The sequence below is a fragment of the Rhineura floridana genome, chromosome 5, assembly GCF_030035675.1.
Source record: "Rhineura floridana isolate rRhiFlo1 chromosome 5, rRhiFlo1.hap2, whole genome shotgun sequence".
Taxonomy (NCBI): domain Eukaryota; kingdom Metazoa; phylum Chordata; class Lepidosauria; order Squamata; family Rhineuridae; genus Rhineura; species Rhineura floridana.
Genome location: NC_084484.1, coordinates 77,545,649 through 77,689,827, shown reverse-complemented (window position 1 = coordinate 77,689,827; position 144,179 = coordinate 77,545,649). Strand labels below are relative to the sequence as shown.

General features: G+C 42.3%; 1 protein-coding gene across 3 annotated transcripts; it reads left to right on the top strand.

The window, feature by feature from the left end:
- Nucleotides 1-30,501: 30,501 nt before the first annotated feature.
- On the top strand, nucleotides 30,502-143,527 carry ADGRG2 (adhesion G protein-coupled receptor G2). 3 transcript variants are annotated; one of them, XM_061627253.1, is made up of 29 exons: nucleotides 30,502-30,649; nucleotides 55,227-55,345; nucleotides 56,928-57,563; nucleotides 80,510-80,563; nucleotides 83,366-83,398; nucleotides 87,484-87,525; nucleotides 88,264-88,323; nucleotides 89,509-89,568; nucleotides 89,978-90,034; nucleotides 90,845-90,915; nucleotides 92,670-92,737; nucleotides 98,607-98,646; nucleotides 98,768-98,802; nucleotides 99,988-100,091; nucleotides 104,710-104,782; nucleotides 110,444-110,928; nucleotides 112,360-112,540; nucleotides 114,568-114,724; nucleotides 125,795-125,938; nucleotides 126,036-126,158; nucleotides 127,095-127,140; nucleotides 127,336-127,439; nucleotides 128,139-128,263; nucleotides 134,666-134,934; nucleotides 136,953-137,052; nucleotides 137,606-137,889; nucleotides 140,573-140,674; nucleotides 142,075-142,227; nucleotides 142,378-143,527. In XM_061627253.1, exons 2-29 carry the CDS (start codon nucleotides 55,228-55,230, stop codon nucleotides 142,557-142,559), a joined length of 3,906 nt encoding a protein of 1,301 aa, XP_061483237.1. In that variant the 5' UTR covers nucleotides 30,502-30,649; nucleotide 55,227; the 3' UTR covers nucleotides 142,560-143,527. The 3 variants fall into 3 exon arrangements, with proteins under 3 accessions (XP_061483237.1, XP_061483234.1, XP_061483233.1); XM_061627250.1 differs by having other exon boundaries at nucleotides 30,502-30,822; XM_061627249.1 differs by lacking the exon at nucleotides 30,502-30,649 and adding an exon at nucleotides 43,187-43,222.
- The last annotated feature ends 652 nt before the right edge of the window (nucleotides 143,528-144,179 follow it).

The following is a 144,179-nucleotide window of genomic DNA, read 5'->3' as shown; positions in this document are numbered from 1 at the left end:
TCCTCTACCTGGCAGTAAAAATATAATAAAAATAAATAACAATTTGCTGCTGTTTCATCACACTCAAAAGAACTGTCTGAGGCACCTGCCTAATAAAATCATGTACTTAGTAGTGAGTGACTAATGATTTTTAAAAATAATGTGCACTTCCTATCCTTCCTCTTAAAATGCTTTTTAAAACCACAGTAGGAGACGCAGCAAAGACTGTACAGGTGCTTTGACAAAGAAGTGTGTCATTTCCCAAATACTATATATTATCCTAATTTTTGCTGCATCATGTTCACTCAAAGCCAAAATGTATTGTTTTGATAAAATAGATTTTTTTTTGTCACAACAGTGTAGTTACCACTAGAATTTCTAAGCATTTAATATTGTCACCATCACTAATGCTAACTTGTGCAAGTTGAAGAGCTGGTTATTACATTTATTGTAATAATAGCTGGTGAGAGATAATACTGAAAACAAACAAAAAAGTCCTTGGCATTTTGAAAGCCATGGGAATTTTAAAATATTGTCTTCATTTAGGCGTATAGAGGTCCCTCTAATGTTGCCCCTCCCCCTGCAACCAGCCAAACTGGCCTTGTCTGATATTTATAAAAGCAAAATAGAAGCAAAACCAGCACATGTGCATTATGAAGATTTTCATAAGTGAAAGTAATCCTTTTTATATTAAAATATTAACCTTTTCAGATAGGCTGTACATTAGTTCTAGATTCTCCTTTAATTGTAAATTGCAAAAGGACTCTAAGAGAAGTGGTGTTAGTAGTCATCATGGCTGTTCTTCCTTCATTGTTTGCCTCTGAATGCCGTTTGCTGGGAATCACAAGTGGGGAGAGCACTGTTGCTCAGGTTCTGCTGCAGGCTTCCTATTCTCAATGGCTGGCTACTGTGAGAACAGGATGCTGCTTGATGGGTGTTTGGCATGATCTAGATGGGTGTTTTTATAAGAAGCAAAGGATGGGGAAAAACTCCTTTAGTTCATGTTTATGCCTAAATGTAAATAAATGGCTTGATATCTGTAGGTCAAGGCTTTGTCTAACTGTAAAACACAATAAATGTCTTCATCAGTTGTCTCTTGGCATGCATTTGCACTTTAGATATTGGTTTTTGATATTCTCATTGGAATAATTGCTGGGAAAATAAAATCTGCTTTAAGTTTGCAGACTGACTTAATGAGAGCAGAATATCTGCATGGAGGCCATTATGATTCAAAGAGAACAACACTTTCAAGTAAATAGAGAGGAATTTCATTCACAGACTGGCATCAACCAGATTTCTGTGCCTCTAATAGCACCATATTGCCTGAAGTGGTAGCACCTTAAAATACCATTTGTAATTAGTTTTGTAGTTGTAAAGATCAGTGATCTGGAAGAGAACAGGCTAGGAGGCAATGTTCAAGGGACACAGGTCATAAACCATGTTTCTAATGTCTGTGTGGATGTATCATGCTTGCACCACACAACACTTTTTCAGACACAGTAATTCCCAGGTTTTGATAACAAAATGTTATAGCAGAATGAGTGATCTAAGTCACAAACCTCACTCAAACGTGAAGTGCAAGCCAATACATGTCTACTCAGAAGTAAGCTCCATTGGGTTCAATGGGACTTTCTCCCAGGTAAGTGTGTATTTGATTGCAGCCTTGCTCATGTAAAATGCTACAGAAGTTGTGAAAGGCTACAGGGTAAAGTTGTTAATAATGCATAAGAACTCTGTTTCTTAAAGTAATAATAATAATAATAATAAATTTAATTTTTGCGTTGCCTATCTGCCTGAAGCCACTCTAAGCGACGTACATATTAAAATTCAATAAAATACAATATAATTACAGAATAAAATACAATGCAGTCAACACTAATGCAGGCGTAAAACTATGTAGGGCAATCAGAAACAATAAACAATCACAGAAAAATTAGCCCACCCCGGAGATCCCAAAGGCCTGTCCAAAGAGCCAAGTTTTTAAGGCTCGGCGAAATGTATCCAGGGAAGGGGCATGGCGAAGATCAAACGGGAGGGAGTTCCAGAGAGTGGGGGCCGCCACTGAAAATGCCCTCTCCCTAGTCCCCACCAACCTAGCTGTTTTTGTTGGTGGGACTGAGAGAAGGCCCTGCGTGGCTGATCTAGTCAGGCGGCTTAATTTGTGGTACTGGAGGTGCTCCTTCAGGTAAACTGGGCCGAGACCGTATAGGGATTTAAAGGTTAACACCAACACCTTGAATTGGGCCCGGAAAACAACTGGAAGCCAATGTAGATGAAATAACACTGGTGTGATGTGATCGCGGCGGCGGCTGTTTGTAAGCAACCGAGCCGCCGCATTCTGCACCAGTTGTAGTTTCCAGACCATTTTCAAGGGTAACCCCACGTAGAGCGCATTACAGTAGTCTAATCGAGAGGTGACCAGGGCATGTACTACCAGTGGGAGCTGATGAATAGGGAGGTAGGGTTGCAGCCTCCGTATGAGGTGTAGTTGATACCAAGCTGCCCGGCTCACTGCCAAAATCTGCACCTCCATGGACAGCTTGGAATCAAGAACAACCCCGAGGCTGCGGACCTGATCCTTCAGGGGTAAACTCACCCCATTAAGCCTCAGGTCAACAACACCCAACCTTCCCCTGTCTCCCACAAGCAGCACCTCGGTCTTATCAGGATTAAGCTTCAGCCTGTTCCTTCCTATCCACCCACTCACGGATTCCAGGCACTTGGACAAGGTCAATGTGATGATCCATTGATCCTAATACAGGATCATCACAGTCTCCATAGCCAACTCTGGTGAGGAATTAAAAGAGGTAGAGCTGCATGTCATCAGCATATTGGTGACACCACAGCCCAAAACTCCTGATGATAGCTCCCAGCGGTTTTATATAGATGTTAAATAGCATGGGAGAGAGGATAGAACCCTGTGGCACTCCACAAGTGAGGGGCCAAGTGTCTGAAACCTCATCCCCCAATGCTACCTGTTGATGCCTGTCAGAGAGAAAGGAACGGAACCACTGTAAAACAGTGCCTCCTATTCCCAATCCTTCCAGGCGATCTAACAGGATACCGTGGTCGACGGTATCAAAAGCTGCTGAGAGATCTAGGAGGACAAGAAAGGTGAATTCTCCCCTGTCTAATGCCCTCCTCATATCATCCACCAGAGCGACCAAGGCTGTTTCAGTACCATGTCCAGTCCTGAAACCCGATTGGTATGGATCCAAATAATCCGTTTCATCCAAGTGTGCTGACAACTGGCTAGCCACCACTCACTCAATGATCTTGCCCAAAAATTGCAAATTCGAAATGGGGCAAAAGTTGTTCAAGACTTGGGGATCCAAGGAGGGTTTTTTCAAAATGGGATTTATAATTGCCTCCTTGAGGGCCGGTGGCAGTACACCCTCTTTCAAGGATGCATTTACCACCGCCCTGATCCCTTCGCCCAATTTCTCCTTGCAATTCATAAGGAACCATGATGGGCAAGGATCAGTCAGACAGGTGGTAGGCTTCACCGTTGAAAGTACCTTGTCCACATCCTCAGAAGGAAGAGGCCGGAACCGATCCCACTGAACCGGATTGCAACTGGTCAACTCTGGATCTTCTACTGCATCCACAGCGTACGGAATTGAGTTCTTCAGGTGTTCAATTTTATCAGCAAAGTGCCTTGCCAATTTGTCACAGGAAGCCTTAGAGTGCTCCAAGGGTTCCTGAGCAACTGGACCGACCAGGCTTCGGACCACTTGGAACAGCTTCCTGGGACAGCACTCTGCAGATGCAATAGAGGCAGCAAAGAAATCCTTTGGTTAATGCCTAACCTAAAACAATAATAAAAGCAAAAACCCACCCCGGAGACTGCCAGCCACTCCTTTAAGACCACAGATAAAATTACACAAAACAACATATATACGAAGACAGACACATAACACACAACATACACCTCACATACAGCATACACTTAAGTGTATACATTCACACCACACACATTCACACAAAACAATCATACAAATCATTCACACCACACTAGTCCACATACACAGAACAACAACCACACAAATACAATTAATTTTAAAAAAAAGCAAAAAAGAAAGCAGCAGCACAGTAGCCGCAGCCGCAGCCGCAGCCGCAGCCGCAGCCGCAGCCGCAGCCGCAGCCGCAGCCGCAGCCGCAGCCTCTCCTTCCCTTGGGCGATGGTCTCTTCTTCCTGCAGGTACTGGGTCTCCCAGGCCACCTCAGCCAGCCGGCTTATGTATCCCTCCAAAGAGGGACAGGTGGTGAGAATCAGTCCTAGCTGGCTGGGTACCTGGGGCCTGGTCCTACCAGGCAGAAGTCCCACAGGGAAGGGTGGTGGAGGTGGTGGTCCCACAGCCGCCGCTGCCGCCGCCGCCGCCAAAAGGTTTTTGATCATGTTATTCAGTTTCTGGTTGTTATGTTGTCAAAAGAAAATTATTATGTATGGGAATCATGTGCCAAATACAAAGTTATAATCACAGAACTTGTTTGCAATATGTCTTTTTTAAAAATAAACTCTGTTTAGGCTGCAGTCCTATACACACTTGCCTGGGAGCAAGCCTCATTTAGCACAGTGAGATTTACTTCTGTGTAATAATACATAGGAAGTGCAAAGCTTATTATCAGACTGTTAAATTTGTTTTAGGAGGAGGGAATCAGTAGGAATAATTCTTTTGTCAGGTGATAAATAAGCAGTTATGCTGGTGAGCTAGAAGAGGATAAATATGAAATACAAAATTAAGTACTGTAGTGTAGTCCAAAATGGGGATATAGTTAAGAAAAAAGTAATAGCAGATTGAACAAACTATATATTAAAAAACAAATTAACCCCTTTTCTCCATCAACTTGCACCTCTCCAGTTCTTTGACTCCTTTTGCTATCTATTCAGTATGACTTCCTCAGTTTTGGCTTATCTTTGACCCTGCCTCTTGTCATAGTCTTTTACAATGTAGTACATATAACCTGCAATTCTGTAAGTTAAGACGTACGAATAAAATAGTGGGAGCAAGTAAATGTGGAAGGGACAAATGAGCTTGTAAGCAGAAGGACAAATAGATATCTATATCCAAAAGAAACAAGGATTCCCTCTTTTCAGAGCATTGAGGAACAACAGCGTTATCTAGAACAGTTTTACATTAGTGCAAAATGGTTATGGGAGAATCAGCACCTTGTAACATCATTGCTTTCCTGAGCTGCTGAAAGGATACAATCCCTACCCTTTTGGAAATGTGATGCACCTGGTTCTACCTTCTTGCACAGAAATGTTACGCGCCCAACGTGGGGCTAGGTTCGTGCTCCCCAAGTCTGGGTCAATTAACTTGGAGACGAGACAAGAGTGAAATGCCAACAGGTTTATTGTACGTTTGCAAACGGAGAGCAGCAAGCACGGGCTGACTTTGACTCTCCCATTTACATGTCACGCTTTTAAAAGGTTGGGTTCTACGCCCCTCTATGTCCATATACTACATTTCCTTGGCTGTGTTCTGCCTCTCTTGCCCCATGATGCATGTTTATTTGTTTTTCTTCCAAGCACGGGCTTATCTATTCCATTCTGGACATGGATGTGCCTAGGGTCAATAGCTAACACTGCATATTTACTCAAGGACTGTGCCCTCATTGCGACACCTATGATTGTATTAGTGTCAGATTGTATCAGCATTTAGTATCACGTTGTATCAGCATTTAGTATCACATTGTATCAGCATTTAGTATCACATTGTATCAACATTTAGTATCACAATCCCCCCTCAGAAGCCTCAAAGACTTCTCTTTTGAGGTCTTCTTATAATCTTTCATACAGGTCTGGGGCCTGTGCAAGATGTTGGTACAGAATTCGTTCATATTTTCTTCGTTGGCTGGTTAACATTCATAAAAATACTTTGGCTACGCAGGATACAACACAAGGCAGAACCAACAATATTAGCAATATTATGCAAGCTATCACGAACAGATGCTTAAGCCAGTCGAGATTGGGCAGCCAGTTAGTTAGCCAGTCCCATTCTAAACCTTTCCATTCCTGCACTCCCACGTATGCCGCCTTTTCGGCATCTTCTACCAACTGGTGCACTACCTTGCTTTGGTCGTTTATTTGCATACAGCAAGTACCCGCAGTTGCATTTAATGCCGCACACAGGCCGCCAAGGTGCAAGAAAACTATATCAAGTCCCTTTCTATTATTCATCTCTTCTCGACGAAGCTCTTGAACTTCATGGGAAAGGGTCAGAATGGCCTGTCCAGTTGCGTTGGCGACTATTTCTACCACCGCTTGTAACCTAATTAATCTGTTAGTTAGAGAACGAAGTCCTTGGGCTCCAATGCCGCTCCATGTGAGTGGTTCATAATACTCTATCAGATCCTCTGGGGTCCAGTATTTCTGCCCCCATTTTTTATTCCCGGCATATAAGGGGCTTCTAGGTGACCGGTATTTGGGAACTAACACAGGGGCTTTGTACTCAAGCTTCTGGAACACTGGGATTACATATGCTATATAACATCTCCCTGTCCATCCAGGTGGTAGGGCGGTGTAAGCTTGGTTTCCACAAATAAAATAATGATGTTTTAGGGCCACCTTCCCCCGCCAAGGCATTGTTTTCCCGTTTTGGTGCTGGGTGGGCTGGAACCATTTGCCTCCGATCGGGCCCCGGTCTGAATGTAATACCACCCGCCAAGGATGGGGGACCCAAAATACTTGGAGTCACTAGCGTTATATTGGCAATATGTGAATGTAAAATTTGTACTTCGGTTCTGGCACCCATCACTTTGGTCATACCAGCTCTCTTTGAGTACCCACGCTCCCTTACTATACCATGATCTCCCACTTTTGTGCCTCCACTTAAGGGACGTAGAATTGTCCTTTAGGAGACCCTGGCTCTGGCTTTGGCTTCGGCAGAGGCAGGCTTCCCAGGCTGAATAAAAATATGTTTGTGAGGGTCCTTCCTCCGTCCCTATTCCCTCCTGAGTACAGGGTTCCTGTGTTTCATACCAATGGAGAGTACCAGACTTGTTATAGGAAAGGTGGGTGGCATTCCACCTCCCTGTACAATTAATATATGGGGTGGTCACGGGGTCCAATTGCCAGGACAAGGTAAAGTTGCATTCACTATTGCCTACGGGAATAGAAGTATTCTCCTTGGATCTCCGTTCCCAGCACCACGTGCCTGGCACCGGGATAACTGGGAAGGATTGGTTCTGTGTCCATGAGTGGTTCAGGGGGAAATCTACCGCCATCTCCACTGAGGAGAGAGGGAGGGGTCTCAGGGGCACATGGGTGCTCTCCGTGGGTATGCAAATCCAACAATTTGTCAGATTAAAGCCTTTGGACATATTTTGTATCATTTGTAAAATACCATTGCTTTCCATTAGAGGGTACTGGTCTCCTCTTCCCACTGAATTTGCCTGTAATAAAACCATGAGCGAAGCTAGCACGTAAAGTAAAATACCATTATTGCCATAATTCCTGCTACTAGGCTGGTGAAGGGCTGCCATTTTGGTTCCAATTTGATTTTTATAACACTTTCTTGAGTCTTATCTTCAGGCCAAGGCTGGGTACCACCTCCAAAAGCCACTTCGCTTCGGGCTCTTCTTTCCTCCTAGCCTCTCCGGTTGGGGAGTCCTTCGCTACTCCCTTCCCTGGTTCCACTTGTATGGGGGCGCTGGACCTTTTAACTCTGCTTACATGGATCCATTTGGGCTGGCCGAAAACCTTTAGGGCCGCTTCTGTCACGATTGCCGCCTGGACTGGGGGTCCCCACGTTGGCTGGAGTGCCTCTTTCTTCCAGGATTTTATTCGGACCCAGTCTCCTGGCTTGAATGGGTGGATTGCTGCATCCAACGGCAACCTTTGGTGGTCCCTTACATGCCTGTATAGAGAGGAGAGAACAGACTGCAAGGCAATAACATATTCCCTTATAACCATATCTCCCACTATCTGATTGGGTTCCAGGGGACCTGTCTGGGGCGTTATTCCAATCGGGGGTCTGCCATATAAGACCTCAAAGGGGGTCAATTTCGTTTTTCCTCGGGGGGTATTTCGAAGGATGGTCAGAGCCAATGGGAGCGCCCGTACCCAGTTTAATTTTGTCTCAATGCAGAGTTTGGTCAGCAAGCTCTTCATCGTCCGATTGGCCCTCTCGACCTGACCGGAGGATTGGGGCCTCCAGGGGGTATGCAATTGCCACTTAAATCCTAGCAGCCCCTGCAGTGTTGCACTACCTTGGAGACGAAATGTGTTCCTTGATCCGATTCTATTGTTTCGGGTAGGTAGAAGCAGGGTATTATTTCTTTCAAAAGAGTCTTTGCCACCACAGAGGCTGTGGCTTTTCTGGTGGGGAAGGCTTCTACCCAACCCATCAGTTGGTCCATGATAACTAGAAGATATTTGAAGGTCTGGGTCCTTGGGAGTTCTGCAAAGTCAATTTGTATCCTCTGAAATGTATAATATGCCCAAGGCCGTCCTCCCATTGGCTGGGGAGGCATGTTTCCTTTTTGATTTACTGCCACACATGTAGGGCATTGGAACGCTGCCCGCTGAGTTTCCACATAAAGTCCTGGTGTGATCACTTGCCTAATCAATAGGTCTCCCAAGGCACTCCCACCCAAATGAGTCTGGTTATGGGCATTAATAATGATATGGCGTAGCAGGGGTCTGGGGATCGCTATTTGTCCTGTGGGCAACTGGAACCACCCATTTGAGAGTGGATTCGCATTTTGGCTCATAAGTTTAACGATTTCAGCTGGCGAATACTGGGGCATGAATTTTGCTAGTGGTATGCGAATGGGGGCCTGCACCGCGGCTAGCTCCTCCTCTTCTGCTTGCGCCGCTTCCTTTGCACACAGATCAGCAGGGGTGTTTCCTTTCCTATTCTCAGGGGATTTGTCCTTTCCGTGTGCCAACATGTGCATGACCGCTACTTCTCTTGGAAGTTTAACATTCTGTAGCAATTCCTTAATCAAGTCCAGGTTTTCTATGGCTCTCCCGTCGCTACTTATATAGCCCCTTTCGTGCCAGATTACAGCGAAAGCATGCACTGTGTTGAACGCATACCGAGAATCGGTATAGATGTTGGTGCGGTCCCCTTCTATTAATTGCAGGGCATATATGAGAGCTTTCAGTTCGGCCTGTTGAGCCGAATAATGGTTTGGCAGGCAACCCTTCTTTATACAGTGTCCATTTTCTATGATCGCATAGCCCGTGTGCCTTTTGCCCTCTACCACCCTGCTGCTGCCATCAATATACAGATTCCTTGCTCCCATGAGGGGAATATCGGTTAGATCTTCCCTCGGCTTAGTCTGTATCTGGAGGGTGGCTATACAATTGTGGGCGAGATCTCCCGGTTCAGGCAAGAGAGTGGCCGGATTGAGTGTATTGCAGGTGCTAACCTTTATCCCTTGCCGGCCTAGGAGCTGTTGCTCGTACTGTGTGAGGCGGCCGGGATTCAGGATCTTGGACGCCTCTGATCCTAATATCTTTACCAAGTCATAGGGGCCCACCACTTCTACTACACCTCCCATCATGAGTTTGTCCGCCTTTTTCAACAATACGGATGCGGTCGCTACAGTCCTTAAGCAGGCTGGCCACCATCGCGCAACCGGATCTAACCCTGTTGAATAGCACCCCACCGGTATGTACCGTGGGCCGAATTTCTGAGTTAGGACCCCTGCCGCGACCCCTTTGTTTTCCGATACATACAAGCGATATGGTTTGCGCGGGTTTGGGAGTGCCAGTGCGGGGGCTTGCTGTAGCAGTGCCTTCAACTTCGTAAAGGCGTTCTGGGACTCTCTAGTCCACTTCCAGCCTTGTTTCATCTGGGCTTTTTCAAGCATGTGGTATAATGGTTTTACAATTACAGCGTAGTTGGGAATCCATGCTCGGCAAAAGCCGGCAAGGCCCAAGAATTGTCTTAGGGCTCTCACATCACATGGTGCTGGAAGCGCACAGATGGCCCTTTTCCGCTCAGGGGACAGGACCCGTCCATCATGGGAGACCAGATATCCCAAATACGTGACCTGCGGCTGGCACCACTGGACCTTTTCCTTTGAGACCCTGTACCCCCTCTCCCCAACATAATTCAAGAGATCTACGGAGTCTTTCTCACACTGGGATTTATCCGGGCTGCAGACGAGAAGATCGTCTACGTAAACAAGAAGGGTCGAGGGCCGTTTCTGGTCATACCATGATTGTAAGTCTGTCTGGAGTGCCTTAGTGAACTCCAAAGAGGACCCCAGGAATCCTTGTGGGAGTACTTGCCACGTAAATTGCTTATTTATCCCGGTTTCGGGATCCTCCCATTGGAAAGCAAACAGATCTTGGCTGTCTTGGTGTAGCGGGATGGAAAAGAAAGCATCTTTTAAGTCTATCACGGTGAAGCACCAAGAATCTGGTGGGACTCGGATCAAGAGAGTATGGGGGTTCGGGACTATTGGTAGGTCCTCTTGCACCTTATTATTGATTATTCGAAGGTCTTGGACCAGCCTATATCATCCTGGTCTCCCCTCTTTGCCCACTCCAAATATGGGGGTATTGTGGGGGCTGGTCGTAGGTCGGACCCATCCGTCCTTTAGGAACTGCCGCAAAAGGACGCCTAAGCCCTTCCTAACCTCGGGTCTCAATGGGAATTGCCTGACCGGGGTAGGCTTCATGTTGGGCTTCAATTTGACTTGCGCGGGCTCGGCGTACTTTGCTCGCGCTGGGTTTCCTTTAACTGCCCATACCTCCGGGTTTATAGGGAGATGGGTGAGAGCGAGGGTGGAAGTCTGTGGTGTTGCTGCACCCATGAGGGCCATCTGGTAGGCGGCTTCCTGGACCTTGGGGATGAGAATCTTTAGAGTCCCATTTTTGAAGCTAATTTGAGCCTGTAATTTTGTCAAAATGTCCCGGCCCAGGATGGGGAGGGGGCAGGACTCCGAGATTAGGAAGCGGTGCTTAATGAACTGCCCTCCCACCCGTACCATTATTAGGGTGGAGAGGGGAAGCTTCTGTTTGCATCCCGATATGCCCATTACAGTCCTTGTTTCGGGGCTTCGGTGGTGGGAATCCGCCCCAGGAATCATGGAAAAGGTGGCTCCTGTATCCACTAATGCAACTAAATCCCTTTGTTCTACTCTGATAGGGATAAGGGGTTCGGGGCACGGGGAGCCACCCTCTCCTCCCGACCACCTTCATTCCGATTCCTCTGCTTCAGCGTAATTCATGCCCTGTCCTTTCTCTCTCTCTCCCTTCTCTGGGGCCTTACAGTCCTTGGCCCAATGGCCTTTTTTCCGGCACCTAGCACACTGGTCCTTGTCCAATCGTCTACGGGGACCCTTAGGGCAGGCTCCCGAGTTTATTGGAGCTCCTTTCTGTGGGACGGCTACTGCTGCGGCGATCATTGCACACTGCCGTTTCAGTAACTTCCCCTCCTCCTTTTTCTCTTTCTCATCCCTGTTTACGTACACCCTATATGCAATCTCTACCAATTGGCCAATGGTCATCCCCATGGCGCAATCTACTTTTTGTAACTTTCTTCTGATGTCTGGGGCACTCTGTCCTATAAACAATGTAGCTAGCAGCCTCTGGTTCTCCTCTCTATTCGGGTCCAGTGTACTGAACCTCCTCATGGTATCTTCTAAGCAACTCAAGAATGTGGCCGGGTCCTCTTGTTTCCCTTGCCTCACTTCATACAGTCTGAACAAGTTCACTTGTTTGGGAATGGCACTCCTAAGGCCATGAAGGATAAGCCTTCGATAGTCCTGTAGGGAGGGCGAGGCGCCAAGTCGGGCGTCCCAATTGGGCTCTTCCGTTGGGAGGGCTTGGTCGACCAGGATCCCTCTGGTGCCCGCATCAGTGAACTCTTGGGTTGCCTGTTTCCGGGCTTGGGTTAAGACCATCGTTTTTTCCTCGGTACTCAAGAGAACACTGAGCAGGGTCTGAATATCTGACCAGGTGGGATTATGGCTGGCGAATATTGTTTGCCATAGGCTTATCATTTTCTCAGGATCCTCCCTCAGGGTCGGCGTCTGATTTTGCCAATTAAAGAGGTCGGAGGTGGTGAAGGGGACATAGATATAAGCGGGCCCTTGATCGGCTGGCCCTGGTACCTCCCTCATGGGCGCTTGTACGGGTTCTTGCCCCTGGCCTCGTCAGGGCCGTAAGGCCATTCCTTCCTCCCCTAGGGAATCCTCTGCTTCTCGAATGATTTGGAGGCATTTTTGCTTGGCTTCTGATCCCGCTGGTTCTGTTTCCACCAGAGTTCGATATGCACCGGGGGTGGGGTGCTGCAGGTTGCTCTCTGGGGTACCCGATGGTTTTGGGGTGGAGGGAGTTGCCTTTCCTCCTCCCATCGCGCCCGCATGTGGAGGTGGGCTATCAGATTCTTCTTCACTCGGGAGGACAGGCGGACCCTGAGTGCGGGAAGGGAGACCTTGCGAATCTTCCCTTGGCCTTCCCCTGTATTGGGATAATGCCATTTCCAGCGCACATTCTGGGGGGTCCTTATCTATTTCCCTCCATGTCTGGGCGTACTGTAAGGAATCCCATTGGTGTTGCTCCTTCAGTACCTTAATAACCAAATTGGCTGCTGCTATATCGAAGGTTCCCTCAGGGGGCCAACCAACCTCTAAAGACGGCCACAATTTGTTGCAAAAGAATACCATTTTGTCTTTATCGAGGGGGTAAATAGTTAGTTCCTGTATGACTGAAAAGTTGTGGAGCACACATTGGAAAGGGGTTCCTGGAGCACGATTTTTCCCTGACCTCTTCCCACCACTGCCCTTTTTCCGTTCCTTAGAGGCGCCCTTCCCCATCCCTGCACAGGGTTCCTCGTCTATGCGGGTCAAATGGCAAGCCCAAAGATACGGACGGATGGGGGGTTTAAGCCACACACTTCGCTGTTTTCCCGGCCCAGTCCCTCACGGGAGTAGGGAACCTCAGTACTGCAGCTCTGCACTCGCTTCGGAACAAGGTCCCATCTCACTCTCTCAGCGCTCTTTCACACACCTCTCAACCATGCCAGGAGGGACTATGCTTACCCTTAAAGGAATGTGGGGATGCGTCCCAATCCAAGGTCGTCTCTTATTGTGGAGCCACCGTTGCGATACCCTCTCTCCTCCTTCCGAATCCTTGCGGCCTCGGGGCGGACAAAACTGGTCTGGAGCGCTCTTCCCGACCCTCCGCGGATTCCTTCGAGGGGTCGCTAAGGGGCTCCTGCCTGGCTCGCCAGTTTGTTACGCGCCCAACGTGGGGCTAGGTTCGTGCTCCCCAAGTCCGGGTCAATTAACTTGGAGATGAGACAAGAGTGAAATGCCAACAGGTTTATTGTACGTTTGCAAATGGAGAGCAGCAAGCACGGGCTGACTCTGACTCTCCCATTTACATGTCACACTTTTAAAAGGTTGGGTTCTACGCCCCTCTATGTCCATATACTACATTTCCTTGCCTATGTTCTGCCTCTCTTGCCCCATGATGCATGTTTATTTGTTTTTCTTCCAAGCACGGGCTTATCTATTCCGTTCCGGACATGGATGTGCCTAGGGTCAATAGCTAACACTGCATATTTACTCAAGGACTGTGCCCTCATTGCGACACCTATGATTGTATTAGTGTCAGATTGTATCAGCATTTAGTATCACATTGTATCAGCATTTAGTATCACATTGTATCAGCATTTAGTATCACATTGTATCAACATTTAGTATCACAGAAAGATGGAAATGGAAATGAGCACTCTGGAGACAGGCTTAAAGAAATCAGTGATGCAAGGCCAAAAAATATAGTCCTACTGATAAGTTATGGCAGATACAAAGTTAAGATATTTTAGATGTTGTTCATCATTTCATAGTTCATCAAACTCTGGTAATCTTTATCAAAGTTCACCAAGGGGCCAAACTAGACCTGACAGCTACACACCAACAAATTTATATAAAGCTGGTGATTTAACTCCAATATAGGTTGCAATGGATCTCTCCTCCACCACTTTTTATCCCCAAACTACTGTACTCAAGCTGCTGAAGTGAGATTTTGAAACCAAATTCACCATTTTCGGGGGATGGAACCAGTTTCAGTCATTTGCAGATCAAAAGTGTGGCTAAGCACTGTCGCTCCCCCTTCTCCAGCTGATTTATGCCAAAATATGCAGAGTGGCAACAACTTGAGCAGGACCCAAGTTAGGTCTGCTGTTGCCATGTCTACTTTGACTTCTCTATTAATTGACTGATACTTTTTTATTATAGAAGTCAACATTTGTTACTTTTTTGAAAAGATGTGTGTGTGCAGACCTGACTGGCTGAAATTTTTAATGCACATACATATTGTCAGCTTGGCACAACCAACACTGTTCCATAAGTTTCCAGGACAATAGTAGTTAATTCCCAAGTTAATTCTAGTTTTAAAATTTAAAACCAACACATGATCTAATACCATAAAATCAGTGTATTGCTTTTTTTTTTAAATCCACAAATTGTTTCCAGATTAATTTGAATATTTTTGTTGTTCTCTTTGGTTTACTGTCTTTTAATCTAAATCTTCAAGAGTCTTCTGTGTCTCCATATTTTTTGCTAATACTAGTTTAGCAATAGTCAACAAATTGACCACTAGACATTATCATTTAAAAAATCCCAATAGTTTGAAATTATCCCAATAGTAATACTGTTGGGCCCTGACAGAGTTAACCTCAGTATCATTAGTCCATACAGTAATTTTTAGAGTATGACAACCATCTTATTCTAGTCTTTTATAGTTTTGTTTACACCATAGATCACCATATATGTGCAAAATCACATTTAACCCCTCCTACATATCCTCATCAAACTTACCAAGTATTGTGCAATTTTAAAACATTTTGTAGGGTACCACTGTTATAAGATCTTGTAAAATTTATGACACCCACAGAACTGAAACCTCTGATACTGTGGACCAAATTAGACATGGTGTTTTCATCCAAATAGCAGCTGTGGAGGGTTGTGTGAAGAATTGCTTTCAATTAAGAGAGCATTTTTATTATGCATTCATTTGAATTGTGCTCTTCAATACTGTTTCAACGCTGTTTGCTCCTGCAAAGGTTTTGGGACAGTCATACTGCTTCATTTACAGTTAGTGCACATCCTATAAATTTCTGCTGAAATATTCTCACATTTTACATGACAAATGCTCTGGTTTATTCTTGTCCCACTTTTTTGTGCTATACCCCTTTGGACAGCAATAGTTTGGTATCATTGGGGATACATCGCAGGAAAAACTAAAGCAAAATAAATCCACTGCTAATGCAATATTATTGTCTCAAGAGCATGTTGCAGACAGGAATGGAGGAGAAATTCAATTCAGTTCACATTTGAAGCTGAATCTATCAAATTTACACTTTCTGAAACAATATGAAAACCAAGACAGCCATCCTTTGAAATTTGCACTTAATCCTAATTTTGCAATGCAGTCTCCAACCAGCCAATGTTTACAAAAATGCATATATGAGGGGAAAGTGTGCATACAAATGTGCACATTGGTCAAAACTGCATACAAAATATGTTTATTGGGAGAAATTCACATTAAATGCTAAAAATGTTCAATGAGAATTTTAAAAACAAAATCACAAATTGCTACAGAAATGTGAACTGAATTTAAGATTAAAAAAATGAGAAACTAGGAGAACCAAAACTGACAGATCCTTCCATCCCTAGTTGCAAAATACACCTACAATAAAGTACCAGTCTGGACGGGTCTTTGGTCATTCTTAGAATAGGCCTGTTGATGTCAATGGACTTATCTTCCTATACTGTATTTTTCCAAGCATTCACAGGTAGTGTGAGGCCACGGTGGTGGTGATGGCAGTGGCCTGGGTCTAGGTGGGAGACCAGTGGGGGGGAATGGGGAGCTCTGGCGATCCATGGGGGGAAAGGGGGAGCACTGTTTCCTGGTGGGGGAAGGGGGAGGTTTGGCAACCCGTGAGGCGAAAGGGGAGGTTCAGCAACAGTAGGCGGGGTTGGCAAGTGACGTGAACAGGGGTGGAGCCCCTAGTGTCCAATGATGTCAGTGGGTCTATTCTGACCAATGTTGGATAGCATCTGTGTTAATGTTATACCTAGTTTGGCCCTGACTTCTGAAGAATTGTGGTGTCATGAAAAGTTCAGCTGCTCTGGGCAATGAAGAGCTTTCAGTCCAGATGCTAGGAGGGATGGAGAGATTGTCAGCTTTGTTAGTATAAAACTGGAGTACACAACAAGGATAAGGACTTGGAAGAGGTCATAGGCTTCAGGGAAGCAAAGGAACAGGAGATACAGAGCCAAGAGGGCTAAAGGAAGGATGTACAAGAGTTAATACATTTGGAAAGAAGAACATAAAGCAGAGATGGTGACCAGGAACACGGGCAAAGATCTGGGATGATGGGAGTTGTAGTCCTGCAATATCTGGAAGACCATTTGTAGGGAAGAATAATATTTGAGAAAAATGGCTTAGAAGATGGGGAGTTTGGTGAAGGCTAGTCATAGAGACTAGTCTCCATTGTGCAACCTCACAGCACAATGTCAGAGGAACTATATTCTATGGTGGGGGTAGAGTGCTAGGAGGCTGTTCAGATAGTAAGCAGCAAAAGGAAATGTCCTGAAAAGCAATAGACAAGTTGAGGAACTGAGGAGCCAAGGGAAAAACAGGACTATGCTCTGACTAATAGAAAGAAGTCGATAGGGAAGCAAGCTTTGCAGGCTTTTTTTTAAAGCACGGATGGAGAGGGAATTGGGGTAATTGCCCAAGGCCTTACACATGGAGAGGGCCAGATGAACACTGACAAACATAACTCTGTTTCAAGCTATGTTCAAAATGATCAGATCCTTTTCTTTCCAAGGTAGAGATACTATCCACTGAAAATGTAATCACAGGACCAGAAGTAATTGCAGAATTTAAATTTGCCCTGTGCATTTACTGGGCCACTGACTTTAGCAGAGGGATCTACTCTTTGTCACTTAAAGTGGTTTTAGGGTTGTTGTCATGCCTAGTGAGTAATCCCTTTTGTTACAGAGTGAAATTTCAAAGGCAGTTTGTGTTTGGTGTGGGGTGGGTTCTGCTGTTCAAAGAAAAAAAGTTTTTAAAAATCTGTTTGCCATTCTTAATACCTTGGATACACCTCCTTAAATTCTTGGATCCTGGCTATTATTCCTGTGAAGCATTGTACACAAAGAATTTACAATTAAGAGATAAATAACAGTGAGTGTGTACTGATGTAACATATTTTTCCTTTAAAAATTCAAATTATAACTACCTAGGGTTGTTGCCTGAAATGATCTAGCACAGCTTTCCTCAACCTGGTGCCCTCCTGATGTTGTATTGTTGGATTACAACTTCCATTAGCCCCAGCTAGCACGGTCAATGGTTGGCAACAATGGCCTTTGTGGTCTAAAATATATTGAGAGCACCAATGAGGACTCTTGATCTAGCACATTGTTCTTCAATTTTGGGTCCCCACATGTTGTTGGACTACAACTCCCATCATTCTTGGAAATTGGCCAAGCTGCCTGAGGATAATGGGAGTTGTAGTGTAACAACATATGGGAACCCAAAGTATGGGAAGAGCACTGGTCTAGCACAACTAGAGATGGGTGAGTCCATCTTGGATTAACTCATACATTACCTACGTTTTTCTGGGGGGAAATGGGAACATCCTGAATAATTTTTCTGAGCCAATTCAAGGGGCTTCTACTGACCTTTCACATCCACAAAAGGGTGCCCTGCCAGTCCTGTCCTTCCAAACGCACACTACCCTATTCCAGTAGCAGCACACATGGTGGGACGAAGCTGTGTAGCTGCCCTGCTGACACAGGCATTGCTGCTGCTGCTCACCCAGATGAGGATGGGATGAGGCACAGTGGCAGCAAGGTCAAGGCTGCATGGTTGCACCGGTAGAAGCATCTGATTGATTCCATTGTTGTGCCTGTAGGCCCAGGTAAGCAACAGTGACCTAATGTATGAGGAGGGCAACTCTGCCCCACTCACCACACATCCGGCTACTGGTCCCTTTACTGTTTGTTACCTCGATGCCGAGTAGTAGCAAGATTAGCAACTGGACTGTGTGTGGGGAAGACAGGAGGATATCTTTGTTCACATCATGCCCAACATGATTAGGGACTACTGAATAATCTGGATGGAATTGTTTAGTAGATTATACTTCCCTTGGGAATGGACTGTCATAAACGTGATCAGCAATGGCTCAAACACTTGGAAAGGTGGGGCATCTTCTAGAAAAAAGGTTACATAAACCTTTTCATTAATTTTTGTTCCCAATTGGAAAAAAACTGGGGGGGGGGTACTAGCTAATGTAATTAATAACACTATAGGAAGTTAGCATCTCATCTGTTTGAAAGCTGTGTCAGAGCATTGTGACAACAGAAAATTATGGATAACCTCTAAGTATTGGGAATGCATGTGCACATCAATAAGAGGTCCACCACTGAAACATCTGTCCATCTACAGGCAGAGACAGAGATCATCTATAGACAGAGGTAGTTCTGTCTGTTTGTGGGCTTTATAAATATGCTGAAGAACTCACAACAGTACTTGTGTGGTGGTCACCATGGTCTTGCATAATACTGTGGATCTAGCTTCCAATATTAAGATAAAAGTCCGATAGAGCAAAACAGCTTTTTTGAGTTATTATAGCTGGGTTGCTTGCAACTTGGATCTTAAAAAATTGAATCTGCAGAATACTAAGTGTTCCAGAATGAAAACTACTTGCCAAGTTCCACCCAGAACAAACTTTTATTGCCAAGTTACAACTCTGTGAAAATATGTTTGCATAATAGAAATGCTGACAAATTTTATAAAGAACTATTACCCAAACTAGAAGCTTTAAATACTTTATAGGGCTACTAAGGTGTTATCTTCAGAGCTACTAGGCTTTGGCAACTCTTTCTCTCTCTTTCTTTCTCAATCACCCCCTCCCATTTTATTCTTGTTTGTACCATCCACTGGTCTTTGGATGATGTCAGCCTTTCAGCACCTCGGTGTCTGTCAGAAACATTGCAGTCTGTTTGGCACTGGCCTGATAGAAGCTCCTTTATTTTTAGGGCTGTCACCTCTCTTGGATACCAAACAAAAGGGAGGCTGTCAATTTACATAGTTAATTTAAAAGTGCCTGTTGCTTGGCATTAAGGATATGCTTAAAAAGTCAGAGGCCATAAACCTGTAAAGAATAAGAGACTACTTTGTTGCTCACTGGGGGCCATCCTTACTTATTTTTATGAGGAAGATGGGAATACTGGAGATAATTCTTAACCTATTTGGGTTATTATCCAAAATGTTGTACCCCCTGAAGAAACTGCACAGTACTACTTTATTTTTGTATCAATTCTTATTGCCACTAGCTGCTGACTAACTCTGATGATGTGAGGAAAATCACAGCAGACATAGGCCAGACTGAGTTCCAGTTTGGAAAAGTGCTGAAGAACCTGAAGAACAGCAAGTCCCCCAACCTATACTAGGGTCCCAAGGCATATGCCCATCCATCAAATGCCAACCTATTTCCAATAACACTTTCAGTGTAATGGAAATCACAGTTACTCAACAAGTGGTAAGGAAAACATACTCTTCATACATGTGCGAGTGGACACCCCACATAAATTAACTGAATCTCATATGTTTGGGTGCTGGTTTTGACATCTGTTTCAGCTACCTGATCAGTGACTTGGCAAAAGAGGGCTGCCTTGTTTCAAGAGCATGAAAGTTACAGTATATTTTTGCGAACTAGAAACTCTTCCTCAGTCACAAGACTGTAATTACTAGTTGTAGCTGTCAGCAGTGAAGAAAGACATCACGAACATATCTGTATTACTTTAGGTATTAAACATGCTGGATCAAGCCAAAGGCCTATCTAGTCTAGCATGCTGTTCTTACACATCCAGATGCCTATGGGAAGTCAGCCAGCAGAACATAAGTGCAATGGAATTTTCCTCACTTGTGATTCCAAGCAACTGGTATTCAGAGGCATACTGCCTTTGACAGTTGGGGTAGAACACAGCCGTCATGGCTAGTAGCCCCTGAATAAAAGGCAGCAGAAACTCCCTGCAGAGCCCTGGCTCAGATGAAGCTCTAGTTATGATGTCAACTGCAGAATTATCATCTCCATGCAAAATCCTTCCAGTTTTTGAAGAATGTTCAGTATCAATAATGTCTTAATGTGCATTTTTTGTTCATTTTAAAGACGAAAGCATTAGGGAATGGAAAGATTTCTATGTGACGCTAAATACTGTAAAAGTGAGGAAAGAGACCACAACCTTAGTCTACCACCTTATTCAGTTCCTACCACCTCATTCAGTTCAGAGATACAGAGAGACACTGTGAAATGAAACTGCAATTGGAGGCTGATGGCAAGAGCTGAGAAAATGAAATTCACTAATACTAGAGAAAAGACAAATTAAAGTCTTGCTAATATAGGGCATGATGTAAGGCTCCTAGATTTCAGTATGCCTTTCAAAAAAAAAAAGGACGTTTCCTTGGACTATTGTTTGCTTTTAAAAAAATCACATTTAATTCCTTCACCCACCCACCCCCACTCTTTGAGGAAACGATATATTCTTGAGTCGGTAAACTCCAGGCAACCTTATATATGGCAGCATTATATAATAACGTGCCCTATAAAGACAATAAGCTGTTGAGATGATATGTAGATACTATGATATTAGCTAGCCATCTGTTACAGTTTAATTGACAAGGTTTTCTTACTTTATCAAGAGTTATATGGATAACTGCCTAGGGAGACCAACTCTACGAGTTACAGTTCGTTCCCAGTCTATAATATATGATTTGAGCTCAGTCAGTAGGGACTCTCTTGTTTGGCACCAGCGGCAGAATGTTTCTGGGTGGAGCCAGATTCTTTTAAATAGTCATATCAGATAGTTACTCAATAATTGGACACAAACCAGGGATATGATAAGCCTATGATGTGGTAGGTTATCACTAGTATGATAACATACTTAAACTGAAATTGTGAACTCACTCTAACTCCCCCAGTCATATGAGATCTTGTGGGAGGGGGCGTCAAGTTTGCTGAAAATAATATCCTCTCAAAAATCAGATGTATGGTGAAAAGTTATTGGCTGCCCAGCGGTGAAGGGAAAGAAACTGAGCCCTGAACCAAAGTAAACTTTGGGTGCAACATAGGATGAGGTACAACTTTTTTCAAAGGAACTATAGTATAATCAGATTTGTTTTCTACATGTTTGTGGCAATACTATTAAAACACCTTATATGTGCATTAGTCTTGTTGTTGTTGTTACTACTATTTTATCCCACTTTTTTTTACCTTGCCCCATTTTATTCTCACAATTTATTATTTGCTACATTTATACCCTTCCTTTTCTCCAAGGACTTCAAGGCACTGGTTTCCTACTCCTTCCATTTTCTACTAAGTTATGCTAAGAAACAGGCTGTGTTCACATATTACACCAAGCTGTGGTTTAGTTTGACTTGTAGACACAGCCATAATTACTAGCCCAAGTGAGCTTCATGGATGAGTGAAGATCTGAAATTCTGGTCACCCAGCACCTAGTCCAATACTCTAAACCACTACACCAGGTTGGTCCTCTTTGTGACCTTCTGCTTCCAGTTCCATAGTTCAAGCAGTATTACATGGTGACTCTATACCATATTCATTCATCTTCATAACACAAAAATACCAATTTATTCTGCTTGCAGCAGCTCAGCCTCTGCAGCAGTCATTGCAGCAGCCCATCCTAAACATTTATTTATTTAACAACAACTGAAACAGAGTTTGCTAGATATGCCTAACTTAGGAGCTTTGGAAACTAAGTTATTTAAACATAACTTTTGAACACATTTTTTTATAACTGAAGTCTCTGTTAAATATTCTATATTGTGATTCCTGTAAATGCCACAATAAAGAAACATCTAAAGACCTGTTTGTTGGCTAGAATGATCAGTTTGTGACTATGTGAATATTAGGGTTGCCAGGTCAGAAGCATACCAAACCCTAAGATTTCAGGGGCAAGTCTTAGTGATGTCATGGCCCTAGTGATGTCATGGGGGTGACCTAGTGATGTCATAGGGGTCAGCCCCAGTGATGTCATTAAGTGTGATACATTAAGCGTCAACCACAGTTGCTTGGAGCATATCACTGAAACAAAACAAAAAAATCTATGACTGGAAATTAAGATAGAAATCTTAGCTAAATGAGTGTGTTTCTAGGTCCAGGTGAAGTGACAGGATAATCCCTTCTCACCTGCTTAGAGAGCCTGGTAAGGAATGTTTAATCTAGCCTACTTGCTTCTGGCAAGAAGGATTTAAGTGCCCTCAGGCCAGGCCAGTCACCAGAAGGCCATTGTAGGAAGAAAGCCTAGTGTTGTGGAGATGTTAGAGGGGAACACTCAAGAGTAAAGACAGATGCCCCTGAAGGCTGCAATTCTAAGCACACTTTCTAAGGGACTAAGCCCCATAGAACTCAACAGGACTTACTTCTTAGTACATGTTGTTAGGATTGTGCTGTTGATAAGATGTGACTAGGGATCCTCTGCAACAATGTCCATATCAAAGGGTTGGAAACCCCCTGCCTGGAATGCCCTGCCTGTCTTTTAACATGGCTGCTTCAAACTTTTTTACAGACTTGACCCGTCATTGCAGAGAGAGGTTTTAGAAATGAGTAAGAGTTAAGAAGATTCTCTGCTCTTTCCTGCTTACTCTGTGGGCTGCTATAAACTCACTTTGATAGCCAACCCAATTCCAGTGAGTAAAAATTGACAGAGAGAAAACACACATGGTTTGGTCTACCTTTACAGGCAGTAGACTGGGAACAACAGCAATTGAAACCATACCTCCCAATATGTGAATTCACTTTTATCACTATTGGGCAAGAAATAAACCATCATGCAAATAACAAGGTGCATCATCAGTGGGTTTAAGGGGGTTGAGCTGACCCCATAGAAGCACATCTATGGATGTAAGGGAGTAAGGTCAGAGGTAAATGAAATGCAAATAGAAAAAGAAAAACAAAAGACAGTGATGTTTTCCTAAATGCATTACCATACCAACCACAACCAGATTCTTATGAGTAAGGCAGAAAATTCCGCAGCCACAACCAGTCAGGGTTCGAACCAAAACTAAAAAAAACTGGCAGCCAGTTAGCAAACGGAACAGAAATCCCCATGCAGCACAACCTGACCCAGGGGCTACAGTTAGTGCAAGATGCTGCGGCACGATTGCTGATGTGAATGAGACCTTGTCAGCACATAATACCTCTGCTCTGAAATCTGCACTGGTTGCTGATTTGCTACCAGGCCAAGTTCAAGTTGTGTTTTCCATGTTATGGGTTCCAGATAGTTCTTATTCTGCTCTTGCAAGAAATGAATCCTTTAGTGTGGCAGTACCTACACTATTTACATTAGGCAGGCACCTCCATAGTACTCATTTTGGCACCTGCTGAAAACATTTTTATTTAGGCAAGTCTACTCAGGCATGTAGAAGCTATTATGCTTTTTATATGTTTTTATCCAGAATAAAATCCAGGATAAAATCTTTAGCATCCGCCAGGAGTTAAGACTCCAGTGTTATAGTAGGTGAATCAAGCGAGGTATCCAGAGCACAGCCTTGTCCCGATTTCTTGGATGAGTTTCAGTTGGTACAGCTTGAGGACTTTGACAAGGTGCTTGGACAGGTTCATACAACCACTTCTGTGCTGGATCCTTGCCCTTCTTGGCTAATAAAAGCTAGCAGGAATGCAACAGCCAGCTGGGCCAGGGAAGTGATTAATGCCTCTCTGTGAGAGGGGGTAGTACCTGGCTGCATGAAAGAGGCGGTAGTGAGACCACTCCTGAAGAGACCCTCTCTGGATGCAGAAAATCTTAATAACTATAGGCCGGTAGCAAATGTTCCATTCCTGGGCAAGGTCCTTGAACGAGTGGTGGCAGGCCAGCTCCAGACACTCTTGGATAAGACCGATTATCTGGAACCATTTCAGTTGGGTTTCAAGCCTGGTTTTGGCATAGAAACAGCCTTGGTCGCCCTGTATGATGACCTCTGTTGGGAGAGAGACAGGGGGAGTGTGACTCTGTTGATTGTCCTTGATCTCTCAGCAGCTTTCAATACCATCAACCATGGTATCCTTCTGGGACGACTGCATGGCAGTGGTTCCCCTCCTACTTAGCAGGTCGGCTCCAGAAGGTGGTGCTTGGGGAACATTGCTTGGCACCCTGGACTCTCCAGTATGGGGTTTCGCAGAGGTCAGTTCTGTGCCCCATGATGTTCAACATGTACATGAAACCGTTGGGTTAGGTCATCCGGAGCTTTGGAGTGCTCTGCGATCAGTATGCTGATGACACGCAGCTCTATTTCTCCTTTTCATCTTCTTCAGGTGAGGCTGTCAATGTGCTGAACCAGTGTCTGGCTGTGACAACGGACTGGATGAGGGCTAATAAACTGAGGCTCAATCCAGACAAGACTGAGATGCTGCTAGTGGGTGGTTCTTCTGACCGGATGGTGGATGTTCAACCTGTCCTGGATGGGGTTGCACTCCCCCTGAACGAGCAAGTTCATAGCTTAGGGGTTCTCCTAGAACCATCTCTGTCACTTGAGGCTCAGGTAGCCTCGGTGGCATGGAGTGCCTTCTACCAACTTTGGTTCGTGGCCCAGCTACGCCCCTCTCTGGACAGGGTTAACCTGGCTTCAGTTGTCCATGCTCTGGTAACTTCCAAGTTAGATTATTGCAATGCACTCTACGTGGGGCTGCCTTTGAAGATGGTTCAGAAACTGCAGCTTGTGCAAAATGCAGTGGCCAGATTGGTAACAGGGACCAGACGGTCCGAATATATAAAACCGATTCTGGCCTGCTTGCATTGGCTGCCTGTATGTTTCCGAGCTCGATTCAAAGTACTGTTTTTAACCTATAGAGCCTTACATGGCTTGGGACCACAATACCTGATGGAACGCCTCTCCCGACATGAACCCACCCATACAGTACGCTCAACATCCAAGGCCCTCCTCCTGGTGCCTACTCTGAGGGAAGGTGGGAGTCTGGCAACAAAGGAGAGGGCTTTCTCAGTGGTGGCCCCCAAATTATGGAATGATCCTTCTGACAAGGTGTGCCTGGTGCCAACACTGTTATGTTCTCCCAGGCATTTTAGCATGTGTTTTTAGATTGTTTTTTTAAGAAAGTGTTTTTAAATTTGTATATTTGTATATTTGTTTTTAATGTTTTTAATTGTTGTAAACCGCCCAGAGAGCTTCGGCTATGGGGCCATATACAAATGTAATAAATAATAATAATAATAATTGGCCTTCACAGTCACTTATGGACCCACTGTTAAAGACCTTATCTTGGAAGACAATCTTACTCGGCCACGAGTGATCGCCAGTGAATGATGATGATAAATGATGATGATGAATGACCCAGGCATGTATAAGCTATTATACATTTTATATGTTTGTAACTCATTGTTGGTTTTATTATTTTGAATGTTTGTAAATACCTTTCCTTAACTGTTTTTGCCAATAGTTTTATTGTTTTAATTCCTTCTATAAACTGCTTTGAGGGTTTTTTTTATAATAAGGCAATATATAAATGTTGAACATAAAATACATAAATAAATTTTAGAGTCACTGTGGCCTCTGGGTCTCTTTCCTCTTTTAGACACAAAGGAATCTGCCTTATCAGGGCATTTGGTGCTATCTAACTCAGTACTGATGACATGGACTTGCACTGGCTCCAGGAATCCGGGCAATAGTCTCTTCCAGAGATTGAATTTTGGACCTTCGCATGCAAAGCATGTGCCCTACCACAGAGTTACAGCCCTTCCTCTGTTTACAAAAGTATCTTTTAAAATTGTTATTTTCAATTCACTAATGAATGTACAGCATACTCGGGCAGATCCACACCATGCATTTAAAGCACATGAATCCCAACATAGAATCATGGGAACTGTAGTTTGTTAAGGGTGGTCGGAACTATAACTGTCAGAGGGAAAATACACTTCCCAAGATTCTTTTGGGGAAGTAATGTGTTTTAAATGTGAGTTTTAAATGAATTATGTGGATCTGCATTACTTCATAAACTTTGCCTACATATGAATAATTTTAATTAACTTTTTAAATGGAAATAAGCTACGCAGTTTACTGGGTGACCATGGACTACGCATCATCTCTCAGCCTAATCTGCCTCTCAGTATGCAAACAACAGAGGGAGACTATGACCACCCCAAGGAAGAAGGGCACACTGAAAATGTTCCCCAAGGAACTTCACTCACCCAATCCAAAATTCACAGTCATGCCACTTTGCGACTGTTTTACACTTGTTTTATAGTTATTGGATTTTAAATGGTTTTATTTCTTACATACACAAACGTTATTGCATATAGCCATAGGCCTTTGCAAAATACAGAGAGAAAATTTTAAAAATAAAACAAAACATCCAAGTACAACAGCAGGACTAGTTATACCCAATTTAAAAACTGATTATACTTCATAGTTCTTAATTATCTTCATCTTGCCCCACTACGTGCAATTCTTCTTTACTACCCTCCCCAACTTCACCATCTCAGCAGTTGCCCCAAGATGCCGAAGTTCAAGATCCATGGTCCCTAGCCTCTTTGACAGCGCATTCATTGCAGAAGTGGGTAGAAATTAATAATTGGAACCTTGTATTGAATCAATACAAGCTGGTCCTAGTGAATTACCCCAAGTCTGATGGTTTCTTATCCCAAAATAAGTGTAAACTTCATCTGATGGAAATTCTGTAGGCAGTACTTCCTGGACAGTTTTGCATAGCTAACATCGTCTCACTCTTGTGGCTGTATAATGAATATGAAACGTAGTCATGCTGTGGACCATCTGAATCCCTGGGGATCCACAGACCACTGTTTGGGAACCCTGCAGTGCATTCCACATATTAGTGCCATAGTTGAGATTGTGAGTACTGTGAGGGGTAGAATGCAGATGTATGACTGTTTCTGGCAGCTGTTGAGTAGTGCATGAAACAACAACAGTGACAACAGGTGGCACATCCCATTCTGATGTAAACAAACACAAGCAAACCTTAGGCTCACTCACTCCTCTCTTCTCCTCTGGCATGACCTTTAGGAGACTTGTTCTGTCCAATAAGGATAATAAAGTGTGGTTAATTTGAACTATAGCTTATTCACATGCCAGGGTAATTATACAGCCACGAGAGTGGCCGTATACTATAGCCAGCGTGGATTTTTCACATTCCACAGTGTTAAATTGAAATACCCCCCATGCCATTCTGATGCTTCCCATAAGCTCATTTCAAAGCAAAACCTTACAAAACTTATAGACCAGAACTCAGAAACGCTTGCTTAACAGCCCTCCCAATTTTCATGGCGATACACACAACAGTCAGAGAGAATAGAGAGTTCAACATCTAAAGAGAAAAAAAAACACCAGACCCCTACTGGACTTTTTTCTCTGAGAGTTCTCATAATCTGATGAAATTCATTAAAAATCAGCCATGTTCACAGAGTACCTGTAATCCTGTTACTGACCTTGCCCCGTACTCTGACCTTCACCTTCTGCAATTTAAAAGTTTAAAAAATGCCTGGATGATTTTTAATTAATTTAATAAATTTTGCATTGAACTGAATGATAATGTCGGGCATGCTCAGTAAGAACCAGCTAAAGCTGAGAATGAGCTGAGGTTAGCGAGGGATGCTAAAAGCAACAAAAAAGCTTTCTTCAGGTATGTCCATAGTAAAAGACAGAGAAAAGAAATGGTCACACAGCTATTCAATGAGGATGGCAAAATGATAACAGATGACAAAGAAAAGGCAGAAGTGCTCAATTCCTAGTTTGGCTCAGTCTTCTCCCAAAAAAGGGCCTATGACCCTCCTGGGAAACTTCCGGGTCTCCTGCTGCCCTGGTGCACTTACTATAGGTGCCCAATTTCCCTGCTTTTAAAAGTTTGATAGAAATATCTGTGGGCTATAGGTACGTTCTTAAACCGCAAGGTTTTTTGCCTATTAGTGAATAAATAAATAAAATAAAGATGATATTAAGACCTGAAGAGCACTTAGCCTAGAAGGTTTGCACATAAACTGATACAGTCCTATTGTGTTGTTAAACTGATTTGTATACAAATTCTCTGGTTGATGTGAATTGCAGCTCTGTTACTACTCTTCTTTGCCTCTAGTTCATCTGGACAAGACATGACCTTACCATACACATCCCCAGAGAGGTCTACAATACTACCTTGCTATCTTTATTATTCTTTTGTTAGTCATTCCAACACTAGCAACCTTGTGCTCCTTGGAGGAAAGGTGGGATATAAATGCAGAGATTAGATAGATAGATAGATAGATAGACAGAGAGAGAGAGAGAGAGAGAGAGAGAGAGAGAGAGAGAGAGAGAGAGAGAATTAGTTCCAGAGCAGTTTTAGGATCACCAGGACTTTACTGTAGTTGTATGAACATTGCATCCTTAGGCCACTCTCCTTGAAGTGCTTACTCCAAAGGACTCCACCGAGATCTCTCAGGGCAACTTGTTGGATGATTTTTGCTTCATATTTGTGTGTGTGTGTGTACATGAATGCATGCATGAAGACAAACTCAGGTTGCTATGGTTTTCTTATTCATTCACTTGCGAATCACAGAATATACACCATGCGTGTAGCAACACACATACCTGTGATTGCACAGCACATGAGTTGTCTCTTTTCATGATTTTCCTTCTCCTCCTCTTTTGCGGTCTCTGTACCTCTGAGTTATTTATCACACAGTGGTAGCTTGGAAGCTGCAGTGCCAACAACAGTGATGTTTCCATTTTGCTTACATTAAGACTAAATATTTTAATTATTATTATTCTGTGATCTACTTTTAAACATATGCATCATAACTACAAGGACAGATGTTAATTCCCAACTAGCTGAAATCCATGAATATTTCTCTGTGTGTTATAGAACAGGCTAAAATGTCTATGAAACAAGAGTAGCCAATTTGAATATTACTATTACTATTGAACACAGTATACTGAGGACAGGAGACCTTTTTCAGCTCAAGGGCCACATTCCCTTCTGGACAACCTTCCAGGGGCCACATGCAAGTGATCGGTGGGGTCAGAGGCAAAAGGGCATGGAGCAATTAATGTTACATTTGCACACACATTCACACACCACTCTCTATCCCCCATTCAGGGAAGAATTATCAACGTTGAAGAACACAATGAAGCTGGGCAAAAATGCTCAAGGAGAATGTGAAGCATGGTTAGTAGGGGGTGTGGCTGGGGAAGGCCCTGAGGGCCAGACAGAGAGGCTTGGAGGGTTGCATTTGGCCCCTGGGCTTGAGGTTCACCCGCTGCTGCAGTATGCCAATAGTCTTTGATGCAAAAAAACCTGGTTTATTTACTTTTTTTAACTGCGAAACTGCTGTCACCAGCAATTAAGCAAAATCGACCAAGAAATAAATCAAAGGGAAATATTTAATTTTTATCCTACTCTTCAGCCAAAAAAGGCTCCCAGAGCAGATCACTACAAGCATGACAGTCCCTGCCTTTACCTTACACTCTAAAACAGATAAGAGAAAAAGGAATTCTCAAGGATTTCTGAAGAAGTTGAAGGAAGGAGGAAGTGATACGGAGGTGGAGCTCCTCCAGATGACCTATTTATTCAGCATTTATCCTTGTTGGCCTGCACAAAGCTTATGCAATAGTTAGACTGTCTGGTCTTTACCGAGCATTAACTTTGATTTGTTTGCAGGGCGGTTATATGACAATGAGAATTCATTCTGTATTCATCCTGATTTGCTTATGGGGGCATTTACACATCTTCCCATTAGTCATTTGTTCAATGACTAATTTGGTCACTTTTCAATGCATTTCCTCATCACTTTCCAAACTGCAAAAAGTCTGGGCTTTTAAAAAGTGGATTTGTTGCGCCAGGGCAACAGAGCACTTCAATAATACAAACCTAAAAATCCAGTATGTGCTTGAATCTTTCTCATAAAATACTGACAACCTGGAGGCATCTGGAGTTCTCCCTGTACCACCTATTGGCATTCCAACTATTCCTTCCCTACACACATGCACATATATCAGTCATTCCATATTGGCACCATGGAATTTACCATCATTTTCAAAGACTGCCTTCCATTGCAGTTTAATATGGGCAGAACCCAAAGCAAGCGAAGGTGCCCCTCAATCAAACGACTAAGTCCTTTTATGCAACTATGCACTGAAGTCTCAATAGTCTGGCACTGAAGGGACCACAGCTCAGTTGACGATCCTAGGCTTTCATTTCCGGATAAAATAGGAGAGGTTATGTGAAATACCTCTAGCTTAGACCCTGGAGAGCCGCTGCCACAGTAGATAATATTGAGTACACAAAATGGACAAAAATCTTATCTGGTTCCATTTCCCTCTGGACTGGGCTCCACTCCTAGCTTCATTCTGACTTGCTTTGTAGGTTTTATATTTATCTTTTATTAGAAAGTTTGAGCGAAAGATACCCCTCCTACACACACGCACGCACCCCTACACACAAACAGACACACCCGACTACCAAGGAATAAAGTGTACGACTGCCCAGCGTAGTCGCCTCCTCCCGCCCGCGCGCTCCCTCCTCCCCAGCTGCCGCTTCTGCGGCTGTCGAAGGAGCTCCGCTGCGCCTTTTGCTTCCTCTTCAAACCACCCGGTTGTCTCCACCACACAGCGGCGAAGGGCGAAGAAGAACCAAGTTTCTCCTGGAGCCACTTGAAGGGAGGCCAGGTGCGTGTCTGCTGTGGCTTTAAAAGGTCGGGGTGGGGGGACTGCTTGGCGCCAAAGCAAAGAGGAGAGGAATACTCCCGCCTCAGAAGACGTCTCGTCGTCGGTAGCCTCATTGGGACTCTGTAGCTGTAGGACAGACTTTGGAGCTGCCCGAAGTTGTTGGGCTGATTGAGGTGAGAAAAGGACGCTGCTTTGTCCGCCTTCAAACGTCGCCAAATGCCCGAGGGGGCAGGGAGACACAATGGGCAAAGGGGGTAGGACGTTGCTTATTTAGTTTGCCATCTGTGAGGGGAGGAGTCTTTTTTTTTTTAAAAAAGTGTTGTTTGGGCTGCATAAAGAAACAAAAGATGAATGGAATTGGAGAAGGCTTTTTCTCAGGAGTAAGAATGGTTTCAAACTCTTTTAAGATTTAAAACACGAAAGGAAGACGACTGTGCTGGGTAGGTACTGGGAAGGTTCTGAGTTTCTCCCTCTGAAGGGACAGATCTAGAAATCCTTATTCAGTTTTTCCATCAGTCAAGCTCAAGAGAAAGAGAAACGGGAGTCTGGCCGGAAATCAGATGTCACCAATTGACTAAAAAGGCAACAGTATGCAAAAATCCTGACAAACTTAGTTTATTGTGAGTAAACGTGCTATGCAGTCTTCTGCTGTGGGAACAGAATGATCAACAGGTGTAAGGATTGCCTCCAGAACACTGCAGAAAGTTAAATTCATATCATCCCCCTCCAAGAGAAATAATATGACTTGGCAGGCAAGAAGTTGGGAAAAAAGTGGATACCCAGCGAAAAGGATATGCACACAATCTTTTAACACTCACTTAAGTTATTTCTTGTCTCACCTGTTCTTTAGAGGTGTTTGAAAGTTGGTTGAAGAGTGGTAAAAGTATGGACTTTACCACTGTTCTGGAAATGTTGAATGGATCTCTGAATTCAGGCTGTGTTACTGATTTTTGAGAACATTCCATAGAAATTAAAAAGGAAAAAGAAACCCAGTAGCATTGATTATAAGAACAGCCTCTGAAAGTACTGGAAGATATGGGTCTTTTACCCCATCCCATCAATCTAATCGTGTAAATAAAAAGTGTGCCATGGTGTAACTAATTTACTGTGGAAGGTGTTTTTTTAATGTGGACTCTAACAGGTCACCTTGTACCCATTAGTCATAATATATGTATTGGTACAATGCAATGTTAAAGCACTTTTTGGTCCCATTAATTGCAGTGGGACAGAATTAAACATGTTAAGGCTGCATTCCTAAACATCTCTTACCAGGAAATGAGCCCATTTAGTTAATCAATAGGACTTATTTCTGAATCAATATGCTTAAGATCATACTGCTTAAGTGCTTAACTTTGGCTAGACCATACCTTACTTTTAAAAAGTGCTACCTAACCAAAATTGAGCACTTTTATATTCCTTTCATTGGGAGAGTTGAGACAAGCTTAGCACTCCCATTTAAATCGATGGACATGTGATCCAATCCTGTATATGCTTTTTCAAGGGGGCTTGCTTCCAGATATGGGTGCTCAAGGGAAGGTAGAATGCATGTAAAAGTAGAACACATTGACTAAGTTCAATCCTAGCTATTTCTGGGTAGGTCTTGAAGAGGTCCCTGTCTCAAACCATGGAGAACTACTACCAGTCAGGCTCGTGGGCACATTTGGATTTTTAAGGTTCTGCCATGGGCACTACCTCTTTGGTACCTTCTTTCCCACCTCCGCTGAATGACTCCTCCTCTGACAGACAGGAGAGTGTGTGCACACACAGTTTGATTTGCCAAGGGAACTTTGTAAAAAGCAGATCCAGAAGAATTAATCTAAGCCTTGAAAAGCACATAGAGCTGAAAGAGGAGGAAGGAAACCGCACCATGCTTCCAACTTCCTCCTTCAGCTCTGTACACTTTACGAAAGAGAAAAAAGTAACCATCCTCATCACCTCATAACATAGGGGGTAGTGGGTGGTCCTTAGAGGCTTTGTGGGCACCATGAAAAGACCTCAAGGGCACCACTGGGCCCATGGGTACCACGCTGATTATTCTTTGTGTAGATAATACTGAGGTGGGTGGACCAATGGTCTAACTTAGTGTAAGGCAGTTTCCTATCTTTCTGTTAGACTGCAACCTTCTGCACTTTTAACACTGAGTGGAACATACCTTCTGATTCTTCCTAATACTAAATTAGAGCAAAAACTGGAAAGATTGAAATAAGAGTATTCTTAAATGAGTGTAAACATATCTGTTTTCTTAATATTTGCTTAGTTTTTTTTTTTTTAAAGTCTATTTCCTGTTTTTTTCTTTATAAGTAAGAAAACTCAGAGTGGCTTAAATGTAGTTTCCATGGGATATGATGAGCAGCAGTAAAAGGGCCTTTGTCTTTTACATCTCTTAATGAGATAGCACATTGCCCAGTCTCAATGCATTCATTTTAGGATAATGAGTGGAAATAAGTAGTAAATAATATAGATGACATTGCTGGCTCAACAGATTTTTCAATATGTTAAAGGATAAGGTGACAGAGTTCCTCAATATGATGAAATGCAATACAACTTCAATCCTTTATGAAAGAAAAACAAATGATTGACTAGCAGAAACAACATGCACAAAATCCACCTTGTGAATACTTTAAAACTGGATATTTTAAATTCATGTTAATTTTCATAAAGGAGAACTAAGCATGCACTTAACTCTGCCACTGAAGTTAGCTTCGGCTGGAGCATGCCATATATATTTGTAGCTTACTTTTACTTAGTTTGTGAAATGCATACACACCGAATAGGAAGACAGATGATTCTTGCAAACAGGATAGTTTGTATATATGTGTGTGTTAACTTTTTAGCATACATTGTACTACACAGAAATAATGAAGCACAAAAGGGCAATAAAAACAGGTTTCATCGCTGATTTGGCTTATTAGTAAGCCATATTATTAGGCTGCAGTCTGCGCATGTTAACTTGGCAATAAGTCCCATGTAGTTAATGGTGATTTCTTGTTAACTGCTGTGAGCCAAGCAGGGATGGATGGATAGACAAGAGCAAAACAAAGGAGGAGGACTTGGACTGGGAACCTGGGGAGCAGGCAGACAGCGGGATAGAGTCATAGGATGCCCCAGCCCCCATAGCTCTTGACCCCCCTGTGGAAGTGCTGCCGCCAGATATTCAACCTTGCACATCAGACATTTCCCAGCCGAGCGCTGCCCAGCTTCCCCCACCCAAACTGTCAGTTAGTGGCCCCCCTCCGTTGGAGACAGAAGCTGAGGTCAAACCTGCACTCGGAGGCATTCAAAGTGGAACCCAACAGACTGAGCTGAGGAGGAGCCTGTGTGTGCGCATGCATGATCCCAGCCCACTTAAGGGGACATGGGGGGGGGACCCAGTTGCTGAGTCAACATCTTAGAGCCGTGGAGACATGCTCAGTAAGTGTTAGTTCAGGACAAAAGTTCCTAGAAAGCGTAGTTAGGTTCATGAGGCGCACTGCTTTTGATGTATCTATAACTTTAATAAAAAGAGAAAAAACCACAGATGTATCTGAGACTGAGTCCTTCGACTTCAGACAGGACAGTTTGACTCAGCCACAACCTCCTCCATCCAACACCCCCATGACAGTAAGAATGGAAGTGAGTGGTGGAGCCAGGGAGGACCTACAGGGAGCTGTGGAAATCCTGATAACCAAAGTTCAGAGCCTTCAAACAGAAACACATAAGAACATAAGAAGAGCCTGCTGGATCAGGCCAGTGGCCCATCTAGTCCAGCATCCTGTTCTCACAGTGGCCAACCAGGTGCCTGGGGGAAGCCCGCAAGCAGGACCCGAGTGCAAGAACACTCTCCCCTCCTGAGGCTTCCGGCAACTGGTTTTCAGAAGCATGCTGCCTCTGACTAGGGTGGCAGAGCACAGCCATCATGGCTAGTAGCCATTGATAGCCCTGTCCTCCATGAATTTGTCTAATCTTCTTTTAAAGCCATCCAAGCTGGTGGCCATTACTGCATCTTGTGGGAGCAAATTCCATAGTTTAACTATGCGCTGAGTCAAGAAGTACTTCCTTTTGTCTGTCCTGAATCTTCCAACATTCAGCTTCTTTGAATGTCCACGAGTTCTAGTATTATGAGAGAGGGAGAAGAACTTTTCTCTATCCACTTTCTCAAGGCCATGCATAATTTTATACACTTCTATCATGTCTCCTCTGACCCGCCTTTTCTCTAAACTAAAAAGCCCCAAATGCTGCAACCTTTCCTCGTAAGGGAGTCGCTCCATCCCCTTGATCATTCTGGTTGCCCTCTTCTGAACCTTTTCCAACTCTATAATATCCTTTTTGAGATGAGGCGACCAGAACTGTACACAGTATTCAAACGCGGCCGCACCATAGATTTATACAATGGCATTATGATATCGACTGTTTTATTTTCAATACCTTTCCTAATTATCGCTAGCATGGAATTTGCCTTTTTCACAGCTGCCGCACACTGGGTCGACATTTTCATCGTGCTGTCCACTACAATCCCGAGGTCTCTCTCCTGGTCGGTCACCGCCAGTTCAGACCCCATGAGCGTATATGTGAAATTCAGATTTTTTGCTCCAATATGCATAATTTTACACTTGTTTATATTGAATTGCATTTGCCATTTTTCTGCCCATTCACTCAGTTTGGAGAGGTCTTTTTGGAGCTCTTCGCAATCCCTTTTTGTTTTAACAACCCTGAACACACTCTCTAAGAACCAAGAATCAGACCTTGTACCTCTAAATGACTCAACTAGTGGCCCAGGGGATACCCACTCAGCAAGCACAAGAACCCTTCCTGCCTGTGCCAGCACCCTGAATCAAATGGGAATGCCCGCCTGCTACGGAGGGAGAATAGAGCACTCTCCACGTTCATAGCCTAGTGCAAGCTTTACATACGAGTGCGGCAGTTAGAATTCCCCAATGATGATGTGAAGGTGGCATTCATCATCAGTCTCTTGGAGGGAGAAGCTGCCCAGTGGGCCACCCTGTTGCTGTTCCAAAATGACACCATCTTATCCCAGTATACCCCCTTTGTTGATGCCATAGCTGAGATCTTTCGAGACCCCCAGCGGAGAGAAACCGTGTCCCGCCAACTGGGAAACCTGCAGCAGGGGAAAAACTTGGTTAGGACTTATATTAACACCTTTTGAATCCTTGCCCAGGAAACAGACTTTAACATCTTTGGTTTAATGTATTTGTAGCACAGTGGGCTCAGTGTGGAGGTCCTGGATGAGTTGGCACGAGCCCCACAGCTGAGCACTTTCCCAGAACTGGTACATTTGTGCTTACAGATAGACAGCCAGCTTGAAGATCACCACAAAGAGTGCAAAGCTGAGACATCCTTGCCTCCCATACCACTCCCCCACACCCACATTCCCCCCAGCATGGGAACCTTGATGCCACCGAGGGAGCAGCCCATGCAGATAGGGGGGCGCAGCCACGTCTGACGGAAGCAGAGAAAGAGAAATGTCAAAAAGGGGCTGTGTCTATATAGCAGGAAGGCAGGGCACCTAGCCAAGGCGTGCCCCTCCAAATTGGAAAAGGTGCAGATGCAGGAAAGCTCTAACTCCCAGCTCTCATAGAGGTCCATGAGTTGGGAACAACCAAAAGCCAGTGACCTCAAAGTCAGCCCATCCCACCAAAGCCCACCTTGTTTCTAGCGGTCCGCCTAGGGTTGCTTATGGGTCAAAACGTCTGTCTTTGCCATGGTTTATTCAGGTGCCTCCAGTAACTTTATGGACTTGGGCTTTGCCCAGAAACACGGGTTGCCGACTGTCAAGCTTGAAGTGCCTCTGTCAGTGGAAACTATAGATGGGCAACCCCTGAAGTCAGGTACAGTCACTCAGGCCACAACTGAGCTGCAAGTGGACATACCAGGACATGTGGAGAGGATGTCATTCTATCTAGCCACCCTACTTCTGTTCCCAGTGGTACTTGGAATGGCCTGGCTGAAACAACATGGCCCCCTCATCTCCTGGGAAAAGGCAACAGTGACCTTCAGCTTGTACCACACTGAGCAGCATTGCCGGCCACCCAAGACAGTTGCCCCAGCGACACTGGCAACAGCACTCCCACCCTAGGATGCATCTCTGCCTGTGAAATGCCAGGGCTTCTGAGACGTCTTTGACAAGCAGAATGCCAACCAGTTGCCACCCCACTGACCTCATGACTGTGCTGTGGACCTGATTTCAGGAGCCAGAACTCCCTCAGGTCACAAGCACTCCATATCCGAGCCAGAGTTGGCAGCATCTTGCCCTGATCCATGGTTTGAGGAGCTATGACATGCTCAGGAGCAAGACCCTTTTGCCCAAGAGTAGGTGTGATAGCTGGAGCAGTCTTCCAAGGACTGTGCACCACACTTCTCTCAGAGGGAAGGGATGCTCTACCACTACGACGCCCTGTATGTGCCTCCAGGAGAGATTTGAGCCAAGGTCCTCCATAAATGCCATGACTCCCCAACCACAGGGCATTTTAGAGTGTTTAAAATGTTACAGACAGTCATGCGGGACTGCAGGTCATGACATGGAAAGATATATACAAACCTGTCCCATCTGCATGAGGGCTAAACATGCCCAGGGCAACCCCCTGGATTGCTGGAGCTACTCCCCATGCCCGAAGGGCCATGGCAAATGGTGACTCTGGACTTTATAATGGATCTACCCGCTTCCCAGGGGAAGACAACTATTTTGGTGGTCGTGGATGCCTTTAGTAAAATGGCTCATTTCATCCCTTGCATCAGTTTGCCATCCATGAAGGAGACAGCCCAGTTGTACACATTCTCCGGCTACATGGACTCCCTACCAGCTTGGTCTCGGATTGGGGGACCCAGTTCATGGTGTGACTCTGGCATGCCTTGTGGCAGCTGTTACCGAGAGAGTTGAGGATGTCATCTGTGCACCACCCCCAGACAGATGAGCAAATGGAAAAAGTGAATGCAGTCCTAGAGCAGTACCTCCTCTGTTATGTGAATTACCAGCAAGACAACTGGGTCTCCTTACTGCCCCAAGCTAAATTCGCTTACAACAATTCGGTACATGCATCCACTCAGCAGACACCATTTTTTGCTAATTTCGGCTATCATCCATGCACCTATGCCACCCCCAGCCCTAATCTGAGTTCCGTCTCATAGGGAGGCTCGGAAGATGGTGACAAGATCTAGGGCCTTCTCAGTGGTGGCCCCCGAACTGTGGAACAGTCTCCCCGAAGAGGTGCGTATGGCACCAACATTGTTCTCCTTTCGGCGCCAGGTTAAGACTTGCCTCTTTGCTATGGCGTTTTAATATGTAACTTGTTTGAGTTTTAATTTTGTTGTAATTGTTTTTGATTTTTTGTTTTATATATGTTTATGCTGTATTTATTATGAGATCTGAGATGTTTTGTATTTTTATATTCTGTTGTTCACCGCCCAGAGAGCTAATGCTAGTCGGGCGGTATAGAAATCTAATAAAATAAATAAATAAATAAATAAATAAATAAATAAATAAATAAATAAATAAATAAATCCAGCCATCCCAGCAGTGGCAGAGTTTATGCAGGAGTTGCAAGCCATGCAGCAGCTGCTACAAGAACAATTAGCTAGGGCTAAAGCTGACTACAAAAGAGTAGCAGATCAGCATCACCAGTCGGGACCTAAAACACAAGTAAATGACAAAGTGTGGCTCTCCACTCATTATTTGCTGACACAGGTTCCATGCCACAAGCTAGAGGAGTAAAGGCTGGGACCCATCGAAATAGAAGCCCAAATCAACCCCTGTCACGTTACGCTTACCCGCCTCCTTAAAGATTCACCCAGTATCCTACCGATTCCTGCACACCCCAGAGAAGCCACCAGACCCCCACCGAGCACCTGAAGCTCCACCCCCACCAGTTGTGGTCGATGGTCAAGAGGAGTACAAAGTGGAGCAGATCCTCAACTCCCGTCGGCGTTGAGGAAGGCTGCAGTTTCTGATTCATCAGAGGGGGTTCAGTCCAGAGGAAAGATCCTGGGAAGTGGCAACAGATGTCCATGCTCTGGATTTGGTGAGAGAGTTCCATGAAGCTTATCCAGATAAGCCCAAGCCCCCCGAGGGGAGAATTGGCATGGAGGGGGGGATGATGTCGAGAGCCAAACAGGGAGGGGGCACATAAACAAGAGTCAAACAGAGGATGAGGACTTGGACTGGGAACCTGGGAGGGGGCAGTTAGTGGGATGGACTCACAGGGCACCCCAGCCCCCATCTTGGACAGCTCAGCCCGCTCAGCTCCTGACCCCCCTATGGGGGCCACCACTACCACCACCAGAGATTAAACCTTGCACATCAGATGTTTTTCAGCCGAGTGCTGCCCAGCTTCCCCCACTCAAACTGTCAGTTAGCGACCCCCCTCTGTTGGAGACAGAAGCTGAGGTCAAACCACATTCATCCCGCACTCAGAGGCGTTCAAAGCGGGAAATTCAGCAGATTGAGCTGAAGAGAAGCCTGCATGTGTGCGTGCGATCCAAGCCTACTTAAGGGGACTCAGGAGGGAACACAGCTGCTGAGTCAACGTCTTACAGCTGCAAAGACATGGTTAGTCAGTGTTAGTTCAGGGCAAAAGTTCCTAGAAAGCATAGTTAGGTTCACAAGACACCCTGCTTTTGATGTATCTATAACTTTAATAAAAAGAGAAAAAAACCACAGATGTGTCTGAGACCGAGTCCTTTGACTTTGGGCAGGACATTAATGGGAGGAGTGGGGCAATCTTTAGGACTGCAAATTGAGAATGATTTCTTGAAAGAAAGTTGTAATTAAATCAAAGAGGTTGTGTGTGGAAAGGCTCATTCAAAACTGTACTGCAATATTTAACATAGCAGTGTAGTGTTATTCCTTCTCCGTCATTTCTCCCAGTACTTTCTGTGCCAAAGTTTAGTTCGGTACGTAGGGAAACAAATGTATCATACATAAGAATAGTTTCTAATGTGCATCTTTCATTCTTTTATGCTTTTTGGAAGGAATGAGCTTACTCTTCATTATGGCTAAGCCAAAGTCAATTGATTTCAATGGGAGAGTTAGGAAAATGCTTAAATATTTCTGTGGAAATCAATAAAAATAAAAAATGCTCCACATTATGCCCTAAGAGCTTATGTCAGATGTTGTATAGTATGTATAAACTACATTGTTCTGAAAGCAGTTGTATTTCACACCAGGTCTAAAATTATCTCGTGTGGTTTTAGTTTTCATTACATACTCTCAGTACATTTACCTTAACTAATCTGCTCCTTCCTTTCCATTTTCCTTTCTACCTAATACAGATTTTCTTGTTCACTCTGAATGTGTTCAGTTCTGCTGTTGTATACTTGGGGATGGGATCATTTTAACGCAGGGGAAGACTTCACTATTGGGCACTTCCACAGTTTTGGATCTTTCTGATGATTATTCTGTGCACAAGCAAGGGTGGAGACAGTATTGGGAAATGCTGCAAATGAGGAAAAAGAAATGTCCTTGATAATCACCCCACATATTACTGTTGCACACACCCCAATCTCCAAGTGGTGTGAGACTTCCAGGGATTCCTGTGCTTACCCAGGGTTTGGTTTCTTTGGAATGAAAGGTCAGCAGAGACTGTGATGTCTTTATGATATATGGTTTATTTACACATATACACAACCTGAGCATAAGATGGAGGGGCTCACAGCATTAACACACCAACAGATCTTGCTTCTCCATTAGATTCTAGGGGACTCCCCAAAGCCATAGCCTTGGATTAAGCACAGAGAGTAAGCTACCTCCTGCCTCAGCCAGGTGAGTGGGGAGGTCTACCCTTGTTACTATGGCAACGTATGTTCTCTTGGCCAAACCTGACGCATGTTAATGGGGCACTTGACAGCCCACTAACCTAAAGAAACTGGATTTACCAGTACAGCAGGTTTCTTCTACTGTAGACCCCAACTTCCAGAAACAGGTTTGTCTGAAGGGGACCAACGTCATCCATCCCAATCCCACAGTCCTATAACATTACTAATATGGTAGCAAGTTGTAGGGATTAATGTGAGATTTCTGTTGCTCATATTTGTGAAATATTGTAATGTTTAAAACAAAAACAAAAAAGGGCCAAGTGTCCTATTGCTTGTCAGTCTTCTTGCTGCCTTTGCACTGATTGGCAAGAACACTGGAAAGGGGAAACCAGTTTACTTAATGAACAATTAGGTAGAATATTATCTGCACGCATATTTCCTCTTATATTTTTGTAAAGTAAAATGTTACAAACTTGGAAGCTTCAAATTGAGGGAATTGTCTCCAGTTTCCCCCTCTGCACCACGGCTACAGCCCCGGAACATTCCTTGGGAAGTAGGTTGTGCTTATGGAAGGCTTGCTTATATACTCTGCACTTACTGATTTCAAGTTCACATGTAGCATTGCAATTAGAGTAGTAGGAGTGACTTACTTTCCATAATTAGCTGTGTAAGTTAAGCAATTTTCCTCAACTGCATATTTCTTCAGCAAAACTTCCTTGAGACATACTGATGAGAGACTTGTTGCAAATAAGTGCCTATCATTGTACTTAGGCTTAGTTACATTAGGTTATAGGGGGAAAGGGTTGTGTCAAAGACTTAATGGAAAAAATGGGTAAGGAGAAATACTTGATGGAAGAAGTGGCATCATGCAGCTTTCTAGGAGGCAATTCGAAGCATAAGAATCAGCAAAGAAAAAGAGGTGGAGTTATTTGAAGAAGCAGGAAATCTCTGAATGGTTGACAGTGATGGAGCTGAAGGAGTGAAAGTCATGGACACGAATGTAGTAAAGAATGATTCATTAGGGCTAATGGGACACTGCCTCAGCCTGCCCTCAGCCAGGCCCCATCTGCCTGCCTTCTTAGTGACAACCAGTCCATGGGGTAGCACTGCCTTCCTGCTTCCTCCTCAGTCCCAGTGTTGCCCGTGTAGAACTTAGCAGGGAGGAGAAGGAGGACAAAACTAGAATTAGTTGGCTCTATCTGTTACTGGCTCTGGTTGTACCTATTGTTGGCCTCCTAGCCTTCTGCCCAGCCTGTCCCAGTGGTCACCAGCCACCACTGCATGAATGTCTTACGATAAGAGAGTGGAAAGATAAAGGGCATTGGAGGAAGGGGCTTTGAACCAGAGTTTTTCCTGAGAGAAGGGCCCTATTTTATCAATTTATCAATATCGTAAAGAGAAGCAACATGGTTTGGTGACTGACTGAATATGGGGAGCAAAGAAGAGAGAGGAATCAAAGCTTTGTCCCTGCGTGGATGGTGTCATTGTTATGAGGAGTGAACAAGGAAAGAAGGGCTTTGGCAGAAAGATGAGCAAATTTAGTCTCAATGTTTTGTATCTGAAACAAGAATAAAACATCAAAGTTGTACTGGAGATGTAGGACTGGAGGAGGAAGAAAGGTCTGGAGAAGAGCTACATGTCATCAGCACAGAGGTGCTCTAGAATTTGATAAGGTCATCAACGGATAGCATGTATAAAGAGGGAAGAGCAGAGATCCAAGAACAGATTACTGAGGGACCCCAATGAGTAGAGGTAAAGCAGAGGGAAAGCTTCCCCTTATGGAAATGCTGATTATGCAGGTAAGATGAGATCAGATGAGGAGAAAAATCACAGAGACATAGAGCATTAAGCAAGAAAGAGTGATCGACTGTATTGAAGGAAGATAGGAGAGATGTAGATAGGTCAAAGAATATAAGGACAGAACACAGACTTTAGACTTGGGGAAAAGGATATTATCCATGACTTGATTGTGGACTTGGTCTGACCTGATTTGTGTTACCAAGACTCAGGTGCAATGGATTGGCTTAAAGGAGTTGTTTTCTCTTTGCTGTGTTCACATGGTTTCTCAGTGCAACATCAACAGTAGCTTGATGGTAAGGGAGGGAAAGTTGCTGTGGTGTATAGGAGTGCAATTTCCCCCTCCAGGTTTTATATCCATATGGGCATCAGTTTTGAGTTGTATTGGGTATTCAGGACATGGGGATTCTGTTTGTGTACTGACCACTCCATTGCCTAATGATGCCTCTACATTGGCTGATGGAGGTAGTCTCAGTCTTGATGTTAGGCCCTCCAATTAATTTCTGTGGGAGACATCAAACCTCATGTCAAGTTTACAGAGACTAGTGGAATCTGATGGATTCCCAAGAACCTTTGGTGAGTTTTCATTTGGTACAATTGTCCTTGCTGTTGAAGTAAGTTTGTGGGATATGGAGATGACTTGTAATGTAAAAATGGCCTCTCTTCTGCTGTGCTGTACTGATGCTTGGCTACTGAAAGCTAAGGGTGATGAAGTAGAAAGTTGAGGTCTGTAATGCTGCCAAAAATATAAATGATGAAAAACTCTGAACGTAGCTGAACACAGGAAAGAGCACATTATCAACCCTATTCTGTGGTTGCAATGTTAGGGAAGAAAAGTCTCTGCTACTGTTGCATTCCTGGAATTCTATTCAGCAGAGCTTTTTTTTTTAGTGTCTCAGGACCTTTTCCAGCTTGGCTTACAATGGAAGGTGAAGGAAGCATTCTAAATGAACCACTGGGGGAACGTCATCTAGGGATTTGAAATGAAGTAGCCCTTGGCTGATGACACCTAACTCTATTTCTCCTTTACATGTAAGTGACATGATGCTCCTAATGTGCCTAGAATCAGTAATGAACTGGTTGATGGCCAACAAACTGAAGCTCATTCCAGACAAGACAAGAGTTATTGTTGGTAGATAGTTTGGCCTTTCATGGAGGTGAAGTCCAACATGTTGTGGATAGAGTTGAACTCTCACTAATGAATTGAGTATAGAGTTTGGGGAAGGTGTGTGTGCTTACCTTTGAAGCCCTACATGGCTGGGGTCTAGGGCATGCTTAGCTGTACATCAGCCTGCCCACACCCTCGTATTATCATCTGTGGCCCTTCTCCAGGTGCCCTGATATCAAGGGTGAGGCAGAGGATGACTGGAGACAGGACTCTTTCAATTGTGGAACTATAGTTACAGAACTCTCTACTGAAGGAGGCTTTTTGGTGTGTGCCAGATCTCCCTCTCCCTCCCAGCAAGCAGCAGCAGCAAAACACCTGCCAAGAAGTTAGCATTGTGACTTTGCTACATGAAGACCTCTTGATTTGGGATGACATCTTATTTCTGCCTTTGGGTTTTTTTAAACTTTTATTATTTTATTGTTATAGTTGTTTTTATTGTCTCTATTTCTGTAAACTGCTCTGAGTAAATTTACATTGGAGAGTGGCATATAAATATTAATAAAGAAATCCAATGAAGTAAATAAAATTAAAATATAATGGCAGTCATAGTTATTATTATTACTCTAGATGAAGGCTTCCACCCCCTTTAGCAGTATGTTTGATTGGGGCTTGTCCCATTGATTTCAGTGGAATTTATACTTATGTGTGTTTAGGACTGCAGTTCACAGCAACCTGCATTCTAGATGTCTAGCTTATATGTTGTGTTTGTAGCACCAAGCAGCAAAATTGCTACATCTGACCCAGAGCTTGGCAAAGTTACTTTTTTTGAACTACAACTCCCATCAGCCCAATCCAGTGGCCATGCTGGCTGGGGCTGATGGGAGTTGTAGTTCAAAAAAAGTAACTTTTCCAAGCTTTGATCTGACCACTGGGATGTACAGGATCCTGTTAATCCATCCCTATTGTGGCTTTTTCTTCCCACCCCATCCTCTTTCTATGCTGCTCTCCATGGCCTGATTCTCCTGACACAGTAAACCAAAATAACAGCTTATTGGGACCACATGAAAGTGCATGCTCCCAGACAGGTGCTCACAGCCACTTTGCTCCTCCCTGAGCCTTTTTTGCTGCTGTGCTAAATTGCACTAAGCCATGGTTTGGCTTAGCGTATAGACTGAACTGGGACTTGTGATTAAGCTGTCTTCTTCCTAACCATGAGCTGTAGCTCTGCATCCCCATAGTGCTTTGCCAAGTGCTTAGTGTGTAATGCAGCCTTTCCCAACCTCTGGGTTCCCAGACGTTATTGGACTACAACTCCCATCAGCCCCAACCACCATGGCCAATGATCAGGAATGATGGGAATTGTAGTCCAGCAACATCTGGGGACTGAAAGGTTGGGAAAGGCTGGTGTAATGTGAGACAGCTAACGGACTCCCCCTCTATTTCTCTGACAATAAACTTCCTCTCCTCTTTTAAATTCAGTTTGAAGAGAAGCAAAATCAAGTAAGCCAGTTTACTGCCTGCACAATTTCTGAGCGCAAGATGTTTTCTTGACTGTGAGTGGCTGCTCACTGGCTCCCCTCTCTCAAATTACCCATTCTAGGCAAAGAGGTGATAAAACTAACACATTCACCTTTTCAGTTGCCATTTAAATGACTTTTCTTGCACTTCACCCCCTGCCTGCTTTACAGTGTAAGTCCTTTGGATTTCTGTACAGCAACAGTAATAACACAACACAGAAGCCTGCATGACTTGGTTACTGAGACTTCACAAACGTAGATTTCTGGAGAGAAGCCTGCAGATGCTTTGTTTCTCTGTCATTCTTTTTGCTGTGCTGAGCTAAGCCAAGGTTTATGTGAATTGTTGCTGCAGCATTAACTCAGCTATTTCATAGCAGCTTGCAAACTGTACAATTAAAGAGACCAGGAGATCTGCATTGCACTTTACCAGTCTTCCAAGCACAGTGTAACTTTTTTTAAAAAAAACCCAGCCCTTCAGTTCTTCCTCTTTAGGACCATCTTCCTCCACTAGTAAACATTATATGATCGAACATTAACTCTTCTTTAATGGCCTTGTGTGCCAGGGTCATGAAAGTTTTTGTGCAGTGCTTTGAAGCTTCAGAAAAGAAGCAGCATATTATACAGCCACAAGAGTGGCTGTATACTTTAGCCAGCGTGGATTTTTCACATTCTGCAATGTTAAATTGAAAATACCCCCATGCCATTCTGATGCTTCCCATAAGCTCATTTCAAGACAAAACCTTACAAAACGTATAGTCATGAACTCAGAAACGCTTGCTTAACAACCCTCTCAATTTTCATGGCGATAAACAAAACAGTCAGAAAGAATCGAGAGTTCAAAGTCTAAAGAGAGAGAGAAAAAACCCAGACCCCTGTTGGACTTTTTTCTCTGACAGTTCTCATAATCTGTTGAAATCCATTAAAAATTGCTGCTGCCCCGCAATGTCCAGGAGGAAGCAGAGCACGCCCCGGCAGATCAAATGGAGCTGAGCCGAGCCGCCAGGAAAGCGAGGAAGCGAGAAGGAGAGAAGGAATGTCTTCCCTCGCTTTGCCTCGCCTTTCCTCAGGCCAGGCAATGGGGGTGAGTTACTCGCTGCCCTGGTGGGTGAGCCCCTTGCACCGCCTGCCCCACTTCAACCTGCGCTGGGAGGCCGTTGCCGACGACTTCCGACCTGAGGATGCCAAATACCAGCAGAGGCTGAATACATCAAGGACTCCCCCAAAGAACAAGGCACTAGTTCCTTCAAAACCAGCGTCCTCCCATCATTTTACCACTGCAGTTCAGGAGCAGCAGAACGCAGTGAAAGAGATCATTATCGCCAACATGGCTGCTGTGTACAAACAGGAACAGAGAACCGTGAAGAGGAAAAGGAAAGGTCTCTTGTCTCTAAGTTACAAAATGGAGGACGGCGTTTTGGGGAGTCACAAAGATCTGGTCCTGAAAAAGCTGAACAGCCAATTTGTGTCCTATCAAATTGAGACTGTCTTACCTCCAGAGCAGAGCATATGTAGTATAAAAAACCTGGCTGAATGCGGTTCTCTCATTGTGACACATTTAAAAGCTTTTTTTCTTTTCTTTTAATAATGTTATTTGTTATTTAATTTTGAGAATTGCATTATTTTATTGATGTAGGTATTGCTATATTTGTGTTTTTGTAAGCCGCCTTGAGGGCCCTTTGACCATAAGGCGGGGTGTAAATTTAATAAATAAATAAATTAAAAATCAGCCAAGTTCACAGAGGACCTGTAATCCTGTTACTGACCTTGCCCCATACTGACCTTCATCTTCTGCAGTTTAAAAGTTTAAAAAATGCCTGGATGATTTTTAATTTTTTGTACACCGCCCAGAGAGCCACTCGCTATGGGCGGTCTATAAATGAAACAAATAAAATAAAATAAAAATAAATAATTAATTTAATAAATTTTGCATTGAACTGAATGATAACGTCGGGCATGCTCAGTAAGAACCATCTGTCAGTGTTCTAAAAGCCAGACTCACAGCTGCTGGGCTTGCCTAATCAGAGGGCCACACCCACACCAGACTTTGATTTCACGTGAGACAGTCATGGCTTCCCTCAGAGAATCATGGGCAGTGTAGTTTGTGAAGCATGCTGAGAGGAGACTGCTATTCTCCTTTCAGAGGTCCAGTGGCCAGAGTGGTTTAACAGTCAGCCACTCTGATTGAAGGTCTGTGAGGGGAACAGGGCCTCTCCTAGCAACTCTCAGCACCTTTCACTAACTATACTTCCCAGGATTCTTTGGGAGAAGCAATGACTGTCTAAAGTGAAATAAAGGTCTGGTGTGGATGTGGCCAGGGACAGCTTTGGTTTAAATTTGGGTGGCTATGTGTGCCTGCCGTAGAATAAAAAGGTGGGGGAAACCCTGAAAAGCAATGATACTGTTCAAAATGTTTTCCTTTTGGAAAGGAAAAGGGCCCAGTGCCCGCCCGCCCAATCTCCTCCCCTCCCCCTTCTCCTACCCTCCCTGCCCCTCCCCCGGGTCAGTGTTGGACTACGACCTGGTAGACCAGGGCTGGAATCCCCACACAGCCATGAAGCTCACTGGGTGACCTTGGGCCAGTCACTGCCTCTCAGCTCAGAGGAAGGCAATGGTAAAACCACCACTGAATACCTTTTACCATGAAAACCCTATTCATAGGGTCGCCATAAGTCAGGATCAACTTGAAGGCAGTCCATTTCCATTTTCAAACATGATTGCACAGAAATAAATCCCACTGAACTCAAAGTATGCAACTGATCAAACCCACTCTTCCTTCTCCTTCCTCCTATCCCCTCCCTCTTGCCCCAAATTGTGTTTGCATATTGACAGATTTGTAGGGCAGTACAATACCTGAGAGTGGAGGTCAGGTCTCCTGCTCCCCTGGTGCATTCACTATAGCTGCCCAATTTCCCTGCTTTTTAAAGTTTGATAGAAATATCTGTGGGCTATAGGTACATTCTTAAACCGTAAGGTTTTTTGCCTATTATTTATTTATTTATTTATTTATGAGATTTGTTAGACGCCCATCTGGCAGAGGTTAATCTGCCACTCTGGGCGACTTACAACCAAACACAAGTACATTTCATATAAACATAATCAAAATCCTAAAAATTAGAAATTAAAAATTAAAAGCTTAAACATTTAAACCCCCAAGATTTGCAATCTGCCAGCCTAAATTTGAGTTTAAACCCCCCAAGAACTGCAGTCTGCCATCCTATGCCTGAGCAAAGAGCCAGGTCTTCAAGGTCCGCCAAAAGCATAGCAGGGAGGGGGCCTGACGAAGGTCAGTTGGCAACAAATTCCAAAGCGTAGGAGCCACGATAGAAGCTCTAGACCTTGTCCTCACTAACCTTGCCTCTTTTACTGGAGGTATAAGAAGTGAGCCATTCAAGGATGATCTTGTAAGCCGGCACCCCTGGTGAATTTTATCTTCACAGTTGCTATAGATCAGTTTGATTGGTTATTTGGCCAGTGAGACAATAAAGTATTTCAAAAAAGCTACTTCATTACTGCATGGGAGTAGCTCTCTTGATTTGAATGAGATGTGACTTGATTTCTTAATGCCTCCTGGAAAAACCTACAGAAAAAAATTAGGATATTTTATAAAGAAGTTGTTCTATTAAACCAATGCCAGTTTTCACAATGACTTAATACTTTCCAGTGTTTATACCTTCCCCATTACATATACTTTATTGTGCCAAGCTTAAAAAAATAATAGATGTTTTACTATTTTTGTATGCCAATCAGGAAGTATATAAGCAGATTCACATTCTAATAACAACAGAAAGTAATGGCAGGAACAGGCAGGGAGCTATGTAGTGCAACACTAACTGTTGGATGAGTCCTTGTGGGTTTTGTCCATGTATTGACTTGGATTTGAATAGGGAATGGCTCCCAGAACACAATGTGGGTAAACAGTCATTGCTGCGCTAATACTGCTATCTTGCTAATGAGGGAAAATGAATGTTAACAACACTGATATAATTACTCAAGTGATTTAAGGAGACCCCTTCTGTAGCAGAACGTTTGGAGACTGTGCTGGAATTATTTTTAATTCGCTGCTATCCAGATTTTGCTTTGTTTAATGATACTACATTTTCTATTAGACTTAATGTTAAAATTTCAAGAACCACCACGCTCATCCCATTCAAAGTGTATGTATTTCTGAATACCCAATACTGGGTGTAGACAACATGGGTACAAACCACATTACAGTTTTCTTGTTGTTGTTATGTGCCTTCAAGTCGATTACGACTTATGGTGACCCTATGAATCAGTAACCTCCAACAGCATCTGTCATGAACCACCCTGTTCAGATCTTGTAAGTTCAGGTCTGTGGCTTCCTTTATGGAATCAATTCATCTCTTGTTTGGCCTTCCTCTTTTTCTACTCCCTTCTATTTTCCCCAGCATTATTGTCTTTTCTAGTGAATCAGGTCTTCTCATGATGTGTCCAAAGTATCTCAGTTTCATCATTTTAGCTTCTAGTGACAGTTCTGGTTTCATCTGTTCGAACACCCAATTATTGGTCTTTTTCACAGTCCATGGTATGCACAAAGCTCTCCTCCAACACCACATTTCAAACGAGTTGATTTTTCCCTTATCCACTTTTTTCACTGTCCAACGTTCATATCCATACATAGAAATCGGGAATGCCATGGTCTGAATGATCCTGACTTTGGTGTTCAATGATACCTCTTTGCATTTGAGGACCTTCTCTAGTTCTCTCTCATAGCTGCCCTCCCCAGTCCTAGCCTTCTTCTGATTTCTTGACTATTGTCTCCATTTTGGTTGACGACTGTGCCAAGGTATTGATAATCCTTGACAAGTTCAATGTCCTCATTGTCAACTTTAAAGGTACATAAATCTTCTGTTGTCATCACTTTAGTATTTTTGACGTTCAGCTGTAGTCCTGCTTTTGTGCTTTCCTCTAACTTTCATCAGCATTCTTTTCAAATCATTACTGGTTTCTGCTAGTAGTATGGTATCGTCTGCATATCTTAAATTATTGATATTTCTCCCTCCAATTTTCACACCTTCATCTTGGTCCAATCCCACTTTCCATATGATATGTTCTGCGTACAGATTAAACAAATAGAGTGATAAAGTACACCCCTGTCTCACATCCTTTCCGATGGGGAACCAATCGGTTTCTCCATATTCTGTCCTTACATTAGCCTCTTGTCCAGAGTATAAGTTGCGCATCAGGACAATCAGATGCTGTGGCACCCCCATTTTTTTTAAAGCATTCCATAGTTTTTCATGATCTACACAGTCCAAGGCTTTGCTGTAATCTATAAAGCAGAGGGTGATTTTCTTCTGAAATTCCTTGGTCCGTTCCATTATCCAACGTATGTTTGCGATATGATCTCTGGTGCCTCTTCCCTTTCTAAATCCAGCTTGGACGTCTGGCATTTCTTGTTCCATATATGGTAAGAGCCTTTGTTGTAGAATCTTGAGCATTACTTTACTTGCATGGGATATTAAGGCAATAGTTCGATAATTACTGCATTCCCTTGGATGCCCTTTCTTTGGAATTGGGATATATATTGAACGCTTCCAGTCTGTCGGCCATTGAGATTTTAATATTTTAATGTAACTATATGTTTTAATTTTGTACGTCGCCCAGAGTGGCTTGATTGCCAGCCAGATGGGCGACTAATAAATTTTAAAAATAAACAAAATTGTTTAATTTTCCATATTTCTTGACAAATCTTTATCAAAATTTGGACAGATTCAGTCTCAGTAGTTTGTAGCAACTCTATTGGTATGCCATCTGTTCCTGGTGATTTGTCTCTTCCAATTATTTTAAGAGCAGCTTTCACCTCACATTCTAAAATTTCTGGTTCTTCATCATATGGTTCCTCCATGAATGAATCTGTCATCCTTGCATCTTTTTTATAGAGTTCTTCAGTGTATTGCTTCCATCTTCCTTTTATTTCATCTTGGTCAGTCAGTGTGTTCCCCTGTTGATTATTCAACATCCCTACTCTTGGTTTAAATTTCCCTTTCATTTCTCTAATCTTTTGGAATAGGGCTCTTGTTCTTCCCTTTTTGTTGTCCTCTTCTATTTCTATACAGTAACTATTGTAATAGTTTTCTTTGTCTATACGTACTAGTCACTGCATTGTTGCATTTAGGGTTCTGTCGGAAGGCAGAGCTGGGGTCCCAATCCCGGGGAGCTGGATCCTGGAGAGTTGGGAGAAGAGTATTCGGATGGATGGCAGAGGGAAGGGGGAGGAACTTCCCCCCTTTGGAGCGAAGACGAAACAGAGGAACTGCCAGTGATAAGGTCGCTTAGCGACGGGGAGCCTGAGCCCTCTCTGGACATTCTCACGCCTCCCCCTCTTTCAGGCTCAGAGCAAGAGGGGAAAGAGGGAGGGCTGCTCACAGCCGAAAAGCGGGGAGGCAGTTTACCATCAGCCCCTCCCCATCCCCCATCCTGGAATCGGAAACTTCAGAAGAGGAGGGGGTGATGCTTCCCCCCTCACCGCGCACATGCAGACAGCTGAAAAGACAGGAGAGAAGGGGGAGAAGGCGGGCAGTACCTGAGGGGCAGTTAAGGAGGAGCGAAAGATTGCGCGCCCGTTTGGCCCCTTCTTAAAGAACAGGCGGGAAGAAGTCCCTTGCTCTGTCAACTTTCTCCCAGTGCTGCAGGACCTGTATCCCTGTATTGCTTCATGAGAAAACGCAGTCTTTGTTTGGACATTACCCTAATAAAACACGAATTAACTACAGCTGTTGGTCTGGTTCCTGAGTCACATCCTGGGCCTGACAGGTTCTGACTGTGTTTCTATCTCCTTTTGCTTTTGCTTTCCTTCTCTCTTTAACCATTTTAAGAATTTCTTCAGTCATCCACTGAGATCTTTCTCTCTTTTTAACTAGAGGTATTGTCTTTTTGCATTTTTCTCTGATCATGTCTCTGACTTCACTCCATAGTTCTTCTGGTTCTCTGTCAACTAAGTTTAAAGCCTCAAATCTGTTCTTTATTTATGATCTTTATATTCATGTGGGATGTTATTTAAATTGTATTTTGGCATTATGATTGCTTTTGTTCTTCTTCTTTAAGCTTTACTCTGATTTTGATACGACCAGTTCATGATTTGTACCGCAGTCTGCTCCTGGTCTTGTTTTTGCCAAAAGTATGGAACTTCCCCATCTTCTGTTGCCAATTTTATAATAAATTTGATTCCTATATTGACCATCTGGTGATGTCCACGTGTACAGTCGTCTTTTCTGTTGCTCGAAAAATGTGTTTGCAAGAAACAAATTATTGGCTTCACAGAATTCACTAAGTCAGGGGCGTCACTACCGGGGTGCAGAGGGTGCGGACCGCACCTGGGTGACACTCTGAGGGGGGTGACACCCAGAGCCGCCCCACGCCGTTGCCCCGCGCCAACTCCTTGGCGGCGGGCAGACGAGACCAAAAGCAGATGCCCGCTCGCTGGCGGTGAAGCTGGGATAGGCCTCCCACCGCCAGCCTGGAGCACGTGGTGAGTGTGTGTGTGTGCGTGCGTGTGTGCGTGCACAAGACCAGCCACCCCCATCCATGCACCTGGGAGGATACGCGCCGGAGGTCTGCACCCCCCTGCACTCCCGCTAGTGACGCCGCTGCACTAAGTGTTTCTCCTGCTTCACTTCTGTCTCCTAAGCCCCATTTCCCCACAAGTCCTAGTTCTTCTGTTCCCTACTTTTGCATTCCAGTCCCCCATGATTATCATCATATCTTGTTTTGGTGCATGATCAATTTCCTCCTGTACTTCTGCGTAAAATCTCTCCAATTCTTCTTCTTCTGCGTTTGACATTGGAGCATAGACTTGGATGATGGTTATGTTTATAGGTTTCCCGTTTAATCTCATTGATATCACTCGCTCAGACCTTGTGTTATAGCTCCTAATTGCTTTTGCTATATCACTTCTCACTATTAAAGCAAGCCCATTTATTCTTAATTTCTCATTTCCTGCATAAAATATTTTGTAGTTGCCTGATTGAAAATGTCCCATTTCCATCCATTTTAATTCACTCACACCAAGTATTGTAATGTTGATACGTTCCATTTCTTGCTTGACAATTTCTAACTTTCCCTGGTTCATGCTTCTCACATTCCATGTTCCTATTGTGTGTGCCGTACAACTCCGGACTCTCCTTTCACATCTGTGCACATCAGCCTCTGGGCTTCCTTTCGACTTTGACCCAGTTGCGTCATTAGTCACAGTGCTACTCGTACTTGTCGTTTGTTCTTCCCCAGCAGCTCGGTGAGTGCCTTCTGACCTGGGGGTCTCATCTTCCAGCACTATCTTGTGTTGCATTTTGGATACTCTGTTCATAGGGTTTTCGTGGTAAGAGGTATTCACATATTTGTTCATCCAGGCCTTCCAAAACCATTAATATTAGTCTGGCACATGCCACAATTTACTGTGGTTTCTGTAATTTATTTTTGTGTGTGAATCATTATATTAGAGTTTTAATATTGTAATATTTTTGTTGTTGTCAACTTTGGACATTTTTTTGATAAATGTTTTTGAATATATATCATAATGAGAGATTTTAACACTTAAAAAAACTAGCAGCCCTCCCTGTATCACAAACTGCTTCAGAAAGTTCTTTCAATTTAAAAATCAATTTGCAGTGTGGCATGTGTTTTTGGAGGTAGGGGTGGGTAAGAGAGAGTGAAGCTCAAACCTCTTTCGGGTATATGGAACAAGACACACAGTTCTTTGGATCTATAGCATAGACTAAGTTGTACAATGGCAGGTGCACTTAAACACTCATGAATGATCCATGTGAATATGAACACACATTCATGTTTGAAAAATAAATTTTCTACGGAACACTGATATAATCCAAGTTTAAACATGAGGAGGGGAAAGATTTAGCTCAAGAAACATTTTTACATTTTTATGTTCTATTCCAGAAAAGCACAATATGAAAAATGCCAGAGTAATAAATTTAACACAATTTCAAAGAAGAAAATGTCCACTATGATGCAGAATGACAAATCATAATGAAGTACTAAACTTGGTGTTATCTATGTTTTTAGCCTAGAGATCAAGAGTTCTGGGCTTTACAGATTACGCAAAAGGTTCACTTCACTGGTTTTGACTTCCAGGAAACTCTGGAATTCTCTGTGCTATAAAGTGATTTTGTATCAGATAAATGTGGTTTTTAAGTGGAAAGATGATCTGCTTTTAAATATAATATAATGTAGATCAATCTAGCTAGAATTGCTGTCTCAGAGGAAGAAAAATTCATAGTACACAAATTACCATTGCTTAGCTAGCATTAACAGTGAGCTAAAATCAAAACCTGATGGATGCCAAAAATGTCAGGTTGTTCTCCAATGGATTAGGTAGTATCCTGCCTCCTTGTCTGGCGAATAAGACTGATCCCCACTTCCATCTTTGCCATATACATCAAACTTCCTATAATATATAAGACAAAATGTGTACAAGTTCTTTGACTGTCATCTAAATATTATTATTATTTATTTATTATTACCTGCCGTTCACTCAAAGGTCTCAGGGTGGGTTACATCAATTTTAAAATACAGCATTAAAACCAACCTAAAACCACAAAATAGGGTGGGTCCTAAAAATATATGTCTCGGGTATCATTGTAGGTTTTATATTATATAAATATAATAGTTGCAAGAGTCAAATACTGTTTCTTACACATCTTTTATTTGACTGACTGCATTTCAGTACCTGTGAATACATAATTTATGACAAGAGTTCTGCTGTTTTCAGTTGCAGTGTATTTAGTTTAACAACCTACTAGATAAATGACCTGTTTTCACTCTGTTTTGGGGAATTCTTTACACTTTAACATCTGCTGAGAAATCCCCTGTCCTGTCATGGAAATCCAACAGACTACAGAATTTGTGGACAGGCCCTACCATTAGTTACGAGTGGGGTGGCCAACTCAGGTAGCTGATTTGGGGTGGTAAATTATTTATTATTTATTATGTTTTATGACCAGAGAAAAGGATAGGCTGTTATAGGACTTTCTGCATCAGGTGTAAAAATAATTTGATCAGCCTATGCCACTTGAGTTTACTGCTCTGCCTCAGACATAAGCATCTCTTGGGCTGGCCCTGATTGGACAGGCTGTTGGCTTCACTGCTGCACTCCATTAACTGAGAATGTGAGCTGGAACATTGCAGGTGAAAATAATAAAAACAGACTCTTTTTCAGGGGAGCATGACCATAGTTACAGATCTGGTTTGAAAAACACTGGCATAAGTGAAAAGGGGGAGATTCTTCCCATTTAGGATAATTAATATTTAGGATCACAGCTCTAAGTAACACTCAGAGTAAACTTAAGTCCATGGATTTTTATGGATCTACTCTAAGTATGACTTAATCAGATATGATTTAATCAGTTGTTTTCAGATGTTTTCTTATGTATTCTAGGATGATTGCCTGTGGAGTATATCATAGCTGTGTTGACAGACTTCGTGAAATCTTACCAAAATGTAAGGTTCCTCTCTCTCTCCTTCTGCTTCATTTGTTTCTGGCTCCCTCTGGCAGAGGTAAGTTTTTGTTTTCCACATTGATTCAAACATTAACCTGGTAAATATGTCAGTGTGAATTAAGTATGTTTAAAAAACAGTCTAAATGAATTATATTTTCACAGAAGTCAATCAGTGCAACAGTTCTATAGCACTCTTCAAAGTATGCTGTTCATCATTTCATGACCTTATGAAGCAAGATAATCAGGGATCATGGCTTGCCCAAGATTACTAAATGAGCTTTACAGCACAAATAATAAGAGAAGTGAACCAAAATTAAATTTAGATATGAAAATTAAATTGCCTATGTTTTCATTATGTAACATGAAATAATTTAAAAAATCTAGTGGCTGCCATTTGTAGAATGCAGAAATTATAGAGCAAACTATGAATGGTATCCAACGAAAGAATATGCTAAGTAGGCTCATTAAAATCAATTGGCATGACTAACTTAAGTCCATTTCTTTCCGTGGGTCTACTCTGACACAGTTGGATATAAAGCTATATATTTGAAACTACTATATTAGTGGGACCAACTTCCATGTCTGGAAACAACTGTTACATGCTATTAATTAGTGCTTGTTATCCCAGTGATAAAGATCTGCAATTGATCTATGAATCTGGCGTGTAAGGGAGGGAGCAAGTTGCAGGCTTTTAAGCATTCTTACACCTCCCCCCTTTCTATCCTTTTCTGACTGATCTCTCTGGTTAGAATACAGGGCCTGATCCATCCAAAATGCCAGCTTTATTTGTATCCAAGTTCTCCCTGACACTGCACTTTCTCTGAACTGAAAGAGGCAGATAGATCTTGACATTAGAGAAGTATGGGAACAGATAACCCCAACATTTTGCCATGTGGGTCACTTGCTGAGGACAGGAAATGACTGAGGTTGCTACTTTTTATTCCAGATTCACAAAGTAACTTCTGTCCAGGCTCTTAAATACATAGGACATCTTTAAATAATGCTTTACTTACACATGGAGTATAACTCAGGTGCTTATGGTCTGAGATCTCCCTTTTTCAATAAGCCTTTTAAGTAGATATCTTATCCCAGTCTGCATCTGTACTGGAATTGTTTTTAAAGATGTTTTAAGATGTTTTGTTTTTAAGGTGTTTGTAGTGCTTTGTCATCCCTTTTGGGAGGAAAGGTGGGATATAAATTTATTTATTATCATCATTATTATTATTACTGTTATTATTATTAATACTATTATTATTAATGGTGATGATGATGATAATATTTCAGCCATAGTATTGCATTTGATGCAATTTACATGCACTTAATTATACTTGAAAAACAACAATTTTTCTAAGAGTTAATGCTGTTGTGCAAAGGAACTGCAGCTCTTTCTATGGGGTATCCTAGTAGTATGGAAAGAGGTGGCACTCTGCTGTGCATCTATGCCAGCCAGTTAGCATAAGAACTCAGAAGGTAAGATCTATGTTAGGAATGTCCAGATGGTATGAATGAAAGCTGTGAATTTCAAACTTAATTTATTTTGTCATAAGATTGTAGAAAGTCAGATACAGGAAGCCATAAAATACTGCAGAACTAGTAGCTTTTGAACAAAATTATTTTAAAAGTTTGTTTTGTTCTTATAGCTGAGAATAGTTTCTTAGGACAATACAGAGCTGTGTTTAATACCTCATGTCAAGAAGTATGGACTTTGTCACCTGCAACTTCTGTGCCTGCCCTTACAAACTTCACAGTCTGCATTTATCTTAAACTGTACAATCCAAAAAATTCTTGGACCGCATTTGTCTACAAAAAAGAACATGATGGCAATCATTCAGCATCAGGCCATTATGAACTTGGACTTACAGGAGGACATGACAAATTGACTGTTTGGATATTTGGTGAAGAAATAACCTGGGAAGAAAAACTGAAAGAGGGCTTGTGGTACCAAGTATGCATAGGATGGAGAAGGGAACAGCAGCAAGTGAGTGTATATGTAAATGGTGAAGAAAAAAAAACTGAAGAAATAAAGACTAATGATGAAGGGGAAAAAACTGGACAGCTTGTTGCAGACGGGCAACTTTTACTTGGCTGCTCACAGAAGCCTGGCGTATCCTCATCTTCTTCAGATGGGATGGTTGGTGAATTGTACATGTTCAGAATGTGGGCAAAAGGAAACATAAATCACACTCAAAATTGCCAAGGTGGCACCATTATTCGCTGGAGGAAGGATAATTGGGTCTACAATAAGACAGCACAGTACAGCAACTCTTTGCCTTGTGGTAAGTAATATTGTATCCTTATTTCTGCTTGTGGGGAAAGTCTTGTCTTAATGTTCCATAGAACATAATGTTCCATAGAAAATATTTCCCCAATACTCTAAAATGGTGTTAACTTAATAGTGTGAGCTACTCTTAAGTCATTTTGAGACACAAATGTGGTGAAAAGCAGAGTATATTTTTTGAAAAAGATAAACAAACCTAGGGTGGTGCCATAGCTCAACAGCAGAGTACCGCTTTGCAGGCAAAAGGTCCCTATTTCAATTCCTGTTATTCCCAGTTAGGGTTGGGAAAGACTCCTGTCTGAAACCCTGGCGAGTCAGTCAGTGTATGATAAGGGGGTGATAAGGGAGTCAAAGGTGTACTAAAGAACGATAAGGAGATTGCAGAGAAGCTAAATTAATTTTTTGCATCTGTCTTCACAGTGGAAGATATAGGGCAGATCCCTGAACCTGAACTAACATTTGCATTCTGAGGAACTGAGACAAATAGTGGTAACGAGAGAGGAAGTTCTAGGCTTAATAGACAATATAAAAACTGACAAATCACCGGGCCCGGATGGCATCCACCCGAGAGTTCTCAAAGAACTCAAATGTGAAATTGCTGATCTGCTAACTAAAATATGTAACTTGTCCCTCAGGTCCTCCTCTGTGCCTGAGGACTGGAAAGTGGCAAATGTAACACCAATCTTCAAAAAGGGATCCAGGGGGGGATCCCGGAAATTACAGGCCAGTTAGCTTAATTTCTGTCCCTGGAAAACTGGTAGAAAGTATGATTAAAGCTAGATTAACTGAGCACATAGAAGAACAAGCCTTGCTGAAACAGAGCCAGCATGGCTTCTGCAAGGGAAAGTCCTGTCTCAGTAACCTATTAGAATTCTTTGAGAGTGTCAACAAGCATATAGATAGAGGTGGACATAGTGTACTTAGACTTTCAAAAAGCGTTTGACAAGGTACCTCACCAAAGACTTCTGAGGAAGCTTAGCAGTCATGGAATAAGAGGAGAGGTCCTCTTGTGGATAAGGAATTGGTTAAGAAGCAGAAGGCAGAGAGTAGGAATAAATGGACAGTTCTCCCAATGGAGAGCTGTAGAAAGTGGAGTCCCTCAAGGATCGGTATTGGGACCTGTACTTTTCAATTTGTTCATTAATGACCTAGAATTAGGAGTGGGCAGTGAAGTGGCCAAGTTTGCTGACGATACTAAATTGTTCAGGGTTGTTAAAACAAAAAGGGATTGCGAAGAGCTCCAAAAAGACCTCTCCAAACTGAGTGAATGGGCGGAAAAATGGCAAATGCCATTCAATATAAACAAGTGTAAAATTATGCATATTGGAGCAAAAAATCTGAATTTCACATATACGCTCATGGGGTCTGAACTGGCGGTGACCGACCAGGAGAGAGACCTCGGGATTGTAGTGGGCAGCACGATGAAAATGTCGACCCAGTGTGTGGCAGCTGTGAAAAAGGCAAATCCATGCTAGGGATAATTAGGAAAGGTATTGAAAATAAAACAGCCAATATAATAATGCCGTTGTATAAATCTATGGTGAGGCCGCATTTGGAATACTGTGTACAGTTCTGGTTGCCTCATCTCAAAAAGGATATTATAGAGTTGGAAAAGGTTCAGAAGAGGGCAACCAGAATGATCAAGGGGATGGAGCGACTCCCTTATGAGAAAAGGTTGCAGCATTTGGGGCTTTTTAGTTTAGAGAAAAGGCGGGTCAGAGGAGACATGATAGAAGTGTATAAAATTATGCATGGCATTGAGAAAGTGGACAGAGAAGAGTTTTTCTCCCTCTCTCATAATACTAGAACTCATGGACAAAGAAGCTGAATGTTGGTAGATTCAGGACAGACAAAAGGAAGTACTTCTTTACTCAGCGCATAGTTAAACTATGGAATTTGATCCCAGAAGACGCAGTAATGGCCACCAGCTTGGATGGCTTTAAAAGAAGATTAGACAAATTCATGGAGGACAGGGCTATCAATGGCTACTAGCCATGATGGCTGTGCTCTGCCACCCTAGTCAGAGGCAGCATGCTTCTGAAAACCAGTTGCCGGAAGCCTCAGGAGGGGAGAGTGTTCCTGCACTCAGGTCCTGCTTGTGGGCTTCCCCCAGGCACCTGGCTGGCCACTGTGAGAACAGGATGCTGGACTAGATGGGCCACTGGCCTGATCCAGCAGGCTCTTCTTATGTTCTTAGTGTAGACAATACTGAGCTAGATGGACCAACAGTCTGATTTTGCTAGCAGCTTCCTATATCCCTAACCTGTTTTCTTAGAGGGATGTTGCCTGTCCCATCATCTGTCAGTAGCCCATTTATTTATTTCATTTATACTCCACCTTTCTTTTCAAGATAGAAACCCAAGGCTGCTTACATATGGTTCCCACGCAGGCTCCCATCCAGGCACTGACCAGACCTGCTGGCCTCATGTGCCTTCAGACCATAGCCTGGAACATTTGACATATTACTTTGTGCTCACTAAGAGAGAGACAGAGAGACAGAGAGAGAGAGAGACAGAGAGACAGAGAGACAGAGAGACAGACACAGAGACAGACAGACACACAGAGAGAGAGACAGAGACTACCATATGCAAACAAGTATTTGTTTTCATGAGAAGGGTCTTTTATCTGAATAGTGTGTTATTACACAAGGTAAAATTGTGCATTTCTGCTTACAAGCTGCATATTGTAGGTGCAGGTTGCATGTATATGAAACTTTGCATATCACTTTCTCATACAGGCCAGATACAGAAGGTTAAATGCAGTAAGGTCAGTGAGACTACTCATGAGTAAGTCTACATAGCTGCATCTTTATATTAGAAGACCTATCAAGTTGTCCCCACCCCACCCCAAAGAAAATCTTTGTTGCAGTGTGCAACTCGTCACTGGAACAATTGCACAATTTTTACAGTAACACATCCCATTATGGAGGATAAGCAACAGTTTAAAGAAAGTCTAATATTTTTCAATTCACAAAGTTTTAGGGAAAAAAGTCAGATTTGGGAACAAATACCAAATGACATAAAATACTGTAAGGAGGAACATGTTGGTAGCACTATTCTAGCCAGCCACAGAACAGGCTATATACTCAGAGGCTGTGAGAAATATCAGGCCGTCGTGCATGGACACACATGCCCCTCCTAATAATTCTATCTCCTTTCAGCTCTACATTTTCCTTGCCATGCAATTCATAATGTTTTCCTTTAATTATCAAGATAGGTGGCTTGAGTCTATATAGCAAGGGGAAGCTAGGCATGGGCAGGGAGAAAGTGGGGAAAAGGACTTAAATTGGCATTGTATTATCTTGGTACCATTTGGGTATTGTGTTTTCATGTGCTGCTGAATGTTGGAAAGAAGACATCATTACTTTGGGAGGCAGCTGTACATGGGATCAGAGGTATCGCAGATACTCAACAACTCATGCATTACTTTTGACAGCAGACTCACTAATTGGAAGGGGTTGTGTATGCTGTCCTTGGAAGTTATATTCAGACTCTTAAAAGGTGCAGCGGAGGCTCAGTAGGATGCACATTCTTTAGAAAGCAAAGAGAGGATGGAAGTGCATGTACATGATAATGGAATGGATTGGACCTAAGGAAAACAATATATCCAACCTGGCCTCTTACAATCCCTGAATATGGCCTTGCTATCAAATCTCTTCAAATGTTCACTACATTTTCATAGTTATGTTCACCTCTGCAGTATCAGCACAGATTTTTTAAATGTTACTCATTTTTTTTTCAGCTGAGGTCACTGTGATGACAAGAAAAGAGGTATGGATAAATTAAAGGCATTAGGACTGTATGTTTAGGGAAGAGTGATAGGAAATCTTGAAGACAATGCTTGGAACCATGCTAGGGTCAGACATTCCACTCCCTCTGAACCCTAGACTGCTTTATACATCCAGACTTTGCGGCCTATTGCCGAAATAAAACACAAACACCATTCATTGGGTTAAATCATGGGCCACTTTATTAAACGGAATCAATTAGAATAATGAACCTGCAGAGGGGAAATCAAGTGCGGGAGCATTCTGATGATCCAGGCAAAGCCTGCTTGCAGCCATAGGGCGACTAAACCTTGCCTGAGCACGGGGCTGCCCTGTGCCAGACCTCAGCTCAGGCCACACCCTGAAGATGTGTAGGGGGTCCAACCCGCATCACTGCCCCCTGGAGCCCTGAAACTCCAAGCAGATGAGGCACGTTGGCCCCAAAGGCGGCCCGTGTTCTGCCCCCCGGGCCGTATAGCCCTGAGCTGCAGGCCCCTGGACCGCCAATTGCCCCCAAAGGTGCCTAAAGGTGTCACCTAGCTGCCCTTTCCCTTTAAACCTTTTCCCGCACTTCTTTGCCACAAGTGACCATTGACATATTAAAGCTAGAAACAGACCAATCAGCCTATTAACCCCAAAGGCACCCGTGCTAACCCTTGACCCGTCCCCCCAACCACAGTGTGGAAATTCAAAGGAGGGCGGGAGGCTGGTGGAGTGGCCTTAAATGGCCTTCAGCCGCCCCGCCTTCTTCCTGTGTGTCACGCTGGCACGCCGGTGCTCCGCGTGCACACTCCTGATAGCGGCCTGGGCTTCGGATTCGGCTGCAAACTCGCCCCTTTGCCCGGAAGGTACCGGGCACGGAACGGGATTCTGTTTCCAAACATATCTTTTTGTAGACATGAGGGCTAAATAATACTTTAGCAAAAGAAACAACTGAGATTATCAGAATTCTGTGCTGTATCTCAAATTCTGAGAGACTCCATGCAATGTTCCATACAGAGACATCCTTGCTTATGACCATAGAAGCCATAATTGTAGTGTAATCACTACAGCAACAGCTTTGCTTTGAACATCTCTAAAAAGTTTAGACATGTGTGGGAAAATCCAGACAGGCTACATGCTCATCTGTGTCATTATCAGCATTTTACCCTTAAGAGTTTTCCTGTAGCTCATATGAAAGTGAATGGAAGCTTAAGAATGCATCATATAGGGGCATATCTACAAAATGCATTTATTTATACGATTTCTAACCCCACCCTTCACCAATATTACATCAACATAATCACAGTTATATAAACAAGTAAAGCAGTTGCAAGTAAAAACAAGTAAAACAGTTCCAAACAAAAAAGATTTAACAAAAGAGGTGCTGCCCCCCAACAAAATACCTTAACTGCCAAAGCCAGGGTAAAGATGTGTGTCTTCAGCATAGTGGAAGCTGTAAATTTAGGGGCTGCCATAGAGAAAGCCCACAGGTGTGGCCCCCTGCCAGTCAACAGGGAATAAATACACCCATCAATGTTTATGGGTTGAAACAGGCCACGGCTGTATTGGTTTACAGCAAGTAAGTGGGGTTGGCATGGCAGTAGGGCAAGGACTGGATTTCATTCCGACAGCCCTTGCTGTAGGAATGCTTGTTTCCACCTAGCCAGTTGGGGCTCCACTCTTGGGCACTGGCCAGCATTAGACCCCAGTGTGGTGCAGGCCAAGTGCCTGAGATCCTACTGGGCAACCATTTTGTGTGGGAGAGTGGGTGATGGAGAAGGCCCAGCCCTTCCTCAGCCATGGGCATGGCCCATGCATATCTCCACTAGACCTCTTATGGAGGTCCCCCTTATGTTTGATCCTGCTCAGTGCCATTCCATGCACTTTCAAGAGTGGCAGAACTACCCAGAGGCCTCCCCCTCTGCTGATCTTAACGTCTGTAGGGATATACATTTTCAGGTATTTGGGGCTTAAGTTGTTTAAAACACCCATGTGAGCACCTTGAATTGCACCTGGAAACAAACTTGCAGTTAACTGCTTGTGGTTCCACATTGTAGTTCACAACCAGAAATCAGTGGAGCACTCAAAGCAAAATTTTTGGGCATAGGTTCAGGGCCCCTGCTCAGGAAGAATGAGCACGAAGGCCCCAAACACAGCAGGGCTGGTTGATGACATGTTAAGGTGAAGTCATACATACCTGAGAGTGCTCAGGTCCTGCTTGTGGACTTCCTATGGGCATCTTGCTGGCCACTGTGAAAATAGGATGCCAGACTAAATGGCTGATCCAGCAGGCTTTCTTATGTTAGTGATACCGCTGACTAAAGGAAACTGGCATATGCTGCATTACTCCCTCCATTATCTTACTCAGCTGTGTAAATGGGTGTGGCACCAGCATAGTATAAAAAAACCTCCAGCACATGGAAACTGACTATATAAAAGTTAGAAACGATAATATTTTGAAGACCTGTTTGTGCAGACTAGTATGATGTGGTATCACATGGCAGTATAATTATTTATGCCCTAGGAAGGGTGTCTGGAACTACACATAAAAATAAAACTTACTATTCTAACAATGTTATAACATATTCTGTTAAAACCCTTAGGTTCAAGACCTATGTTTAATTCTGGTGAAATTGATTCCATTTTGTTGCTGGGAATCAAGTGTCTTTGAACCTCAGTCAATCTGTATTTCTTTTTGTGTGATGCCCAATGTACATACAAACAGAAGATAATCCATATGAATGTGTGCTCCATATAGATCCCAAATTTAGGTACAAGTTTTGATACTAGGAACTGAAGAAAATGAAGAAAATGTTTGCATCAGCAATTCCTATAGGAAGGCAGCAATTCTTAAACTGTAATTGGTGGACCATCTGTGGTTTGTTATATTAGTATTAATATTAATAAAATGTATATTAATAGTAATTAATATACATATATATTAATGTTATATTATTAAAATATTATATTAAAATGTATATTAATATTAATAAAATGCCCTTCCTCTCAGTAGGAGCCCAGGGTGGCAAACAAAAACACTAAAACAATCTAAAATATCATGAATACAGACATTAAAATATATTAAAACAAAACATCATTTAAAAACATAGTTGAACTCTCTTGGGAGGTATGCAACACCAGAACAAAAACTAAATAAAAGTCTAAAAGACTTTCCAGTGCAAACATTGACAAATGGCAAGCAGTCAAGCCCTTTTCAGACATTCTTTCTTCAAAATATTCCATGAGTTGATGAGTGAAGATATGCCTGTTGATCATGTTCCTGTCATCCTGTTCCTGGTGCTCTTCCTCGAGTGTGGAGGGGGGTAGTTTCTGCAACAGAAAAGTCTGCTGAACGTATGTAGGCTCTCCACGTGATCTGAGTCTCTGATTGCACAGAATTCTAGATCATGGAGAGAGCCCACTTTTCTTTGCGGACTTCTCCCACATCATGTGGATAATGCTCTTGGGCTAGGGATGGGGGAGAATATCTGCTAAATCGGACTTGGTACCAGATTTTGACTGAATCTGACAGTCCACTGTCTTTTCAGACCGGCACTGATTTTTTGTAGTGGGACACGGCTGTAATTGGCACAGCTTTCCCCCCCTGAATTCCTTCCAATTACATAATTACAATCCATTAACTTCCATGGATTTACATAAGCATTTATGTTAAAAATTACATAATTTTTTTCACTGCCAAAAAACCCACAACCCCAGCAGATTGAATCAGAAAGTGCCAAAGCAAGCGGGAACAAGAAAAGGTGGATAGGGATAGAACGACGGACTATCAGAATACAAGCAGATCGGAACTAGGCAGCGAACCCCATCCCTATCTTGGGCTGCCATTGTAAATACACTTGCTCAAAAGTCTCATTGGACCCATTACATATATTCACTGTTAAAATATTTAAGAGGCTGAACCTTTTTGTAAAAAAAAAAAGGTGATGATTCCATGCCAAAGGTAGGAATAGCAGAGTTAACTGTTACCATTGCTTAAACGGCACCTACAGATGTATGCTATGGTTCCTAATACATATTTGTATAGGCATTATGTTTCATATTTGGGCACTTGTATATAAATACCAAATCATCCCTGCTGTCCTTTCCCAGCCCACATAGCCTGTCATTGCCTTTTATCATATCATGCTTACAATTTAATGTGTATGTTCTAATTGCAGCTGTACATCAAAAATTGTAATAATGCACAAAAACCAATGGTGGCAGGAGCTGCAGCAGGTATAGTGTTACTAATGCTCAGAACTGTGGATGGAGAACAAGGACAGTAGGGAAATAGTGGCATCTCTGGATCTCTGAAACTCTTCCTCTGAAGAAAGGGAAGCAGCAGGGAATTGTATATGTGTGTGGGTTGTGAGGAGGGGAGCAGTAGGAAGCATCGGGGCAGTAGAAAAGGCAACTCCAAAGTTGTCTGCACCTGCTTATTGGGTAGGGCTCATTTGAATGATATTAAAAACAAATGCATTTTGGGTTGCTTTGTGTTCCACTTGAAGCTCTGTGCAGAGCCAAAGTGTAAACTGATTCTGCCTGGCATACGACAAAAGGGAGCAAATGAAAGTAGGAGTCATTATCGCTGTCATCTGTCTGTGGTAAATGATTTCTGGTTTTTTTAAAATCTAATACAAGCAGCTGGATTGTAAGCACACATAACACTGAAAGTACTCTGTGCTGTTTCCTCCTTCCCCGCCTGAATTTAGAAATTGAGAAAGATCTATATATATATGTCAGAAGAATGACTAATCATGGGAAGAATGCTGCGATTCTAGATACCATACTTGCCATTTCACATACCTAGTTCTTTTGTAAATTATCAAAAGAATGAGCTTGAATCATTTGACCGTTTTCTTTTTCCTTGTTTGTTTTTCATACTGGAATTACTGTCTAGACTTTCCTCTTCTCCCAGGCATTTTAGCATGTGTTTTTAAACTGCTTTTTAAAAAATGTGTTTTTAAATTTGTGTATTTGTTTTTAATGTTTTTAATTGTTGTAAACCACCCAGAGAGCTTCGGCTACGGGGCGGTATAAAAATGCAATAAATAAATAAATAAATAAATAAATTGAAATCACTCTGCTAGAGAGTGCAATGTAATCTGAAAGACCTCACCCTCTTGCCTTTGTGACACATGCAAATGAGTCTTACTTCAGTGTTTATTCCATCCATGTGCTGTCAAGACTTTATGCTAAAAAAAAAAAAGTATGGATTTCTTGTTTAAGTATTGATAACAGATTTTGAAGATAAGTTAGTTTTGACCATTTTTCTGGTCAAACTAACACAAAAGATAGAACAACTTTAATTATGCTCCCATTCTCTTCTTCCCAGAAGCTGAACTATATGTGGCATCTTGTGATTGCATTAGCTTTATGAAGATATTCCTGTGTGCCTCAGGCGTGCATGCTCCCCCTTTCTCCTCTAATGTGGAACTAAGAAGGAATTTGGAAACTTCTACTTCTGTTTTTGATTAATCACCATGTGTCATGTCATCTAAACTAACAAACCATGATTAAACTTAACTAGACTTAATGGAAACAAGCCAACTTCAAAACATCATTTATGAAGCTGACTCATTTTCACTTATCATAGTTAAGCATTTTAGGGTTCAAATGACACACTTAACCACAGTTAATCTAAAAGAGGAGCACAGCCACACTGGAACAGGAGAGTGAGACAGAAACATGCTAACGCTCAGAGGGAAGTTAGGTTCATTCTGTCGAACGTACAACTCTGTTTTTGCTATTGGCTAGTATAACAGATATGAAGAAGGTTTTTATCCCCCATTTAATTCATTTACCTTAAAGCTGGAAAGGAAAGCAGTACCCCTATATTATTCAAGACAGAACTATTGTAGCTATCCAAATGCAAAACAAACTGAAACTTTTGTGGAAAGCATGGGGGATGAGGAAGGTGGCACAACCCAACATCAAACAAATTTGCAGCTGCCCAGATTTTTCTGATACGTTTGGGTATTTATATGCTCACATAGACATCCATAACGTTGTCCAGCAGACACAGTGCTAAGAATAGGTCTGCAGTTCTGCATGAGCAGCTGCTTAGCATACAGAAGCTCCTCGGCATCTCCAGGTAGGACTGGGAATGTGTCCCGTCTGAAATCCTAGAGAGCTTTTGCCAGTCAGTGTAGACAGTGCTGAACTAGAGAGGCCAATCGTCTGACTTGGTACAAGGCAGCTTCTTGTGTTCCTAGATTACTAAGGGAGTCTCACCTCTGTATCTCTTCAAGAGGCCTGGAAAGCTTTGAGGTACTGTAAGTCCTGATGATCAGTTGACAAAGAACATGTGTTTCCCCTGTAAAGTTTTGGGGCACTTGTCTTCAGGCATTTGTACTTTAGCTTTGCTTCAATTTAGCATGTTGAAAATCTGACATGTAGCTGCTTCAGTAAATTGAAGACCTAATTGCATGTGATGCTAATTGTCTTTCCAGAAACCATAGTGGTTTTAAAAACAAACCTTGCCTGCAGCTCGTAATTAGTGAGGAAAGATATTAATCATGATCCTGGATTCAGATTATATATGTAGTTGCTGTGCCATGAAGAACTGAAAGGACTGGAGAAGAGCAAAACGGCTGCAATCCTTTCTCCAGGAGTCAGCAGATTTGTGGGTCCATGCTAAGGGATGCCTTGGCTTAGTGTTATGTACAAATTCATCCAATGTTTTACCCTCCCCTCTACAATCTTAATGAAAATGGCCCCAGACACTGTGGTTAGAATTGGGGGGGGGATCCCATTGGCAACAACTGGAGTTTTTTTTCCTAAGCCTAGCTGCAGTGTGGGAGTGAGATTTCATTATTGATGATGGGAATTTTAAACCTCGCCTCCCCACACGTTTGCTCCCAATTAAAGTCACCCCATACTTCTTATTAAATGAAAAACAAACACTCACACAACATGATATCAAGGAACACAATTAGAGTCATGTGTAGTTAGACTCTGAATCCATAACCTTGGGAACTTTGATTACCAAATTTCTGTGATATCACAGCTGCAAAGCTGTCAAGGTGCTGCAGGTTCTTATTATCATTTAAAACCCTAAGTGGCTTAGAACCCTGGTACTAGAGGAGCTGCCTTTTCCGGCTTAAATTTGGACAAGTTTTAAGATAAACCTTGGGATGCCTTCTGATGGGACTTGAGACAGGCAGTGGTGACCAGCCAAGGGCCTTTTCTGCTCTGGTTTCAAGTTCTGGAATCTTAACCCCTTGGGCTTGCATCTGGAACCAATTCTAATGTCTTCTTGGTGCCAGCACTGCCAGGTTAAGACCTTTTTATTTGCCTGGCTTTTTAAGGTTAATTTAGATCTGTTTTAAATGCTGATGCTTTAGTTGTTTTATTGAGATTGTGCTGATGCTGTTGTTTTTAAATTATTAATGATGTTATTTACGTTTTTAAACTATAAGCCACACTGAATGCCCTTGGACGGCAGAGTGGGATATTGATAATAATAAAAAATTTAAAAAGTGCCTGACGCTAAGCCAAGGAACAGAAGCACACAGCTAATAAATGTGTGTTATCTATGGCAAAACATGCACAGTTCAGCCATTTCATGGTAGAAGCTGAGAGGAGTGAAATACTGAGATTGTGCTGACTCTGCTGGACACAGTGCTCTGTATGCAAGCGTCTTTGCAAATATAGACATAATCCCTTTTCCTCAGCAGGTAGCTTGGCCCATCCATGTGATTACTGGTCCCTTATGGTTATTTGAAGGAAAGGAACTTTTCACATACCTATACCCACCCCCTGAATCGCACTTTCTGCCTTCAGTGTCATCATCAAGATTTTTTTCTCTCTCTCCGATTCTTCCACTGTTTCACTGAATTGTCTGGAACATCTGTTCACCAATAGCTGATAAGGGGGAAAAAGTGGCCCATGATTTAACCCAATGAATGGTGTTTGTGTTTTATTTCGGCAATAGGCCGCAATCCCGTTCCGTGCCCGGTACCTGCCGGGCAAAAGGGGCGTGTTTGCGGCTGCTGCCGAAGCCAGGCCGCCATCAAGGGTGTGTGCGTGTGCACGTGGCGCGCCAGCGCGCCGTCGTGACGCACAGTAAGGAGGCGGGGCAGCTGAAGGCCATTTAAGGCCACTCCACCAGCCTCCCGCCCTCCTTTGAATCTTGGCGGCGCCCGCCCGACCCTCCCTCTACTGCAGTGTGATTCATTTGGTCGCTACGGGGCCGACTAGGAATTTTTGGCCTGCCTGCCTCGCTTTGCTGGCAGGTTTCTTTTGCCTACTCCACACTGTGGTTGGGGGGACGGGTCAAGGGTTAGCACGGGTGCCTTTGGGGTTAATAGGCTGATTGGTGTGTTTTTAGCTTCAATATGTCAACGGTCACTTGTGGCAAAGAAGTGCGGGAAAAGGTTTAAAGGGAAAGGGCAGCTAGGTGACACCTTTAGGCACCTTTGGGGGCGATTGGCGGTCCGGGGGCCTGCAGCTCAGGGCTATACGGCCCGGGGGGCAGAACACGGGCCGCCTTTGGGGCCAACGTGCCTCATCCGCTCGGAGTTTCACGGCTCCGGGGGGCGGTGATGCGGGTTGGACCCCCTACACATCTTCAGGGTGTGGCTTGAGCTGGGGTCTGGCATAGGGCAGCCCCGGGCTCAGGCAAGGTTTAGTCGCCCTATGGCTGCAAGCAGGCTTTGCCTGGATCATCAGAATGCTCCCGCACTTGATTTCCCCTCTGCAGGTTCATTATTCTAATTGATTCCGTTTAATAAAGTGGCCCATGATTTAACCCAATGAATGGTGTTTGTGTTTTATTTCGGCAATAGGCCGCAAGTAGATATTATTGAGCTAGCTGGACTAATGATCTGACTCAGTATGGTAACTTCCTGTGTGTACCACAAGGCAGGCCCTTGTTATCTACCTTTCCCAATGAGAAACAGGCACCTGCTACATATCTGAATTCCATATTTGAGGTGTCTTATGCATAGGTTTATAAAACCAGTCTTTAGTTTTAAAGACTAACTACAGTGAGTAGAATAATAAACTCATGGTTTATCATGCCTTTAAACCTGGTTTACACTTTGATTTTGTTTTTCAAAATCATACTATAATTGTGCAATTGAGGTAGAACTCTTTTGTAGTATTTTTCCATAGACAGACTTATGATCAAGGAAGACATTTTTCATCCTGTCATTACTGTGCCTAGCCGTGGAATCCTCAAAGATGTTGAGTTGTCATGTATGAAATACAAAGTTCTTTTGAATCCATAGGATTAGGGATTTTATTGGTAACAATCTCTTCTCTTGGAACTCCTGGATTCTGTGGAATGTCTTCCTCATGCAAAAAATTTTATTTTCATTTTCAGCAACCCACAGAATATGGTGCTGAAATGCCTTGGTGATGGGCACAATATAAAACTAGATTTTTATCAACAGAGAAATCACAGCTAAAATAATCTAATCTTACATGTTTTTTAAACTGTAGGATTTTTAACCTGTGACTAGCCATCATTGACTTATTTCTTTATTACAGCAAATTATTTTAAACACAGATGAAAAAAATGTGAATTGCATTTCTGGTGCTTGTGTGGTACAAATATGAAATGTTTCCATAGGTGTTGCCTCTAAAGTAATTTACTCCAGCCCTCTACACAGCCTGTGATCCACTGAACTGAATTTATTTATTGTGGCCTACTAGGCAACTACCTTTTCCACCCCTATCCCATTTTTTTTGTTTTAGCCAGGAAGAAATTTTTTATCAAGACACTGATGAGGTGCCATTGATGGTTGGTGGACTGTGTTTGGCTTGGTGAGCCTTGAACAATTTGCAAATCTAGATCAGATCTTACCTATTACTGTTACTGATGTGATCAACCCTGGTTTTGTGCCATAAATGTGTAAAATCCACAGATGGTCAGTTTTGTCTTCTGAGTGTGCTCCAAGAAACATATGTGTACATATAAATTAACATAATCTTGGATACAGCTGCCTCTTCTTAGCAGTGATTTCCATGATTGTAATGTCATGTTTTTTCAGCTGCTGTGAATATTAGAATCCTCCAGAAGTGGTGGCTGTATCTGTGGAGAGCTGATTCATACAAAATCTTCTGTGTGTAAATGTATTTTTAGGAAGCATCATAGATAGACAAAACCTATTTGGCTGTAAGCCTTATATGCAAACAGATATACCTATGTCGAAATCTGACCAGAAATGCAATGTCCCTTGATGGAATGATTTCTCACAGAAAATAATATACCTATACAAACCTATGAGTATCTCATAAATGCTTTAAGAACCTGAAGTAAGTAGCCTACTGTACTGAATTATTATATCGCCAAGTCCTTTATGTCTTACCAGTGGGGGAGTGGGTTTGGACTGGGCTTTTAATCTTGTTCAAACAAAGCAAATGCAGGTCTGAGTATTTCCCTGTATAGAATTTACACTTCTAAGTACTTTTATGCCAGATATCAGAGTATGGTTCTGACATTTTAGATTGTGGTTCCTTGTTTGGCTACAAAAGGCAGTCTAGAAACAATAATTTGGAGATATTGGTCAATTATAAATGAGACAGTCAGGTGTGGAACATTTTGTATAATTTTCATGTAATGCCTTTCCCCACTTTCCTTCAACTTATTTTATTTATTTAGTATATTTGTATGCCGCTTTTCATCACCAGGTGACCTCAAAGTGGCTTCCATAGCAAGAACAAAACAATTTAATAAAAACAATTCAGAACATAATAATAATTTAAAAACTACAACAGTATCAATAAATAACACCACAAAAATATCACAAAATGGGCTGAAATCTCAAATCAATCCAGTCTGCAAAAGAGAGAAAGAGAGGGGGGGGAAATTATACAGTAAAGTCCCATCGTATAATAGATCATATCCTTCAAAGAAGGCTGTAACAGATTGCTTGGAAAGCCCAGTGTCTAGATAGGCTTGCTTCCATCTCCATGTCCTTGTGTTAAGGGAACTTGACGAAGACACATTCAGACCAGAGAAAGGTACAACAAAGGATTTATTGCTGCAGCAAGGCGCTAGGGAGTCAAGCTCAGCCAACAGCGCGCCAAAAATACAGAAACAGAAAGTATTTATACACTTTGGGCAGGCCGTGTCTCGGCATCCCATAATTTCAGTTATAAACTGTTACAAAAGAACATTACCTTATAAGGTCATGGACACAGCAAGACAGCAAATGCATGCGTGCCAAGATGGCGGCGATATTTTCGTGACAAAACATTTGGAGGTTATAACATGTTAGGGGGTATTTACCTTATCATTTGGGCTCGCTCACCTGCTGCTCCCTGGGCGGCGGCTGCTGCTGCTGCTGCTCCATTTTCTGTTTGCACAGTCCACGTAGGGGGCTCAAAGCCAGCTGCAAACCCAGTGCTTAAATACCCTGTGTGTCTGCTCAGCCTGCTATCCAGATGCCAATAATTGATGAGCAACCCGAGGGCCCCAGATCTCCATTCTTATGGTTCTTTATCTTTAAACTGGCCTTCTCATCCACGTTGTATTTATAAATTATTAAGTGGTCTATTATACTTTTTTAAAAAGTCTATTCCCTTCCCACAGACTCAAAATCTAAAATTGACAGACAGAATAAAAAGTGAATGGAAAGGAAGGAATGTTTGGAAATCAGTAAGGGTGGAAATTGCAGTTTACGCTATTTGTTCTGTTGCATTTTTGTTAAGAAACAATAGCAGTAACTGGATGGCTAGATTCCGAAATGTGAAAGAATATTTTATTCTACATACTGAAATAGAAATTTAATTGACAGTAATAATCCTCATATGATTGTTTTCTGATATGGGTGTGCTTTTGTTGTAAGGTGTGTTCGTAAACTACATGGGATCCCTGCTTGACTTCATATCTGACAGTAGTATATAGCCTATTCCCAGAATAACTGGCTAAGCAAGTACTGGAAATATTGTGTATTAAAACATTACAGCTCTAAAATACCTTCCATAAAAGCTATATGGTACTTTGAAAAGAGGAGGAATAAAAGGCTATAAATCTGACCACATGATTTTTTGACAATACAGGGTATAGGACTAATACTCAGAGAGCATGGGGGAGGAGTGTGCCCTGATTTGTTGGTTACTAATTTTTGATTAAAAACGCAGCTTTTCTATATTGTGTTTGTACACATCTCAGCCTTGGAAACAGCTTCCCAAAGTAGCCTGCAAACTGTTTTAGTGCTGGGGCTGGCATTGGGGGAATGAAGAATTCCGTTCTTCTTGTAGCCTGTTTGGTTTCTTTACAGGCTGCAGAGGTTGAGAGAGTGCTCCTTCCCTCCTCAGCCAGACTTTTCACTCACGTACATGGAATTCCATGCACTTGCCACCATGCATATAGCTGCTGGTTACCTATTGCTACCAGACTAGTGCTTAAATTCACAAATAGGCAAAAAGTCTTTGCGGTTTAAGAACGTACCTATAGCCAACAGATATTTCTATCAAACTTTAAAAAGCAGGAAAATTGGGCAGCTGTAGTGAATGCATCAGGGGAGTAGGAGACCTGATCTCCTCTCTGAGATATTGTACTTCCCTACAAATTTGTCAAAATGCAAACACAATTTGGGGTGGTCTTTCACAGTCCAATCCACTTCCTGTGTAGCTTGGAAGAATTTGGTACATGTGCCTCTGAGCATATGGTGAATGGTGGCAACACCTGCCATCTCCAAAGATGGAGAATTACATTTTTGGATGTTTGTTGGTGTTCTTTCTTTGCTTCTTTCTTGTGTTACTACTGTTTCTACAGATAATCTAACCTAGAAAATTATATTTCTCTCATTATTCATCCTAGAAATCTGTGTCAAATTTATTTTTTATTAATTTCAAAGCCTTTTTATTGGTCAGTGTCATATGATGGTGAAGTCATCCTTTTGTGTTTCAAACTGGAGGTTATGCTCTATTTCTTTTTTGGATGCATTAACAGTTAAATCTGAAACTGCAGTTTGATGTAAATCAGACTGATTACATTATGCTGCTACTTAAGCAATGACTCTAGCTGTTGGAAAAAACAAACTTGGTCATTCCAAGATGCATGTTTTCAGCTTGCTATGCTTAAACTACTCCACTTAAGGAACGGTGGGCATGGTCAACTAAAAACATAGAGCACACCTAGAATTTTGCTAGAATATGTTTTCCCTCCCATTGTTTTATCTTGTGCAAACTGAGACACTCTTCGTGTCCATTGGAAACTATTCTGCAGAATAGTCACTGCCATTATACTAACATTGATTTTAGAGTTTTTTTAGTGTTGCAAAGTGTTGCTGTACTTCACATATTCACAGAACGAAGCAAAAGAAAATTATTTACTAGGAAATTACAATTGCAAAGTAAATCAAACATATTTAAAGTGATTATCTGAAGTATATCAACTGTTTTAATATTGTTGCTTCCTCCCTACTAAAACAAGATCAGCATAGCACATGTCAATTAATTAATAAACAATTAATAAAAATAAATTTGACACAGATTTCTAGGATGAATAATGAGAGAAATACAATTTTCTAGGTTAGATTCTCTATGGAAACAGTAGTAATACCAGAAAGAAGCAAAGTATGAAGAACACCAACAAACATACAAAAATGTAATTCTCCATCTTTGGAGATGGCAGGTGTTGCCACCATTCACCATATGCTCAGAGGCACATGTACCAAATTTTTCCAAGCTATACAGCAAGTGGATTGGACTGTGAAAGACCAACCCATATGGTGTCTGCATTTTGACAAATTTGTAGGGCAGTACAATACCTCAGAGAGGAGGTGAGATCTCCTGCTTCCTGGTACATTCAGTAAAGCTGCCCAATTTCCCTCCTTTTTAAAGTTTGAAAGAAATATCTGTTGGCTATAGGTATGTTCTTAAACCGCAAAGGTTTTTTTGCCTATTAGTGAATTTTTCTGCTTTTTAATCCTGGAAGTGAGAAATGGGATCCTGTGCAAGTTTGCTGATAATAGATTGATCATTTGCATGCTTATTGAGTTCAGTGGGATTTACTCCCCTGCAGTCATGCTTAGGATAGGTAAAACTGACCATTGGGGGAGGAGGAGGAACGGCAGGAGTAGGGGAGGAGGAGTGAGGGGAGGAAGGGCAGAGGGGAGGAGGGGGACGGGAACAGGCAGGAGGGGGAGGGGAGGAGAAGGGCAGGTTTGCTCATTTGCATGTTTATTGAGTTCAGTGGGATTTACTCTGGTGCAATCATATAGCTTCAATCAGAGCAGCTGACTGTTAAACCATTCTGGCCACTGGAGCTCCGTAATGGGAATAGGAGTCTTCTCTCAGCATCCTTCACAAACTACACTTCCCAGGGTTCTTTGGGGGAAGCCATTACTGTCTAAAGTGAAATAAAGGTCTGGCATGGGTGTGGTCCCCTGATTAGCCAAGTATCTGTGAATCTGCTTTATCATGGATTTCAATGCTAAATTTCTTGAATTAATTAAAAATCAGTCAGACTTGTCATTAGGAGATTTGGAGTGCGTTTCCAGCAATATGTACGCAGCTCTACTTCTCCTTTTCATCTTCTTCAGGTGAGGCTGTTAATGTACTAAACCACTGCCTGGCTGCGATAATGGACTGGATGAGAGCTAATAAACTGAGACTCAATCCTGACAAGACTGAGATGCTGTTGGTGGGGGGGCTCTCTGCCCAGATGGTTGATGTCCGACCTGCCCTAGATGGGGTTACACTCCCCCTAAAGGAGCAGGTCCGTAGTTTGGGGGTCTTATTAGATCCGCTCCTGTCACTGGAGGCTCAAGTAGCCTCGGTGGCACGGAATGCGTTCTACCAGCTTCGGCTGGTAGCCCAACTATGACCCTATCTGGATAGGGAGAACCTTGCCACAGTTATCCATGCTCTGGTAACCTCTAGATTGGACTACTGTAATGCACTCTACGTAGGGTTACCCCTGAAGACGGTTCGGAAACTTCAGCTGGTGCAGAATGCTGCGGCCAGAGTTCTTACTGGGAGAAAAAAATTTGATCATATAACACCTGTCCTGGCCCAGCTGCACTGGCTACCAATATGTTTCCGGGCCAGATTCAAAGTGTTGGTTCTTACCTATAAAGCCCTTAATGGCATTGGACCGCAATACCTGGCGGAACGCCTCTCCCGCTATGTACCTACCCGGTCGCTGCGCTCGACGTCGAAGGCCCTTCTCCGTGTCCCAACGCATAGGGAGGCACGGAGAACGATAACTAGAGCTAGGGCCTTCTCAGTGGTGGCCCCCGAACTATGGAACGCCCTCCCTGATGAGATACGCCTGGCGCCTTCTTTGTTATCTTTTCGGCGCCAGGTAAAGACCTACCTCTGAGCCCAGGCATTTTAAAAATTTTAAAAATTTTAAAATTTGAATTTAAAATTGAAAATTTTTAATTATGTTTTATTGTGTATCTACATCCACTTGTATTTTAACCTGTTTTATTATGCTGTACACCGCCCTGGGAGCTTATTGCTATAGGGCGGTCTAAAAATGTAATAAAATAAATAAATAAATAAATAAACTTTTAAACTGCAGAAGATGAAGGTCATAGTATGGGGCAAGGCCTGTAATAGGATTTACAGGTGCTCTGTGAACATGTCTGTTTTTTATTGAATTTCAACAAATTATGAGAACTCTGACAGAGAAAAGTCCAACAGGGGTCTGGATTTCCCCCCTCTCTTTTTACACTTTGAACTCTCAATTCTATCTCACTGTTTCGTGTATCACCATGAGAATTTAGAGAGTTGTTAAGCAAGCATTTCTGAGTTCAGAACAGTAAGTTTTGTAAGGTTGTGTTTTGAAATGAGCTTATGGGAAGCTCAGAATGGCATGGGGGGATATTTTCAATTTAACATTGCGGAATGCGAAAAATTCATGCTGACTATAGTATACAGCTACTCTCATGGCTGTATAAAACAAGGCTGGCATGTCTTCACTGTGTGATGATTTTATTGTAGCTAAACATTTTTTTTTTGTCTAGGGACACATTCCCTTGGAGTGAATTTCTTGGTGGCTGCATCTTGGCAGTGGAGAGGGCCAGAACCAAACATTTATGGTTGCCGCCTCCTCTCTCTCTCTCTGTTTCTGCCACCCGTTTCCCCCTTTTTTTCCTTTATCACCCAACATGAAATTAGGCCTGTTAGTGGAGATGTGTATATTAGGATCCTTTAAGATGCCATATAAGATGTAACACATTAAATGTTAAATGCATTAAATGCATGGTGAAAAATCTCAGAAAGATAGCCAATAACCATGTTAATTAGTTGTTGCTAAAACAATAAACAGCCCTATGACACCCTACATTTGATGTGGCATAATTTTCATCGGCCTTCTGCTTTGTGAAAGTGTATGATTAAGTCTTCTCCAAAGTTGGTGGGTGTATGTGCACATAGATACAGAGGGAAAAAAATGTTTTATAGAGAATTGCAGGAAATAATTTGTAATCCACACGTCTGTACAGACTGCAAAGAGTGCAAGATGAAGTCCAGTAAATTCCAGTTAGAGGCTTTTAGCTCCTAATGGCATCTATTTCCTAATATGCATGTTAAGGTTCTTCCTTTCCCCAAATTTCACACACTTCTACTCTCATTGCTAAACACATCTTGGCTGTTAAGTTAGCATTAAGTCTGCAATGAGTATGGCTTAAAAGTAAAGACTCGTGCTACATAGTAGTGGTCTTCTGTAAATTTTCTCAAGGAAATTTTTGTTCAGTATCTTTGTCTCCATTTTCATTAAGTTTGGTTGCAATCCTAACCTGCCTGCCTGCCCGCAGAGCAGCTCAGCCACTGCCACATCCTTAGTCTGGCTGCTCATGACAGCAGCTGTGGAAGCTGAAGGAGAGGATAATCAAGCCTGATCCCTGTGCCAGCTCCTGACTGGTGTAGCAATTGGATCTGGATTGGGCCTGATGTGGCTGGTGATGGCTTTAAGTCTGGCTCAGAATCCAGTGGATCCTGATCTAGCTCAGCCCCACCTCCTCTCCACCCTTGGAATGTTCCTTTTTGGGACTTTCTGCTAGGCTCCACTGGCATGAATACTGTCAGGAGGCCTCCCACCTACCCTCACATTTAGCAGGCAGAAGGGGGAGGTTGGTGGTGGCTAGTGGGAGGTTGGCTTAGCCAGGAGAGCTAAGTGGAAGAATGTCTCTGCTCAATCCAAACCCTTCACAGCTTGTTTTAAGAGGGGCTCGGATTGTTCTGTTATTTTGCCTTGCAGAATTTAGACAACAAGCATGTAGCAGGAACACTGCTGTTTTTATTGTTCTGATTAGGATTATTTTTCTTTTCATTAATTTTTATTGGTTTTATTTTGAATGTATTGTGGTTTTATTGGATCATTGTTTACTCACCTAGAGTATTAGTTATAGAAGTGGGGGAATATAAATGTTAGTAGTAAATAAATATTTACTTTAAAAATTACACCATAATCCTATATTTATTTACACTGAAATAAATCTCATAGAGTTCAGTGAGGCTTAGTCCCAGGAAAGTGTGCATAGTTTTGCAACCTTAATAAACTTTCATTTTAAAAAATCCAATACGCATTGTTATAGGATTGGGGGGTTGGTTTGGATGATGCCTGTGGACCCCCTCCAAGCCTGTAAGTTTGTGACTGTAGAGATGGAGTTTGTAGTAAAGGAATCCACTGAACTGATCAAACCAGTTCCTTTGTTAGGGTAATTGGTTCTAGCCAAGTCTGTCAAGTACCCAATTTACATGCCTAAAGACTTGGTCAAGAGCAGAAGTGTTGCTATAGGAACAAATGGCCAGGGATGCTCCCTGAGGAGGGTTGTCCCCCCCCCCCCAGCTAGGGCCAATAGGTAGCCTCCATGTTTTAGTTTTGGTCTGATCTCTGAGGTGGAAAGAGAGAGTCTTGCTTTCTGTGCTGAATCCAAAGTAGATGTAGCCTAGAAACCTAATGGGGAAACAAGATCTGTTGGAGTGTTAATGCTGTGAGCCCTTTCCATCTCATGCTCAGGTTGTATATATGTGTAAATAAACCCATATTCCTAAAGACACCACAGTGAGCTTCCTTCCAAGGAAACCAAATCCTGGATAAGTGCTGGAATCCTTAGTCTCTCACCACTTGGAGATTGGAGTACATGCAACAGTATTTAAGATACTGTAACTTTTTAAACACCAGATCAATTTATGTAACATGGTCAGCAGCCTTATTTATATGTAACACTAAACCAAAGTCTAGCACGATAGGACTGAGCCTAAGTGAGACTTGGACTCATGTACTGTCCTCTCCCTTCTCTTCTTCTGGTATATCTGAGAGTAGATTAGAAGCATTTGATTCCTATTTTAAACAACCCATGATCTGTTGTTATGTCCAAACTGTGAATTACAGTTAGGTTTTTGTAGAAATCATAAACTATGGTTTGAAGTTGGCTAATTCAGACAAATCAGTTTGTCTCAGTTCAGATATAATGACCTAGTGTGGTTAACGAAATGAGAAGCAAATTCATGAGCCGGAGGCTTATTCAATGCCTGCATCACAGCACTATACTGTTGGTTACTGTTATGTTAAAACAAGATCAATACGTTTTGACTTTTGGTAGGTAAAATTTTGTCACAATTAACACCTTTGTTTTCTCTAGAACAAATAAGAATTAGAGGGAACAATAAATAGATCCCTTATCTCAGTCTGTTGGAATAGCTTTTTAAGATGTTTTAAGTTTTTTTTAAAGTTTTTTTAAAAATATGTTTTGTTTTAATATGTTTTTAAAGATACTTTGCTTTAATACATTTTAAAGTCTTTCGTTTTTAAGATGTTTTAGAGTGCTTTTAGTATTTTTGTTTGCTGACCTAGGCTCTTTCTGGGAGTAAGGGTGGGATATAAATTTAATAAATAATATGAAAGTCTGTTTTCTCAATATGAAATGTTTTCTCGCATATGAAACAATAGCTATCAGGGAATGCATTCTTTTTAAGGTATAAAACTCTACTGGCAACTTGTGTGTAATTCCTGAATATCACTCTGCCTTTAAACACAAGACATAATTTTGTTAGTAAGCATTGTATTATTCCATGATATGTACCCACACTGTTCTCTGCGTGTGTTCTGTGCTTCCAGTAGAAGTTTCATAGAATTTCTTTGCAGTTACAGTATGTTCTAAATAGTTCCGTATTGCCCTCTTGTAGTAGCTAAATATTGTTGGACAGGAAGAACTGTGTTGTGTTTTAAAGAAAAAAAACTTTTTATTTAGCCTAACAAGTGTATTAAACTGTCCACCATTCAGGTAATGCCATGCATCTCTCATCAAGACTTGGAAAAGCTCCAATAACTGCATCAGGTATGTCTATTTTTGTTTTAGTTTTTACTTCAAGAAAAGTACCATAAAATATAATCTCCATAATCAAGATGAAAGAAACAACTGATTCATGATGTATTAATTATTACAAACTGTATATTGTATCAGCCTAATTAAAATGTGGTCCTATACATGGGTGTGGATGTTTCACATTTTATTATACAACTCGATAACAGAAATAATTTATCAGTCATCACAACTCATGAGTTAGATGTGTGTAGCTATTACCCAAGGATTCACAAAGAAGGAGCATGTATGGTCTTGAAAGGAATTAGTATATAATAATTTGCTCCAGTAACAATTTCTCCTGCAAATGATCTCTTTTTTATTGAATATTGGTGGAAAGTCCCAGAATAAATAATTTTTAACCATGTTATTTGTTTACCTATTGTTATATATTATTATTTTTGTAATTAATTGAAGTGTCAGTGTTAGCAAAGACTCTGGAAAAGCAAATAGCTCTGAGCTATAGACAATCACAATCCAAGTTATAATTGGTATTATATTTTATGTACTTTCCTCTTCCAACAAGCCTTTTAGGTTGAGACCTATCCCAGTCTGCGTCTGTGTTAGAATTGCTTAACATGTTTTTAAAATGTTTTTAACCCTTTTTTAAAGTTGTTTTTTTAAAAATGTTTTTAACGCTGTTTTGTTTTAATGTATTTAAGATCTGTTTTTATGATGTTTTAAAGTGTTTTTAGCGCTTTGTTTGCTGCCCTGGGCTCCTGCTGGGAGGAAGGGCGGGATACAAATGAAATAATAAATAAATAAATAAATAATGTAGCGTATGAGGGCCAGGGGTGTAGTTGTCCAGGGACATGGTGGGTCTTAGACCCCTTACCTTTTTGGGAGCAGGGTCCCAGCAAGGTCCCTATGTCTCCTATGAGCCAATAATCATGAAAGGGAAGTGTGTTAGCCGCTGAGAAGTATCTTCTAACATGCATCCTTGTCCTTTCCTGATGATTGGAGCCAATCAGAGTGAAAGGAAGTGAGTCAGCCACTGAGAAGACTCTTCTTAGTAGCTAACACTCTTCCCTTTCATGCTGATTGGCTCCTAGGGATGTCTGTTGTGGGAAAAGAATGAACAAGGATCTAATTCTCAACCCAGCAGCAGAAAGGGGGGGTGATGGGAGGGGGCGTGGCTGTAACTATCATGAAGGGATCCTGCACTTCTGAATTTGGCACTACACTACTGATGAAGGAAGCTTTGCAAGTGATAAAGAAGCACTGATAACAGACACAGGAGTAAGGCTGCTTCCCCAGAGAGATGGCTTCTAGTGCTACCTAGTCATTGCTTTTATGTTGTAAACTACAAGCAGAATTGCAATTGACTTTCCACAATTTCCATTATTACTGTTTATTAAAGTTATATCCACCCTTTCTTCCATCCTTGCCCAGGGTGGCAAACACAACTATTGTGTTTTTTTTGTGTGTACATCCAATTACATGAATGAGTGTAACATAGCTGCTGTGGGTAGGGCCCACAGCTCAGCACAGCACAGCTCAGCTCAGATTCACTATAACTCTTTTTCATCTCAGCACAGATTCACTATAACCCTTGCAGTAGGTGTCATTTTATTTTCCTGTTTTTTAACTATTGCTAAATCCCTTTTCCAGATTTTTTTAAACAAAATGAGATAGAGGTATAGCGCTATTACACTGTACTACTCTAATATTATGTCCATGTGGTGTTATAGTGCTATACCTGTGCTATCCTAGTCCAGCAGAGGAGCCCACGGAGCAAGGCAGGTCAGTTGTTGTAGCACTAAGGAGAGTTCTTATGGATTCTGGTATCTGGATGGCTGTCTTTTCTTATATAAACCTGACCACTTTTTATCAGAGGTGATTGCTCTGGATGCTGTGTTCCTGTGCTTCCACATTCTGAAATTAGGTGGGTGGAGACCAAAGAGAGGTCTTTCAGTGCCCCAGTTGGAGAATTCTCTTCCCAGATCCCCAAGCTGGCTCATAAAGGATAGTTTTCTCAAGCTCTTTGTGGATGATGTTTATTGTGCTGCATTCTCATTGCTTTTATTCCCATTTATAATATTTATTTTTATTAAGAAATCTGGTGCAATACAGATAGTTGTGTTGCAGTTCAGTAGTTATAAAACTTGTGATCAAAGATTGCTGTGAAAAGACAGCAGTATATTTCAGGGTGTGATGAAATCAAAGAATATTAGAAAATCTTTGCTGCTTGGCATGCTATCCCAGCATGGCTTCTTTGTAGTATGAGCAGTAAAAACCTGTTGTAGGAGATCCAAAGAACTGCTTAAGCTCATGCAAGGGACTCCAATAGTTCTGTAGAAGTTTGGTTTCTTTGAAAAGCAGATCCATGTGTATTATTACAAACCGCTTCTGAAACTTCCCCACAGTTTCAAAAGCAGCTTGGCACACTCCCAGGAATTTTGAGGAAAGCAAATTTAAAATACACTTGGGTTCACAGAACTTGTTTCTCATTTATTTGGATCTTAGTCATGAAGAGCAAATTAACAGTTTATAGCACACAGATAATAAGCAAAATTGTTTCTAAAGCATAATTTAATCCAGTAATTTCCAAGTTTATGCATGAAAAGTATACATTTTTAATTATTTATGCTTCTCTATTTTTTATTTAATTAAAAAAATTCTTCACTTACAGCAGACTCATCCATTGTCACTTTTGTCACCTACCCTAACAGTGCTACAGGCAAGATTTCATTAATATTTTTGACATAGAGTAGGTTTATTTTTATTACTTTTCCTTATTTATGCATGTTGCATTACTTTTGTATTTTATATTAATAGATGCATCTTCAGTTGAAACTCTGAATACTGCAGGTAAGAACTGTTTGCACAGAGAATTTATTTATGTAAACTGTAGGTAGCTTCGTGCAGAGTGTTTAATTTCAAAAGAAATAGGGCTTGCCTTTATTAAATGCTAAAATACTGTTGCAGTATATCAAACCATGATGTAAAATTAGCTTCTTTCTCTTACATTAAGTAAATGGGATTTTTTGGGATACACTTCTGTTATAATTGTTATTTTATACTAAATTGGTAAAATGTCAATAATTATAATGTGTGCAGAGGAAAGGTCTGCATATAGCAGGAATCGGGATACTCCAACTCAAGGCATTTGCTCAGTGAGGCAAGGAATGAAATGGTGGCACCACCACCACCCTGCCCTGTTCCATGTATAGAAGCTGTTAGGACTGGCAATTAAATCTTTTCAACTCTGTATTAACCTCGACTGCACAGCTAAGTTAGCCTGCTACCTTTAGGTGCAGGACAGGACCCATGACACAGTTCAGGCTTTCCAGCACCTTGCCACTGCCCCCTGCCCTCAAGTATCTGCTGCCTGAGAAGGCCACCTCATTTTGTCTAACGGTAGGGCCAGCTATAGCCTTGTCTAGTGCCCACACAGGATACTTATCAGAGAGGGCCAGTCTACCCAGCATTTGAGTTGGAGAATAGGTTTCTCTCACTGCTTCCATGACCCAAGGAAAGAATAGCTTTTACTTTCGCCCATAGGAATGACTGCCACCTATATGAAAGTAAAGGGGTGCAACCTATAGACATGAGTGTTGTGGAGACTAAACCTGGTCATTTCCAGTGGTGACTAGTCATTGATTAGGGTTGTGCAAATGTTAGCCTGCACACATTTTTGGTGGTAGCTAAAACATACATACTCTCGTCTCACCTGTTTTCTGGCTAGGTGCTGCCCAATCACAAGAGATTCGACACTTTTAATTAAAAACAACAACAACCCTGGAGTCCTGGGAATGCAGTCCCAGTCAACAGGAGTTGATGTAATGAATGTAATGTAGCCAATTCATAGCGAGAGCAGTGTTTCCTGCCTTCCGTCTAAGTTTGGACCCTTTTTTCCAATTCCCTTTCACCAATGGTCAACAGAGGACTATGGTTTCACGGTTGACAAAACCTTAAAAAAATACCCCTCTTTTGGCTAAGCCCTACAACTGTATTATATTCAGATAAAAAACACATTTCAAACAGGTGTTCAGTTTTATTAAATGTTTCTATGAAACTGCCTTCTGTTGAGGCAGGTAATTGGTCCATCTAGTCTAGTACTGTGTACCCTGATTGTACTTATCTCATGCTTTAGTCAGAGGTCTTTACTTAGGTACATGAGAACATAGGAAGGTGCCTTATACCGAGTCAGACTGTTAGACCATCTAGCTCAGTATTGTCTTTACACTGACTGGCCATGGCCAGGGGACATTCCCAGCTCATATGGGTTTCAGCCAGGGATATTCCCAGCCCTACTTAGAGATGCTAGGGACTGACTTTTCTGCAGTCAAAGCAGATGCTTACCACTAGCTATGGCCCTTCCAAGTCTTCTCTATCTGAGATCCTTTTATGTGGAGGGACTGAACCTGAAACATTCTGCATTAAAAGTAATTCATTTATCAGTCTCAGATGTTTCAAATAAGCATTGTCAGCTATACTCAGTCTAATTTCTGTTTGCAAATTTGGTTTCTATATATTTAAGGAATAACTAATTTTCTAGAGTTCTACAAGGCAGGACCTTGTAACTTCTTTGAGAAGTGATCTTTCTCTAAACTGTGTAGCTTCTCTGCTCAGAGTTCTCTCCATAGTCACTTGACAGGCTTCAGCGAGGACTTTACCCAAAGTCTTCTTTTTGGTCAAGGACTCGCTGCTTCTTGAAGACAACTACCACCAACTGCCTTCAAATTGGAGGACTGCTGCTGGAGTTTCTCCTTGCAGACTTTGTCAGCTTCAGACTTTAGTGATTTCAGCTCTGGTGTATTGGCTTCTTCTTGCTGCCACAATGATATCCTACCTCTCTGCCCAACTCTGGCTTCTGCTTCCTCTGGTAGCGAACAGCTGCTGTTGCTCTTAGCTCCAGACTCTCTTTAGGCTCTCCTTCAGCCTCTTTTGAGCCTCTTCCGCAGCTGAGCAATGACTGTCTCTCTCCTCACAAACGTCCCCAAACAGTGCTGTGTTTGCCCGATTATTCTCTTCAACCAGAACCTTCACAGGGGTGAAGAACAACATCTGGCCATTGGGCCATTTTAACTCCCCCATGGGCCATTCTGACAGTCTACCCACCTGTTGCCTAACAATCATTTAACATCACCTTGACATCAAAGGGAGCAACTTCAAAGGAAAGAATTGCGACATATGACAAAGAAAGAAGACATGTTTTTTTTCCTTTGGAGTCTGACTTGAACTTGAGCTGGGCTGCAGTGGAAAAACCCTGCCAAAAGGAGCTTGTAGTTAGCACTGATCAGGTGACTAGCACTGACTGCAAACCCTGCTTTAGCTTGGATCAGTTGTACTCAGGAATTCCTGATCAGCATAGCTGACCCCAGTGTGGTTTGCAGTCAGTGCTGATCAGTTGAAAGGCACTGACTGCAAACCTCATTTTTGGCAGGGATCAGTTCCACTCAGGAGCTCCTTTGAAGCTGCATCTTTACCTGCACCACAGCTGACATCATATATAACAGATGTGGGGCAGGTGATAATGGCTTGGGGAAAATGGCTCCCAGGCCAAATTAGGGCCCCTGTATTCTAATAAATCCCTGTATAAAACCTTGCCTAATATGTTAAACAGTAAAGTGAGTGGTCATAATCCAACACATTCTTTAAAATCATTCAGGTCAAATAGATCAAGCACTCCAGTAGCCAGTAAATTTATTTATTTATTTATTTATTTTAATAATTTATACCCCGCCCTAGTTCATAGAATTCAGAGCGGCGAACAAAAAACAATGTCCAATACAATCTAATATAAAATAATAAGAGTACAATAAAATCATTAAAAAATCAGTTAACTATTAAATGTTTAAAAGCTAGAAGAAACAAAAAAGTTTTTAACTGACGGCGAAAGTCCATGAGTGAAGAAGAACGTCGGATCTCTGGTGGCAGATTATTCCATAGGATGGGCGCTATGGTCGAGAAGGCTTTATTTCTAGTATTGGCACGGCGGATTATAAAGGTGGATGGGATGATGAGAGAGTGTTCGAAATGTATTCTTGTCGGTCGCTGAGGTTTAAATTCCAGAATACGATTTGATAAATATATTGGTGCTAAACCATTTAGAGCTTTAAAAGTTAATACTAAAGTTTTAAACTGATGACGGAATGAGATCGGAAGCCAATGAAGTTGATAAAGAAGAGGTGTGGTGTGTGTTTGTGGACCTGCTCTGGTCAGCATTCTTGCCGTCGCTCTCTGTATCAGCTTAAGCGGGCGAAGTGATCTTGCAGATAGTCCAATATAAAGAGAGTTGCAATAGTCCAGTCTTGAGGTCACAAGAGCCTGTGTCACTTGCTTCAAGTCCGACATTCCTAAAAAAGGACGGAGTTGACGGACTAGTTTTAATTGAGTGAAAGCACTTCTGGATACTGTTGCAATTTGAGGTTCAAGGGTCAGAGCGGAATCTAAGATAATGCCCAAACTCCGAACTTGGGATTTCAAAGGGAGTGAGACCCCGTCTAAGGTAAGTAGGTTTTTGATTTCATGGGACGGTTTTTGTCCAATTAACAGAACCTCCGTCTTTTCTGGATTAAGTTTTAGTTTATTCCTATTAGTCCAGTTTTGTATGGCAACCAGGCATTGGTTTAAGGGACGAACCGCCTCTACGGCATCTGGAGGGAAAGAGTAGTAGAGTTGGGTGTCATCTGCGTATTGATGGTAGTGTATTGCGAATTCACGGATAATCCTTCCTAGGGGCTCCATATAAATGCAAAAGATCTACAAGGTAAAGGAAACTCCTGCACATTTCATGATAAAGAAACTTCAGTGATATCCACTACAACAGGTTGCACAAGAATATATATGATAGAAGAAATAAATATTTTTATAATCTAACTCCAAAATGTCATAGAATCAATTATCAATTATTATGCTTAAGTTTATCATTTGCTTTTTTTCTTCTTTAGAAATGACTAATGTGACAGAACATGGCTTTTTAACAACAACTGGTATGTCTTTTATCCCTGTGAAATCTAAATTGTAAAGTTCTCTACTTGTTTTTCTTGTTGCAACATTGGTGCTATAAATCCAATAAAATATGTTTTGTGGAAAGGGTGCTGCAGCAATAGTTGCTGTATTCTGGCCCTTATTTGCTGGTATAGTATTTCTTATCTGTATGTCAAGTTCCATAAAGCAGTAGACATAATCCAACCAAAATAAAGCACTTTCATACCACATTGATTTCTGTTGGAAGGTTCACTGGTTATTAGCCATGATGTCTGTGTTCTACATCCATTGTTGGAGGCAGTAGGTCTCTGAATACTAGTTTCTGGGAATTGCAGGTTGCACTCAGGTCCTGCATATAGGCTTTTCATAGGCATCTGGTTGGCCGTTGTGAGAACAGGATGCTGGACTAGATGTGTCTGATCCATTAGGCTTGTTCTTAAGGTTTCTCTCAAATTTTGTTCATACCTTGGAAGATTGACCCCCGTTCTGCATGCCATGTATGCATCTGAGGCCTGGAACTACTGGCTTTTGAAGACCAACAGAAGACGTATGATTCCTTAGCCAGCAATGGAATAACCCTGACTATGCTCACTGTAATTAATTGCATGATACAACTGAATCTATGCCCCCTGTCTCTCACTTTTCATGCTATTATCTGTATAAGCTTCTATATGTAAAAAAAAAAGAGAGAAAGAACTTAACATGTCTATTAAGAACACATATTTCTCTTGAAATCACAGCTGCAGACGGAATAATGAATACAGAAGACAGTGCTGGGTCAACTTCTACTAATGTGGTTGGTAAGATATTAAAATTAAAACCTCAAATATATTACAGTTGTACCGCATAATTCACTCTGCTCAGTTTTTGACTGAGGCAGACGTAAACTGTTTGAAGCCTAAAATGCTTTACTTGCATACTACCTAATCTTAGTTAGGGAGTTACCAAATTTTCTATACTGCCTGATCTCACAATAATAACACTAACTGTTAATATTGTTAAGTAATTGTAACTTGACTTGAAACTGGAAAATGTTAGTACTGCTTAACAATGATAAATTTCTGCTGTTTCAAGCCTCCCCCCTTAAAGGATAGTTGTCATTAAAGGATGGAACCACTGAATGTCACATAACCGGTATGAGCAGGTGTTTGGATATTCATTCCTGTTTTCTTTCCATTGTATTCCTAGTTAGCTAACAAAAGTTGTCAGATTCTAAACAGGATGATAGCACTTAGTAGTACAGGATCACAAACATATGTGAAATGGAGGCAATGGTGTGTTTCCTGTAATTTGATAGTATTGAAAAGAAGTTATTTGTTCCCAGTTCTGTTTTTTTTTTCTACTGATATATAGCTATATAGTCTTTTCCACTGATACATAGCTATAAACTTGTAGGCCCAAGAACAAATTAACATAGAAGTTGTTCCCAGAAAGCACCTTCAGGGGCAGATACCAGGTATGTAGGAGGCCAATTTTTTAATAGGAAACCAGTGTGGGGCCTCAATACAGACCAGAAGTGCACTTTTGACTGGTGGTCTGCTTTTTTCCCTTCAAAAATAAAAGTGGCCAGCTTAAGTACCCCCCCCCTTTCTAAAGGCCTCTTTAACAAATGTGTACTTTGGCTGCAGACTTTAATAATAATAATAATAATAATTCCCCATTTTGTCTCACTGTAACTCCTTTTTTTAATAAATGGTTTCATTCCTTTGTGTAGAGCTCTTTAAAGGCTTCCTGGTGTTTATATAGTTGGGGAGCAATCCTGCTTGGACAAGGCTGGCTTAATTGGAGCTGGTGCTGGGGAAGGCAGAATAAGTCTGTCACATGCTCCCTCCATTCAGGAACCCTGGGAGGGGAGCACACTAGCTGTGCCAGCAGAGCTCAGCAGAGGGAAAAGAAAATCAGACAAACAACACAACACTGCTGGTGCAGCCGCCATCACTACTAACCTCAGTTATGTATGTTTACTTATGCCACCCTTTTCCCAGGTGTATCGTCTGCCAGAACTGGGGGCCACAGGACTGAGCTGAATGTGCTCAGGATGCAGCGTAAGTCACCCTAGCCTAGCCTACCCTAGATTCCATTCCGACACACCCCCAGAATGCCCTTTTGGGGCCTTCAGCCAGCTTCAATTGCTCTGGTCTCAGCTGGGCCCCAGTTGTGGCTGTGTGGTGGCAGATTTCCCTGGCTGTGCCCAGGTGGGGGACTTCTGCTAGCGCAGCCCACCTGTGCCAACACCCTCCTCCATCAGAGATACACTATATTCTATATCACCAGTAGGATTGTGTCCTTACTCCATTAAAAAGTATACCTTCATTTTGTTTCTAAAGACAGAAATACATCACTCCTATTTTGATTCCATGGTGGGAGCTGCATTAGAAATAGGTAGGAAAAATGAAGGAAAGCTGTAATTTAAAATATAAACATTTTGTATGTTTGCATTTTTTCTTCTTTCAGAAACAAAAATTCTAGACAATCATCTATGCAACTTATCAGCTCTCTGTAACGACTCAGGTTAGTGACCTTTTCTTACTACTTTCAATTTAGTTTCTTTAGCTTGGTTTGAATTGAAATTTTATTTCCAGACTTTGAATTTAATTCCAAAGTTAACGTAGAAGATTTTAATGTCCTCCTCTCAAATATTGAAGAGAGGGAAAGGAGTGTCTGTCAACCAAAGGCTAATGCAGGCTCATTCTCATAATTTATTAATTCAGAAATTTATATCCCACCCTTGTAATGCAAGTGCATAATTCAGGATGGCTTATAACAATTTAAAAATCACAGTTTCTTGAAGCTGACTTTTACTGTCACTATACTATTTTACTATAAAAAGATATAGAGTCAGAAGTTAGAATCAGATTAAAATACTGTGATCCTCAACAAATGAAAAACCTTCCAGAATTTTTTTTTTAAATCAACAACCAGCAAAAAAAAAAAAAAGAGAGAGAGAGAGAGATGTATTTCATGGGTCCAGGTGTTCCATAGCCTGGGTGTGGTCATGCGTAGGTATCTCTTGTTGTACCCAACTATGCTTCAGCAATAGGTGGGACACAGGAAAAGCCTCTCCCTTGGAAAGCAAACAGGCTTATACAGGAAGAAGCAGTGCCTGATGGCTTGTTGTATGTCTGATTATGGCCAAAGGCTGTGTGACATGCATCATAACTTCAAAATCTGCATGTGTGAAAAGAGCAGAGGGTCAAATGATTATTGCACAGGGAAGCTAAAAAGTATAAGCAGAGGAAGTATGTGCTTTTCTGTTGTCAAAGTTCTTCTAAACTGAGGTACTCATGGTGACTTTTATTTGATTTTGTTTCTCCTTTTTAGTCTTCTACATGGGCACTGTGAAATTTCAGATCAGCAAAAACAGCTCAAATGCTTCTTATAACCTAACAGTAGTAAGTCTCTTCATTGCAATGAATTGCTATTCTATGGTCAAACATCAGTTGCATTTTTTATATTAAATACTTGTAATGGTGTTGGGAAAATTATATGCTTAAGAAGAAGCCACGAGGAAGAATCTCCTAGAGAAAGCTTATGTGATTGAAGAGGTGACTTTTGAAATTAACCGGGCAGCCACAAAGTAGGAAGAGAACTGGAGAGGAAAAAATCAACCTTTCATTATTCAATCTAATTCAGGAATGTTTACTAGCTGTCAATAGTGTTTTGCCAAGTTTCAGTCACAGTATTTGCTTTATTTCTATTACAGTAATCCATATTCTACCACCATGAAAGAGGCCAGATATACATTGTCATGGAAGCCTCCCACCTCTCCTTCAAGGAGTAGGCTGACGTGGTTTCTTTAATTTACTCCTGATTAGGTTTTCTCCAACTCATTCTCTCTAACTCTCAGCATGAGGCTCCTGAGGGCTTTGGAAATTAACCTGAGAGCAAGGAAGCATTCTTAGCAACCCTTTTGATCTTGGGTGGGCCAGGGACTAGTCTGTACCTTCCCGTTTACCTCCTTTTGAAATTTTATAGAGCAGTGGGAGAAATCTGTGGATTAGGTAAAAGATCCAATCACCTGATGGCTCAAATAAAAATAAATGTTTATTTTATTTAAGATCAGTAAACGTAAGTAGGAGAGATAGGAAGTAGTGAGTTGGGGAAAGAAAATAAAAGAAACTGAATAATCCCTTATCCTTAAATAGATTTACATCAAGGGTGGCAAATCTGCAGGTTGGATCTGGCCTATGGAACTGCTTCTACTTATTTAATAGTACTTATATACTATATTGTGTTGTGGCCCCCTACTCCAATTAGGCACCTCTTCTTATAATGAAAAAGTGCTGCTTCTCCCTCTGGTAGGGTACCATTTCAAAAAGATCTTAGTGGCTCAGCAATCAGCACTTCCTGCTGTTTCTAAAACCTTCCTGATATGGTGCCTTTCCAGATAGAGAAAAGGCACTTTTCCCACAGTAAGGGGAAGGCTTTCTTCCCTATCACAGTGCTCCCAACGCTGCTATGGGGAGGAACCTCCCACTCTTCTGCTAATCAACTGTCTGAGTGCATATGCATGTGTGTGACTGAGTGCGTGTTGGCCCCTTTGGTCATGTCCAGCTCTGATATGCAGCCCTTGGTGGGGCAGCCAACTGTCAGGGTCATTCTTAGACTGAACTTTTACTGTAAACCGCGCAGAGAGCTTCGGCTATGGGGCGGTATACAAGAATAATAAATAAATAAATAAATAAATAAATAAAGGTTAGCCACCCTGATTTACATATCATTCAGCATCATGCTGGCCCAAAGCTTTTCCAGATGCAGACATAATGAAAAACCCTCTTCTTATGATATATAGATAGCTGGGTATTGATTGACAGATGGTGGTGAGTATCGTCCACTCAGAGAGAATCCTGGGGCTTGCAATATGCACAGATAACAATATTTAAGTTCCTTGCTTTGCCAATGGAAGTAGCTTTGGAAGGTTTAAACCTGAGATTTTTCCTTCATCCCTTGTCAGACACTCCCTGTGCATTCAAGGAAAAGCTTCGGTGTCTATATATTTTGGTCACTTCAAGATAATGAAGGAAGGGTCTCTGGGTGCAGGATCACATCACATACATTGTTATTACTTCCATTCTGTAGTCTTTAATGAGATGCTGGAAATATGTACAAGAATATAATTTATAAATGGATTCTTCATTTTTTTTAGCAATATCCTGGGGACGACACCAGTCAATACCAATTGAAAGCTACTTCACCACCACTACAAGAACTGAAGTAAGCATTCTATACTTTTTTTATTAGATCTGCGTCCCTTACATAATTTTGAATGTTTGGTCACATTTCATTGTGAATAGCGTTGTGTAGTAGTGGCCAGATACAATAAACCATGGTTTAGCATGATGTGTGAAACATCTGTGAACCTCCTCCCAGACTAGCATGCTCTGCCCATACCTCTCCTTTTCCCATATGACTAGAAGGATGTCGGAAGCTTTCCTTCTTAGCTTGTTGCGTGTGAAAGAGAACAAGCCATATCACTAACTATGATCAGTTTTAAAACAAGCCAACTTCAAATCATATTATTTATTTATTTATTCATTTTATTTGTGTACCGCTCCATAGCCGAAGCTCTCTGGGCGGTTTACAGCAACTAAAAACATCAAAACAAACATACAAATTTAAAACACATCTTTTAAAAACAATCTAAAACACAATTTAAAAATTTAAAACAATTTAAAAAACACATACTAAAATGCCTGGGAGAAGAGGAAAGTCTTGACCTGGCGCTGAAAAGATAACAGTGATGGCGCCAGGCAAACCTCATCAGGAAGATCATTCCATAATTTGGGGGCCACCACTGAGAAGGCCCTCTCCCTTGTTGCCACCCTCCGAGCTTCCCTCGGAGTAGCCATCCGGAGGAGGGCCTTAGATGTTGAGCATAGTGTACAGGTGGGTTCGTATCAGGAGAGGCGTTCCATCAGGCATTGTGGTCCCAAGCCGTGTAAGGCTTTATAGATTAAAACCAGCACTTTGAATCGAGCTTGGAAACATACAGGCAGCCAATGCAAGCAGTCCAGAATCGGTTTTATATGTTCAGACCGTCTGGTCCCTGTTACCAATCTGGCTGCTGCATTTTGCACAAGCTGCAGTTTCCGAACTGTCTTCAAAGGCAGCCCCACGTAGAACGCATTGCAGTAATCTAAGTTGGAGGTTACCAGAGCATGGACAACTGAAGCCAGGTTATCCCTGTCCAGATAGGGGCACAGCTGGGCCACCAACCGAAGGTGGTAGACGGCAACCCTGGACTTAATCCTCAGTGGGGACCGGGACCTGGTGCGAGATGTAAGTGTTGTTGAACCGATTGGGAGCAGTGACCACAGTGCTATTAAATTAAACATACATGTAACTGGCCAATTGCCAAGAAAATCCAACACGGTCACATTTGACTTCAAAAGAGGAAACTTCACAAAAATGAGGGGATTGGTAAAAAGAAAGCTGAAAAACAAAGTCCAGAGGGTCACATCACTCGAAAATGCTTGGAAGTTGTTTAAAAACACTATATTAGAAGCTCAACTGGAGTGCATACCGCAGATCAGAAAAGGTACCGCCAGGGCCAAGAAGATGCCAGCATGGTTAACGAGCAAAGTCAAGGAAGCTCTTAGAGGCAAAAAGTCTTCCTTCAGAAAATGGAAGTCTTGTCCGAATGAAGAAAATAAAAAAGAACACAGACTCTGGCAAAAGAAATGCAAGAAGACAATAAGGGATGCTAAAAAAGAATTTGAGGAGCACATTGCTAAGAACATAAAAACCAACAACAAAAAATTCTATAAATACATTCAAAGCAGGAGACCATCTAGGGAGGCGATTGGACCCTTGGATGATAAGGGAGTCAAAGGTGTACTAAAGAACGATAAGGAGATTGCAGAGAAGCTAAATGAATTCTTTGCATCTGTCTTCACAGTGGAAGATATAGGGCAGATCCCTGAACCTGAACTAACATTTGCAGGAAGGGATTCTGAGGAACTGAGACAAATAGTGGTAACGAGAGAGGAAGTTCTAGGCTTAATGGACAATATAAAAACTGACAAATCACCGGGCCCGGATGGCATCCACCCAAGAGTTCTCAAAGAACTCAAATGTGAAATTGCTGATCTGCTAACTAAAATATGTAACTTGTCCCTCGGGTCCTCCTCCGTGCCTGAGGACTGGAAAGTGGCAAATGTAACGCCAATCTTCAAAAAGGGATCCAGAGGGGACCCCGGAAATTACAGGCCAGTTAGCTTAACTTCTGTCCCTGGAAAACTGGTAGAAAGTATTATTAAAGCTAGATTAACTAAGCACATAGAAGAACAAGCCTTGCTGAAGCAGAGCCAGCATGGCTTCTGCAAGGGAAAGTCCTGTCTCAGTAACCTATTAGAATTCTTTGAGAGTGTCAACAAGCATATAGATAGAGGTGATCCAGAGGACATAGTGTACTTAGACTTTCAAAAAGCGTTTGACAAGGTACCTCACCAAAGACTTCTGAGGAAGCTTAGCAGTCATGGAATAAGAGGAGAGGTCCTCTTGTGGATAAGGAATTGGTTAAGAAGCAGAAAGCAGAGAGTAGGAATAAACGGACAGTTCTCCCAATGGAGGGCTGTAGAAAGTGGAGTCCCTCAAGGATCGGTATTGGGACCTGTACTTTTCAACTTGTTCATTAATGACCTAGAATTAGGAGTGAGCAGTGAAGTGGCCAAGTTTGCTGACGATACTAAATTGTTCAGGGTTGTTAAAACAAAAAGGGATTGTGAAGAGCTCCGAAAAGATCTCTCCAAACTGAGTGAATGGGCGGAAAATGGCAAATGCAATTCAATATAAACAAGTGTAAAATTATGCATATTGGAGCAAAAAATCTGAATTTCACATATACGCTCATGGGGTCTGAACTGGCGGTGACCGACCAGGAGAGAGACCTCGGGGTTGTAGTGGACAGCACGATGAAAATGTCGACCCAGTGTGCGGCAGCTGTGAAAAAGGCAAATTCCATGCTAGCGATAATTAGGAAAGGTATTGAAAATAAAACAGCCGATATCATAATGCCATTGTATAAATCTGTGGTGCGGCTGCATTTGGAATACTGTGTACAGTTCTGGTCGCCTCATCTCAAAAAGGATATTATAGAGTTGGAAAAGGTTCAGAAGAGGGCAACCAGAATGATCAAGGGGATGGAGCGACTCCCTTACGAGGAAAGGTTGCAGCATTTGGGGCTTTTTAGTTTAGAGAAAAGGCGGGTCAGAGGAGACATGATAGAAGTGTATAAAATTATGCATGGCCTTGAGAAAGTGGATAGAGAAAAGTTCTTCTCCCTCTCTCATAATACTAGAACTCGTGGACATTCAAAGAAGCTGAATGTTGGAAGATTCAGGACAGACAAAAGGAAGTACTTCTTTACTCAGCGCATAGTTAAACTATGGAATTTTCTCCCACAAGATGCAGTAATGGCCACCAGCTTGGACGGCTTTAAAAGAAGATTAGACAAATTCATGGAGGACAGGGCTATCAATGGCTACTAGCCGTGATGGCTGTGCTGTGCCACCCTAGTCAGAGGCAGCATGGTTCTGAAAACCAGTTGCCGGAAGCCTCAGGAGGGGAGAGTGTTCTTGCACTCGGGTCCTGCTTGCGGGCTTCCCCCAGGCACATGGTTGGCCACTGTGAGAACAGGATGCTGGACTAGATGGGCCACTGGCCTGGTCCAGCAGGCTCTTCTTATGTTCTTATGAGTGCAACCCCATCCAGGACAGGTTGGACATCCACCATCTGGTCAGAAGAACCACCCACTAGCAACATCTCAGTCTTGACTGGATTGAGCCTCAGTTTAGCAGCCCTCATCCAGTCCATTGTCACAGCCAGGCACCAGTTCAGCACATTGACAGCCTCACCTGAAGAAGATGAAAAGGAGAAATAGAGCTGCATGTCATCAGCATACTGATGGCAACACACTCCAAAGCTCCAGATGACCTAACCCAACGGTTTCATGTAGATGTTGAACAGCATGGGGCACAGAACTGACCCCTGCGTAACCCCATACTGGAGAGTCCAGGGTGCCGAGCAATGTTCCCCAAGCACCACCTTCTGGAGCCAACCTGTTAAGTAGGAGTGGAACCACTGCCATGGAGTCCCTCCCACTCCAAAGGATACCAGGGTCTATGGTATTGAAAGCCGCTGAGAGATCAAGAAGAATCAACAGAGTCACACTTCCCCTGTCCAGGGCCAGATTAAGCTGAGGAGGGCCCCTAGGCTGATTCTGAGCCGCCCGCCGTCCCGTCCCATCCCACCCCCCCGCTTCACCTACCTTTCTGCTTTTTTTGCTGCTGCGCGCACTGCACACACAGATTTGCCATCAATCAAGATGGCGGCCAAGGTTTCCCTAAGGCGCTGAAGCCTCTGCCGCCATCTTGGTTGATGGCAGCAATGCGCACGTGTAGCACACATGCGTGCCATCAACCAAGTTGGCAGCAGAGGCTTCAGCCCCTTAGGGAAACCTCGGCTGCCATCTTAATTGATGGCAAACCAGAAAAAACAGCGGAGAAAAAGGTAAGTGAAGCGGGGAGATGGCGGGTGGTTCGGAAGCTCTTGTCCTGCGATTCGTGGCTCCTGTCCTGCTTCCGCGGATCGCGGGCCCCCAAGAGCTCTGGGCCCCTAGGCTTCAGCCTACTAAGCCTAATGGATAATCCGGCCCTGCCCATCTCTCTCCTAACAAAGGTCATCATACAGGGCGACCAAGGCTGTTTCCGTGCCAAAACCAGGCCTGAAACCTGACTGATATGGATCCAGATAATCGGTCTCATCCAAGAGTGTCTGGAGCTGGCCCGCAACCACTCGTTCAGGGACCTTGCCCTGGAATGGAACATTTGCTACCGGCCTATAGTTATTAAGATTTTCTGGGTCCAAGTAGGGCCTCTTCAGGAATGGTCTTACTGCCTCTTTCAGGCAGCCTGGGATCACCTCCTCTCGCAGGGAGGCATTAATCACTTCCCTGGCCCAGCTGGCTGCTGCATCCCTGCTAGCTTTTATTAGCCAAGAAGGGCAAGGATCCAGCACAGAAGTGGTTGCATGGACCTGTCCAAGTACCTTGTCAAAGTCCTCAAGCTGTACCAGCTGAAACTCATCCAAGAAATCGGGACAAGGCTGTGGTCTGGATACCTCGCTTGATTCACCTGCTATACCTAGAGTCTAAGTCCTGGCGGATGCTGGCTGTTGAAACTAAACATATATAGTGAAAATGTGATACCCAGTTTGGATATAACCACAATATGAGTTTAAGGGAAACCAAAAGAAAAATGTTCCAAAGTCCTGGCCATGCGAGGGAAGAGGAGGGAGAAGCGCATGAACCTGGGAGGAAGCCAGACTTATTCATATTGTGGTAAACCATAGTTTAGCATAATGTATGAACACAGCCAGTGTATTTAGAAGATAAAAATGTTTGGTTTAAATCAATTTCTTTGTATTCTATATTTGTCATAGATGAATAGACAGATATTTTAATATTACATCTGATAGAGTAATGTTATGTTAATTTATCAAAGTGTTTGCTTGTTTGATAAGAGATTATTCTTAAATTCTGGTCAAAAGGTAGTAAAGATTTATAAGTAATAGACCACAATGCTGCTGTCTGCTTCTTACAAGCACATTGGCTTGGACCCAGAATTCTACCAGTTGCGCAACAGAGTTTCCTCTTCCCGTCTTGCCACTACATCTTCCTAAAAAGTAATTCTGGTGTGTTCTAAAATCCTCTGGAATGGTGTAGGGCAGTAGTGTCCCCCCCCCGGACCACTTAAATATTCCAGAGAGGCTTAGTGCACCACTTAATAATTTTTCTGCCTGTTATAATATGCTTTCCTCGATGCTGTATGATTTTTAATTATATTTTATTGCTTCTTTTATTTTGTATATATTGAATGTTATTGTATTACAAATTTAATTCCAAAGAATCCAAACTGCCATACAATAAGAAATCAAAGAAGCAGTAAAACACAATTTAAATCAATATGGATATTTAATGTGATGGATATCCCATCTTCCGTCTTCAATCCACAGACAAGATGCAGACCACCTTGTCAAAGTCCTCAAGTGATTGAGCTAGTGAAATCTTTTTATTTTATTTTAGAATTTCAGATTTCAACAAAACCCTTCAGAATCTAAGTGAGGTAAATAAGCATTCACTTATATCTGTAATTATTTATTTATGGAAATTTATCTTATTTTGAGCTATTAAAAGCATATTTTGAATTTGATCAAGTAATTTATTTTAATGTTGTTCTTTTATAGTCATCTGGCATGCAGTGTGATAAAGTGACCCAAAGGTTTGTTGTTTTAAATGATTGTCATATTCCTTGCGATTATGTCGTTGCCTACATGTGTATTAAAAAGATACTCCAATGTCAGTGGAAACACCACAGTGTTTTAGTAGAAATACAGTCCTAGGCATGTTTCCTATTGGTATCAATGTAATTTACTCCCAGATAAGTGTGTACATGATTGCAGGTGTTTTTAATTGATTTTTAAATTGCAATTTCATTAAAAAAGAAAAGAAATAGAATGACCAAAAAAATGCACCTTAAGGATCTTTGTCATCATCATTGGTTTATTTCTATATTGCTTTTTGGCCATGTCCCCCCAAACATTGAACAAATTGATAAAGAAAATACAGTAAAACTACAGTAAATAAAAATACTTAAATACAATACAAAAATTAATAAAAATATAGAAGAGCAAAAATCTAGATGTGCTATGAACTATACATTCATGAGTTGCATTTGTGTTCTCACCACAATGCAATTGCCATCCACAAAACAATTGTCTGCATAATAGGCGTTTCTGTGGAAATAGTTACAGCTATGGCAAAATTCTTACAGTTGCCCTCCAAGGCAGGGCTAGATAGCTTTAAAATGAGTCTAGAACTGCTTGGAATGAGCAACTTTTTCTAAAGAGCAAAGACTTCTGACAAAATGTGTGAGGAAGGGGATGCCATCTTCTAATCTCTCGAGTGGAAAACTATTCACTCTTGAATAAAAATCCCATCTCCAAATAGAGTACGACACCTTTATTTATTTATTATTACATTTATATACCGCCCCATAGCTGAAGCTCTCTGGGCAGTTTACAGCAATTAAAAACATACACAAATTTAAAAACACATTTTTTAAAAAAAACAATTTAAAAACACAATTTAAAATTTTTAAAAACAATTTAAAAACCTGTAGAAATCTCCATAGATATTGAAAATGTTGGAAAAACAAAACTCACATTGATGTTTCTCGTCCTACAAATAGGGTTTGGCTTTGTTTTTAATTCAGTGGAATCAGAACCAGTAAGTAGTAACAAATGTTTGCTGTGCATCTATCTAAAAGGACAAGTAAAATAATGGCACACATTTGTTGTATAGTTAGAAAGTGATTTAACTAATTTAGCCACAACACTGCTTTTGAACAAATCATATACTGGGTATTCAATCTAGTAGGGTTTACATTTATTTTTTCACATTGTAGCAGTACCAGACTAGAGTGCAGTTTCATAATAAAGCTGGAGAAAAAAATGAATATAAGCAACCTATTATCAAAATTAGAAGAAAAAGCAGAACTTGGTGCAATAGGTAAGTAATCTTGAATATTCTCTTGACCTGTAGATAACCAAGGGCATATATCTAATCTAAATCCCAGAATTTGAGAGTTTTTGTTATTTTTTTTTTAAAAAGGAACTGGAAACTGTTAGTCCAATTTTAGTAAGGAGAAACTGCCATACAATACCAAACTCAGGATTTTTACTTCTAGTTTGCATGTCAGCCACTTTGATGCCTCAATCCTTATGGATATAATTTAAAATGTTCAAGCTGTTTCTGTTGTATATCAGTGTCAATATTTAATGTGGAGTGATATTTAATTTTAAGAGCCTTCAACACAAGCAATGGTGCATTTGGGATGGGCGGAGAGTGCATCCTAGGGAACTCACCTAGGGAAAGAAGGATAGGAGCCTGTGTTCCTACTAGCATGCACAGCTAAGTAACAGTAGAATAAGGAAAGTTGGTTAGGTCCACATAATGCAGACACACAAGAGTGTAGCTAGACAATTTTCATTGGGGCAGCAGAGACAAAAATTGGGGGGACAAAAGCTTGGGGCACTGGTTACTATAAAATAAGTTTCGGGGGGAGTTTTCATGGGCAATGACAAAAATAAACCCCAATTTATATATTTTAATTAAGAATTACGACTTGTGAAGTTTACAAAAAAGCAAATCAATTTAAAATACAGTATTTTCCACATGCATAATAGTTGTGTGAACTAAATAAAACTGACTAGGAAGTAAATATATATTGCGCAAGTCATCCTACTGTAATGATCTGAACTGTTAATAAAGTCTAATGCACCATGATTTGTCTGCAAACTTGCAGAGGAACTGTTCACTTGAAATTCCTTCAAATATGTTATTTCAAAAGCCAAGATTACTAAGTTTGCTTTTCTCTGATGAGGCATTCAACATCTATATGGTGTCGGTGAAAGCTGAGAATGAATTTTCACATACAGCTGTAGATACACCAAAAATGAGTTCTGTAGCATAAAAGTGTACATGCATGGAAAGGCTGCCTTGTATAGGTACAATGTGTCAGTAAGCTGGTGAACTCTCAGTTCAGTTCTCCTGAGGCAGCTGCTTCCCTGAACTAACTACTCTAATTTCCTTTGCCATGCCAGGAAAGCAATTAAGAGAAGTTTCACTTTAAAATTAATTAATACCTATAAACATCACTTTTCATAAAGAAATGCTTGACAGCATGTCACATAGGAAATATATACATCTGTCTGAACTACAGGTACTAGAATTAACTGTACAAGCCCACAATCTCTGTTCTACAGAAAGGCCCTTGGCCAGCCCGCTAACACTGCTTCTGATGGCTCTATCAGCAAATCTCACACACCCTATTTTGGTAGTACATAAGTTCACATGAGAAAAGATAAATAAGGTGAATTATTTATAATGATAATTTGTACAGTTGGGTGGATGTCTAAAACTGTTGCAACTAAGGCTCTAGCCTCATTATACTCTTCAAAACCATTTAGAAATAGAACCAGCTTGAAAGGATTGAAAATATATATATTTTCAGCTTTTTTTAACAAACTAGGGAAGAAATGCCCCCCAGACATGCACACACAAACAATATTCTAGCTCCCCATTGCCTGGACACAGTTTGTAAGGTCTCATTAAGCTTCCTGGGCCTTTGAGAGCCACACTCGCCTCTCTGCTTCTTCTCAGGTCCTGCCCTGGACTTGCTGGGCAGCTGCACAGTCTAGGCCCAAAAACCTAGACACACCCACCAGATGCACTGATAGCACCCACCACCTACAGAGGCTGCCTGAGCACTACGGGGGAAGAGGATACCAGTGTTGCCAACAAGATTTTTTTCCCCACCAGGCCTGTTCCCCAAATCCACCAAAATCTGACCTAACTCACTAGATATTGTGTTTGATAACATTTTTGCATTATTGTAAAACAGTGTTATGAGGATTTACTTAACAAGATGGATAACAGAATTTACAAGTACTATCAACAGGTAGCTAGTGTGTGTATTTATGTTTGGAACTGCAGATATAAATATATGTGTGTCTTTTAGATCTGAGAGAAGTGTGGAGGATTTGCATTCCTGGTTTTTTAGGTTTAAAAAATGATCTGTGTGTGTCTGTTTGGCTGGCTTCTCTGAAAACAGGATGCTAGACTAGATGGGCCTTTGCCTGATCCAGCAGGCTCTTTCTGTGATAATTATTAAAGGTACAAAGGATACCTGTTGATACAAAGGATACCTGTTGAGGAATCGCCTTATTAAATACAAGCAGAGGTGTCTTATTGGTGAGGCAGGTGCACTTTGTGCATGCTCATGCCACTTATTTCTGAGGCTTATAGTTCCTAATCACGTCTCCTTTGGTGGTGCTTAGATGGCATCACACTTTGATTGGGTAGAATATTGCCTGCATATTTTCCTTCTCAGTAAGTCAATTGACAAGAATTTCCTTGTTTTTATACCTTTCAAAAACAAGCACACCAGAGGATCTGGTGACTTAATAATCATCTTCTCTTGTCACTGGCTCCTTATGTGGTGTTGGGTAAATTACTCTGGTATGCTTTCAGCAGAAATGAAACAATAGCCATGTAGCACCGTACATAGGAAGAGAAATGCAGACAATGAAAAATACAAGAAAATATCTGAAAGTAGAATTTTTTTAAAAAGGCCAGATTTTGACTAGACAGTTTCATAAAATACATACAGTAGGGCCCTGCTTTTCGGCGTTCCGCTAATACAGCGGCTTTCAATTAAAGCAAGGCCCCACTCATATGGCGCTTGTTCTGCTTTTACAGCGTTTTTTGGGCGTCAGGTGCCATTTTATTGACAGAGTTCCGCTTTTAGGCAGGTTTCGCTTTTAGGCGGGGGTCTGGAACATAACGCACTGTATGAGTAGGGCCCTACTGTATTAGAGGAAAAAATGACATTGAAGTATTTGTAAAAACTGCCGCATTCTGACTATAAAATGTTTGACATCCATTAGATTTCCCGCTAGCCACTACATGGGAAGATTTGCCACCAGACATGCTCCTAAGAACACTAGATTTAGTGGGAAAATCATTACATTGGCAACAAAGTGGGAGATGCTCTGCAGCACATCGCAATTATGTCCTTCTCGCCTTGCCTTCCTCCAATTGCAAACTCTTAGGTTTGCCAACTTCCTCTCCCATCCATCAAGATTTGTTCACTTCATTCACACTTTTAACTCTTATATTTGCTGTGTTTGCATTCCCTTGGCAACTTTGACCTGCCCCTCTCTTTGGATGCCTAAACTGTATTTCTAAAAGCTCAACTGAAGTTTTGAAAAAATGGAAATGGACTGCCTTCAAGTTGATCCCGACTTATGGCGACCCTGGGAATAGGGATTTCATAGTAAGCGGTATTCAGAGGGGGTTTACCATTGCCTCCGTCTGAGGCTAGTCCTCCCCAGCTGGCTAGGGCCTGCTCAGCTTGCCATAGCAGCACAAGCCAGCCCCTTCCTTGTCCGCAACTGCCAGCTGGGGGGGGCAAATGGGCTCCTTGGGACTATGCAGCTTGCCCACGGCTGCACCGGTGGCAGGGCACGTAACCCCTGACCCACTCAGTGTGGGGGTGATCTTTAGCTGGCCCTTGACACCCAGGAGACACGAGTGGGGATTTGAACTCACAGACTCTGGACTCCCAGCCAGGCTCTCCTCCCCACTGTAACTGAAGTTTTAAGTTACTGCAATGCTAGAAATTTGGGGGCTGAAGGAAAATTTCATTGGGGGGTGCAGAATTATCATTTGGGGGGTGCAGAATTATCATTTGGACGAGCAATGCCCTCATTTGTATCCTCCCCCATCGTTACACCTCTGCAGACACTGCAACAGGATTTCTGGGAACCAATAGATATCACTCAGTGTAGGCCAATCATGACATTAGTTTGTATTAAGCAAAATTGAGCACTGTCCTATCCCTCTTTTTGTAATCACACAGCTTCTCGATTGATCGTTGTTCAGCAATAGCATATCAGGTGCTTTACATTTCCCCACCCCAAGCGTCTTTACACAATGCTACTCCAAATAAGTTCCATAAAAATGTTTTTATTTATATTTATTATTTATTAATTTCCACCAAACTCATCAAGCAAGTTCTCAGAATAGCTAAATGTTGTATGTCCTTGTGAAGTTGAATGACATAATGATATTATAGCATTTGCTCTCTTATGTTGGAGTTCGGCAGAAGGTAGATTGGGTTGTGCTAGCAGAACATTGGGTGATTTGAAGTTGACCTGCAAAGGTTTCTGATTCTGGATTGTTTAAAAATAGCAAGAACAACAGGTTCTTCTGAAAATTAAAAATTAGCCTCTTGAAAGTTTAGAGGGAAACAAGGATTTGGGTGGGTGGGTGTAAGCTTAGTTGTGATTCTAAAAACAAGTACTTGGGCTGAACACAGAGGCACATTCTTCTTTAGTTCTAAGTGTACACCTGCTCCCCCTTCCCCTATTTTGCACCTGGCTCTAGTTGATGGACCGTGGAGTTCTTTTAATAAGTACAGTAGATACTATAAGCCTGAAATCTGCCCACCTCTGTTCTATCTGGCAAATAGAATTAATATTATAAAAGGATTTAGTTGATTTCATAATAATCTCTGGTAAACGCAAATTAAAATGATACATGTTCTTAATTTTTTTGTTTATAGAGTTGTGCTGTTGTTCAGGTTTGCAGCTTTACTCTTGTCCCTCAACTGTTGAAGACCTCCGATTACTGCAGTGGTAAGTGTGGAGTAAAAGCCTGCTTAGTTCTAGAGGTTTGAGGTGTATTCATCCAGTAGCCTAATAATTGTCCATATTGGCTTGCAGACCATCTCTTACCATTGTGGATAGAAGGGAGGAGAAGAATTTGATGCCTGCATGTTTTTTGAGTTTCAGATCAGGCCTGTGGCAAAGGGTTATATTCCCCCCCAAACACTACAGTCCCAGTCTGAATTGTCTTCTCTCCCATTGTCTGCTGTTTAGTAAACAAAAAACAAGGCTGCCAGATACAATCACATATTTAATATCATGTCTAGTTTGGTCCTTATTAGCCATGAAGATTCATTGTCCTGCCCAGAATGTGAGGCACGAGTTGGAGTCGAGGATGAAAACATCTCTTGTTTTATTAGGGTAATTGAAACATCAAAGGTAGCACACCTCATTAACTCGCCTAAACTAACGCACTGCAATCTCCTGTCTAAGATCCTAGCATACTCTGCAGCAGATGAAGAAAGTTGACTCAGTACCCTGGTCGGGGGGAGGCAAGCTTAAATAGGAAAGGTCCTCGCTCATAATCTCTCACTCCTTCGAGGAACCTCCCTCTGACCGGCGCGCTTCTCGCGACATCTGGCGCGGGGTGAAAGAGGGTGCACCTCCGACGGCTCATCTGACAATACCGACTGGATAGGTGCAGGCTGGAGGTCAGGAGGCAGGCAAGCATTTGAAGTGTCAAGAGGGGGATCCAGGGGGGTTGGAATTGGCATGCACACCAGAGATTACTCCAACAGTTCTGTTGACGCGTCTTCTTCAGCAGGAGGACTGTCCGTGGGAACTGGCAAAGTGTCAAGCACACTCCCTCCCCCAGTGTCCTCTAAAGTTTCAAATTCCTCTGGCTCTGCCCCTTGCTCTACCTGAGGGGGCTGAAGCTCCTCCAGCCCCCCTCCTTGATTACCCTGAGAGACCTGGGGCTCGACATTCATAGAGGGAGAGGCAGTATGATGACAGGTTTACAGTATATTTCAGTCTTTTACAAGTCCTACCCTATACTGCTCGAAATAGGATAACATGGCACAAATAAATAGAAATTGCAAAATATACTGTGCAGGCAAAAGAAAAATTAAAAATACAGTAAGACAATCTTTGTTAGTATGGGTGGGTGTAGAGTCTTGCTTTTTACTTCCCTTATTTTTTGGAACACATGCACAGACTCATGCAGGCATCACCCCAGAGTTTTATTGAGAGTGGAAAGCCTGAGCATACCTCCCATGTCCCCATCTGCATAGTGTAGAGGAGGAACGCAGAATAGGGACATGGAAACCACACTCAGACTTCCCATTCTCTATAATGTTTATTTGTTCACTTATAAAATGTCTTAATAACTCAGTATTTGAAAGGACCTCAGCACAGTTGTTTTTGTGCTGGCAACAGGACACTCCAGTTAGAAGCCTAGGCACCATGTTCTGCACTAGCAGCTTCCAGCCCATGTCTGAGGTCAGCCCCATATAGAGTTCATTACAGTAACTGAGCCTTGATGTTACCAGTGCATGAACTGTAGTCAAGCTATCCTAGTCCAGGGACAGTTGTAGCTGTTTTACTGGTCGAATCTGGTAAAAATCACCCTAGCTACTAAGCACATCTGTGCCTCAAATGACAAAGATAGATCCAGGAATAGCCACAATACAGACTTGCTCTTTTAGAGTAAATGCAACCACATCTAAAGCAGGTAATTGGCCTATGTTCTGGACACAGCAACCACTCTTCCACAGTGCCTCCATTTTGACAAGTAATAATAATAATAAATTATAATAATAATAATAAAATTTTATTTGTGAGTCGCCTATCTGGCCGAATAAACAGCCACTCTAGGCGACATACAATATCATGATAAAATACAATATAACCAGAAATATAATAATTAAAATTAAACAGCATTAACAACATTAGAAACTGACCTATTCCCGGAGACCCCATAGGCCTGCCTGAATAGCCAGGCCTTTAAGGCCCGGCGAAAACCTGTCAGGGAGGGGGTGTGGCGAAGATCGAAAGGAAGGGAGTTCCAGAGGATGGGGGCCACAATCGAAAATGCCCTCTCTCTGGTCCGCACCAGCCTAGCTGTTTTAACTGATGGGACCAAGAGAAGGTCTTGTGTGGCTGATCTTGTCATGCGGCATAATTGGTGATGCTGGAGGCGTTCCTTCAGATAAACTGGGCCGGAACCATATAGGGTTTTAAAGGTCAATACCAACACCTTGAATTGGGCCCGGTAAACAACTGGTAACCAGTGTAGATCCACTAACACCGGGGTGATATGATCACGGTGACGGCTGTTCTTAATCAAGTGCGCCGCCGCATTCTGTACCAGCTGTAATTTCCAGACCGTTTTCAAGGGTAACCCCACGTAGAGCGCATTACAGTAGTCTAAGCGAGAGGAGACCAGGGCATGTATCACCTGTGGGAGCAGATGTACAGGAAGGCAGGGTTGTAGCCTCCGTATCAGATGTAATTGATACCAAGCCGCCCGGCTCACTGCCGAGACCTGAGCCTCCATAGACAGCTGGGAGTCAAGAATGACCCCAAGGCTACGGACCTGGTCTTTCAGGGGTAATCTTACCCCATTAAACATCAAGTCTATATCCCCCAATCTTCTCTTGTCCCCCACGAGCAACACCTCAGTCTTGTCGGGGTTCAGTTTCAGCCTATTCCTTCCCATCCATTCACTTACGGAATCCAGGCACTTGGTCATGGTATCCACAGCCAACTCTGGTGAGGACTTAAACGAGAGATAGAGCTGAGTGTCATCTGCATATTGGTGACACTGCAGCCCAAATCTCCTGATGATGGCTCCCAGCGGCTTTACATAGATATTGAATAGCATGGGGGAGAGGATAGATCCCTGTAGCACTCCGCAATTGAGAGGCCAAGGGTCTGAAACCTCATCCCCCAATGCCACCCGTTGATGTCTGTCTGAGAGATAGGAATGGAGCCACTGTAAAACAGTGCCCCCTATTCCCAATCCCACCAGGCGATCTAAAAGGATACCGTGGTCAACGGTATCGAAGGCTGCTGAGAGATCGAGGAGGACGAGGAAGGTATATTCTCCTCTATCCAACGCCCTCCTCATATCATCCACCAGGGCGACCAAGGCTGTTTCAGTTCCATGTCCAGTCCTGAAGCCCGATTGGAATGGGTCAAGATAATCTGCTTCATCCAAGTGTGTCTGTAACTGTTTGGCCACCACGCACTCAATCACCTTGCCCAAGAATGGCAAATTAGAGACTGGGCGAAAGTTATTTAATTCTTGGGGATCCAAGGAGGACTTTTTCAAGATGGGTTTTATTACTGCCTCCTTGAGGGCTGTTGGCATTGCACCCTCTTCCAAGGATGCATTTACCACCGCCCCGATCCCTTCGCTCAGTCTCTCTTTACAGCTCATAATGAGCCATGAGGGGCAAGGGTCTAGCAAACAAGTGGTTGGCTTCACAGTAGAGAGCACCTTGTCCACTTCCTCAGAAGGAAGAGGCTGAAACCGATCCCATCGGACCGGAATGCTACTGACCGCCTCTGGCTCACTTCCTGTGTCCACGGCGCACGGAATCATGCTCTTCAGTCGTTCAATTTTATCGGCAAAGTGTTTAGCAAATCTGTCACAGGAGGCTTTTGAATGCTCCATGGGTTTCTGAGCAACTGGACCGACCAGGCTACGGACCACTTGGAACAGCCTCCTGGGACAACACTCTGCAGACGCAATAGAGGCAGCAAAGAATTCTTTCTTTGTTGCCTTTGTTGCCACCTGGTAGGCAGCTATTGCTGCTCTAACCAGTGTCCGATCGTCTTCAGAGCAGGATTTCCGCGACCGGCGCTCTAGTCGTCTCACCTCCTGTCTCAGGCTCCGCAACCGTGGCGTATACCAGGGCGCTGTCTGAGCTCTGTTCAGGGGGAGAGGACGTTTCGGGGCCACTCGGTCTATTGCCCTAGTGAGCTCCCTATTCCACTCCATCACCAGGGCTTCGACCGGGCGTCCTTCGGCAGGCTCCAAATCTCCCAGTGCATTCAGGAATCCTTCCGGATCCATCAGGCGCCTGGGGCGGACCATCCTAATAGGTCCTTGTCCCCTGCGAAGGGTGTGTGGCATTGAGAGGTCTATATTCACCAGATAGTGATCTGACCATGACACAGGGTTAGACAAAATAGCCCCCATTTTCAGAGCACTTCCCTCCCCTCCCGAGACAAATACAAGGTCAAGAGCATGACCGGCTACATGGGTGGGCCCCATACTACTAAGGTGCAGTTCCCAGGAAGTCATGGTTTCCATGAAATCCCGAGGAGCTCCAGTGAGGACGGTCTCGGCATGCATGTTGAAGTCCCCCCAAACCAATAGGCTGTGGGCGAGCACCCGTACAGCCGAGACCACCTCGAGCACCTCGGTCAGTGAGTCTGCTGTGCAGTGGGGTGGGCGGTACACAAGTAGAATCCCTAAACTGCCCTTTGGGCCCAACCTCCAGTACATGCAGTCAACAAACTTGGTCTCATGGAGAGGGGGTCTGGCGAAAACCAAGGACCCCCGATAGATGACTGCCACACCCCCTCCCTGCCTACCTACCCTCGGCTGCTGTGCGTAACAGAAACCGGCTGGGCACATGGCCTCAAGCGTAGGAGCTGAGGCCTCATCCAGCCATGTCTCTGTAATACACACCAGGTCTGCGTTCTCATCCAAGATCATATCATGGATGAGAGTTGTCTTTTGCGCAGGTTCAGACTCTGCTCTTTGGCCCTCATCCACCTCACCACTGTATTCTAGACACTGATGGGATTGCACAGCCTCTCCCAATTCAGATACTACCGAGAAACAGAGCTCTATCTCATCAGCATACTGTTGACACTTGACCCATATCCCCTAATGACCACTCCAAATGGCTTCATATAGATGTTGAATAGCACTGGAGACAAAATAATGCCTTGTGGTACCTCACAGCACAAGTGTGAGGGAGCTAACAAGCAGTCACCCAGTACTACTGTCAGAAACTTGTCCTGCAAGTAGGAATGGAACCAGTGAAGTATAGTGCCTCTGATACTCATCCCACAGAGCCAGTTCAATAGGATACTGTAGTCAGTGGTATCAAAAGCCTCAGATTAAATAGAAGCAGCCCCCTGTCATCCATCAGAACTACCAAGCCCAATTCAGTCCTGAAACTAGACTTGAACCCAGATGGAAATGCATCTAGATAATCATTATCCTCTAAGAATGCCTCCAGTTGCTCCACCACATTCTGATGTGATGCTGCCTATACTTGTAACCATGTGCATGTCTAAAGAAGGGGAGAACTCTGTTGTTCTCCTTTGTATTTACTTTGCCCATGAAGCCATGTGCCTCTGCTAACAAGGACTGTCTCCTAAATGGCTTTGGATATGCTTAAACTGAGTGTTGTTTCATCTTTAGCATATATATTAGTGCAGAATTTGAAATTTCTTGACATGAGTTATGAATGATTGTGTTTGCAAAGAAATCCTCTGGATGCATGACAGATATTGAGAATATTAGCAAAACCAATTCTGATCTTATGTGATTTTAATCCTGTGCTTATAATAAGTACAGTGTTTCTTTGGAACCTTGTGTATCTGTCTGAATGCAATTAGCTGGTAAACTGATATCAATACCTGTATAATTCTGTGTTCTTCCTGTAGTGATATGCACGGACAAGTTGCCTGCACCAGCCTTGGTACGCCTGGCCCACCAGTGTCACCTGTTGCTCCTTCCACTATACCTTCTGATGTTGTGACTCAGCGTGGCTCTCTTTCCTCTGAATCAAACACTGTTTCACCTACACCCTTGACCGAGCCAAGCACTAATGGCTTTGCTACAAATACACTCACTGAACAAAACACAATTGTGCTTCCTTCTGCATATCCTACAAAATCTACCAGTGCAGTTCTTTCTCCTCCTCTTGAAACAATTAATCCAGTCTTTACGACAGTGTCATCTGCCAAGCCTACTACTACTTCTGTTGTGAGATATTCCACCACACCTACTGGTGCAATACTTCATACTACTTCCAAACCTACAGTGGCAGTTTCCCCAACCATATTGTCCACCTCATCTGCCATGGACACTACTTCAGATATGCACTCCATTACTGATTCAACGGGAAGTCCAACTAAAGTCAGCACGGGTAAACCTGATTTTAATTATAATGAAGTTATCTTATTGCTAGACCTGATTTACACATTTAGTTTGAGGTGTGGTATGAAAGTGGAAATGCATCCTTGTGGAGCCTGCTCCATGTGGCAAGCTGCATTCTAAATAGCTTACCATGCAGTGGTGGCTGGTAGGTCATTTGCTAGGTGAAAGCACTGGTGGCCATGGCATGGTCATAGACATCCTGCCTGTACCTTGTAGCAACTGGAACAGAGGTGGAAGTGGGCACAGTTGCTGAGTGAATAGTTGCTCCAGCATGGGCCTAGGCAGCTGACATCAGAAGGGGCAGTTTCCCCTCAAACAGTCATGTTCTTGCATCCTACTGGCTGCAGCACCCCCATTTATACCAGTGCTCCTTCCCTTGTACCACATGGCAAGGACAGGATTTTTTCCTTCTCCGCCTATTGGTGTGCTGTGGCCATTGGTTTTAGTGATCAGCCTCACTATTCCAGTGACACACGTTGTTTCATGTGTGAGTCAGGTCCTAGTGTAAGCCAAAGGGAGGAATTCAGAGGACTGTAATAAATAAAGCTAAAACCTAGAACACATTTGCATAGGTCATTTTTAAAGGACTGAATGCACTTAGCCATTACTTCTAATCCATGTAAGTGACACATGGCACATGTGTTGCATGACAGAAGGAGAGCAAAGCACAGTCACCAGCATGCTCCAACCACTTTAGCTAAAAGGTAATAACAGCCAAGGGCTTTCCCATGCCATATCATACTCACTGACTTCTACCAAACATGGGATCATCTCCCAAACCTGCAACTGAGAACAGGAAAAACATTTTGTGCAGATGTGCCTTTATATCATAAGATCTTTTAAGCCACTAGAATTGAATGAGAATTTATCTTATATTAAATATGTATTCCCTGACATCTGAACTGTTTATTGAAACAATCGTTGAAGGAAAAATCAGCTTCATTTCAGTAGCAGTGTTAGGATGTCATGCTAAACCATGACTTACCAGCAGGAATGAACCACACTGAGCCTTGGAGTCATATGTTCCCCATCTCCTCCCACACTGCTGGAAGGAATTCAGAAACTTTCTCCTTAACCATGGTTTGTCATGTCATCTGGTGTGACAGAACTGTGATTTAACACATTGTGGTTAATTTTAAAACAAAACAGCTTCAAACTGGTTCCTGAAGGTGATTTCTTGAAACAAATCATAGCTACATTTAATCAAAATTCTAGGTCAGGACAATATGGAAAACTATGTTTAATGAAAAGTGGAAGTGAAATCTTCCAAACTTCTCCTCTTAGCTGCACAGGAGGAAGAGAGGGGATATAAGAGTGCACAAAACTTTGGTTTAGTGGAGCATGTGAATGCAGCAATTTTTTTCTTGTTTTTCAGCCTTACATTCTGATAACGTAATGTGTTTTTCTCCATTTGTTGCAGAACAAATATCTCGCACTGAGCCCAACATTACCCATAGTATTAATGTTGAGAACATCGTTTCTGAATTAGAGCGCAACTTGACTGCAGAAACGATATCACCAGTGCTTGCAAGTACAATGCTAGACAGGGTTAATTTTCTCTTAGACATTCCCCAAGCATGTGTATCTCCAATTTCTAAAAGGTAAGTGTAATGAACATTTGTGCTTTTCATCCTGATAAAGTTTTATTTGTTGTATATGATTCTGATATTATCAGCCATATAATCTACTGTATATATGTGTGTGTGTGCATTAAGCTGCCAAATATCAAGTCACACTATTGGTCCATCTAGCTCAATATTGTTTACATTGATCGATGTTGGCTCTTCAGGATTTCAGATTGGGTGCATTACCAGCCCTACCTGGAACTGTTAGAGATTGAACCTGGGATTTTCTGCATGCAAAGCAGATGTTCTACTGCTGAGCTACAGCCCTTCCTTACATATGCACATTCCATGCCAAGTTCAAGGCATTACTATTAATATATAAATGAGCCTGGGCCAGTTAACTTGAGAAATTGCCGTACCCCATATATGCCTACTCACTGCTTCAATTGCGGAACTGGCACTGTTGCAGGTGCCACATTATATTCTGCATTGTTAAGAACTTGATCTTTTATGGCAGTGCCCGCACTTTGGAACTCCTTGCCTATTGACATCAGGCAGGCTGTACCCTTTTCAGCACCTGCTAAAAACATTTTTATTTAGGCAAACCTATCTAGACATGTAGAAGTTGACATGTGTTTTTAATCTGGTGCAAAATACGGCAGCGAGACTGCTCATTAGGGCAGAGTATTACCAACACGTCATCCCACTGCTGAAAGAATTGCACTGGCTACCTATTAGCTACCAGGCTAATTTCAAGGTTCTAATTTTGGTGTACAAAGCCCTATACAGCTTGGGACCAGGATACCTGAAAGACCATCTTATCCCTTATATACCCAGTCGATCACTGCGCTCTGCAGGTGAGGGCCTCCTGCAGATACCATCTTATCAGGAGGTCCGTTCTGCACAACATAGGAAATGGATCTTTAGCATAGTGGCACCTACCCTTTGGAATTCCCTACCCTTAAATGTTAGACAGGCGACATCTCTTATCTTTTCGGAGCCTACTGAAGACCTTCCTCTTTCAACAAGCCTTTTAAGTAGAGACCTTATCCCAGTCTGTGTCTGTGTTGGAATTGCTTTTTAATATGTTTTTAAACCTTCTTTTTTAAAAACAGATGTTTTTAGAGCTTCTTAAAAATGTTTTTAAAGATTTTTTTAATATGTTTTGTTTTACTATGTTTTTAATGGTTGTTTTGTTTTAATATATTTTAAAGTATGTTTTTATGATGTGTTAAAGTGTTTTTAGTGCTTTTGTTTGCTGCCCTGGGTTCCTACTGGGAGAAAGGGTGGGATAAAAATAAAATAAATAAATAAATAATCTGTTGTTAGCTTAACTGTTGATATTAGCTATATTTTGAAAAGTATTTAATTCCCGTTTTTAGCTATGTATTTTAATTGACAATTTTAATGTTTGTTTGTTTGTGAACTGCATAGAGGTTCAATTTACAATTAGGCAGTATATAAAGTTTGTTAAATAAAGAAAAGAAATACACATATTGAGACAACCATTCGTGGCCATGGATAAGCAGAGGTTCTTTTCAGAAGCTTTGAAAAACACAAAGCTAAGTTATCTGATTATAGGATTCAAAATGTTGATACTTACTTGAGCCTTCCCATGATAAGGTGGATATAAAACCCAAATAAATACTGCATTTTCACTCAAAAACTGAATGTCTCTGTGACACATTTTTATTGATAACTCTTCATAACCATTTCTGCATTTTACTAAATTTTCAAGTTATTCAAGTGAAGTTTCTTTTCATTAAATCTTTATAATTTTTTCAAACTTATTATACATACATAAATTTTATTTGTATAAACCATAGGTTATTACAAAAAGCTTAAAACAAGAGTAAGCTAAATGAAACCATCACCTTTGCACTTGGTAGAGGTAGATCTTAGGAACTTTGCTCTGATCTTCTTGGCTGCAATAGCAAACAAAGCCACTTGCTGGGTAGCATGTGGATCATTATCAGATAGCAGAATTAATATTTTTGCACAGAATGTTATGTTATGTTAGAAGGAACATCACAATGTAATCTCTTGTGTTTTTACTTTAATAGAATAATAAAAATAGTGGATGCAATTGGCTTAAAATTGAACTTCTCGACAGAATCCATTAATTTAACCTTCCCTTCCTTGGCTCTGGCTGTTCTGAAAGTCAACAGCAGCTCCTTTAACAGTGTTTCTTTTGTTGTTGAAGATTCCTCAGACCTTCAGGTAAGCCCAGGTCCCCCCCCCCCAATAAACTTGCAGGGGGATGGCAATTTGAACATATAGCTTTAGCTTCTTACTGCACTGAAGTCAGAAGTCCAGATGTTTAGTTATTCATTTATATCACACATCATCCACACTTTTATTTAAAAAAAGGATTTCAGCATACATAAACATTTTACAATCAAGAATACAATATTAAAAATATAAAACACTAACAAATACAACAAAATAGGGACAAATAAAAGTATACAATCAGCTAAAAATGCAGCAATTTAACATTCCTGAATTTTAAATTCCTGAAAAGACTATATTGTTTGCACCAAGTGTACTTGGTTTGGGAGATCCTTTCAGAGTCGCTAAGAAGGCCCACTTTTTTAGTACATGTGTTGTGTGCTTCTGTAGGGAGAAGATGGAGAAGGATCTTAAGTGGGTAGAAAAGCACAATAGGAACATGGAACTGTAAAGATTTTACAGTAGAAGCTTATACTTCTACTTGGGGTTGGGGTACAAAGGATACGCTGGATACATCGGTGCTTCTGCATTGTAATGGAAACTGTACTGAAAGGTGCTTAGAATGATTTTTTAAAAATAAAATGGATGAGAGGATCAGGGCAGAAGAAGAACCAAAATGAATAAAAACAGTAACTGGGAGCAGAAAGCAGAAACCGGGAACAGATATAGGCAGTGGAGGAAAAGAGAAAGAGAAAGAGATTAAAAAAGGCAAACTGCTGCCATTGTGGTTGAGGCAAAACCATGCCTTCTGTTTTAAATGCCTGCTGAAAACCTTTCTGTTCCTTCAGGCCTGTGAAGGCAATTAAGAAAATGGCTTCTTTTTTTGCAATGGTTGATCTCTGTTTTTACTGTATGTTTTAATGGTTTTTACTGTACAGTTTTTTAAAAACTTGTAAACTGCTTTGATATTTTAAATGAAATAGTGGTGTACAAATAAATAAATGAACACTGAGTATGAACGATAAGGTAGAACAAACAGAAAAAATAAAGTAGAAAGTGAGGCTAATATAAGAGTGAACGAGAAACTTCCCCTGGTTGCATTTCAGCTCAGGCTCACCCTTAAGGGTTAAAGCCACTGAGAACAGTACTGGTTCCTAGAAAGACACTGAAATGAGGAAATTTATGTGGAAGGATGGGAACATACCATATTTTTTAATCTCATAAATTGAGGTGTGTGAGCTGCTGTACTGTATATTTTACTCAGGGGACATGATCATACCTGTGGTATATCTGTTTCCACAGTACACTGAGACACGTTATATCAAGTTTCCACTGTATTGATTTAGTTGTGCAGAACATTTTATTTTGTTAACAGTGTAGTCCTATATATGCCTATGCATTAAGAAGTATACCCACTAAATTTGATGGGGCTTACTCCCAGAAACCCAATATAAGATTGCAGCCAAGGCTGCATTGAAGTGAGTGAGGCTTACTTCTGAGATTCATATATAGAATTGTACTGTAAATATGTAGTATTGTACGTTTGAATGAAAAAAGAAAGCCTGTTCAGGATATTCCAGGATTCAATTGTATCCAATAGTAGCTTTGTTTTAGTGGACAATGTGTCTGCTTTCAGAATTGTTTTTATATGGTCATACTGGGCCATAAGATTATTTTCGTGCTAGAGACGTGCTATCATCCTCCCTGATCAAAATGCTCAGGGAGATCTTAAGATGAAGAATGAAATCAAGGAAGCATTCAAAAGAGGAAATGTTATAGTAACGGGTTACTTCAACAACCTTCACATAGCCTGGCTACATATGTGTTCCAGTCACAACCAAAAGGTAAAATTTCTAGATAACCCTGAATATCGGTCATGGAACTGGTCAGAGGCTCAGTGACCCTGGACTTAATCTTAAGTGGTGCCCAGTACAGGCAGAAAAATAATTAAGTGGTCTGCCAAGACCATCAGTGATTTTCAAGTAGTCAATGGGAGAAAACATTTGGGAACCACTGGTCTAGAGTTAGGGGCGAGGAGTGAAGTGACCAAGTTTGCTGATGATACTAAATTGTTCAGGATGATTAAAACAAAAAGGGATTGTGAAGAGCCCCGGAAATGCAAATGCAATTCATCATAAACAGGTGTAAAGTGATGTCAGGGCAAAAAAGGATAATTTCACATATATGCTCATGAAATCTGAACTGGCAGTGACTGACCAGGAGAGAGATCTTGAGGTTTTTATGGATAGCTTGATGAAGATGTCAACTGAGTGTGTGGCATCTGTGAAAAAGGCAAATCCCATGCTAGGGATCATTAGAAAGGGATTGAAAAATAAAACTACCAACAATGCCATTATACAAATCTATGTGTGACCACATTTGGAATGCTGTGTACAGTTCTGGTCACCTCACCTTAAAAAGGATATTGTAGAGCTGGAAAAGGTTCAGAAAAGGGCAATCAAAATTATCAAGGGAATGGAACAAATCCCTTATGAGGAAAAGTTGCAGCATTTGGGGCTTTTTAGTTTAAAGGAAAGCTGAATAAGAGGCAGTATGATAGAAGTGTATAAAATTATGCATGGCATGGAAAAAGTAGATAGAGAAGTTTCTTTCTCTCATGTAACACTAGAACTCATGGACATTCAGTGGAGCTGAATGTTGGGGGAGGGAAAGGAAGTACTTCCAAATTCATGGAAGGTAAGACTAAAGCCATCCAAGTTGGTGGTCATCATTGCCTCCTGTGGGAGCAAATTCCATATTTAAACTATACGCTGTATGATTTGCTCCCACAGGAGGCAATGATGACCACCAACTTGGATGGCTTAGTCTTACCTTCCATGAATTTGTCTGTCAGTGGCAATGATGGCTGTACTTTGCTTCCACAGTCAGAGGCACTATGTTTCTGGAAACTACAGGACAGTGCTGTTGTGCTCAGGTCCTGCTGCTGGCTTCCCATAGGCATCTAGCTGGCAATTCTGAGAACAATGCTGGATTAGATCCAACTGGCTCTTATATACTTATGCTTGCACAAGTCAGAGCAGCTGATTTTCGCTGATGCTCCCTACCCACTTATGCCCTCCTGCCCTCTCCAAAACCTGCTTCTGAGAGTTGAGGGACTCCTGGAACAGAATGGGATATAGCATGAAGGACTGCAGTAGTTGATCTTTTAAATATTGAACAATTGATTACAAAGAGTTCCTGATCTGACGAAGGCTGGTGTAATTGCTTCCTTTATCTTGCAATTTGCTCTTTTATTTCTCTCCATCATACGTTTGTCTTATCAAAAGCATTATTTCAGAAGATCTTAGAATAATTTGGTGCTTATGTTTTCTGTGAACATTGAAAATAAGATGAAATAATAATAAAACCTAAAATTGTTCTTAATTGATTAAAGTTGTGGCGTTTGTAATTGCCTCTAGGAAAAATAGGAATGCAGTAGGACCCCGCTTATACGGCGGGTTAGGGACCAGGCCCCCGCCGTAAAGTGGAAATCGCCATTGACTTTAATGGGTCACATCGCGCGAAAATGACGCAAAAATGACACAAAACGGCAACATCAGCTTTAAAACGGGGAATTTCCCGATTGAAAGCCGCCGCATCATCGGAACACTGGAAAGCGGAACGCTGGAAAGCAGGGCCCTACTGTATAGGAATCTGCCTTATACTGAGTTAGAACATTGGTCCATCTAGTTCAGTATTGACTACACTGCCTAGAAGTAATTCTCGAGGGTTTCAAACAGAGAACATTACCAGCCTTATCTGGAGATGCCAGGGATGGAACCTGGGATCTTCTGCATGCAAAGCAGATGTTCTACCTTTTGTGCACAATTTTAGTTTGCAATTGTAGTGCAGGATCTTACATTTATGTGGTGTGATACTGTTGAATGTGTCTATTAAAGGAAATGAAAAAGGAAACACATTTTTCAAAAAAAAACCCCAACAACAACCTATGCAGGATTCATTAGAAACTAGAAGTTTTCCCCAGGTAGCATGCCATCACATGGGTGCCATCTGTTGTCCAAAGGCAAGAATGTACTAAAGTCAAAACTTGTGGCAAGCGTGCCCCTCCCACTCCAGTTCATTCTTGCCTTTGTCTGAGACTGTTCTTATCTCCATAGCGTAACGCTTTAGTGTAGGAGTTTGTATTCAGTGTGTCTGTTTGTGAAGTGTGTGTGTGTGTGTGTGTGTGTGTGTGTGTGTGTGTGTGTGTGTGTGAGAGAGAGAGAGAGAGAGAGAGAGAGAGAGTTGGGACTGGGGTTTTTGCTGGCCCCCAGGCTCTGCTGGGGCTTTCTCCCTTTTTTCCCCAGCCCTTTGGTTTCCCCCTCTCTCCCTCCCTCTTATACTTCGTGTGGGGTGCTTATTTTTAGTGATTTCTTTCTCCCCCCTTTTTATCCTGACCCTTCTTGACTTGTGACAATTGGGTCTGCTTTCCCGCACTTGTTTGCTGTGGTAGTAGCACCCCTCCTCTTTCGGTCCTTGCGGCCTGCTTCACACAGCGCCACTTCAGCTCAGGGTTTGGTCACGGCTCCCTCCCCCCCCCACGTTGCTGCCATGTCTTGCTACTGTGGCTGCTAGGAGCTCACGGCCCTGGCTCCCCGGGACTGCTACTCACGCATGCTTAAAGTGGTCTGATTTTTGCAGCGCCGCCTCGCATCTTGCCACAATGCGCTGAGCCGCCTTGTACCATTGGCAACTCCTTTTTTCCTTCCCTCCTGGCGGCGCTTTGTGGGGGAGACTCGATTTAGCCGCTCCTTTCCAGGAGGCTATCCTTTTTCTGAGGCTCACCGTTGTGGCCATTTTTCCTTCACCCCTGGTGGCTGTGTTAGCGGGGGTGCTTGTTTTCTCTGCCCCCCCCCAGTTGGCTTGCCTGCTCCTGGGCTAGCTGACTGCCATTTTGTTTTTTGAATTTCCCGCCTTTTTCATCGCCCTCCATTGTGTTTTTTTCTCTTTCCCGCTTCTCTGGACTCCCCCCTTTTTTACCCCCTCATGCTTCCTCATCTTCTTAGGCTGAGGAGTAGATAGTTTCAGGCTTTTTCCTAACTATTTAAAAATAAATAAATAAATAAATAAAATTTAAATAATAATAATAATAAAATTCAACATTAAAGGGACACAAAGGTGACTGCAACTACAGTGCATAGAAACAGTACCGCACCCCCCCTCTGTGGGCATGTACTGAGTGATTTCCTTGTATAGTGCACAGGTTTAGTACCTCACCCCCCTCACTCTGTGGGCATGTACTGAGATTCATTCTCTTGTAGGGTGCACAGGAACAGTACTGTACCTCCTCCCTCTGTGGGCGTGTACTACGCATTATTTCCTTGCATCGTGCACATTACCACACACCCCTCCCTTTGTGGGCGTGTACTGAGATTTATTTCCTTGTATAGTGCACAGGAGCAGTACTGTATCCCCCTCCCTCTGTGGGCATGTACTCAGATTTTTCTTTTTGCAGAGTGCATAGGAGGAGTACCGCACTCCCCTTCTGTGTGTGTGTATCTTAGCTATTTCTTGGTCTTATTCCGTCACAACTACTGGACTTGGCGCTCCTCTAGCCCCAGGACGTGCACTGTTGTCCCTACCCACACTGCTTCCCTCATCCCCCTGCGTGTGTTGGTGATATTTTCCTCACGCCTTGCCTTTGTGCATTATGGCAGATCAGTGACCTGAGGCAGACCCAGTGACAGGAGCAAACCAGTGGTGCAAACCTCCATCGCACCACAAGGCCACAAAGCACAAGCACTCCAAGCTCCACTTCAAGGCTGTCGCTAAAACCAAACACCTGTCTACCCATAGTGCTGCCAAGCAAGCATGATACATGTCAGTCCCAGCTTCAGAGAATCCTGGCCAGGAGGCGTTGACAGCACTTTTTCACTCACCTACTGTGTCCTCAGAGGACGAGTTTGAAGGGTTTCCTACCCAACTAACTCCGGGCTGCCCATCTCATCTGATGATGACATCTTGCCAATCTGATACACCTCTGTCACCTCTGCTTCAACCAGTACAGCCACATCTGTCTCAACAAGGACAGACCCTGCCTTTGGACCCTCAGGCGGCTGTGCCTGATCCTTTCCTGGGGTAGCAGCTGACTCCTGAATTTCTTTCCCAGTTGAAGGACATAATGGGGTTCTTCTCTCAAGTACATTCACTTTCTCAGGCAAATCCATTGTCTCAGCAAGGTGCACAGCGGCCCTCATAAGAACATAAGAACATAAGAAGAGCCTGCTGGATCAGGCCAGTGGCCCATCTAGTCCAGCATCCTGTTCTCACAGTGGCCAACCAGGCCTCCATCGCGATGGCGTATCAAGTCTGCAATGATGAGGCTCCACCTCCTTCTCCAAACCCCTTCGATGTCGCCAGAGGCAGACTTGGACTTGAGGCGCCCGACTTGGAGGATTCTTCATCTTTTCTCCAGGCTGAAGACGATGAGTGGAGTGGGGACAGAACTGGAGGAGGTCTTGTCCTATTGCCTTTTTGATCTGGCAGACTACCTCCCACTCTGCCACAGAGTTCTGGGCACCCTAGGCCTCCAATCTTTGCCACCCCAATCTAACGCCCCTCCTGTGAGGGGGGCCAGGGTCCTCAAATCTCCCAGATCAGCAGATCACTTCCTTCTGGTGCTGGATCCCATCAACAGGCTGACCAAAGAGGAATGGACTCGGCAGCTGTGCCAATGTCGCTGGCCAAAAGACATTACACTTTGGCTCCTGAGTTCATAAATCACCGGAATGTCACAGGGGTAGACCAGCCAATCTCTAACTTGGTGTCCAGGTCTCCTCCTGAAAGAAGGAGACTCCCACCTTAAGGACCCATCAGAATGGCACCTAGACTTCGCCCTGCGTAAGAACCACGAGACTACCGCCTACTCCATTCAAGCCTCTGCTGCAGCATCCATTTTCTCAAGAGTTTCTATAATGTGGCTGGATGAGCTCTTTGACCAGATCTGGAGCAGGATCGTCTAACTGAGAAAGAGCCTGGTCAAGTTACACAAAGCATTTGTAGCTGACGCCACTTTGGATACAACTCAGCAAGGAGCACGGGCACTGGCTGTGGAAGTAGTGGCTCAGCGAACTCTCTGGCTCTGACACTGGGACGCGGACACCACAGCCAGGGTCAACTTGTCCACAGCCCCATATTCAGGGTCGTTGCTGTTTGGTGAAGAAGCCCTTAAAGTGGTTTTGGTGGATCCTAAAGACAACCAAAAGCCTGCTCTGGCCACGGCCAAGAGGGATGACTGCAGTCCGTTTAGAAGGTTTGCTCCATACCGCTCTTTCCGGCCCTTTCGAGGAGTGCGGCCTGGGGGGTGGGGCCATGATTCTCAATTTATGACTTCCGTGCCATCAGGGGAACCTGGCACAAATGATTCCATGACAAAGCTCAGTACCAGGGATGACAGGGCCCTTCCTCTTCATCATATGGACGAGGAGCACGTCAGCGTAAACAAGTCTGACATCATCCCTATTGGAGGCAGGTTGCTCCACTATGCAAGACTCTGGCTTGGTCTAACTCAGGTTTCTTGGGTCAGAGATATCTTCTCTCAAGGTTACAACATAGAGTTTTGGTTGACCCCCCCCCAGACAGATTCCTTCTCTCTCCCATCCCCAAAACCCAGGAATGGCGGAGAGTCATGCAGGAAGCAATAGGACATCTGCACAACATAGCAGCAATAGAACCAGTACCACCAGCAGAGAGATCGTCTACTCCATCCTGTGTGCAGTCCCCAAGTGAGATCTATCTTGGAGGGTGGTGTTGGACCTGAAGTTCATCAACTGCTTTGTGAATTATCGATGGTTCAGAATGGAGTCCCTTGCCTCTATCATAGAAGCCCTGCAGCAGGGGGACTTTTTGGCCTCCATCGACCTAAAGAAGGCATACCTACACATCCCAATCTGCCCTGCCCACAGACAGTTCCTGAGGTTTGCGTTTGGCCAGCATCATTTTCAATACCGGGCCATGCCGTTTGGACTCGCATCGGCCCCAAGGGTATTCACCAAAGTGATGGTCACCCTAGTGGCTCACCTCTGCCTCCGGGGCGGGGTCCATATTTATCCCTACTTGGATGACCTACTGCTTCGGGCAGACTCCAGCAGCCAGGCACACAACCAGGTTCACCGCTCCCTCGAGATTCTGAGGACCCACAGTTGGCTAGTCAACATCCACAAGAATCAACTTGAGCCAACTCAGCGACTACAGCATCTGGGAGCAATATTGGACACAGTACAAACCATGGTCTTCCTGTCACCAGAGCGCATTTCAACCATCAGAAATATAGCACTGCTCCTGATGCGTTGTTTGAAGGCAGATGTGATGTTTCTGGCAAAAGCTTTGGGGACGTTTGTGTACATCATTCACATCGTTCCATGGGGTTGGCATCATACTTGAACGCTCCAGTGGGCCTTATTACCCTTTCAAGTGGATGTTGCCAACTCCAACCATCGCGAAATCTGCCTGGATCCCTCCCTGCGGGCTTCCTTCCAATGGTGGGCAAAAACACGAAACCTCAACAGGGGAACTCCATTCCGAGAACCAGACAGAACTGTGATCACTACGGATGCCAGCCTAACCGGCTGGGGCCCCCACTACAACTCCCACTTTGTCCAGGGTGTGTGGTCCACATTGGAACAGAGTCAGAGTATCAACTGGCTGGAACTAAGAGCTGTCCATCTGGCTCTCCGACACTTTCATCCAATCTTCCAGTTCGAACATGTTCTGATCCAGACAGACAACACCTGCGTAAAATCACATTTGAACAGGCAAGGGGGAACCAGGTCTCAAATTCTCCAGGCGGAAGCGACCTGGATTTTCAACTGGGCCAAAAGTCATCTGATGTCGCTCAGGGCAGAACATCTCAGTGGGGTTCTGAATGTAACGGCCGACTGGCTCAGCAGACAGCAGGTGATTCTGGGAGAGTGGAAACTTCACCCAGTGGTGTTCCACCTCCTCCAGCGCCGGTTTGGCAACTTCTCAGTAGACCTCTTCACTTCGAGTTACAATTGCCAGCTGCCCTGTTACTTCTCAGGGTATCTGGAAGTGACTGCAGAGTTGGTAGATGCACTGTCAACACTGTGGCCGTACGGTCTTCTATACACCTTTCCTCCGATACCTCTACTGGGCAGGACACTGAGAAAATTGTGATGTGAAAAGGCTCAACTGGTCCTGCTAGCCCAGTACTGGCCTCGCCACCTGTGGTTCTCATACTTGCTCTACCTATCAGTAAGAGATCCTTGGAGGTTGCCAATGAGGCAAGACCTTCTCTTACAGGAACTGATCTGGCACCTGGATCCTGACTGGCTGAGTCTGATGGCTTGGCGTTTGAACAGAGGCAGTTGATTAGCGCAGGCCTATCTCAAGGGGTTGTTGATACAATTCTGGCATCTAGATGGCTGTCGATGAATCGCATCTACCAGAGCACTTGGCTCGCCTTTTCCAAGTGGTGTGCGTTACAAGGCTGCCAACCCTCTCAAGCCACTGTACAAGTTTTGCAGTTCCTATATAGAGGACTGAAAATGGGACTAAAAGCTAACACCTTGCGTCATCACGCCTCCACTGTTTCATCAATCCTGTCTGTCTCCTCGTCTGCCATTCCCATGGGTTCACACCCGCTATCAGACATTTTTTGAAGGGAGCTGCCCTCCTTTCTCTGGTGGTGTGCCACCATTTCCCTTCCTGGAGTCTACCTAAGGTTCTGCAAGCCCTGCAGCATCCTCCCTTTGAACCCCTCTGGTCAGTGCCTTTGCGACTGTTATCCTTCAAGGTCCTGTTTCTGGTGGTGATCACCTCATCAAGAAGAGTTTAAGAGCTGGGAGCGTTGTCATCGGCCCACCATCTCTGCATCTTCCATAAGGACTCAGTGGTGTTGCGCCCAGATCCATCCTTTTGTCCCAAGGTCAGCTCAGTTTTCCACTGTAACCAGGACATTGTCCTTCCTTTCTTCTGTCTGAAGCCTGTTCATCCACTGGAGAAGGCCTGGCACTCGCTAGATGTCCTGAGGGCCTTCAAGATATACCTGTGTTGAACCCAGGATACAAGATTGATGGAGTCATTATTTGTATCCTTTCACCCAAGGACTCTGGGTAAAAAGGTCTCTAAATCCACTTTGTCTTAGTAGCACGCCTGCATGCAATGGAGTATGAGTCGCTTAAGCTCCCACTGCCTAGTAAGATAACGGTGCATTCCACCAGGTCAGGTGCCACTTTGGCCACCTTCGCAAACAATGCATCTCTTGCAGACATCTGCAGAGTGGCTGTATGGTCTACTCCAGACTCCTTTATCAAGCATTATAAAATAGGCCACTATGCTTCTGCCGACGCCTCCTTTGGGAGGCGTGTTCTGCAACAGGTTCTTTCTCATGAGTAAATAATGGGTGGTCCCTCCCTGTTGGGGTTGCTTTGGTACATCCCACATGATGGCATGCTACCTGGGGAAAATGGACCATTGGTCTCACCTGAACGGTGGTTTTCCCAGGTGTCATGCCATCACGGCCCTCCCGATTGGAGGACACCTGGGTGTGGGTACTACCTTCTTATTGGTTACTGTTCAAAGTTGCATTGTTTTTAGTTTATAGAATTAAGTTAGGACCTCTACATCTGTTAGGTATAATGTGGTGGGCTCTACTGGGTCAGTATTTATATAGTCCTTGCTAGCAGGCCTGTTGGCTGTTGCATCTTCTCAGATATCTCACTTCAGACTCATCATGAATGAACTGGAGTGGGAGGGGCAAGCTCACCACAAGTCTTGCCTTCAGACAATAGATGGCGCTATAATCCACATGATGGTATGATACCTGGGAAAACCACCCTTCAGGTGAGACCAATGGTCCATTCTGTGCAACATTAATGGTACATGTGAATTTATCAGTGCACCAGCTAGACTGAATGAGCCTGAAGATGGAATTGCTTCATCTGCCTCAGAACTGATACTATTTTGTTGGTTGAAGTACATGTCAATATAAGATAGGGTGGACAGCTCATTCTGGTATACTCAATGCCAGTAGTACTCTTTACTAAATATAGCTGCAGACTAGGCTATTCTTAGCACAAAACACACAGGGTTCAATTGTCTCTTTATTTTATAAGCAATTTATTTTTGCAAGCAAATAATTTTTTGTCTTTTTTTAAAAAGGTTACTCTTGGAACTCAAGTGCCTACAAATAGTGCTGGGTCTATTACACTTCCCTCATCAATAATGACAAATTTGCCATCAGAAGCTAAGAATCAAGCTTCTAGAATTACATTTAACTTTTTTGAAAAGACAACTCTTTTCCAGGTATTGAAAAGATGCTTCAAACTTTCGGTTTAGTCTATTGTTGCTAGCAAGAAATGTCCATCCAGTCAATTAATGTGAGGCTGTTTTTTCCCTCCAGGATCCCTCACTGGATAATTTGTCTCTGATCAGCCATGTTATATCATCAAGTGTTGCTAACCTTACAATTAGCAACTTGAAGACAGATGTTACAGTTACACTGCAAAATGCCAGGCCTAGTCAGGTACAAATGGAATTTGGGCACTTCACAAGTTTCTGTTGCAAATATTAGAATTGTTATTCTCCAAACTGGGTTATCACAGATTCATTTTATTTCTGAATATCTTGCATACCTAAACCCCTCAATATTTTTAATCTACCTGAATATTCTTAATTTTTCAGTTTGCAACTATTATGTAGTTTATGTGTTTTCACTACATTTGAATGTGAAAATGCATTCTGCATATTTGCACCAAGTAAAATTAAGATAAACTATCCCATGCCACACTTCCCTTTTTTTAAGAAGGGGGAATTTATTAAAGAACATATGAGCAGCCCTGTAGTCACTCTGAAAGGGGCTTGATTTTTATACATACTCCAAAATGTGTGCACTGAAAAGAATCATTGCAGGCACAAACCATCGTCAGGTTAGATATCGCAGGTCAGCAGGAAGTCACAGTGAAGACACTACAGGTCCAATGTGTATTAATTTACTTTGCTGAAAGTGGCAGTAACATCCTCAATGTGATTGTGAGAGCATGGATTATGAGAAGGGAAACAGACACAGAAAGTCATTTTGTTTGTCAGCAGCAGTAGCGATTTTGGTCAAGGTCTAAAGCAGATACATACAGGCCTACTTGATTTTGGCTGTGACTATTTTAGTTCAACACTTGGTGCTACAGAACACAAAAATGACATGGAAGTGAACTGGTCTGATCATGAAAAGCCTATTTACATTAGACAAGAAAAAATAACCACAGGGACCATTCAATGGTGGTAGAGTAGCAAAAAGGGAAATAATACAAGTGTGTGAGTGTGTGCACGCATATATCTATCTATAGAGAGTCACCTACTTGTAAATAGAAAGTTAATTTTGTATTTATTGTATTGTTCATTGTACAATACTTAATGTAAAGATCTCTTGGAGATAAATAATCTTATTTTTTTATTCTCCAAACAGGAGAATTTGAGTATCAGATGTGCCTTCTGGGACTTCAGTAAAAATGGTATGCCTACACAGTTGTGTTTTTACATTTTGATTCATTCATTCATTCATCCTATATACAATTAAAAACTCTTAAGTATTTCCAATTTACGGAAGAATACTACAAACAATCCAGTCCAGCAGAAGCTGGACTTTAGTATAGTTTTAAACTACTATAAATTATATTTTGATAATGGAACATTTTGATTTCTGGCAGGTGGCAAAGGAGGCTGGACCTATGAAGGTTGCGTAGTTAGAGAAAGAAGAACAAATGCAACCATCTGTAGCTGCAACCACCTCACAAGCTTTGGAGTTTTACTGGTAATGCCTGTACTATATGACCAAAAGCTTCATAGTAGTGGCTTGCTATGCGGCATTGGAAGGTGGGAAAAGTCAAAAGGCCCCTTACGGGAATATATTTAATTACAAGGTTCTTTGGATCATGGTTAAAAAACCATTACTAATAAAATGACTAATACCTAGTTAAAGTCTCATGATCCTAAATTCATGCATGGGAGAAAGAAAATCAGAGGTCTAGTTCGAGTGTACACATATCAGTTTGTTAAGCTGAGATATTCATAAAGCCATGTCCCCACAAATTCCATCCTTGTGCTGCCTCTTCCCTCCCTTTCTGAGTATTGAATACTTCTTTCTCACTTAGGATATAATTTGAAATTATGGCTATTTAACTCAAAAAGGCTTTAACTGCTGTATGTTGAGGAAAGAGGAGGGACAGACGGCATAAGGACAGAGCACATGGGCCCATGGCTTGTATATATGTCAGTTCAAATAAGCCCAAATATTTATGTTGGAGCTGCGCAAGAGAGATTAAGGTAGATTAAGTTGGATTTTATCATCTCTTTGTAAATATAGATACACCTAGCATTTTTCAGAAATAATTTGCCTAAAAATGGTTTACTGCAGAAATCCAAGTGTTGATTGTTCTGGCTGTGACTATTTAGGCTGCATTTTTTAAAATAAAACTTCCTTCTAATGTTTTAAAAAATGTTTTTTTTTCAGGATTTATCAAGAAACACCACTATAGCTCCCATCCAAGTGCTAATTCTAACTTTCGTCACATACATAGGTTGTGGCCTTTCAGCCATTTTTCTTTCTGTTACTCTTGTTACATATATTGCATTTGAGTAAGTATCTGCTCAAATTATAAATATAATAACTCTTATTATTTTATGAACCTATTTATGTAAGGTATTTATACTGTATACCGCTTTTCAGGAAACTTCACATAGCGGCTTGTTACAATAAGCATCAGTTTTAAAAGTTTCAATAAAATGAAAAAAGATAATTTTTTTGTTTAGAAGAAGCTGCTACTGCTTCTTCTTGCTCCCGTTAGGGCAAGGTGGTTCTTCATGAGCCCCTGTGGTGGCAGTTGGAGGAGGAAAGTGCCACATTTATGTAGTTTAAATATAGATGTAATCACACAGGGATATCACACTAGAGAAAAGGACATCAATATTTTGCTTTAACTGAGAGCAAACCTCAGCCAAGATTAGCTAAAATTAAAATAACCCTAGATTATAGTAAAATTTTTTAGCAGCAGTCAAATACATAAGTTGAGAAATTTCACTAAAAAGCATTATATTGAGCAAGAGAATATACTTTTTTTTTTAAAGGAATTGTATGTAGAGTAAATTATATATGAAGACACTCCTTGAATAAATTTCATGGCTTATGGGATGCCTTTATGGGCTATTCTGATGACAAAAAGAACCATTGGTCCACTACCTGAAGGAAGTGGGCAACTCCCAGCATTCCTCAGTTCACATCCTTGCCAAGCTCGAATAGGTCCAAGGAATAAACAACCATGCAGTAGTGGAGGACAAGAACCTACTTCCCTTACTGTAGGATTACATGAGAACCCTGAATAAACAAGGGAGGACAGCCACAAGGGTGAGGCAGATGAGTTTCTGTCCAGCAACACAGAACTTCCCTTCAGGTAGGGAACCAATGGCCAGAGGCCATTTGCGAGTCCAGCCTGGAAGACTAGAACAGTAGAAATTTTGAGGCTGAGTGCTGAAAAACCTTCAGAAGAGCACTAGGATGCAAAGGTCTTCTGTGTAGATGGGTAATTGTGGATTGTGGAAGGATGCCTGGATGCTAAGGTGGTGTTGATCACGTTTGCGTTGAGGCCAAGTGTTAAACGTCTCTGTTCAAGAGCCAGGCTGTCAGCTGGAGCCAAAGGGTCTTCTCAGTGGTGGCCCCCGAACTATGGAATATTCTTCCTGATGAGATACGCCTGGCACCAACATTATTATCTTTTCGGCGTCAGATAAAAACCTTCCTCTTCTCCCAGGCATTTTCAGCATTTTAGTAGTATTTAATATGCATTTTAGTGTGTGTTTAATTATGTTTTAATTCTTGATATTCTAACTTATTTTTAAACTGCATAATATGAGGTTTTAATTGTATGTCAGATTTTTTTTACCTGTTGTGAACTGCCCAGAGAGCTTCGGCTATGGGGCGGTATATAAATTGAATTAATAAATAAAATAATAAATAAATAAACTGGGATCTGGATGATTTAGAGGGCCTTGTGATATCAGGTCTGAACGTTGTGGCAGCTTCCATGGAGGGGCCACTGCCATGTTCAGATTGTCTGATATCCAAGGGCGCTGAGGCCAGAATGATGCCACCAGAGTCACTGTGGCCTTTTCCTCCTTGATCTTGCAAAGCACTCTCAGAGGAATTGGAATTGGAGGGAAAGTGTATAGCAGCCCTGGAGGCCAAGGAGTTGATAGAGCATCCATTGTTTCCACTTTGAGAGAGTGAAACCTCGAGAAGAACCTTTTTGAGTTAATGATTGCCCTGAGAGGCAAAGAGGTCCATTAGGGGTCGCCCTAGGTGAGATCTGATTTGACGAAATACCATGCGGTTCAGCATCCATTCTCCTGGGTCTATCGTTTTGCGACTCAACCAGTCGGCTTGGATGTTTGAGGAGCTGCTGTATTTGGCAGTTAGGGAAGGGAGATGGCATTGCCTCAGTTCAGGAGGAGGCAAGTCTCTGCCTGCAGCTCCAGCAACCTTGCCCCCCCTTGTTTATGTGTGCTTCCACAGTATCGTTGTGGGTTCTGATAAGAACACGGGAGAGGTGGAGTCAAGGTATGAAGAACTGCAGGGCAAGATGTGCTGCCCTGAGCTTGAGAAAGTTGATACTCTTCCTTCTTTCGGCCAGAGTCCAGTGACCTTGGATGAAGTGGCCTTGACAATGGGCACCCCACCCTATGAGACTGGCGTCTGTGGTGATGAAAACCCGTGTTGGATCTCTGAAAGGATGGCCTTTCTGTAGATGTTGGAGGCTGTTCCACCAGGTCATTGCTTTCTGGAGATCTGGAGAAATATGGATATGTCTCTTGGCAGCAGTGGCATCCTGAAAGGGTAGGAGGGCACACTGTAACTTATGAGAATGGTGCTTGGCCCATGATGTCACTTGTGAGGCTGATACCAGGAGGCCCAACACCCTTGCTAGAAACATGAAATCTGCATGTTTGGAGCATGATAGGAGTTGGGCCGCCGCTCTGATGCTTTGAATTCTGTCGTGAGACAGTGCAATTGTGCCCTCTGTAGTGTCTAGATAGGCCCCCAGATTGAGTCAGAGTTTGAGATGGATGTAAGTGACGTTTTTGAGAATTCACTAGGAATCCGTGGTCTTGTAGACAGTCCAGTGTAATATGTAGATCTCAAAGAGCTCTCTGTCTGGATGGAGAGCAAAATAGTAAATTGTCTAGATAGGGGTAAATATGGATGTCCTGGAGGCGGAGATGCACTACCAGGGCAACCATGATCTTTGTAAACGTCCTCGGGGCTGATGCCAACCCAAAGGGAAGGACCTGAAAGTGAAAGTGTTTGCCATTGTAGGAAAAAACAGAGAAACTTCCGATGCTCTGGATAAATCAGTACATAACGATAAGTCTCCCTCAGGTCTATCGATGTGAGGAAGTCTTGAGGATGTAGAGCCTCCCTGATGGAGGCCAATGTTTCCATCCTGAACCTCCTGTACACAGCCCATTAGTTCAGGAATTTGAGGTAGAGGACAGCCCTCCAGGCATTTTGGTCCTTCTTCAGGATGACACAGAATATTGAGCAGATGCCAAAGAAGGACTCATCTGGAGGCACCAACTCAATGCTGCCATGGATAGCAAATGAAGGATAGCCTTCTGAATGATGTACCTGTTCTTCTGAGAGTTGGAAACTGGAGAAGGAAGAAATCGGGAAAGTGGCTGGACACAGAAATCCAGTTTGTAGCCCTGAAGGATGGTGTATAGAACCCGTTTGTTGGTGGTTGAAGACTGCCAAGCTGAGAAAAAGTGCTGTAGTCTGCCCCCGACTTCTGGGACTGTGGCATCATTGCAATTGCTGATTCCGTCCACCCTTAGTGGAGGTGGAAGACTTGGAATTTCGCTGAAAATGTGGGGAAAAGCAGGGTCTGTTCCAGTTGCCTCTGCTTAGTCTGGTATCCTTATATCTTGATGGTGGACGGGAGCCATGAAAGGAATTACTCGACTGGTATGAAGAGTATTTGCAAGGAAAACACCTGTCATCTCTGTGTGAGGAGACCAAACCCTTTCTCTTATCCCACGTTTCCACCGGAACGTCTTTCAGTGCCTCTTCTCTGAAGACTTTTCTCCTATATAAGGAGCTGTGAAAAGGCTGTCTCCTTGAGTGGTGTCTGCGTCCCACTGCCTCAGCCATAGGGTCTTCCTGATCACCCCATCTGCTACAAGGGACTGAGCTGCAAATTGGGTGGCATCCAGAGCTTCATCTGCTACGTAGGCAGCTGCCCTATAAATTTTCAGTAGGGTCTTGCGTAAGTGATCTGGATCCTGGTTGGGATTTTCAATTAAGTCATCAAGCCAAACTAAAGCTGCACGAATGAAGACAGAAGCAGCACAGGATGTACACATAGTCAAAGCTGCAGCTTCATGCAGTCTACATATGGAATAATCTAGGTGCCTCTCATTAGGATCTTTGAGCTGAGCATCCCCATCTTTTGGCAGGATATTTTTTGGCCACAAGAGCTGAAACACGGTGGTCAACAGCTGGAGTTTTAAGTAAGTCTGTAAACTCAGAGTCCAAATTACAAAGCTTATTAGCTAAAGAAACAGCTTTTTTATCCTGAAGGGGGGTATCCCATTCAGCTTTAGTAATAGCCTTAAAGGAGTTAGGTACAGGAATGCATTTGCCTGATGCTTTAGGTTCAGGTAGCACCGCCTTACCTTTAGACTGGGCTGGAGACAGGTCAGTAAGAGAAGAATTAAGTTCTAAAGTGGTCAGTACTCTGTGCAGCAGTGGAGTAAAATACAAGTCATGGAACAGGTGATGGGGTGTGTGTTCTTCCCCCATGTAGCCCTCACTCAATTCTCCTCCCTCTGACCCAGAATCTACAAAAGGGTCAAGAGGATCTGCATTCATAGAAAGGGTGACCTGATCATCCCCGAGGGAAGTGACCCTGGATGTACCCCTATCCAAAACAAAGGGGTTAGGAGAATTAGAGTTAAAGGCATGTTTGCTTGTTTGTTTGTTTATTATTTGATTTATATCCCGCCCTTCCTCCCAGCAGGAGCCTAAGTTCTGTGGAAGTATGGGCTTGCCTATGGTTAGAGCAATTAGTGTGTGCCAGCAATTGTCTTGGAGGCCTGGCACGCAATGAGGAAGGCGCATCAGGGTCTGCAGAACCATGAGGCACATTGTGTTGTGGTTCACAAGCAGCAGGCCCTTAGTTCTGCTGATAATTCCCCCATTAAGCCTTCTTTAATTTGTCTCAGTATGTTGGGACTAAGGAGGAACTCTTGGCCAGCATCATCAGAGCCCTGAATATGGGATGGAGGCTGTCTGACTTCAGATAAGGCTGGAGGGGAATGTTGAACTAATGGGGGAGACTCCAGAAAACCCAGAAGATCTTCCTCTTCCAAGGTATGAGGAGATGGAGCCCAGTGCTGATAAACCTGATCCCCTGTATTACCATGGCGGTGGGAAAGGCACCCCTCCCTTTCTTTGCTTCATGGCCACGAGGCACAGGAAAATACTTGCTGTTCATGGCACGAGGCAGATGGCTCCATGGGGCGCTGCTTTTTTGTCCCCAGGGCTTCATTTTGGCCTTGTGGGCTGCAGGGAGTGCAGGAGCGGTAGATGCCTCTGGTAAATGACTGCTGGATGCCATTCCAGTGGTCCTGGCTGAGGTAAAGGAGGCAAGTGGAGTGCAACACATGCGCCCGACACGAAGGGGCAGTGGACTCGGGCAGAAAGAATTTGTTGTTTGCGAAGGGGAGATACAACGGTTTCATTCCCCTACCCCTCTGCACAAAGGGCTAAGATAGGAGTAGTAAGCAGAAAAAGGAAAAGCACGGGAAAGAGAACGTTTTTTTAAGGAAAAAACACTAGAACAGTTTAGTGGAAGAAAGGCTTCAGAAAGACAAAGATAGTAATAGGAAAAAAACAGAGGGAAAATGGGAGCAAAGGCAGAATGCGACCAGCTTGATGTGGGCAGGAAAGCAAACTGAGGAATACTGAGAGCGACCTTCTTCCTTCAACTTGTCTTTCCTTCCTGTGACCACAAGGAGGAGCTATGACCCAAGCTGATGAGTTCCACCAGCAACATGAGAAATATTGTCCCAAACAAAAATTGATATGACCTTTTCATCTAATTCCTTGTCCTGTTGACATGCAAACTATACCCCTCCACTACCCACCTCTTGTGTTCTTTTCTATGTTCTGTATCACTCCACATCTGATAGAAAACAGTAGACTGTATATTCAGTAATTTCACAAATGCACAACACATTGTAACAACAGTGATATAATTTGATTACAATATTTGATGCCTCTTTTCTTTGCAGTGATAATGTACCACCCAAGGCACAATATATCTGTTTTTCAAAACTTTTTGGTCGAATTTTAGTTACAACAAAAGTTATAAACTCTAACATTTCTTAATACTATTGTTATGATGAGTTGGATCGACTTCTGCAAATAGAACTATTCCCATTTGCAGAAGAGATAAGAGCCAATGAGGAAGCAGATGGCAGTACACAGGTGAAATTAGCCTGTCCCCTTTTTCCAGGTGAAATCTGGAACCAATCTAAATTTTAAAAATTATTATAGTAAATATCTTAATAAATTACTGATTAAAATGCATTTTTAAAATTCACATTTTATCTTCCATATGATTTTAGAATTTTCAGATATCTTGAAATTGCTGTTTAAGCTAATATAAGATTTTGCAGATATAATAAGTAATTTTATTGTTTGTGAAGGGCAGATTTCTGCTTAAAACACAACTCTTCATAAAGTATAACAGTTTCTTACTGGGGGGAAAAGTCATGCAGTAAATGAAATACGAATTTTTTTCATTACTATTGCAGTAAAATTTCATCATATAGTCTTGAACTGCACTTGAAAAAGTCTGCAATTTCTCTCAGATGGCCTATTTCATTTATAAACAAAGACAGTGAAGACTGCATGAATCAATATGTATATTTCAATCATAATATTTAAGAAAAGTGACAGCTTTCATTTATTTGTTTTTACAGGAAAATCCGAAGAGATTATCCTTCTAAAATCCTTATTCAGTTGTGTATTGCTTTACTCTTACTGAACTTAGTTTTCCTCCTGGACTCCTGGGTTGCCCTGTATAACGTTGAAGGACTATGCATCTCGGTTGCTGTTTTTCTTCATTATTTCCTTTTGGTTTCTTTTACTTGGATGGGCCTTGAAGCCTTTCACATGTATCTTGCCCTAGTCAAAGTGTTCAATACTTATGTTAGGAAATACATCTTAAAGTTTTGCATTATTGGCTGGGGTATGTATTTTTTATTTATTTTTGAAATAAGAATTATATATGTCTCTCTAATTTTGTTTAGGCTATGGTCATATACTCACTTACCTGGGAGTAGGCCAATTGAATTCCATGGGACTTAATTCTCAGTAGACGTGTGTAGGATTGTACTGTTAGTTGCTAAAGGCCCACCTGTATACAGAGCCAATGGATTGTATCCAACTAAGTTATACTTGGAATAGATCTATTGAAAATAATGGACCTAAGTTAGTCATGTCCATTAATTTTAATGGATTTACTCTGAGTAAAATACAGTCCAATGTGTTGCAGTGAAGTTTGATGGAATTGTACTAGGATCATTCTAGAGAACTAGATTCAAACTGCCTTCAACCATGAAACGTATCTAATCTTAAGCAAATTGTTATCTCTGTGCTTAACTTATCACACAGTGTCCTTTTTAATTATAGTTTAATTTACTCAATTTTACTAAACTTAAACTACAATAGAAGTCAGTGTTGTTGCAAGGAAAAGGAAAGTAACCTCGTGTATCCTAGTGATAGTGAACTTTAAAATAATGGGCTCATTACATGAATTTTCACAGCTTATGATACTTGTTTTTATTATGTCAGGCACCCTTACTTGGAAACTTACTCTGTAATTAATGATGAAACTATTTTGAGTTGAAGTCCCACTTTTGTGCCTACGCAATTGGCATTTATTAGACTTAAGACAGTAGCTACTGTTGCCAATCGGAACTTAATTACTTTAACTCCCTACTATTTCCTTACTGGTGGCTGTCCAGTCTTCCTACCCCATTGCTGTGCAGGATAGTTTTCCAATCCCAGTTTTGAGCCAACAAGTCCTGCTGCCTGCCCCACTAATTCCTGCTTGTACCAAAAAATGCATACTATCATCAGACTCTATTTCTGCATGGCGGCATTGTATATTGTTGTAACAGTTGCCTGCTCTGTGGCAGCACCCACCTACAGTCTAATGCTCAAGACTGCTGACACTACCAGTGATGTTTATGCCTCTTTTGTGTTCCAGAAGGAATCAGGATACTATGACTTCTGACACACAATGAACAGCAAAAAAGAGCATTGCATAGGTTTATACGCAATGTATTCCTGTCTGCCCATCACTTACTACACTTTCCAAGCAGCATTGCAAGAACACACATGCACCAAAAGATTACAAACCAGTTTAGAAACATTTTTGCCTGGTACCTAAATTGGGGATAGGGAACTTGTGGCCATCTAGAAGTAAATAGACTTCAACTCCCATCATTCCAAAGTAGCATAGCCAAATGAGCAGGGATGATTGGTACTTATAGCCCAGAAACATCTGGACGGTTGCTGGTCTCCATCCCTGGTGTAAATTATAGCAATGAGGACTCTAGGCCTCCCTGAGAATGGCATTCTAAAGGCAAGGAATTGCTACTGAAAAGGATCTCTCTGGTTTCCACCTGCCATACTTAAACTGTATCCCAAATAATGATTTGAGTAGAGGCAGATTTTGCATATCGCCAACATGCCCCCAAACAATTAGAAAAAAAGTCATATTGTAACAAACAAAATGCAGCAGTCCAGTAAGAGCTGTTTTTTCTTCTGTTAGTTATGTCAGGGGACTCATTTCAAGTATGCTAATCTGTGGGATTTTGACCCCTTCTGGGAAACCTGCCATATCATATGGGCTTGTTGTAAGGACTGTGATAATGTGTATGAAGTGCTCTCAATATCCAGTGGTGCCCAGCCACCAGCAGAACAGACTTCTGCTTACACAACAGGACTTGAAGTTCCTTTCCCCCCTGCAGCCCCTCCCTGCATGTCCCCAATGTCTGCTTTGGAAGGTTGGAGCACCTTCTGGAGCAAATTTGGGAAGGGGCATGCAGGGCTGCATAAGGGAGGAGACAAAGGAGCCATCCCACTGGGCAAGCAGAAGTTGTTTTTATACAATTGTTCACATTGCCTAGGTCTTCAACAGCTTAATTACGTATTTTCACAATTTTTCTCAAGCTATGTGATGGCTTTTTAATCTTTCAGGCATACCAGCAATTGTAGTAGCCATTGTATTGGCAATATCTCCAAATAACTATGGACTTGGATCATATGGAAAGTTTCCCAATGGCTCACCTGATGAATTGTAAGTCAACAACAACAAGCAAATGTTCAGAATGTCAAGTTACTTAAGTAGCAACATATGGGAATGAATAATTTTTGCTCCTGGTAATACTTAGGCCCAGTGCCAATGTATGACTTAGTGCCATGCATAGCTTTGGATAGAAAAAATGATAGAAAAAGAAATGCTATGCCTGTAAAAATAGAAAACATATATTTGAAACGAGGTTGTATCTTGGTTATAAAGAATTAAGCTGTTCCATTGCTTACTGTAACTGATCTATCCTTTTTTTAATTCACTTGATTACAGTGATGGACAAGGTTAAAATTAAACAAGGTGAAAATCTGATTAATCATTAATCTGTGAAGACAATTTTTTGTCTGCTTAGTAACTACAATTAAGGTAGATGCACAGAGTTCTCATCAGAATTGCAGTCTGGCAACCTTTAAGAAGGGATGCTGTCTGAGAGGGGAGAAAGAGCTTTACATAAGTTTCTGGATTTCAGCTTAGATCTTTTTATTTTCAAATTGTTTATGAAACTGACACTTTCTTTTTCATCTCCCTTTTATGTTTTTAGCTGCTGGATTAATAATAACATTGTGTTTTACATCACGGTTGTGGGATACTTCTGCACAATATTCTTGTTGAATATCAGCATGTTTATAGTAGTGCTGATTCAGCTTTGCAGAATCAAAAAGAAGAAGCAACTTGGTACTCAGCGAAAAACCAGTATCCAAGATCTCAGGAGTGTTGCTGGCCTCACATTCCTATTGGGAATTACTTGGGGATTTGCCTTTTTTGCATGGGGTCCTGTAAATCTTGTATTTATGTATCTTTTTGCCATCTTTAACACCTTGCAAGGTATGCACTGTTTTTTAAAAGTAAATAGTACTGAGACATAATGAACAGGATAATTTTAGTACTCCATACAATACACAAAAAGTACTATATGATTGCAGTTTTATGGTCCCTGGAAGGGTGTCATGGATCCCTGTCTTTGAGGGTGATGTCCACCTTTCAAGAGAAGAACCAACACTGGATGCCTTCTCCCTGAGGCCCATGGCTGGTTCTGCTCTAATGTCAGAGAAGATTAAGAGGAGGCATTTGGGGGATGTGTTAGGTGCATGCCCAGAGAGGCTGTAGATCTGACTTCCCCATTCCCTCAACCCCCCTCCAATAACTGGGGACAAACTACACCAGGCCTGGAGATGGTGTAGATTATTCCCCAAAACTGTTTTAAGAAACACACACAGAAGAAGAAACCAAAAGAAAAAACGTGCTCCACCTTTCACCCTTCCAGTAAAGTCTACCAGGGCATAGGAACAGCCTGTTTGTCTGCCTTTGATAGAAAAAGAAATGCTATGCATGTAAAAATAAAAACATACATTTAAAACCAGGTTGTGTCTTGGGTGTAAAGAAGTAAGCTTGTTGGTTGGTTGCTTACTATAGCTTTGATCTGTCCTTGTTTAATTCACGTGATTACAGTGATGGAATCCCTTTTGGTTTGCTCTATAAGTTAATTGTTACATTTAAAACTTTTTTTTAAAGTACTGGTTCTGAATTTCACTATTTGGGAAAGGTCCAAGTTTCAGTGGAAGTTCTCAATAACAGCATTTTATTCTGCCTAATATATTTATTTATTTAATTTATACCCCAACTTTCTTTTCATGATATAAACTAATTGGTTCCTGTTCTTTCCTTTTTGTTTTGAGTGGTTGCTGGGGTCAGTCCCACCACCTTCATCAAGCCCTACAAAGTAGGCACATGCACATGCTTCCAGGCCATTAGGCAGCTTCGTTAGCCTATTACTATTTTTCCCAACCTACCTGGGCCAGATTGGGTGTGTCCCACCTGATAGCATCTGCATTCACAAGAGAAGAGACTGTTTGGCCCTACCTGTGCATGAGTCTTCTCTGTGCATGTCATGATGGCATCAGGGCCTCTCCCTAGTCTCCTTTTTCATTTTGGTACTGTCTGTCTCCAGATTTGGGCCTCTCTGAATTTTTGTGGCCTTAACAACTTTTTCTTTCCTAGATGTGTGTACAGAGAGTCCTTTTTTTTCTTCTTGTATTGCTATCACTGTTCTGTTTGTCTTTTCCTTTCTGGCATGGCTTGTCATCACAGAACTGAGTTGCCAGAATTATGGAACGCTAGAAAAGTAAAAAAAATTGAACAGTGATTCTGCCATGAACCACTAAGGGGAGGTGAAGTCCCACCTGATGTCATTGTTACATGCACAGAGGACCCATTCATAGGGCCCATCCACACCTCACTGCAAAATCCATATTTTCCATATTCCGTTGGTGGCCTCAAGATCCATTCATGTCCTGTTTGTGCTTGGATTATTGTGAAAACCCAATTATCAAGCATCCATACGTGTGGCCTTTTTTTTTTTGTCTAACCACTCCCCTAAGTCCACCCCTTTTCATTGACTGGACCATAATGGCCATTTGCTTTTTGTGTGCTTTTTAATTCCCATGCATGCACAGGTTTGTGGATGTGCTATTGCGTGGGAAGGAGATAGGGGGCTTGGCATATGATGGAGAAACACCCATGGACCTCCTATTGCGGGAAAGTCTGTGGCATTGCATCCGAGTGCATGGACGTTAATGCAATTATCGATACAGGAAAGCATATCAGTTTTTTGGTGGTATTTCTAATACAGATTTGTGAATACAAAAATCCATACTAGCTTGCAATGTCATATGGACGATGGTGAATTAATGAGGACACAAAGCTTATAACATTGCAGATTATACAGTCGTATGGATGGGCCTATAGATAGGACCAAACAGTCTCATCTCCAGGTAGGGCTGGAAGAGATTCCAACACCCTGGAGAGGCACTGCCAGTCAGTGTAGGCTACACTGAGTTAGATGGACAAATGGGCTGACTCAGTATAAGGCAGCTTCTTATGTTCCTATTTCACTATTTATGGCATCACAACAGTCAGTCATCTTGATATTTCATGTGCATATCTTGAACATTACCAGATAAAACAAATGTAAATTACTGTTAAAACAGAATAGTGACTACACATTGAAATGGGTTTGATTGGAACTTGGTCATGGTTAGAATGTACACCCAATCCAGTTAAGATAGTCATGACCAGTGCTTTTTATATTTGTAAAAAAGGAGGTGGCAGTACTCATATCTTGAAAAAAGTGGCTGCCAGTGGTAACAAAAAAAGTGATGGTCCTCCATAATGATGAGTACTGTCACAAAAAAAGCACTAGTCATGACTAACTTAAACCTCATTACTTTCAGTGAGTCTAAGCATGACTAAGTCTAGATTCAGTCCATACGTTTTATATAATCACATGATAACTGTAACTTCAAGGTAAAGCTTGGTTATGCAACGTGAAATCTGTCATACATTGTGTTGGAGACTTTGCCATGTGAATACAATTACTTCACGTGGGGGCGGGGGGGAAGCTAGCCCTCAGCTTGGTGGAAAAGAAAATAGGATATAGCCATTCTATCTAAAATTACAAAACAAGATAAATTCAGTGCTTCCTTTAAACTTGAAACACATTGCTTTGCAGGGTTTTTCATCTTTATCTTCTACTGTGTAGCAAAGGAAAATGTTCGCAAGCAGTGGAGAAGGTATCTATGTTGTGGAAAGTACAGGCTGGCTGAAAATTCTGGTAAATACTTTAAAAATTATTAATCACACTTATGCAATATGCAGTTACAGTGAGTTGGACCCAAACGTACTTTTGTGAGGGGAAACTGCTGATTTTCCCTCCCACTGCATCTCTCTGTGCTCCATCCCCCACAACATTTGTAATGATCCCCTAATCATCAAAAGTGGTTATTCAGGGGCAATAGGAGGGTGTTATGTGGAAGAGGAACTAGGAAACCACTGGCTGCATTCACACTGTACATTTATTCCAGTCATGACTTCCGCCAAAGTATGCTGGGAACTGTAGTTTGTGAAGGGTGCTGAGAGTTGTTAGGAGACTCCTAATTCCCTCACAGAGCTACAATTCCCACAGTTCCCTGGGAAGAGGGATTGATTGTTAAACCACTCAGGGAATTGTAGCTCTGAGGAGAATAGGAGCCTCCAACAACTCTCAGCCCTCTTCACAAACCACACTTCCCAGGATTCTTTGGGAAAAGCCATGAGTACTTAGTGGAATAATAGTGGAATAAATGTATGGTGTGAATGTGGCCTCTGTTGCACAACAGTTCTGGTCGTGCTTCTTTGATCAGATGTGCAATTTGCATGTTTCATTGTTGCTAAATAAATTAGCTTATGTCAAACCAACCTTTTTCAGATTGTATATTAGGTTATTAAAATTATACAACTGTAACATTATACTATTGCTAACTTTTAGTTACAGTCATAGAAAATGTTATACAATATTTATCAAAGTGCTAGTTGGTTTAATACTTGAAGCAAATTAAAATCAATTTTATGAAAATGAGGACTTGTTATTAGTGAAGTCAGTGAACTTTGGTATCGTGCTTTTTGGAACTGAGATTTCATGCTGCTGTCTTAGAGATTATGATTTTCAGTGTGCTTTAACTGCCCTTGAGTTATGGTATGGTGCCCTATTTACCAAACATTCAAGCCATATTCTTATCTTCCAGTCTGTGTTGACTGAACAGATGAAAGGAGAGCAGGATTCTACCTTCTAGCCCTGGCTACTGCATGTTTAGTGAAAGATGCCTACAACTGTACATGCAAAGGGTCTTCCATAGAAACAGAACTCTGTGCTGCCAGATTTCTTTCTAGATAGTATGCATGCACAGTTGCACACATATAGAACCCCATGCATATCTTCCACTTAATGTGAGGAGGTTTTCAGTTTCTACTCAACAGGTGAAATGGATAATCAACCTTTGCTAAATTAGCCTATGGTTGGCAGGATAAAAACAAATATAAATTCCACAAAAAACTGCAAAACGTATAAATTGCAAAACCAAATTAAAAATAGGGAATTGATGAGTACAGCTGAAGTTTAAATTACATCATTAATTGTAATTTTGAATGGAGCTTTTATATATACTATCAATTTTTATAATCCTTATTTTGCTGTAGATTGGAGTAGAACTGCTACAAATGGTTTGAAGAAGCATAATGTTAACCAAGGTGTATCCAGTTCTTCCCATTCTTTACAATCAAACAGTAACTCAACTAATTCCACCTCAGTGCTCATGAATAATGATTATTCAGTGCATGCAAATGGGAATGGTATGTATGCCAAAACATTCAACATTTTTGTTGTGAAGTCTGTTCAATGAATTGATTGAACATTCAATCAATCAGTTTATAACTATTGACTGGTTTAATCAGTATGACCCAATTCTAACAAACATTTTTTTTAAAAAAAAAAAATTTCAGGCATCTCCAGTGAGAAGAATGGTGTTTCTTTCAATGTGCATAATGGTGACGTGCAACTTCCTGACTTTTTAGGAAAGCAGCTTGTATTTCATGACAACAATGACACAGGCCATAAGAAATCTTGCATTTCATTGAGAAGGACTTCAAAGAGAGGGAGTCTGCACTTTATTGAACCCATGTGACTTTTAAAAAAAGTTCCTGTCACAGCATACAGATTTAATTATTTTACATAATGTGAGAAGACCAAAAAAGGACATTATTTAATATACTATATCAAAGCTTCAAGGCAGCCTCAGATTAAGAGTTTGTTGTTGTTTTTCTTTTAATGTCAGTGAAATTAATTGACATGGTACTTTAAATGGAACATCATGGCTGGAAAACATGACCAGCTTAATTTGTTTTGTTAAAAAAAAGTTGATTTTACAAGATCCTTTTAAAAGTTCAGCTTACACTTAGGAATAACTCAAAACATTGTGCAGTAATGTTGAATTGATATAGATGGTTACAAGCTAAACTTTGAAAAAGATGCTTAATAATGCAATCTTAACACATGTCTACTGAAGAAAGTTCCACTGGGTTCCCTGGGACTTACTCCCAGATGTGTATGTAGGATTGCAGTCTTAATTGTCTTTCAAAATAATATGAGATGTCTGGATCTTCCTTTTAATAGGATGTAGTCACAGACATCATAGTATTGTATATAGACAAAACAGCTAATTTGATTATCCTGTAATTCTATATTTATTTCTTGTAAATTAAATTTAATATTTCTTTGTATAGAAAAATGTGCAGAGTTCAAAGCCTTATTGTAATTATAAATTTATATGAAGTTAATTGTTTCAGTTAACCTAGAATACTTTGTAAGTCTTTATATACAAAATGTATCCTGTGAAATTATTTTAAATGGTTAAGTACAATTTGGGAAGACATCAAACTGCAAGTATGAATTCTGCTACTATAGAAGGTCTGACTTCCTGCTTCTTGGTCAGGTTCCTTCACATACCTTAAAAGCTCCATGTGAAAGGCTGATGGAAGAAAAAAGAACTACAATTTTAGGATTATTAAAGGTAAATTTACTGGTATTTCTCTCCAGAATGGTGTCATATTAAAATAAAACCCACTTATAGGGGTGTGAAATAAATCCTTCAAATAGTGGACACTCCATGACATTTACCAGAGATGTGTGTCCCCCTCCACACACACACCTTGACCAGTTCAGAGGTGGAGGGAGAGAAAATCTTCCTATTACTTTTTTTTGGGGGGGGGGAATTGCAGTTATTTATATTACATTAAGTTCATCATTAACTCTTCATTTCTGGATAGGGTAACAGCTTTGCAATTTTCACTTCTGCCAGGGATGTTCTCTAGCAGTAGATAAAAGTGTTCATGAGTCATTTATGGTTGGAATAATTTTCGGGAGTTGGGAGATATAGGGTCATTTTGACAAGCAGCATTTTTCTACAAAGAAATGAAGTCCACCTGATCCCCAACCTGGTTTTTTACATCTACAGATAGATCCATTTTATATATGTATACACACATATTTTGGTTAATAGTGGCTGCTAATGAATGACATTACAGGCAGTGGTGTAGTAGTAAGTGCAGGAACTATTCATGACTGTTGCACCCCCAAGGAGAGTTCATATCCATGCCCCCAAGGAAAGTCCAAAAATGCAGGCATCTGAGCTTATTATACATACACCTCCCAAAGAGCAGCAGTACATAGCATAATACCTAAGTTGTGAAGATCAGCGTGACTACAATCCTCTGCATAGTTTCCTGTGAGTAAGGTGCATTTCATT

What these genes read in the sequence shown, in the direction of transcription:
- ADGRG2 (XM_061627249.1), top strand. An exon ending in CCCTTCAGAATCTAAGTGAG is followed by an intron (nt 98,647 to 98,767) that starts GTAAATAAGCAT and finishes GTTCTTTTATAG; the next exon opens with TCATCTGGCATGCAGTGTGA. An exon ending in CATCTTTAACACCTTGCAAG is followed by an intron (nt 137,890 to 140,572) that starts GTATGCACTGTT and finishes ATTGCTTTGCAG; the next exon opens with GGTTTTTCATCTTTATCTTC.